Genomic DNA, 135,266 nt, shown 5'->3' on the forward strand with positions numbered 1-135,266 from the left:
TCCTTCTTTTGTCTTTATCGCCTCCCCCTTCCCATTCTCTCCACTTCGTTTTTCTCCTGTGTTCACCTCCAGTGGCCTGGGTCTAACGGGGGGTGGGTGTGGGTGGGTGGGGGACTTGGAAGAAAGGAGCTGGGGGACTTGGGCGGGCCCCTCAGTAACCCTTTAGCAGTCACTCCATGCTAACGCTCATTTCCAGTTTCCTGAGTGCTCACATATTGTTCCATCCCCTCCTTTGATCTTGAGAGGTCCCCTTTTCTTATTGTCTTCGTTTTGAAGCTGAGAAAGCTGCAGCTCTGAGTTGCTGTCTCTTCCTTACTCTCCCCTTTGCCTCTCTCGGGGACTGCCTTCATCTGGCTACAGCCCTAGTAGAGTAGGGGGAGGGAAGGGGACAACATCCAACATCAAGAGGAAAGGGATGGGAGGAAACACCGGGTGGAGGAAAGAGCAAGTGCAAAGGCCTGGAGGCCTGAGACTGCAGGGCAAATCTTCAAGCAAGTCTGGATCTCAGATCCAGGGGAGTAGAAAGATGGGGAAGATAGGGCTGCAGAGTTCTGAGGATGAGATCCTAAGGGGCCAGAAGGTGGCCTTTATCCAGCAGGCAATGGGGAACCACTGCAGAATTTGAGCAGGGGAGTTATGTGGTCACATCAGGATTTAGAAAGAAGACCCAGCAGCCAGAGTAGAGAAGCGATCACAAGGAAGCAGCCTGGGGCTGGTGAGACCAGAAGGAAATTATAGCAGTAATCTATGGGAGGGGGTGGAGTTCCCACACATCCTGGATACCCCAAGCTCGTCTCCCATCTCTGCCTTTGATCGGATTGGATGTATCCAGGCATTTATTATACAAACACCCATATAGTAGTGTCTCTTTGCCTGGCACTGTCCAAAACACTACAATTACTAACTCATTCTACCCTCACAATTTGTGAGCTAGCTCCTTTTTTCCTCCCATTTTACAGATGCAGAAACTAAGTCACAGAGAAATTAATTTGTTCAGGGTGACACAATTAGGAGCTACAGCCAAATTCATGCCCATCATCTGGCTCCAGAATAGGCTTTGCTACCCTTCAAGGGGAGGGAGAAAGGAGGGGCAAAAGGTAGGGGGTGAAGAAAGAGGAGCTGAGGAAGGAAAGTGGGAGAACCAACCTGCCTCAGAGTGGCAGGGAAGAGAGGATGAAAGGAGACAGCTGCCCTGGGTCAGGAAGGAGAAGCCAACTGCAGTCCTGCAGCCTGGCATCCTTTTCATGCCCAGGGACTGTTTTGGTCTCAGCATGCTTAGGAGGTTGGGGTACCAGCTGTTGCCCAAGGCTGACAACAGAGGGGAAAGAGTTAGGGATTAAGGGAGTTTTCCAGGATGGATTCAAAGCTGACAGCCCCCTATTGACAGGCATGTCTAGTGAGCAAGAGTGTTTGTGGGTCGGGCTGGAAGGTCTGAATCCCAGTGTAATTTAGAAAGGAGTATCTCTGCTTTTTCTTTCTCTCCCACAACCCTAGGCAGAGAGACTAATGAAGTGCACAGAGCCCTGGATGGTAGCGGGCAGGGGAGAAACTCTGGCCCCAGCCACCCTGAGGGTCCTCAGTCAGTTCTTGTATGTGTCTGGATCTCTTCCTTTTCACTGGTGTCTGGATAGGATATGGCAAAGTTAGAGTCCCACTTTTGGGCCCCATCCAAGTGAAGGCAGCCTCTCTGCTTCCCATGATGCTCTATATCCCAGGATTTGCCTATTCAAAGAGGCAGCAGAAGACAGGTTTTTAGGTCTGAGACTCCACAGCCAGGAAATCTGGGTTTAAAACCCATTCATCGGCCGGGCATGGTGGCTCACGCCTGTAATCCCAGCACTTTGGGAGGCCAAGGCGGGCGGATCACGAGGTCAGGAGTCCGAGACCAGCCTGGCCAACATAGTGAAACCCTGTCTCTACTAAAAATACAAAAATTAGCCAGTCATGGTGGTGCATGCCTGTAGTCCCAGATACTTGGGAGGCTGAGGCAGGAGAATTGCTTGAACCCGGGAAGCGGAGGTTGCAGTGAGCCGAGATCAGACCACTGCACTCCAGCCTGGGCAACAGAGCGAGACTCCATCTCAAAAAACAAAAACAAAAACAAAACAAAACAAAACAAAAACCCATTCATCTCTTCCTGGCTCCATCACCTTGGGCAAATCACTTAATTTCTCTTAACTTCAGAGAAAAGTAAAATGAGAGAGATAACCAGTGCCTTCCTTCTAGGGCTGTGGTGAGGATAATTAAAGCTAATTATTAGACTAAGGTGATGTCTCCTGCAGGAAGCCCTCCTGGCTCCCCCACCCAGCCATGCCCTGCTCCTTATCTCACAGAGAAGTCTCCCTGACACAACCCTGTTATGAGCTTCCATAATATCTTTGTTTTTTCCTTCTTAATATCAGCACACTGGCAATTTATCTTTGTATGTTTGCTTGTTCAGAATTACCTGGGAGCTTCATAAGGGTTGGAACAATTCATCTATTTTCTTCACCACCAAATCTCCTAGTGCCCAGTGCTATGCCGGGCACTCAATAGGTATTCTATAAAAATCATTAAGTGAATGAATGAATGAATAAGTGAGTGAGTGATCACCCCTATAAATTCTGAGGCTGGGCATGGTGGCTTATGCCTGTAGCCCAGCACTTTAGGAAGCGGAGGCGGATGGATTGTTCAAGCCCAGGAGTTTGCGACCAGCCTGGGCAATATGGCCCCATCTTTACAAAATATACAAAAATTAGCTGAGTGTGGTGGCATGCACCTGTAGTCCCAGCTATCAGAGAGGCTGAGATGGGAGGATCACTGGAGCCCAGGAAGTTGAGGCTGTAGTGGGCCATGATATGTCTCTGCATTCCAGCGTGGGTGACAGAGTGAGACACCATCGCAAAAAAAAAAAAAAAAAAAAAAAAAAAAAAAAAAAAAAGAACAGGTTCTATAGGTTCTCCCCATTTTATAAACAAGGTAACTTATTCAGACAAGGGCAGTGACCTATGGAATTATTAAGCCTTTCTGTGTGTCACAAGCTGTGCTAAGAACTTTACTAATACCATCACATGTTATCCTCAAACCAGCCATTTTTCAGGTAGAAATTGAAATTCAGGGAGGTACTGTCACAAGGCCATTTGTTAGGAAGTAGCAGAGTTGGCATTCAAGAACTCTGCTAAAAGTTCAGGTGACTTGGGGGAGTGACAAGGAGAAGGATTTGAAGTGTGGATCAGGTATGGGGGTGACCCACCTGTCTGGGGTATTGTACAGGGGACTCTACCCTGAAGGGGTTTGGGCTGGTGTGTTCTGAGTGGCCCACCAGTTCAGAGTCAGACAAAAACCAATAGGAGTGCACAGAGGTGATGTTCCAGTGGTGGGGGCCAGGGTGGGATCAGCTTGGGCAAGCACTCTGTAATAGGATGGAGCGAGGCAAGTTCAAGGGCTGAGAAGAGGCTGAGTCTGTCTGGTGTGGAGACAGAAGGTGGCCACAGCTGGTCAGAACTGGAAAAGTCCTTTGGGATTTCATCCAGCTCTCCAAGCTCCTCTCTCATTTTACAGGCAGGGACTCTGAGGCCCAGAAAGAAGTCCCATATTTTGCAAGTGGCAGGAGCCAATCTGGGAGCCTTTCCCTAGTCCCCCACATCCCTGACCTTTGTTGGGAATCACTCTTTATTGTTGCCTAGGCTGGAGTGCAGTGGCGCAATCATAGCTCACTGCAGCCTCAAACTCTTGGACTCCCACCTCAGCCTCCTGAGTAGCTGGGACTATAGACACATACCACCATGTCCAGCTAGTCTTTAACATTTTTTTGTAAAGACGAATTTCACTTTGTTGCCCGGTCTAGTCTCAAACTTCTGAGCTCAAGCAATCCTCCCACCTTGGCCTCCCAAAGTGCTGGGATTATAAGTATGAACCACTGTGCCTTGCCAGGAATCACTTTTACAAACAGACCTCATCACGTTTCCTTGCTTAGCCTTGCTTTGGGATCCTGCTGAGGGTTCAGCTCTTGCCTACTGCACCCTCTGCTTGAACCAGCTCATAATAATCTTCCTTTAGTTCCAACTAAAATATTTGCACCTGTGCAAACTATTCATGAGAACACTGATACAGCATTGTTTATAAAAGCAAATAGTGGGAATGACCCAAATGCCCATCAGTGGGAGACCAGCTAAATAAATCATGAGACTTCTGACAATGCGATGGCGTGTAGCAGCAAGCTCTCTATGTCCTAATACAGAAAGACCTCCTCAGGGAAAAGCAAGGCAGAGAATAGGGAATGAAGCTAGGTGAAAAAGGGAATAGTAATCTATATTTTTATGTGTTTATATATGCATAAAGAAACTTTGGAAATTTACATGAGAAAATAAAGAGATTACTGAAGGGGGAAATGGGGAGAAGGGCAGGCAAGGATGGGAGACTTCATGATATATGCCAATTTATGATTTCTTTTTGGAATCATGTGCATGTATTTACTTATTAATAAAATAAAATAATAATAGGGACAGCTGCTACTCAGCTCCTGCTGGGTGTTGTAATTGGGAATGAGTGGTCAGTCTGGTCAGATTTTTTAATTATTCAAGAGAAGTCAGAAATCTGGATTTTACTGTAAAGTTCCTTGATTTTTAAGCATTGGCTCCCAACTTTTCTCAAATGCTTCTCAGGCCAAATAAAAAAGCCAGCAGGTTAGACGCGGCCTGAGGGTAACCAGCTTTCAGCCTCAGCCCTAATAGCTTCCTGGAGTCCTCAGCACCCCAGGTTACTGAACCCCTGTGGGCAGCTACAGGACTGAAAAGTGTCTTGCCCTACCCCTCTTTTGCCACCCTCCAACCCATGCCCCTTGGAGCTGTGACATGTGGGGCTTTTAACTCAAGATCTGGAAGGCAGAGCAGGGTTATCAACTCTCAGATAATTCCCTCCCCTAGGGCCCTGCAGGCAAGGCCCAGCTGCTCCTGCCGCCCACCCATCTGTCCCTGGGAGGTGGGGACAGGAGTGGGCTGGCAGGGAGGGGTGGGCAGGAGTCCCCGATTTAAGCCTCAGATCACTGGGTCTGTTCAGACCCAGAACCCAAGGGGAGAAACCTGGAGATTGTGAGAAAAGAAAAACAGTGTGACTGGCTCACCTAGTTGATATGTTTGAGGTCGTTCACCAAATTACCAAATCCCAAAGCTGCAAAGGCCCTAAAGGAACATCTTGTTCAACTCCCATATTGGACAGATGGGGACACCAATCTGTGCTCCTCACCACACTGCCCCAGGCTTGTCACCTCTCTCCAGGACAACTGGATTGCCCCTGCCTCCTCGCTGGGTTCCCTGCAGCCCCTCTTTCCTCTCCTCATGTTCAATCTCCACCTTCAACCAGAGGGGCCTTTTAAAAAGGGAAATCTCACGAGGTCCCACATCTGCTTAGAACCTCCGACTGCTTCCTGCCTCACTTTGAGCCAAAGTCCTCAGCCCTGTGTACATTCTGTCTCCTGGCCCTTTCTCTGACCTCGTCTCCCACTGTCTTTCCCTTGCCCACTCTGTTCCAGCCACACTGGCTCCTTTAACAAGCCAATCTTCTTTCTTCCATGGGGCTTTTGTTCCTGCTGTGCTCCCAGGTATTCACAAGGCTCCGTCATTCTCCTTTCTAAAATGTTGCCTCTTCAGAGGGATTTTTCTCGATCATTTCTCCCATTCCCCTACGTTCTCTATCCTTTCACTTGCCTTATTTTTCATTCATAGGATTGATCACTACCTGATATTATAATACATATTTATTTGTTTCTTGCCTAAAATGTAAGTTCCATGAAGGCAGCAGTCATGCCTATCTTGTTCACCACTGTATCCTCAGCGCTTAGTGGGGCCCAGCATATAGCAGATGCTCTGTGTGACAGAAAAGGGCACCACACTACAATTCAGGTAATAGCCAGTCCTGGTTCTGCCATTATTGCGCAGGTGACCTTGAGAACTCGCCTCTGTAGGCCTCAGTTTCCTCATTTGGAAAAAAGGGAATCACTAAGATATCTTCAACTCAACAGTCCTGGGATGACTTCTTCATCCCAATGCCTCTTTCTTCCCCATAGAGTCAGAAAGTCCTTTCAATAAACATAATTGTATTTATCTATCTAGTGAATGGTCAATATATTCACATGGTTAAAAACTCAAAGGAACAAAAAGGACACATTGAAAAGTGTCTCTCCTGCCCTATCCTCCAGCCACCAGCTCCCCTTCCCAGTGGCAATCAATGCTATTAGTTTCTTGAGTCTCTCTCTCTCCCTCTCTCCCTCTCTGCCTGTCTCTTCTCTCTCTCATCTTCTTATTTGTATACCTACCACCACCATTTTAAAACAAATGATAGCATAATTATATACAGTCCTATACTTTGTTTTCCCCACATAACAGCATTTTTGGAGACTGCTTCCTATTGGTGCATAGAGGGACCCTTATTCTTTCATGGTATGGCAACATTCCATTGCATGCATATGCCACAATCCACTTCATCAGTCCCCTAAATCATGGGCAGCTAGGTTTTCTCCAGCCTTTTACAACAATACTTCAGTGAATGACTTTGTGGACATGCCATTTTGGATATCTGTAGAATAAATTTCTAGTGATAGACTTGCTGATTGAACAGCGTGTGTGTTTTATAATTTTGATAGATGCCTTCTATAGGGGCTGTACCAATTTATCCTCCATACACCAGCATTGAGTGAGGGTGCTTGTAAAAGGTCTTTTTAAATGGCCTGCAATAAGTCCTCAAGACTCCTCAAGGTGGGTAAATCACTACACCTTGCTAAGCCTCAGTTTCCTCTTCAATAAAATAGGTATCCTGCTTCATAGGGTGGTGGTGAGGATGAAATGAAACAGTGCATGCAAAGTGCTCAGCACAGTTCCTGGCACATAGTAGGGCCTCTATAAAGGTTAGCTATTCTTTCTCTGTCCCCAGGGAGCTCCGTGGGAACAGGGACTTTGTCATATTCACTGCTATACCACAGCTTCTGGCTAACAGTGGGCATCCAATAAATATTTATTGAGTGAATGAGTCCACTTTCCAGTTTTACTTTGCTGACCAGGGCTTTCTGTCTATCTTTACAGCCTCTCTTCCCCTTTTTTTTCCATTCTCCTTGGACTCCAGACACACTGGTCTTCCCCTGGCTCCCTCCTGCCACACTGCCTTTGCACTTGCAGTTCCCTCTGGCAGAAGCCCTTTCTCTACCCCCACCCCAACCCCCCACCACCTATAGCCTCTCCATTTGCTTAGTTTATTTCTACTCATCCTTAAATCTCGCTTAAATATCACTTTCTCAAGAAAGCCTCCTCTACCTCCAGTCCCCGACTTAGGGTAGGACTACCCTCTATATAATTTCACTGGACTCTGAGCTTTTCATTCAAGCATTATCACAATTAGGAGGGTGCATGCATGGTGTCAATCTTGTCCCCATGGCTGAAAGCCTGTGAGGTCCAGGACTGGGCCTGTCCTATGTACCACTGGATCCCAGGGCCTGGCTGAGGGCAGGTACTAATAGCCATTGACCCGAGGGAATAAGTGAGGCCCACATCAACTTTCCAGATGGGTGGAGCTGCCTGTGCCCACCCAAGAGAGGGGGAGTCTTGACTGAACGTTCCATCCTCTTTCCAGTGGAACTAGCTAGTCCTAAAAGGTTCTGGTTGGTTAAGGGGTAGGGATGACAGGCAGGAGAGAGGGGAGAAGAAGAGGGAGAGAGAGAAAGGGAGAATGGACCCTTAATTCCCATGATTAGGTCATGGCCTGTCATTCGACAGACCTCTCCTGAGCCCCGTCTGAGGGTCCTGAGCACCTTCGAGGAAGCCGATGGAACCCCTGGACTCAATGGGCTCTCAGGCTGGTGAGAAAGCCAAAACCATGAACAACAACAGAAAAACTGGTCTTGTCCAAAACAGGAAAGTATCTGATGCCAGGAGAAAAGGCAATGAAAGTCCCTCTGGGAGAGCTGAGGAAAAGCAACTCTCTTGGTGGCAGGGGTGGGGCAGGGCCTTCTAGGAGGAGGGTCCTTAAGGGAAAAGTAAACACTCAACAAAAGATATTCCTGGCAGAGGGCACAGCCTGAGCACAGGGAAAGAGCTGGGAAAGTTAGGATGTGTTTAGGAACTGGCGTTCAAGAAGAGTGGAGGAAGATAAGGTAGAAAAGAAATTGAACTCAGAGAAAAGTACAAGGAAGCATGTCCCTAAAGGATGATTGCAGCAGTTTGTATCATCTGCAAAGGTGGAAACAACTTAAATATCTATCCACAAGAGACTGGCTGAGTAAATACGTTACTTACAGCCACCACAATGGCAGGCCATAGAGAGGTGGAAATGCCCAAAGTTGGCGAAGATGTGCATCACCGGTAGGAGTGAAAATGAGCCATCCTGGAGAGAAACGTGGCAGCATTTAGGAAAAAGAAGGCTGGGCGCAGTGGCTCATGCCTGTAATCCTAGCACTTTAGGAGGCCAAGGTGGGAGGATCACTTGAGCTCAGGGGTTTGAGACCAGCCTGGGCAAGATGGTGAGACCTTGTCTCTATTAAAAATTTTAAAAAATTAGCCGGGTATGGTGCAGTGCATGCTTGTAATCCTGGCTACTTGGGAGGCTGAGGCAGGAGGATCACTTGAGCCTGGGAGTTCGAGGCTGCAGTGGGCTATGATCAGGCCACTGCACTCAGCCTGGGCAACAGAGTGAGACCCTGTCTCAAAAAAAAAAAAGAAAAAAAAGGAAGAAGTGTGTGTGTGCCCTATGACAAGGCAATACCACATAGGATGTCCAGTGTGGCACTGTGTGTGTTGATAGGGGCAGAAAGCAACTCAGGTGTCCATAATTAAGAGAGTGGACAAGTGAAATGAGGTAGAGGCAGCTGTGTAGTTCTCTGGAGCTGGAGGAGTAAGGAGCTAGAGGTACCTAGAGTGCTAGAGTGCGTGGAGAGATCTGAGAAACATTGAGAGAGCCAAAAATAAAAAAAAAAAAGGAGGAAAGGAAAATGACTTACAACTCAATAATGTTTATATGGATTCAAAACACATGCCCGGGACTGGGCGCGGTGGCTCATGCCTGTGATCCCAACACTTTGGGAGGCCAGGGCAGGAGGATCAGTTGAAGCCAGGAGTTCGAGACCAGCCTGGCCAACCTGGCGAAACCTCATCTCTACAAAAAATACAAAAATTAGCCGGGTGTGGTGGTGCATGCCTGTAGTCCCAGCTACTTTGGAGACTGAGGCACAAGAATCGCTTGAACCTGGGAGGCAGAGGCTGCAGTGAGCTAACATCTCTGTGTGTGTCTTTGGGTATACGTAGGTATGTGTTTCTATTGTGTGGAATTACACACAATGATGGAAGTGGAATTGTTAGGTATGCTCAGTTTTAGTTGATACTAATAAACCGGATATGTGGTTTGGTATTTATTTATTTATTTTTGTTTTGAGACGGAGTCTCGCTCTGTCACCCAGGCTGGAGTGCAGTGGCATGATCTCAGCTCACTGCAACCTCCATCTCCCCAGTTCAAGCGATTCTGCCTCAGCCTCCCAAGTAGCTGGGATTACAGGCGTGTGCCACCACACCAGGCTAATTTTTGTATTTTCAGTAGAGATGGGGTTTTGCCATGTTGGCCAGGCTGGTCTCTACTTCCTTACCTCAGGTGATCCACCCACCTCGGCCTCCGAAAGTGCTGGGATTACAGGCGTGAGCTGCTGCGCCCGGTCCTGCTAAGAAGTTTTAAAACACAGAAACACATAAAACAACATGATGCATTTTGCAAGAAATTCTGAGTATTTAAGGATATATCAAACACAGTAGAGAGGGTTTCAGTGAGGTTAAAAGTGAGTGGAGGTGGGAGAAAATAATATAAATAAGAAAGGGTCGTTGCAGACTAAATCATGACCATGTGCTAAGAACTGAGAGGCAGGATTAACTCAACCCACTGTACTTCAGTGCATGAAAATGAAATGTAAATTTTAATGTAGAAAATGAGATAAACAAATGGACTATATGGCTAATATACTACAGAATATATAAATATACTACAGAATATATATTTGAGGCAGGGTCTTGCTCTGTTGCCCAGGCTTGAGTGCAGTGGTGCGATCTTGGCTCACTGCAACTTCTGCCTCAGCTCCTGAGTAGCTGGGACTACAGGTGTGTACCGCCATGCCTGGCTACTTTTTGCATTTTTTGTAGAGACAGGGTTTTACCATGTTGCCCAGACTGGTTTTGAATTTCTGAGCTCAAGTGATATGCCCCCCTCATCCTCCCAAAATGCTGGGATTACAGGCGTGAGCCACTGTGCTGGTCTCACTATAGAATATTTTGCAGCTATTAGAAAATAGAAAAGAGATCTAAATGTCAATCAAAGCTGTCCAAGAGCAATGCTGCAAAGCACTAGGTTTGTGTGCAATGCCCTCCACCTGCCTTCCTGTCTTACCATCTCACAATAGTCCTGTGGGTTTTCTCTGGGTTCATAGCTATGTCTTTAAATGCATATCACAGTTCTGAAAAGACACACCCAAACTGGGATACTAGAGGGAACTGAGAAGAGGGGGTGGGGGGTAAAAAAGAGCTTAGTCTTCTATGTAATGTTTTCAGATTCCATAAGAAGAATCCATTTATAGAAATTAAAATGAATGAATCTGGTATTAAAAGGTAGTAGTAAAAACCAGCTCAAGGAGGGCTGGAATGTTCTGGGCTTGCACTCTCTCTGGGATCACTTAAGATTTTTCAAGTCAAGCCATGGGCCATCTGTTGCCTGGTGAAAATGGAGGCATGGGGAGTTGGGAGACATGTCTCCACCTGGTGTCCCCATCTGGCTGCATGACCTTGGGAGGGTCCCATCCCCTTTCCTGACCTCAATGTCCTCATCTGCCCAATAGGATTCAGATTTTTCTGTTACCCAGGGATGTGGGAGGATGAAGTGAGGGCGCGAGGAGAATCACATGAATGTAAGGGATTATTCTCAGGGTCGGGGAGGAGACAGGGTGGAAGCCTCTCTTCCACCCGCCAAGCCCACAAGGGTGCAAAGGAAGTGGAGGGAGGAGCTGGGGACCACCCAGGCGAGCACACAGCCCATCTGCAGCACAGGAACATGTTCTCAGCAGCTGGGAGGCCCAGCCAGAGCTGGTAGGGCAGCCACCCAGGCTGCCTGGAGAATCCGGACATTAAAGGGGTTCCTCTCACTGCTCTTTCAGTGCAGCTCCAGCCCTGTCACCTCCCCAAGCCCCCATTTTCACCCTCCTATCCAACTCAACACATACACACGTTATCTCAGAGGAATGCACCGCACTTGCCCCTCTTCACCCATCCTATCACCAGAGCCACAGGGGACTTTCACAAGGTAAGCCCAATCATATCTGTGCCTGCTCAGCACCCTCCAGCAGCTTCCCAGGATCTGAGAACAAACCCAATCCCCTTACTTTAATGGATAAGGCACGATCCCAGCCCTCACCTTTAAGAGTCTGGCCTCAGAGAGAATCTGCCTTAAGTAGAATTCTGACTCTTTTCATTCATTCAAAATTGTTTATCAAGCACCTACTGTGGGAGCCAGGCACTGTTCTAGACATTTGGGAGACATCAGTGAAGAAATGAATGAAAGATTCCTGCCCTCAAGAAGCCTCTCTTCTAGCAGAGGGAGATGAACAATAACCATAAGTAAATTATATGGCATGCTGGGAGGTGACAAAAGTTATGATGAAAAGAAAGAAAAAGAAAAACTAGAGCAGAGGAAGTTGATCAGGAGTAGCAGGAGGGGCAGAAATTGCATTTTAAACACAGTAGTCAGGTCAGGCTCCATTGAAAAGGTGCCATTCAAGAAAAGACTGGGCCAGACACGATGGCTCATGCCTGTATTCTCAGCACTTCGGAAGGCCAAGGCAAGCAAATTACCTGAGGTCAGGAGTTTGAGACCAGCCTGGCCAACGTGGTGAGACCCCTGTCTTTACTAAAAAAAAAATACAAAAATTAGCTGAGCATGATGGCACACACCTGTAATCCAAGCTATTTGGGAGGCTGAGGCAGGAGAATCACTTGAACCCAGGAGGTGGAGGTTGCAGTGAGCCAAGATTGTGCCACTGCACGCCAGCCTGGGTAACAGAGTGAGACTCCATCTTAAAACAAACAAACAAACAAACAACAACAACAAAAAACTGGTAGGAGGTGAGGGAAGGAACCATGTAGATGTCAGGGAAAAGTGCAGGCGGAGGCAGCAGCCAGTGGAAAGACCCTGAGGCAGGACCATGTCTGGCTTGTGTGAGCAGCAGCAGGGAGGTGGGTGATGCCCAGAGAGGGGGACACTTTTCCAGTGAACAAGACAGACAAGGTCTCTGCCCTGGGAGCTCATGACTGCAAAGCAAGGTGTTTAGAGAACAAAGATGGTATGGGAAGTACAGAGACAAGGGAAGTCCAAACAACCGTGGGGGCCCAGAGAGGACTCTTGACCCTCAGGAGGAGGTAACCCCAAGCTGAGCAGTGGGGGATATGGAATAGTTACACATGAATAAAGGCATGGGAGAAAATTAATCCAGACCAATGGGGGAGTATGTGCAAAGGCCCTGAGAATCCCACCACTGGTCACCACCCGCACTGCTATCTCTTGGTGCAGTGGCCACCCTCTCCTGTCTGGATGATTATAGCAGCCTCCTCTTGGGTCTCTCACAGAGGGGCAAAGAAGCTAGAGTATACAGTCACTAACGCCTCTCTTTTCTTGGTAGGAGTTCACACTCGTGGATATTAATTCATTGCATTCCCCACTCAACCTGCATCCATGAGCAGAGAGAAGCAGGAAGCCACAGGCATATGCAGCAGTGTCTGCAGGTGACCTCTGGGGAGGCCCTAGTGGATTTTGGGTGGGGCACTGCCAGCGCCTTCCACAGCCCTGTGCGCTCAACGTCTCCTTCTCCTCTATGTCCTACCCTCTCCCCCTCACTAATTCTATTCAAATACACTGGCTGTTCCCTCTGCCTGGAACGCTCTTCCCTTAGATATCCACAAGGCTCACCCCCTCATCTCCTCCACACTTCTGTTCGAATGCCATCTCCTCGGAGACACCCTCTCTGACCATCTTATCTCAAATAGCCCCTCCATTATTCCCTCTCCACCTTGTCCTGTGCTATCTTTTCTTTTCTCCTTCCTTCCTTCCCTCCTTTCTTCCTTCTTTCCTTTCTTTCCTTCCTCTCTTTCCTTCTTTCTCTTTCTTTCTCTCTCTTTCCTTTTCTTTTCTCTTCTTTTTTAGAGAAAGGGTCTCACGCTGTCACCCAGGCTGGGGTACAGTGGCACAATTGTAGCTCACTGCAGCCTTGAACTCCTGTGCTCAAGTGATCCTCCCACCTCAGCCTACTGAGTAGCTGAGACAACAGCTGCACACCACTACATCTGGCTAATTTTTTTATTTTTATTTTTTTGGTAGAGATGGGGGTCTTGCTATGTTGCCCAGGCTGGTCTTGAACTCCTGGGTTCAAATGATTCTCCACTTTGGCCTCCCAAAGTATTGGGATTACAGGTGTGAGCCCCCACATCGGACTGCTTTTTTTTGGTAGCACTTTTTACCACCTGACATATGATATATTTACTTGTTTGTATGTTGTTTCTCTCACCAGACTGGGAGATTCCTGAGAGCAGGGACCATGTCCAGTTTTGCTCATGGCAGAATCCCTATCACAGGGCCTGGGAAGTCAATAAATAATTGTGAAATAAATGGCTCTGAAACTGAAATGCTCTCTGAGAGTCTTTCTGGGTCTGACCATTTCAAAGTCTTGGAAATGACTATGACTCCCCTCCCCAAAATTTCTAGTGGCCTGGGGTGGCCTCTAAAGGCCAGTTACCACCAAGAAGCTGCTAATGTGGGAGCCTCCCTCAGCCTCTCCCCATCCAGGCCCATGTGGTAGGGGTCAAGGGTCAACCTGGTCGAGCCCTCTGTGGGTCCCAAGGTAGAGGAGACACAGTGCTGGGGTCCAGGCTGAGGGATGCCTGGTGAGCCCCATTTCTGCTTTGGCAAACATCCCCCTTTCCTTCTTAGGGCCTGTGCCTGCATTTCTGAACCAGAAGGTGTTTATACAAAACATCCTGGGTTTGGTGACAAATTCACCCTCAGTGAGGAATCCTTAACGAGTCTCCCTCCTTCCCCACACCAGGTGGCTGAAGGAAAAATTAGCTCTGCCTCTGGTAGTTGAAGGCAGCCAAAGGCTAGGCAACACAGAGGTGATGCTGGGGCTTCTGGGGCCACAATTTTTGGGAATGGATTTTTCAGGATCCAGAAATGGCATGGACACCAGGCACTCCTGGTTTGCTGTGTGATGAGGCACTGCCTTTCTCCTGGCCTCAGTCTGCAGCTGTGGAATGGGGCAGTAATAATCCCATCCATACAAAGGTTGCTTTGACACTCAAGTAAGACAAGGGGTGTGAAGGGGCTTGGTTACAAGAGCTCAAAAGGAGAGAATAAAAAGCTGGAATCAGGGAGGCGAGAGATCAGAGTGATAATATCAGTTCTGCTCTTCAGACTTTCAAAGTCCTTTCTCAGCGCCTTTTACAGCCCTGTGGGTTCAATGCCTCCTTCCCCTCTGACCTCCTGCCTACTTCCCCCCACCCATTCTGTTCCACATACACTGGCTGTTCCCTCTGCCTGGAACACTCTTCTCCTAGGCATCCACATGGCTCACCCCTCACCTTCTTTTCAAAGCCTTGCCTCTCTCTGAGGTTTGTTTTTTTCCAGCTATCCAATGAGGAGTTTGGGCGTGAAGACCTCGTGGGAACCCTCTGGTTCTGATGGTAACCATTTTCCACCTGCCTGACTTCTCTGGGAAGTCCTCCCAATCCTACCACCCACATCCACCTGCTTTTCTGAGCTAGCATTTCATTGCTTACTGCCCATAGTTTTCAAGTCCCTTCCTTATGTATAGGCCAGCTACTCTGGTCATTGGGCCCAACACAGGGGCTCAAGTGAACTCTGGTTAAACGGAATTAAAAGTGATTACTGCTTCCTTTTTTTTTTTTTTTTTGAGACAGAGTCTCGTTTTGTCACCCAGGCTGGAGTGCAGTGGTGCCATCATAGCTCACCGCAGCCTCGACTCCCCAGGTGCAGGTGCTTCTCCTACCTCAGCCTCCTGAGTAGCTGGGACCAACAGGCGCGCCCCACCGCACCCAGCTAATTTTATTTTTTTGTATTTTTAGTAGAAACGGAGGTTTTACTGTGTTGCCTAAGCTGGTCTCGAACTCCTGGGCTCAAGTGATCCCCCCGCTTTGGCCTTCCAAAGTACTGGGATTACAGGCAGGAGCCACTGCACCCAGCCGATTCCTGCTTCCTTCCGATCCTGTGGAGAGACACTGAGGCGGATTTTTATTCACCCCCTTTTTATAAATTAGAAACTGAAAGTGTCAGAGATTAAACATGTCACACTGCCACATGGGCCTTCTTGGTGTTTCTTAGCCTGGGGAAGAATAATATTTCCCAGATCCTAATCACTACCTGCCACAGTATATAAGTGTTTTGCCATTAATTGTCGATGTTTCCCACTAGGATGAAGTTCCATGAGGGCAGGGATTTTGTTGTGTTCACTGCTGCATTCTAAGCACGTAAAACTGCTTGGCACATAGTAAGTGCTCAAGAAGCATGAACCCAGGGAGTGACGGGTCAGAGGCAGCCCGAGCACTGAGCTCTCTGAGCCTGCAGAGGGCGCTCCAGCCCCGCCCCCAAAGCTAGGCCCCGCCTCTCGCAGCCGGCTGGCGCACGAACGTTGGATCCTGCGCACCACCGTTCTTTTAACTGCGCAGGCGCGCCGGAAGCACCTAGAGAGCGGCGCATGCGCAGCGGGAGTCGAAGCGGAGACCCCGGGGTCGCGCGAGAGCCGCAAGCGGAGTTGGTGGGCGCTATGCTATCACCCGAGGCAGAGCGAGTGCTGCGGTACCTTGTAGAGGTGGAGGAGCTCGCCGAGGAGGTGCTGGCGGACAAGCGGCAGGTGAGAGGCCCCTACGCGGCGCTGGGGCCTGGCGGCCTGCGCCGTCGGAAAGCCCGCGGGGTCGCGGTGAGTTGACCTGGACAGGCGGTTAACGGCTCCGAGGCGACAGAGGTGGGCCGATAAATATTCGGCCGCTACTAAGTGAGCGCCTGCGCTGTGCTGGACATTCCTCTCTCTTCATCCTTTCTCTGCCCCTTGCCATGCTCTCTGGATCTCGACCCATCATGCTCTGGGCCGTTTCCCTGAGCACCTGTTTCAAAATGCACTTCCCGGCCCCATGGTTGATCTAGGGGCACCGTCCTGTAAAGGCCCTCAGGGGAGAGCTGGAACCGAAAAGAAGCCTGAGGGGGCCTTGTGACCGGGCAGGGGTGGAGACGTGGGGGAAGGTGGCGCCCTGTTTATGGGGTGCCTTGTTTTAAGTGCCAAGTTTTTGAAGGGAGTTCCTGGGGGAAGGAGGGTGACGTAATTGGATTTAGGTTTTAAAAGGATCTCCCTGGCTGCTGTGTGGAATACAGAATATAGGCGGGCAAGGGTGGAGGCAGGGAGATGCGTGAGGGGCCACTGGTATGGTCCAGATCAGAGATGGATTTGGACTAGGTATTGGTGGTGGAGAGAAGTTAAGGGGTCAGAAATGTATTTTGGAGACAGACTCAGTAGGCCGTGATAGTGGCTGTGTAAAGGCATGAGGGAGCCGGGGGAGTCGTGACTCCCTCTCGTCTCCAGTTAGAAGGGTCAGGTATTTACTGAGAAGGGGAAAACTTGGGCAAGATCCTGTCAAATTAAATACTGGATCAGGGTGTGCTGGATGAGAATAATAAGAGCAGTTAAAGTTTATCAGCTACTTACTATGTGCCAGGTACTGTGTTAAGTCATTTAATTGCTGGCTCAATAACCTGTGAGGTAGGTACTGTTCGTAGCTCCATTTTGCGGAGGAGTAAATAGGAAGGTGAAATTACACAGCTTGAGGCAGACAGCAGGATTCGAACCTGAGTATTCCAGCTCCAGAACCAGCACTCGTGCAGCATACTGTACTACTGCCTCACTTCCTTAGTAGCTATTGTGTTGTTACCACTGTCTCAGTGCCCCCAGTCCTGCTGTTCCAATCTAGTATTGTTGGGTTTCTCATATTACTAGTTCAGAATCAGCTGGAGAAGTTTGTCCAAAAATAAACATTAGGCCTGCTTAATCACAGTGTGTAGGGGAAGGGTTTCCACTCCCCTGGTGATTCTGATATGCCCTAAAGTTCGAGTGGATAATGCAGAATTTCCCATTTAGTCAGCACGTTTTCCCAGCATCTTCTCTGGGGAGAGGGCAGCTGCCCAAAGCATTGTCTTTAAGACCAGGAAACTGAGTGAGAGAAAAAATACAGTCACACATCAGTCCATTTTAGGCAGGACGTTGGATGTAACTAGGAATAATGCATTGTCTGTGCAGCCTTTGTCTGTCAAGAGGTGACAGCTTGGGGCAAGAGATAGCTGAGTTCCCTCCTGTCCCTGTGGTTTTCAGATTGTGGACCTGGACACTAAAAGGAATCAGAATCGAGAGGGCCTGAGGGCCCTGCAGAAGGATCTCAGCCTCTCTGGTAAGTTGAAATTTTCTCAGTGCAGCCCTGGAGGCCTGTTCCGTTTTCCTTTAAGGCTTTACCTTGTCCCTGATAGAGATCAGTTAGGAGGTCACAGCTGTATAACTCAGCCTTGTGGGAAATTGAAACAGTCTGAGGAGATGGGGGAGCAAATTTTGCAGTTCTGGCACAGACGGTGGTTCAGGATTTTGCCTGCTCACTTCAGTGACAGGTCGTTAGCTCCTGGCTTATTGACGATGGCAGACACTGATAGAGTGCTGGGGGTGTATAAAACTGATGGTTCGTGCCCTTGAGCTTTACAGATAAGGAAAACAACGTAAAATGCATAATTGAAAATTGTAAGAAAGCCAAAGATGGAGGCCGGGCACGGTGGCTCACGCTTGTAATCCCAGCACTTTGGGAGGCCGAGGCGGGCGGATCACGAGGTCAGAAGATCGAGACCATGGTGAAACCCTGTCTCTACTAAAAAATACAAAAAAATTAGCCGGGCGTGGTGGCGGGCGCCTGTAGTCCCAGCTACTCGGAGAGGCTGAGGCAGGAGAATGGCATGAACCCGGGAGGTGGAGCTTGCAGTGAGCCGAGATTGCGCCACTGCACTCCAGCCTGGGTGACAGAGCGAGACTCCGACTCAAAAAAAAAAAAAAGCCAAAGATGGAATTGGACTTGGGGTGGGTGTTGAGAATATATATCCAAAAGAATGGGACCCTTTAGATGAGGCCAAGTGGCTGTGGCAGTGGAAGCAAATGGGAAGTAAGTGTGGCTGGAGAGAGGGGCAGAGACCAGGCCATAATGAAAGGTCTTGGGAGCTAAGGGAGGAAGTTTACATTTTGTTGAAAGTGCACTAGAATGTGCAGCATCTTCCAGTTGCTTCTCATCTCACCTGAGTAAAATCCAGAGGTCGTACAAGACTGAGTAATCCAGCCCCCATGAATCCATGAGTGTGCCAATATCATCTCTACTCCCCCCACCCCCCGCATGACTCCACCTACACCGGTCTCCTTGCTGTTCTTTTATTTATTTATTTATTTATTTATTTGGAGACAGAGCCTTGCTCTGTCACCCAGGCTGGAGTGCAGTGGCATGATCTTGGCTCACTGCAACCTCCGTCTCCCAGGTTCAAGTGATTCTCGTGCCTCAGCCTCCTGAGTAGCTGAGATTACAGGCGTGCGCCACCACACCCAGCTAATTTTTGTATTTTTAATAGATACAGGGTTTCGCCATGTTGGCCAGGCCGGTCTCGAGGTCCTGGCCTCAAGTGATCCACCTGCCTCGGCCTCCCAAAGTGCTGGAATTACAGGCGTGAGCCACTGCGCCCGGCCCCTTGCTGTTCCAAACACCCCAAGCACACTACTGATCTTTGCTGTTCCTGTTTCCTCTCTTTGGCTCACTCTTTCCCCAGATGTCTGCAGGGCTCACACTCTTGCTTTCCTTAGGTCTCTATGTAGATATCATATAATCAGTAAGGCCTTCTCGGACTACCTGGTAGGAGTAACAAGGTCCTCCTCTGGCATTCCCTAGCCATCTTAGCTTGCTTTATTTTTCTCTACAACTCTTAATCAAGGTCTGACAAATCATATCTTTGTTATTCTCTCTCCTCCACTATAATATAAGCTCCAAGAGGGCAGGAACTTTGTCTTGTTCTGCTCTGTTGTCTATCTAAAACAGTGCCTGGCAGATAGTAGGTACTCAAAAAAAAAACTATTGAAGGAATTACCATTTGCTCTTTCAGAAGATGTGATGGTTTGCTTCGGGAACATGTTTATCAAGATGCCTCACCCTGAGACAAAGGAAATGATTGAAAAAGGTAAGGCCTCCTGGGGATGGGTCAGGGATGCGCTGCCTCTCCCACCAGCTTTGGTCTTAACCCAGAACAGGGAGTCAGGCTTCAGGCAGCTTAAGGAGAGACAGCTCTGTCACAGGGTTCAGACTGCTGTGGGTTTTAATTCCACCTCTGCCACTGTGGGTTATTTCCTTATCTCTAAGAGGGGTTGCATCTATGTAGCATGGCTGTGAAGTTGAGGTAAAACAATATGTGTGCCTAGCATAGTGCTTTCTTATTAGTGAGGAATCAGTTGGGCTGCAAATAACAAAACCCAACAAATTGAGGCTTAAGGAAATATGCTTCTTTTACTCTTGCATAAGAAATTGTCCAGAGGTGTGTAGTCCAGGCCTGGCATAGCTGCCCAGCAGTGGCACCTTAGCATATTCTCCTGGTGGTTTTTTCATCGTTGCGGTCCTCATGTCAGGCTGAAGGAAAGAGAAGGTTTCGCCACATAGAGCTTTGCGTTCTATTTTTGGAAGTAAGGCCATCTCCTCAGGGACTTCCTGCCAACATCTCATTGGCCAGAACTAAGTCACATGGTCACCCATAGCTGCAAGAGAGCCTGGGAGAGTGAGCTTTTCTTTTTCACGTGCCCTGCAGTAGAGACTGGGTTGAAAATGGAGGTTTGGGGAGAGTAAACCTCTAGGGTCTGCCATAGCCTAGGCACTCAGTGTACTCAGTTTCCACAACCATAATCTGGAAGCTCTTTGGAAAAGCATCTTAAAGCAACTCAGGCTGCAAATGGATTATTGGCTAGAAAAAGAACAGGCTACACATATTTTTTCTTCCATAACCTTGAAAATGGCCAAAAGGACAAGCAAGGTTGCCTCAGTCCCTGAAGACAGGGTGTCTTCATACCTCATGAAATAAAATTTCTTCTTTTTTTTTTTTTTTCCTTGAGACAGAGTCTTGCTCTGTCACCTAGGCTGGAGTGCAATGGCACTATCTCGACTCACTGCAACCTTTGCCTCCCGGGTTCAAGCAATTCTCCTCTCTCAGCCTCCTGATTAGCTGGAATTACAGGTGCATGCCATCATGCCCAGCTAATTTTTGTATTTTTTTTAGTAAAGACAGGGTTTCACTATGTTGGCCAGGCTGGTCTCAAACTCCTGACCTCAGGTGATCCACCCACCTCGGCCTCCCAAAGTGTTGGGATTATAGGCGTGAGCCACTGCTACTGGCCAGTGACATAAAACTGCTAACAGAGGAAGCTATATCCAGCCTGGAGAAGTTTCCAGCTGTTGTGTTGAAAAAATGCACTAATATTATGGTTATAAAATTAAACTGCACTTGGTGGTGGGCTGGAGGCTAAGCTTTCAGAGGGTCCCTTGCCTGGGTTCAGGATCTTGTTGGCCCTTTTGGTCCCCAAATGTGGTCTTGTCACTGTACCTAGAGGGGTTCTGAGACATCATCAGATTTCTTGGGGATCAATACAGGCTAAACAAGCTCATGGACATTGGGGGGTAGTCATTCACCATGAGAAATAGAACTAGGCTGTAAGGCTTGTCCATTCAGCGTTTCTCCCCATCAGAAAGAGTGAGTCTGTGGGGAAGACAGACTAGCCAGAATGTCACTCTTGAGCAGGCGGAATTGGCTGGGTGACTTGAGTCGATTGGTCAATCAAGCTTTGATAGCCACCTCTGTCATCACACTGACTCAGGGGCAGTCCATGACACTAGGAGACCCTTTTCTGTTCACAGTGGCTAATTAAGTTAAGCTTGAGCATTAAGCTTGCGTGTTGATTGTTTATGTCACATGTTTACACAGTCGTGTTTTTCTAAAACCCCCTCACCTTGATGGACTTGGGTTTGTGAAATTTCTTAGGCATCCATTTCCAGCCATCTAGGGTGGGCTGAATCTAGAGATGCTTATTTTGTTTGTGCATTCAAATTTTCGGTGATTTCATTGTGGGAGGGTGGCCTAAAGTCCTGATGTTGCCTTCTCCATCCAATGACCACCCCAAGGTACTTTGCATAATGCAAAAAAGGCCAGTGTAATGGGAGTCGGGACTGCTGTGTCCTGGGCTCTGAGTGGTCCTGAGCAGGTCATGTCCCTTCTAGCCTTTAATCCTTCCTCAGTTGGCCTCTGATGTCCCCTTTTCCTTCCTGAAAGCTACATGCCCTTGCTGGGGAGAGGCTGGCATCTCCACTCCTGGGGTCAAGTCTGTCTGGTACAATTTCATCCTCTGCTTGCCCCCCTCATTTTTTCAGATCAGGATCATCTGGATAAAGAAATAGAAAAACTCCGGAAGCAACTTAAAGTGAAGGTCAACCGCCTTTTTGAGGCCCAAGGTATTGGCTTAGCAGGGACTGGAGATGAGGAGGGGAGAGAATCATCAGCATGGACTTCGAAGGGCAGGGGTGGGAAGCCTGACCCTCAGAGGTGGGCAGTGGCTGGGGCAGCCTGTGAGTGGCCCTGGAGGTGTGCACAGTGGTTGGTTGTAGCTGCCCAGGGACAGAATGGACAGGGGGATTTATACAGTCCTAGTCCTGTCACTTCTTTTCCAGGTCCCACGAACCACTTGGGGTGATCTCACATTATACATCAGGGCATGGCATGGGGATCAGATAGCTCCGACTGAGGAAACTCAGAAGGCTTCAGTGAGTGATTGAGGTCAGAGCTGAAATTCTTGATAAATGCAAGCACTCTACGTTGGTCACAGGTCTTGGAAAAACCTGAGGCTCTTTGGGCAGCAGAGTCATGACTTTGCAGGCTCTTGGTGACACAGGAACGGTGGTGATGCCTCATCCGGTGCATTGCAGAATTGGAGGCCCATCCCTGCCAGACCTCCAGGCCGAGTTTGGCAGCATTAGTGCAGCGTCAGCCCCTTTCCTGGGCCTGGCTCCAGAGACAGCAGGAGGCCCAACATGCTGATGGATCATCTTCTCTCCTAGGCAAACCGGAGCTGAAGGGTTTTAACTTGAACCCCCTCAACCAGGATGAGCTTAAAGCTCTCAAGGTAATCTTGAAAGGATGAGACTCCAGAACCAAGATGGGGGACCAGCAACTTCCCAGGGTCATGGAGGACCCAGGACCCTCCAACCTTGACACCTGTAAGGACAGGATCTGCCCTGTAAGGGGACAGCCGTCAGGAATCTGGCCATGAAAACCTCTTTGCAGTGCTTGGCTACTCTGTGATGGCAGGAGGGAACCTTCAGCCTGTCTGGCTGCTAGACCTGGACACCAGGGCTCAGTGGACACAAGATCTATTGACGGGCCCTGGTAGCCACCAGTGGGTGTGTGGGGCAGTGGCTGTGGGGGTGTAAGAATGACTGCAACAGGCACTTCACAACAATGGCCTGCTGTTCATATGGACCCTGAGCAAGGAAGGAAGGAGGGAGGGGCAGAGTGGAGTTTCATTCCAGCATTCCTCTCAGAAGGGAGAGAGGTTTTCAGGCAGGTGCCATGCGATTGGAATAAAGCAGGAGGCTCATGGGTGGTTGCTGAATGAAGAACAGAATCTTGGTGCTTTGTGGCTCACCACAGCCATCTGTGGGGCAGGCATATGCACCTCCTGCCAGCTCCATTTTTGTGCTTTTTCCCTGCTTGATTCCAAGAGTAGGTGCTGCCTAGCAGCCTTTGGTGGCCGCTCTTTACTCAGGAGGGCCTTGCAGAGTCCTGCACCAGGCCTGGGTGAGTGGGTGTGCCTCTTACCATATGACACATGTCAAGAGTGCCCTTCCGCCCTCTCTGAAAGTGGGGCCTGGCCAGCACTGCTCGTTACTGTCTGCCTTCAGTAGTCTGAGGTCCCAGTATGAACTGCCGTGAAGTCAAAATTCTTATGTGTTCCTTAAGGGCTCAATAAATGTCAGCTGAATGAATGAATAGCAGCAACTAGTCTTTATTTGCCTCATCTAGTCCTTCAGTGAGGGCACGCCTCTCCATTTAGAATACCACCTATGAACATGGTTCTTGCCTTGAAAGGAACCTGTGATTTGACAGGCAGGTGATAAGAAATGGCAGCATGGCAGGGGCACACCTCTCCTGGTCCCCCCGCTCCTTGGCTCTGGCTCGTAGTTACATAGAAACACAGGCTGTCGTGGCCAGTTCTTATGTTTTTCAAGAGAAGCTAGACATTTGGGTTGTGAAGTTGAATCTCCTGTCTTTTAGATATTTTTGACTAATGCAGAAACTGTTTTAAAACGTGAGTGTGGGTCACAGGTGTTTTACCCTACCCAAGCCAAACTTGGCCCAGACGTACAGTTTTGAATCCTCTTGAGTTTTGCAGAAATTACTATGTGTTTTCCCTGTGATCTTTTAAGAAGTAGGCAGGTGGAATTGGAAACAAACTGTCCATCCACAGGGGACTAGTTAAAGGAATCAATAGCTCCAGATACTGCAATACCATTCAACTATAATCAAGAATAAGGAACAAGCTCCAAGATACATGAAGTAAGAAAAGCAAGGGGAAGGCAGGTGTCTTATAAGCTAATAATTTTTGTGCAAGCACAATGTGATTCCCTCAGAACAGCACCTGCAGGGTTGGGGCACACAGGTGGGAAGGAAGGAGATGTCACCCTATACCCTTTTGTAAACTTTGGATTTTAAACCATATGAATATATTGCTTATTTTAAAATGTAAATAAAGTAGGGAGTTGCAGAATTCACCTTGCTAGGTGTTCTCCAGTGTGACTGCCTGATTCACAATTTCACCATTGGAAAATAGCCCCTTCCTCCTTGGCAGGGTGGGTGCTGGGCCAAAAAAAGCCAATCGCATTCCTTCTCCTGGAAATAGGGAACCTGGAGCCCATGCCTGGACCTGTCTGGGTTTGCCTCAGTTACAGGGATGAGTGGGAGAAGTCCTCATATTCTGAAGGCAGGAGGTCCAGAGTAGCTTGGCTTCTGGCTTTCCTAAAGTCGGCTGGTTCACTTGGATTTGCCAGTATTTTCCTTCCAAAAGTCTTCCCTTCGGGCTTAACCTACGCAGTCAGATTCCACCATTTGCAGCCAAAGAAACTACTCCGAAGCAGGCGGAGTGGTAGAGGGAGTAAATCCCCCTGGAGCAGTTACCCCAGCAGCCCCGAGTCTTGTTGCAACCCCTCTTAAACCAAGAGGAGGCTTAGGAATGTAAGATGTGAAAATGCAGAGATTTTTACTCACACTCAACTCCCCAAGCTGTCCTGCCCATGAGCCCAAGGTTTTCCGGTTTCTGGCTCAGCTCCCAATCTCAAACACAAGGCCTAGAGAAGCACTTAAGTCACCCATCTGACTTAGATAAATGCACCTTTGCAGAGACCCTCACTAAGCTCTGCCTCCCTGGTCTGTTGTCCATCTGAGAAATGGGGATGCTCTGTCCCACTGATTTTCAGATGATGGTCAGGGAGCCCCATGGGTTCCCCCGACATGCAAGGTCAGGGTATTGCAAGGAGAAGAGGATGTGTTTAGGGCTCAGTACTTCCCCAACCCCCAATAAACACACAATCTAATAACTGCTCGCTTTGTAAGCACAGCTTAAAGACGAGTTCCTTAGCCTCCAAACTCTTGCTCCTGAAGGACCTTTTCAGCACTGAGTTGGGAGGTATCCAAGTGTCAAAGCCAGGAGGACTTGGCTGCAGCCAACAGTATCCCCGGAACCAAGCCTGGTGCCCAGTGACTCCAAGTAGGGCCTGTGCTCATTTATTAGATATGATCTCTTGGGGGTAGCAGAACTTGCTGTATTTGTTCTCTTTGGGCCTAATTGCCAAGTCAGTTTATCAAGGTTAACTGCCCCCCACCCCAGTCCCAGGGATTGGCAGTCTCCTGGTGCAAAGATGCCTGGGGATGGGCTGGAGGTATCCAAGGGGCCCAATTCAGGGAGTAAGCTGCAGCTGCTAAGCTAGCAAAGCTGGTGCCAGGCTGGAGGTGGGGAGGCGAATGCTGTGAGGTGCTGTGCTGGGATCTGGGAGTCGGGGAGAGGCCTGGGTAGCACCTGCTAAGGCTGATTTCCTCCTGGCAGCTGGGGATCAACTGGAAGCTTTCTTCTGAAGTTGAAGGGAGCAGAAGAGCTGCCTCAGTTGTTTCTTCCGATCGTTGACGCAGCCTGGAAAGGAAGTGGGGTGTTGGCTCGGATGACCTATGCTTGGGAGGAGTGGAGGGGCCTGTGCCCCCACTCCCTGCTGGGAAGAGGGGACAGCGGGAGTCAGACAACCACACACAGCCTGTGGTTTATATCCTGGCTCCATTCCTAAACTGCCATGGCCCTCAAGCAGGTCAGTTGCCCTTTTCAGCATCAGTCTTCTCATCTGCAAACCAAGATACTACTGCCCACCTTATGGAGTGAACATGAGGACTGGGGGCTTACCTCAAGCCAGGAACTGCTACAGATGCTGAATGTGGATGGATTTGTTTGGCCCTCACAGGAATGATGTGTAGAAGGGAAAACAGGCTCAGAGAGGTCAAATCATTTGAACCTAGACTACCTGGTGCCAGAGCCACACTCTCAACCACTACCCCATACTGCCGCTCCTCCTGGCTTTGCTCAGTGAAAATGCATTTAAAGCTAGCACAGTGCCTGGCACCTCATAGCTGCCCAGTACTGTCAGCTTTCTTCCCTTACCCAACCCATGTGCCAGGCACAACTGGCTAAGAGATGAGTTTTCCGTACATGTGGCCCCCAATCCCAGGCAGTTCGTGCTGAGGCTGCTGTGAGCTGCTGAGACATCTCTCCCAGGACGTTCATGGTGCTACATGTTGGCTGTTTGCTCTCAGAGCTGATCCTTGAGGTAACTCTATGGTCATTTAATCTCATGCCAAGCACATTGATGGTACTCAAAAATGCTGCTTGAATGACTGAAACTCTGTGGCCACTAGTTCTGACTTGGGGGTGTCTGCCATCTTCCACATCCCCCCAAACCCTGTCCCTGCTTCCCAGACACTCAGCCATTCACTGAGCTGAAAGCCTACGATGCACATCCTCAGGGTTTTCCAGAGTGAGTTCGATGCAGCCCTAACTTAAACTCTATTTGGCTCATTCATAACTCCCAAGTCTTCTTGTCCAGTGCAAACTTCTTGGAGTTCTAGACTCATCTCTGAGTTACCTGCTGACCCTTTCACCTGGATGCCCCTGAACACTTCCCTAACTCAGTTCATCAGTACTCTTCCTACCCTAACCAGCTACCCTTGTGTTTACCACCATAAACCCAAACACTTGAAACAGGAATAATTCTAGAGACTTCAAAAGCACTGGCTCTCCCAGCCTGGTCAACTTAGTGAGATTTTGTCTCTACAGGAAAAACACACACACAAAAAAAATAAAATTAGACAGGTGTGGTGTGTGCCTATAGGCCTAGCTACTTGGGAGGCTGAGGCAGGAGGACTGCTTGAGCCTGGGAGTTTGAGGTTAGTTACAGTGAGCTATGATTGCACCACTGCACTCCAGCCTGGGCAAGAGAGCGAGACTCCGTCTCAAAAAAAATAATAATAAAATAAAACAGTGGCTCTCAACTTGGGCTGCATATTGAAATCACCTGGGAGCTGTAAACGCTACTGATGCCCACACCAACCATATCTTGATCTGGCAGGCATCAGTAGTCTTTAAAGCTCCCAGGTGATTCCAATGGGCAGCCAAGGTAGAGAACCGCCGCTTTCCATCTTTCCTACCCAAATGGGGGTCCAGGAAGTAACGCATTGATATCTGATGTGCACTGTTAGCAAAGACGGCTGCAACAATGTTCCTATATGCACACCCCTGTGCAAGGTGACTTTGCTGCTCCTCTCATCAAGAGGTGGGGTCTATTTTCTTTTTTTTCTTTTCTTTTTGAGACGGAGTCTCGCTCTGTCGCCCAGGCTGGAGTGCAGTGGCGCAATCTCGGCTCACTGCAAGCTCCGCCTCCCGGGTTCACGCCATTCTCCTGCCTCAGCCTCCCGAGTAGCTGACTACAGGCGCCCGCCACCACGCCCGGCTAATTTTTTTTGTATTTTTTAGTAGAGACAGTGTTTCACCATGTTAGCCAGGATGGTTTCGCTCTCCTGACCTCACGATCCGCCCGCCTCCGCCTCCCAAAATGTTGAGATTACAGGCGTGAACCACCGCGCCCGGCGAGGTAGAGTCTATTTTCTTACCCAGTGACTGGGCTAGACCAGCAAATGCTTTGATTGTAGCAGGATGACTTTATGGGACTTCTGAGTCTGGGCCGCAAAAGGCTTTGCAGTGTGTTTTCTCACCCTCTTGGAACCCCGAGTCTACCACGTAAAGAAGCCAGGGCCAGACCGTTGGAAGACGAGTGGCCACATGGAAAGAGAGGCCCAACTGACAGCCAGTATCAACCCCCACACCTATGAATGAGGCTGTTGTATGCCATCAAGTCTCCAGTAAATCTGCCAGGTGCCTGCAGCCCTATAAGTGACCCCAGGAGAGACCTGAGGAAGGATGAGCAAATAAAATAGTTGCTTTAAGCTGCTAGGTTTTGGGAGGGCTTGTTACACAGCAATGGTTAATCAATAGAGCATCACCCAGGAGCTTGTTAGAAATACAATCTTAGGCCCCACCCTAGACCTATGGAGTCACAATCTATAGTTTAACAAGATTTCCAGGTGATTGTATACATATTAAATTAAGCTTGGAGAGTGTTATATAGTCATCTGAAGCCTTATACATTTAGAAAACTAAACAACCCATAGAAAAATGGATGGAGTATGGACAGCTTACAAAAGAAGAAATGCAAATTTAAAAAACGGAAACCTCACCAGTAATCAATGGAATGCACATAAAACAACAATGAGTCAGTATGTTTTACCTTGCCAGCTGGCACAGATTTTTTTTTTCTAAAAATTCAAATCTGGCAAATTTGTATAATCTTTCTGGAAAGCAATTTGGTTGTAATAATCCCATCCCTTTGGCCCAATAATTCCGCTTCTAGGAATCTGTCCTCAGGAAATAGCCAGAATTTCAGCCGAGCTTAATGTGAAAGGATGTTCATCATGGTATTATTTATAAAAGTAAAAAAAAAAAAAAATGCAATTGTGCCAAATGTCCAATTATAAGAAATTGGTTTAGTAAATTTTGGCATATGTACAAACTGAACTATTTTGCAGCCATACGGTAATTTTTTAAAACTCTGCCAAGAGGCAGGAGAGTCCAGCAGACAAGCACCCAGGTTTTGGAGCCGGGCAGATGGGAGTTTGAGTCCTGGCTTACCACTTATGGCCAAACCCTTCATTCATTCAGCAAGTTACATAGCACCTGGATATCATTTCCTCATCTGTAAAATGACAATAAAAACTCCTTAAAGATAAAATGAGATAAGGTATGTAAAAGATTTCATCCGGACTGGACCAAAAAGTGCATTTAAGAGGGAGGCTCTTAATATGCTTGAATGAAAAATGCCAAGGGGAAAAGTGGGATTCAAAACTCTAGCCCAATGCCAATTTTATAAAAGAAAAAGTATGAATATATGCATTTTTTAAGAACTGGAAGGAAATACACCAGATTGTTAAAGATGGTTATGTCTGGATGTTTTTTATTTTTTTCTCTAATTTTCGAATATTCTACAATGAGTGTGAATCCTTATTTTATAATCAGGGAAAGTTTTCACTTTTTAGAAACCAAGTTTAAAAACGAGGAACAGAGGTTAAGTCCCTTGCCCAAGGTCACACAGCTGGTAAGTTGCAGATTGAATTCAAACAATCTAACCACTATCCCAAGCTGCCTCCTAGACTACCTGGTACCTCCCATGACCCCATCCCTTGTGCCCACTCCCCACCTGGCCCTACATACCGAGGTGTGTGTTGGTCACAAAGTTTCCCATTCCCGACAGGTCAGGAGCCCCCTCTTCTCTGCTAACAGGGCCATCATTCCACATGAGGTCAAAGCCCCCAACTCGCTTCTCCCTTCCTGTGAGCCTGGAAAGGAAGGAGGCCCACAGGGTTAATGAAGGTGCACCTGGCAGGGCCCTAAGACCCAAGCAAGGTCCCTGATCCCTCCTTGAGCCCGACTGATGTCCGTCCCTCAGAAGTCCTTTTCCCCAATCATTCATTGGCTGTTTCCCAGGTGCCTATGTAGGTCTCTGAGGGGTTGTTCCCATTTTTCCCCCAAGGCTCCTCCTACTTGCTCTTGGTAACATGCCCCTATTTGGTTTTTTTGTTTGTTTGTTTTTGTTCTTGTTTTGAGACAGAGTCTCTCTCTGTCACCCAGGCTGGAGTGCAATGGCACGATCTTGGCTCACTGCAACTTCTGCCTCCCAGTTCAAGTGATTCTCCTGACTCAGCCTTCCGAGTAGCTGGGACTACAGACGCACACCACCACACCCGGCTAATTTTTGTATTGTTAGTAGACACGGGGTTTCACCGTGTCGGCCAGGATGGTCTCAAACGCCTGACCTCAAGTGATCTGCCTGCCTCGGCCTCCCAAAGTGCTGGGATTACAGGGGTGAGCCACCACCCCGGGGTACTATTTGTGATTTCTGGTTTAAAGTCTCCTTTCCTCCTCAGACCTTAAACTCCATAAAGGCAGGGACTAGTTCTGTTGTGTTCCTTACTGTGTCCGCAGGGTATGGCACAGGGCCTGGTACAGAGCAGGGCTCAGATGTTTGTTGAATGAATAGGTGATGGTAGGAATAGTGGATACCTGAGGTTTCTGCCTGCTCAGCATCCATTTCACCTTTCAGTCCAAGAGTACCTTGGGTTTTCCTTTGAGAACCACTCCTCCCTCCCTCACCCCATGGCTCATGTGGGGTTGACCCCACTCCCTAGGAGGTGGGCACAAGAACTATGCCTGGCCAAGCAGAGTCACGATGAGTGGTTTAGGAATGGGAATGTGTCCCAGTTCCCAGCAAAGAGAATCAGCCCTCAAACTTCTGCTGGAATAACTGGGGAAAAGCTAATACAGAGGAAAGAGAAGGGAGGGAGGGAGGGAGGGAGGGAGAGAGACAGAGAGAGAGAGAGAAAGAGAGAGAGAGAATAGAACAGCCAACATTGAGCACCTGGATTCACCCATTCCTAAAAGTAGCTCTGGGTTTTTTGGTTTTTTTTTTCTGCTATTGCACATTGTTAAAACAATAGCTTTGTATTGAGCACTTACTGTTAGCTAGGCGCTAGATAGTAAATTATCTTTGTAAATTAATCTAACAACTCTGAGAGGTAGACATGGCATTTCCTATTTTACAGATGAGGAAGCTGAAGCTCAGAAAGGTGATGTGACTAGTCCAGAGCCCCACAGTCTGGAGGTTTCGAGGAAATCCTGCTGGACTGTCTCAGAAAGCTGTAGTTGGCCCTGCTCTGCCCTGGAGAGGTCAAGTCCTTGGGTCAGGACCCCATCCTCTGTGGACATCTCAGCTTCTCCATCTATAAAGTGGTGGGGCAGGCCAGAGCCATCGCTGAGGGCCACTCAGGCCCCAAGGTTCTAAGCTCCCCCTCTTCTTTGGTGGGAGCCTCAGTTGTCATGTACGAGGACATGTGATCAAGGCTGCCCTCCCTCACCTCGCTTCCATGTCCACGACATGCAGGGTGTCTTCCAGGAGGCAGGTCTTGAGCTCATAATCTTCCTGGCTGCTGGCTGTCAGTGATGGGGACGCATTGACCTCCAGGAGCCACCTGGGAATGGAGGGGAGTAGAGAGTCTTAGGGTTACTCGGTCCCTGGAGCCCCTAGGATTTCACTGAGAGGCTAGATGGATGCATGGACCCCACCGTCAATTCAATCCAGGCTACTCCCTCTACCTTTCTATTTTTTAAAATTATTTTTATAGAGTTAGGGTCTTGCTAGGTTGCCCAGGCTAGTCTCAAACTCCTGGCCTCAAGTCATCCTCCTGCCTCAGCCTCCCAAAGTGCTGGGATTACAGATGGGAGCCACTGTGCCCAGCCCCCTCCCCCCTTTTTTTTTTTTTTTTTTTTTTTTTTTTGGAGAGGGAGTTTTGCTCTTGTTGCCCAGGCTGGAGTGCAATGGCATGATCTCAGCTCACTGCAACCTCTGCCTCCCAGGTTCAAGCGATTCTCCTGCCTCAGCCTCCTGAATAGCTGGGATTACAGATGCCTGCCACCACACCCAGCTAATTTCTTTGTATTTTTAGTAGAGATGGGGTTTCACCATATTGGTCGAGCTGGTCTCAAACTCCTGACCTCAGATGATCCACCCGCCTCAGCCTCCCAAAGTGCTGGAATTACAGGCGTGAGCCACCTTTCCACTTTGAAGAAAGGTAACTCAAATGTAGAAAGCTGGCATAGGAATGATTATGGTGCTTTCGTGGTGTTACTGTTTTCCCTTCTTCCAACAGAGATGTGAATGCAAGAAAAACTTCCCTTTCTTAGTGAAAATTTGCACACTGTAGGTGGCACCCAACCTGCTGTGTCAGGGGTTGGGAAGCAGTGGGGAGGGGTAGAGACTGTGGTGAGCTGGAGAGGGCATTCCAAGTCTAAAGGGGTGGCTGTGGCCAGCCCCAGGAGAGTGCTGCCCTGTGGGAATGTGAGTCCAGAATTGTGAGATCACCTGATTTTTCCAGAAAAGCCAAAAATTGACATTTTTTTTTTAAAGAGTCAGAATCTGGCTCTGTCACTCAGGCTAGAGAGCAGTGGTGCAATCTTAGCTCTCTGCAGCCTTGAACCCCTGGCCTCAAGTCATCCTCCTGCCTCAGCCTCCTGAGTAGTTGGTATTATTATTATAGGTGCTTGAGTCACTGTACTTGGTAATTCTGATTTTTATGTAAACATCTTCCAAATTTTAGAGCCTGTCAATAAATTAAAATTAAAAACAGTCTAAAGGCCAAATTCAAAGTATCTACAGGCCAAAAGCAGCCCAAAGTCCTCCCACTAGCCACCTCTTATCTTGTTCAACCCCATCCTTTTACAGAGAGGAAGCTGGGGCCCAGAGAGGGAAAGGCTCACCCAGCAGGTCTGTGGGAGACCAAACCCCTTTCCACTATACAGCAAAAATTACTCTAACAACTTGGAGAGGTAGACATGGTGTTTCCCATTTTACAAATGAGGAAACTGAAGCTCTGAGGGGTGACATAGCCACCTGGGGTCCTGTGCAGCCAGTCCTCTTGGACCTGCAGAATTTTTGCCCACACAGAGGGCACAGCCGGAGTCATCCTAATCACAATACTCAGGGCTGGACCCCTCTTGTCCAGGCCTAAGGGCAGCACTGAGGGCAGTTGTTTAGGGGTCTCAGCAGGCCGGGTGGCGATTAACTGAGGTCCCTCCCCCAGCCTGACTACCCAGGCCCCAGGGCTGCAAGTGGATGCTCCAGTGCTTCCTGCAGTAGCTGGTGTCCAAGCACGGGCCAGGGCTTATTCCCCCACCAGGTCCACCTTAATGCCAGCAGTTACATCCTGCTGCAGGGGACAAAGGAGAGAGACCTGCTGGTCCCGGGACCCTGTTTCCCTTGAGCGAGGGCCTGACTTAGGTCTTGCTCTAGGGCTCCTCCTCCTGGCTTAGAAATCCCCTCAACACTTACATGGTGACCCTGAATAGGGGGTTGGCTCCTGGAGCTGGCAGTGCTGGTGGGGAGCAGCTCAGCCCAGGTCCTTGGGCCCTGGGCCTGGCTTTGCCCTTGACTTGCTACATGACCTCAAGCTCCCTGACCCTCATTGGGCTTCTGTGTCCTGTTGCATCATGTGTGGCCATCATGGTGGTCCCTGCCAGGTCCAGCTTGTTCTATTCGTCAGCTCAACCTCATCCACGGGCATCTTGGGAGTGGATTAAAGTCTTGGCAGAGATCGACATTGTAACAATATTCCATTATATGGCGCTTTGCATCTTCAAAGCTCCAAGACTTACAGAGGGGAAGTTTCTTGCTTGGTATAGGGGAGAATTCCTGACTCAGCAGATGATCAGGAAAGGCCTCCCAGTGCCAGGCTCGGTCCTCAGTGCTCTACAGACTATATCTCACTTCTTCCTCATAACCATCCTATAATGACCTATGGATAGATCCTGTCATGACCAACCCCATTTACAAATGGGCAAACTGAGGCACAGAAAATGTAAGTGTGCACAAGGTTATACAATTAGGAATTGGCAGAGCTGGGATTCAAACCTGGGCAGTCTGGGTGCCGAGTATGCAAACTATGACCTCCTGGCTCTCCCACCCACCCACTTACGGCTTGAGGTCCTGGTCGATGAGTATGTCATAGCCGTACAGCTCAAAGCAGTGCTTGTCACTGATGATCACCTTCTGCACACTCTGCAGGCTTTTGACAAAGATGTTGTCGATGTCCCTGAAGAGCGTCTCCACTGCCTCGGGCCTGTGTTTGGATGCCAGGTACTGCCGGAAGCGCTGCAGCATCCACTTGCAGCCCTGGGCCCCGGGCAGCCGGGTCAAGAGAGGAGCCTCAGTTAGTCAGGACCTGGCCTGCTAGGACCCCTACAAAATTGCTCTCAGTGTTTCCCTTAGACCTGGGCAAGAGGGGCCCAGCCCTGAGCCCTATAATTAGGATGACCCCAGGTGTGCCCCTCTTTGAGGGGCAAAAATTCTTCATGTCTAAGAGGACTGGCTATGCAGGACCCCAGAAGTCCCTGCCCACATGGCCTGTGTAGGCCCCTTTCCTGAGGCTGACTTGCTGAGGACAGACCACACTGACCATGTGTGCATCCCAAGGCCAAGGAGTGCCCAACAGGCTGCCATTTTCAGGGGTGTGTATGCACAAGGGCCCCACTGTGTGGGATGGAGCTGGGGAGGGAAGAGAAGGGAACAGGTGTGAGCTGGGGACCTGCTCTCCTGTGTCCCCTTGATCTGGCCCTTGACTCTGAGAAGTCTGAGAATTCTGTATTTGAACCTGGCCTTGCAGGTTATTTTACATAGACAGAAAGATAAAATATATCTGTATGATACATTACATTAATCGATTAATCCATTGACCAATAGAAGATATCTGTCAAGGTAGGAGGATAGGACATATTTTGTTTAGGTGTGTGTTAGTGTGATTTGCAACTTTTAAATACTGAGACACACGATATGTGGGCCTCCATTTGTAGTCCCACCCTGAGCCCTGCAAGTGGGATGGGCAGGCCTGCCTCACTGGTGAACACAGCCTCAGACAGGCCTGTCCTGGGCTCCTTGCCACTCCACCCTCCCCACCCCGACCTGGCCCCAGAGGGCTGTACCCGTGCAGAGCCAAGCCCGGCTTCCTCACCTTCTTTGGGTGGTAGTCAGGAGATGTTTTTTGCACAGCCACGTTGGTGAGGTGAACATCTGGGAGAGGGTGGTGGTCAAGGGTCAGTGTGAACAAAAAGGGTGAGCCCTGCGCCACGAAGTCCCCAGGACTGAACTGAGACCTTGCTTGGGAATTGATGGGGAAGGCTACGAAATAGCTCCATGGTTGTGTGTGTGTGAGCTTTGGAGTCAGATGGGCCTGGATTCAAATCCTGCCTGCATCCTTCCTGGCTGTGGGCTCCTGAAAAGCCATTTCACTTCCCTGGGCCTATTTCCCCACCTTGTAATGGGGGTACATAGCAGTATATTGACCTCACAGGATTTTTCAAAAGGTTAAATACTGTGCCTCTTCCAGTGCCTGGCATAGCTGCTATTATACTACGGTTTTTCTTTTCTTTTCTTTTTTAACCTTTGTGTTATATTATGATTTTTTTTTTTAATTCAAGAGGAGTGGTTCTAACAAGTAAAGAACCAAATACAGAACAACCATCTCAGGACACACTAGGCTGTCCGTCACTAGAGGGCTCCAGGCTGGGCGGCCACTTTGTAGGAATATTGGCAAAGGGATCCAGCACTGGGATAGGGTCAGGGTGGCCTTGGAAGGCCCAGCCCTGAGATTTGGCCTCTCAGTACCATCACCATCGTCACCACCAGTGACATCAGCAGCACTTTGCAGCTTACAGAGCATGTTTACACACATTATCTCATTTGTTCCCCAAATTATTCCCATCTCACAGATGAGACCATGGAGGCTCAGAGAAGTTAAGTGACCACCATTCAGAATACCCCTTCCTCAACATCTTCACCCCACAGCTAAGCAGGATGGCTTCCCCAAACCTTGTTGTTTGTTTGTTTTGAGACATAGTCTTTTGCCCAGACTGGAGTGCAGTGGCGCAATCTCAGCTCACTGCAACCTCTGCCTCCTGAGCTCAAGCAATTCTCCTCCCTCAGCCTCCTAAGTAGCGGGGATTACAGGTGCCCGACACCATGCCCAGCTGATTTTTGTATTTTTAGTAGAGATGGGGTTTCACCATGTTGGCCAGGCCAATCTCAAACTCCTGACCTCAAGTAATCCACCCGCCTAGGCCTCCAGAGTGCTGGGAGTACAGGTGTGAGCCACCACACCCAGTACCAAACCTCATGAAATGACCATAAGACCTGACTTTCTCCAGGACTTACTTGGGGCATTTCTCAGTTGGGTAGGTAGAGGTTCTAGGTCTCTGACTCCAAGTCTAATTCCCCTAAATGTACGGTTCTTCCAGTTTGTGGTGTATTGAACAGAGTAGGGTGGTTTCAGCCTCTCTGGAGAAGGTGAGTATCCTCTTTAGCATCTTTTTCCTAGACGTCTATCTTTAGAGCTTTTTTTTTTTTTTTTTTTTGAGACAGGGTCTTGCTCTGTCACCCAGGCTGGAGTGCAGTGGTGCCATCTCATCTCACTGCAACCTCTGCCTCCCGGATTCAAACGATTCTCCTGCCTAAGCCTCCCAAATAGCTGGGACTACAGGCAAGCACCACCACGCCCGGCTAGTTTTTGTATTTTTAGTAGAAACAGGGTCTCACCATGTTGGCCAGGCTGGTCTGGAACTCCTGACCTCAGGTGATCCACCTGCCTCAGCCTCCCAAAGTACTGGGATTACAGGCATAATGCCTGGCCCAAATTTTTTATGTATTTTTTGCAGAGACAGGGTTTCAACATGTTGCCCAGGCTGGTCTCAAACTCCTGACCTCAAGCAATCCACCTGCCTTGGCCTCCCAAAGTGCTGGGATTACAGGCATGAGCCACTGCGCCCAGCCCAAAAATGAATTTTGAATGGACCACAGACCTAAATATAAGAGGCAAAACTATGAAATTCATAGAGAAAAATAGAGGAATAAGTCACTGTGACCTTGAGTAGGCAGATCTTCTTAGATATAACACCAAAAGCACAGGTGGCAAAAGAAAAAATAGATAAATTCAACTTTATCGAAATTAAAAACTTCTGTGCTTCAATGGAAATTATCAAAAAGTAAAAGAAAACCCACAGAATGAGAAAAAATATTTGTAAATAATGTATCTAATAATGGACTAGTATCCAGAATACATACAGGATTCTTATAACTCAACAATAAAAAGATAATCCAATTTAAGAATGGGCAAAGGATTTGAAGAGATTTATAAGTGGCCACAAGCACATAAAAGGTGCTCAGTATAATTAGTCATCAGGGAAATGCCAATCAAAACCACTGCACATCCACTAGGATGGCTATAAATGAAAAAGACGGATAATAGCAAGTATTGGCCAGGCATGGTGGCCACGCCTGTAATCCTAGCACTTTGGGAGGTCAAGACAGGCAGGTCACTTGAGTCCAGGAGTTCAAGACCAGCCTGGGCAACAGGGTGAAACCCTGTATGTACACAAAATACGAAAATTAGCCAGGTGAGGAAGCAAGCATCTATAGTCCCAGCTACTTGAGGGACTGAGGTGGGAGGATCATTTGAGCCCGGGGAAGTCGAGGCTGCAGTGAGCCGAGATCACACCACTGCACTCCAGCCTGGGCAACAGAGCAAGAACTTGTCTCAAAAAATACAAAATAACAAGTGTTGACGAGGATATAAAGAAATTGGAACCCTCAAACAATACTAGTGGAAATGTAAAATCATGCAGCACCTTGGAAAACAGTTTACAGTTTCCTCAAAAAGTTAAACATAGAATTATTATGTGACCAGCAAATCCACTCCTAGATATATACTCAAGAGAAATGGAAACAGGCTGGGCGCGGTGGCTCATGCCTGTAATCCCAGCACTTTGGGAGGCCGAGGCAGGTGGATCACTTGAGGTCAGGAGTTTGCGACCAGCCTGGCCAACGTGGCGAAACCTCATCTCTACTAAAAATACAAAAATTAGGTGTGGTGGCGCATGCCTGTAGTCTCAGCTACTCAGGAGGCTGAGGCATGAGAATCACTTGAACCTGGGAGGCAGAGGTTGCAGTGAGCCAAGACTGCACCACTGCACTCCAGCCTGGGGGACCGAGCGAGACTCTGTCTCAAAAAAGAAAAAGAAAAATAAATGAAAACATATGTCCACACAAAAACTTGTACATGAAATTTTTATAGCAGCATTTTTCATAATAGCCAAAAAGTAGAAACAACTCCAATGCCATCAATGGATAAAATGGTATACCCATTTTACTAAATGTGATATATCTATACAAGGAATATTATTTGGCAATAAAGAAATATGAAAGGCCAGACACAGTGGCTCATGCCTGTAATGCCAGCACTTTGGGGGGCTGAGACGGGCGGATCACCCGAGATCAGGAGTTCAAGACCAGCCTGGCCAACATGATGAAACCCCATCTCTACTAAAAATACAAAAAAATTAGCCGGGCATGGTGGCGGGCACCTGTAATCCCAGCTACTTGGGAGGCTGAGGCAGGAGAATCATTTAAACCCAGGAGGCACAGGTTGCAGTGAGCCAAGATGGTGCCACTGCACTCCAGCCTGGGCAACAAGAGCAAAACTTGGTCTCAAAAAAACAAACAAAAAGAAATATGAAGTACTGATCCATGCTACAACATAGAAGAACCTTAGAAACAAGCCAAGTGAAAGAAGTCAGACGCAAAAGACTGCATAGTGTATGATTCCATTTATATGAAATGTCCAAAATAGGCAAATCCACAGAGACAGTAAGTGGCTGCAAAGGCCTGGGAGAGGAGTCTAGGGAGGAATAGGGGATGACGGGTAATGGGTATGGAATTTCTTTGGGGAGATGACAAAAATGTTCTAAAATAGCTGGGCATGGTGGCTCACGCCTATAGTATCCACTACTCAGGAGGCTGAAATGGGAGGATCATTTGAGCCCATGAGTTCGAGACCAGCATAAACAATATAGGGAGACCCTGTTTCAAAAAAAAGAAATTTTCTAAAACTGATTGTGGTAATGGTTGTGTGGATACGATAAAAGCCATTTCATTGCATGCTTTAACTGGGTAAATTGTATGATATGTGAATTATATCTCAGTAAAGCTCAATATATATCTCAATATATGAAGATATTATGGCCAAATAAAGCTGCTATAAAAAATAGGATAAGAGAAGGCCAGGTGCAGTGGCTCATGCCTGTAATCCCAGCACTTTGGAAGGGCAAGGCAGGAGGATTGCTTGAGCCCAGGAGTTTGAGACCAGCCTGGGCAACACAGTGAGACCAGTCTCTACAAAAAACTTAAAAATTAGCTGGGCATGGTGGTGCGTGCCTGTGGTCCCAGCTACAAGGGAGGCTGAGGTAGGAAGATCGCTTCAGCCCAGGAGATGGAGGCTGTAGTGAACCGTGACTGTGCCACTGCACTCCAGCCTGGGCAACAGAGCAAGACTCTGTCTCGAAAAAAAAAAAGGAAAAGAGGATGCTGGGGCAAAGTAAGTTACTGGCTGAAGAGGGGGAATAGCTCTCTTCAGATAAAGGAAGCACGGCTCCCAGAACTTCACACTTCACACACTGCTCCTACCTGCTGTGGAGGAGACAGCAGGCCTCCTTAGGAGCAGAGGAGAAGCAGAGGCTAAAAGAAAGGGGTGAGAGATGGGTCAGCCAACCTCAGAGCCTCCCATCTCTAGAGAGGAACCTAAAACCAGGTCTCAATGGACCAATGGTCAAGTAGCAGAGTAAACATACAATCAAAGTAAATCCACAGAGAAACAGAACTGATTCACTGTGAAATCTTTAGGAGAAAAAGACTTCTTAGTTTAGAAATGATGGTAAAAATCACAGAGGAAACCAATGGACAAGTAAGCCATCAAGCATCTGAAAATAAAAATGAACAGATGTCAATACAAAAATTAAAAAATCAGTGACCACAGAAAGGATGTGTAGCAAATGCAATAGTCTGTTTCTGTCACATGAAAATCCCACATGAATTAACAATAAAAAGTATGACTGTTTATTTACTAAGTAAAGGATATGGACAAACATAAAAGAGAAAATAAAGCTAGTAGGACCCCATCTGGGAAAAAGCTCAAAGTTCCTAGTAATAGAAGATACATAATTTCAAAGGCATGCAAATGGGGGAAAATGAAAATTGGAAGAAATGCTAATTCTAAGGCAAAACTCTGCTTCCTCATCAAGTCAGTGGCATTTTAAAAATCTTTTCATTTTGAAAACTTCAAAACTCACAGAATATTTGCAAGAATCATATAATGAATGCCCCTATCTGCTTCACCTAGATGTGCCCAGTCATTTCAGAAATGGCTGTTTAAAACAATTGTCCCCAGGACTGGGGAGTTGGGATGAAATGGACCAGTCAATAGGAGCATAAAAATATTTTATTTTTATTTATTTATTTATTTATTTTTATTTATTTTTGAGACAGAGTCTTGCTCTGTTGCCCAGGCTGGAGTGCAGTGGCACAATCTCGGCTCACTGCAACCTCCACCTCCCGGGTTCAAGCGATTCTCCTGCCTCAGCCTCCCGAGTAGCTGGGATTACAGGTGCCTGCCACCACACCTGGCTAATTTTTGTATTTTTAGTAGAGATCAGGTTTCACCATGTTGGCCAGGCTGGTCTCGAACTCCTGACCTCAAGTGATCTGACTGCCTCAGCCTCCCAAAGTGCTAGGATTACAGGCGTGAGCCACCACGCCCAGCGAGGGTAAAAAGATAAAAGGACTCTTCTGGGAAGCAATCTGGCCAGATGGGCTTGACTCAGTATTTACACCTTTGTGACACCATCCAAAGGAAAAATCTTAAATGCTGTAAAAGGTTTATGAAGAAATATGTTCCTTTGCAGCATTATGTGTCACTATAGCAAGAAATTGAATACTTCCCAAATGCCTGCAGCATGGGGGATTAGAAAACCAGGAAACCTACTCAGTGGAATATTTTTGTTAATGAAAAAAAAAAAGTCTACAAGGAAAATACTGCTGATAATGTTTAGTGCAAGAAAAGATTATATTTATACAGTGGGATCATTTATATATAAAAGGTGAATGACAACAAAATTCCCTACAAATGAGCCTGGGAGGAAATACACCAAAATAGTAAGAAGTTTTTGCTAGAAAATATGCCTAGAGAAGTTTTCTCTTTGTACTGTTCTGAATTTTCTGATTTGATTTTCACGAGCTATACCACTTTTATTATAAAACTATATCCTTTCAATGTTTTATTATTTTATTATTAAAGGCCTATCCATTGTAGAAACAATTCATAATAGACATGTATAAAGTTTAAAATAAATGTTTCCTGACCTGATTCTAATTCTCTGCAGTTTTCAGAGTTAATAGATTAGTGAGGCTGGGCACGGTGGCTCATGCCTGTAATCCCAGCACCTTGGAAGATCAAGGTGGGAGGATTCAAACTGTTGAATCAAGGTCACACTCTTGAGCCTAGGAGTTTGAGACCAGCCTGGGCAACATAGCGAGAACTCATTGCTACAAGAAACAAGTTAGCCAGGCATAGTGGCATGTGCCTGTGGTCTCAGCTACACAGGAGGCTGAGGTGGGAGGTTCACTTGAGCCCAGGAGTTCAAGGCTGCAAAGAGCTGTGATCCCGCCACTGTACTCAATCGGGGGCAACAGAGAGGGAAACTGTCAATCAATCAGTAAGATAGATTAGTGAATCATGAACATCCTTTCATACTTTTTCTTAAACAGAAACATTCTTCCTTAAAGGCAAAAATGGGAACATGAATATACCAGGTTCTCCATCTTACATTTTGTTTTTCACTTAATCATCCGTTTTAGATACCTTTCTATGTCATGATATTTCGACCTAGCTCATTGCTTTCAACAGATGCACAACATCACATAGATGCTTTATCATTCATTTCACCTTCCCTCAAGGGAGATTTAAGGCATCAATGGTGATGACTGTATACTATTATATACAGTGTTTCAATGAATATTTTTGTATTGTGTATGTATAGATATACTATATGCAAATATATATTTGAATAATTATGTATAAACTATATATATTATATATAATAAAGTCAGGTTAAAAATGTTTATTATTTTGTGATCCAAAATTATTTTAAAAGTTGGTATGTAATATCTGATGCGAATATGATAAAATATTAATCTGTTAAATCTGGATGGTAAATGCATGGGTTGTTATAGTCTTTCCTGAGGTTTTCTATTTATAGAAAATTATTTTCTATTAATATTTCAAGATTAAAAATTTAAAACAATATAAAAGAAGGGGTGGAAAATGTGTATTTACTCACTGTGAAAACAGCAAAGCCTCATTAACTAGAAACTAGCCCCGGGAGAGGGCTTGATTTGTTTAAAAAGTCCCCATGATGCCCAGAGCTGTGCAAACATTTTTAAGTGGGAGAGGAGGACCACTAACATTTACTGAGAGGTCACTCTGGGCCAGCCACTGTTCTAAGTGCTTTACACGTATTATTTAACTTTAGTTAAAAAAAAAAGTAGGTGGCAATTAAACTAAACTCGATGACTCGCATATGATAAATGCTTGTTAGAATTACGAAATAAAATGAACGTACTGGAAGTGCTGACGTTGGCAAAATAGAAAAAAACAAATTGCAAAAAATACTCAGAAAGGTCTAATCACAGTTTCACACGCAGGCAATGCACATGCAACACCTTGGACACATACTCAACTGAATGGGAGAAATTAACGCAGAGAGATGCAAATGGGCTAAAAGCATTGGCTGGGTTGTCCACACCTGAAGCTGAGGAGCGTCACCCCCATTTCCATCTTTCCCATGTGCAAGTCATCTGGTCCCGCCCATTTGCCTCCTAAATATTGCTGGATTGTCTACCTCTTTTCTTCTGAGGCTCAGGCCTAAAGATCTTTAAAACTTCTTTTGATGTGTCTATTTTGACCAGATAATACATTCACATGGCTCAAAAGTTAAAATGCACAAAATGTATGTAAGGAAACATCTCCTTTCTACCTCTGTATCCACTCACATTTCTCTTCCCAAAGGCAACATCTATTTCCAGATTTCCAGTTTCTTTTCTTTTTTTTTTTTTTTTTTGAGACAAGAGTCTTGCTCTGTCACCCAAGCTGGAGTGCAATGGCGTGATCTTGGTTCACTGCAAACTCTGCCTCCCAGGTTCAAGGGATTCTCATGCCTCAGCCTCCCTAGTAGCTAGGATTACAGGCAGGTGCCACAATGCCCAACTAATTTTATATTTTTAGTGGAAATGGGGTTTCACCATGTTGGTCAGGCTGGTCTCCAACTCTTGACCTCAGGTGATCCACCTGCCTTGGCCTCCCAAAGTGCTGGGATTACAGGTGTGAGCTGCTGCACCCAGCTTCTTGTCTGTTCTTCCAGAGATGTCTATGTACAGATAAGCAAACATATATATATAGACAGAGAGAGATATATAATTTTTTTTTGAGATACAGTCTTGCTCTGTCACCCAGACTGGCATACAGGGGCAAAATCACAGCTCACTGCAGCCTGGAACTCCTGGGCTCAAGTGATCCTCCCACCTCAGCCTCCTGAGTAGCTGGGAGTACAGGCATGTGACACCACATCTGGCTAATTTATTTTTATTTTTATTTTTTTCAGAGACAGGCGCTCACTATGTTGCCCAGGCTGGTCTTGAACTCCTGGCCTCAAGTGATCCTTCTGCCTCAGCCTCCAAAGTGCTGGAATTACAGGTGTGAGCCACCACATCTGACCAGATATAATTTTTAACATGAAGGAGAACATACTTTCAAACACTCTTCTAGATATACTTTGTTTTTTCCCAATTAACAATATATCTCGGAAATTGTTTCCTATCAGTACCTAAAGCACTTTCCCCATTCCTTTTTAACAGCTTTCATAGTATTCCACTGTATAAAGGAGCCATTCATTTCAATGTTCCCTATTTTTTTCTCTCACAAATAAGGCTGTGCAGTGAATGACCTTGAAGATTGTCTTGTCCTATACTGCAGATATACTTGTAAGATGATAAAATCCCAGAAGGGGAATTGCTGGGTCACAGGGCATGTGTATTTGTCTTTTAACAGATCTTTGCCAGATTGTCTTCAAAGGAGTCATACCAATCAATTTACAATCCCGCCAGCAACATATGTATTCTCCCAGCCTCGCCAGGACAGTGTGTTATCAAATTTTTGGTTTCTGCCAATCGGATGGGTGAAAATAGCATTGTACTTCAATGAATGAGTGAGCCAATGACTAGGCACTGAAGAAAGAGGCACATAAAAGGATGCAAATGTTCTCCAAAGGGGCTAAAACTGTCCGACCCTAGGAATATAAGTAAATGTGAATGTTAGGCCTAGCACCAAAACTATCGTCAGGAAGAGCAGTTTGCGGTGAGCTGCTCTGAGCAGAGTTGGCCTCTCCCATGGAATCACCCCCACAAAACTGGAAGCTCCCAGAGGGAAGGGACCAGACCTATCTCATATACTGTCTCCCACGCCCAGACCACAGCAGGCATTCAGCAAACACCTGTGGGACAAAGGAGTTCACTTGGGACTGGCCAGAGTGTGGGAAGGGGTAGGTGTGTCGGGGGTGGTCAGGCAGGATCCCAGGATACACTGGTCATCAATGCTGTTCAGCGTGAAGCGGGTGTTGGAGAATCGGGCAAAGCCATCCCGGTAGAGCCAGGCCCGCAGTGGGATGTACTAAGGCAGAGGTGGGAACAGAGAGAGAGAAGGGAAAGGGAATATATATAAGCACTCTCACACCGCCTAGCTCTTGCACCTATCGTTTCCTCCACCCGGAGTGCCCTTATGTCTTTCCCAAATAATCCTTCAGGCACCTGCTTTTACACCAGCCTTCTTTGATTCTATCCCCTCCTTTCCCCAGGTGGAGGGGGATACAGAAGGAAATAAAATGAAGGTGAAGTCCAGGAGGACAGGGGTGGAGTCTGTCTTGGACACCCCCGTATCCTGTGCCCAGCAAAAAGATTTGAACATTGGCTGGATGAAGGAATGAATGGGTGGAGGGAATATAGCCACTCCCTGGTTAAGAGAGTCGGCTCTGAGGCCAGGCTGCCTGGATTTGAATGCCAGCTCTGCTGCTCACCAACTGTGTGACCTTGGGCAAGGTTCACAACCTCTGTATCTGTTCTCTCATTGTAAAGGGAGGATAATAATAGAATCTGCCTCTCTGGGTTATTAGGAGGCCTGAATGAGATAAAACCTGCTAAGTGCCAGGGCTTGGTACTTAGTAAGTGCTCAATAAATGTCTGCTGTGGATGACCGAATGAATAAGGATGGGCAGAGAGAGGGCAAATCTAGATTTTAGGGCATGTAAGATGGCAAACCTCAGATAAGTCTCCCTGCCTCCACCCTATCCCTAGATGACCCTCGGGGATCTGCCAGGGAGAGATAAAACCAGACAAGCTCACACAAGCTGCCCCCAGGCCTCTTCCCCCCATCTCCCTAGTCTAGCCACCCTTTAACCCCTGCTGGAGGAGGGCCCCCACCTTCGTTACTCACCGACATCACCAGCACATAGACACGCAGGTCAAACTTGCGGCCTGTCAGGCAAGGAAAGAATTAATTTGTGCAACAAATATTGATCGTCAGACATTGTGCTAGGTTTTGGGAAAATAGCAGTGGAGAGAGAGGAAACCCCGCCTTCACGAAGCTCCCGCTGAAACTACACAAGCGGCTAGGCGCAGTGCCTCATGCCTGTGATCCCAACACTTTGGGAGGCTCAGGCAGGAGGATCGCTTGAGGCCAGGAATCCAAGACCAGCCTAAGCAACATAGTGAGACTCTGTGCCTACAAAAAAATTAGCCTCGCATGGTGGTGCACATCTGTAGTCTCGGCTACTCTGGAGATTGAGGCAGGAGGATCGCTTGAGCCCAGGAGATGGAGGCTGCATGAGCTATGATCGTGACACTGCACTCCAGCCTGGGTGACAGAGCAAGACATGGTCTCAAAAAAACATAACAAAAAAACTGCACAACGTATAAAGAGAGAATAATGGGAGGTGGGCGAGGGGTGTGTGGGGGTCAACTTGGGGGAAAGTCTTGAAACTCAGTGGTCAAAGACCCCCATGGGAAGTGGTGACCTTCATGGAGAGAAGGTGCCTGCCCAGCCCAGAGTGGTGCAGGACCTTGGGCAGAAGGAACTGCAAGAACAGTCTGGAGGGGGAAAGAGCTTGGGCCAAGGGCAGAGTGGAAGGAGATGAGGTCAGTTAGGCTGGCAGAGGTCAGGTCCCATGCAGTTTTGGGGTTTTGTCTCACAATCCATGGGAAGCCACGGAAGGGTGTCTCCTGCCTCTGGCTGCCACATTGGGGTGGAGTGAAGTGGGCAGAGCAGCGGCAGGCACCAGTGAGGGGGCGGGCGTGGTTGTCTCCGAGGAAGAGGATGGTGGCCAGGCCCGGGGTGGAGATGAGAGGAGTGGCCAGACAGATTAAAGAGCTTGTGGGAGCTTGGTGAGAACCAGATGTGGCGGGGGAAGGGAGACACACCCAGAATGGCTCCTGGCTTCTAGCTGTGTCCTCGATGGAGAAGCTGAGGCATGGTGGATGGATGGGAGGGCAGAATTTGGGATGTGTTGGGTTTGAGTGGTTGGCAGATGCCCAAGACGGATGTCACAGGCTGCTGGACATAAGGATCTGGGGTTCAGGGGCAAGGTCTCGGCTGGGGACAGAGAGCTGGGAGTCACTGGCCTTTGGGTGGTGTTTAAGCCACAGACAGGATGGGGTCACTATGGGGGAGAGAGGAGAAGAGGCCTGGGGCTGCCCCCTGGGGAAGGTAATTGCCAGAGGACGTGGGAGGAGACAACTGGCATTAACACTATTGCAGTGATGTCAGGCATGCCTGATGTGCCTGTAGTTCCCAGAGCCCAAGTGAGAAAAGCAGATGTTGGCCCGCCTGGGGAAACGTGCCAAGGTTGCGGGGAGGAGGCTGGGTTCCACCTCAGGGCCTTTTGCCCTTGCGATTCCTCCTCCCTGCATTCCTCTCCCTCCAAATCTACCCACAGTGATTCCCAGTTGTCACTCAGATCTCAGCTCACATGTCCACCTCCTGGCCCCCATGTCACTCTCTGTCCCATTACCCTGCTTGACTGACTTCATAGCACCCAGCACTGCATGGGACTGTCCTGTGGTTTGTATTCTGGTTTATTGCAGCCTGCTCATCGCGGGTGTAAGCTCCAGGAGAGCAGGGTGGGGGGCAGCCAGTATTCAGGGCAGTGCTGCCACCAAGTAGGTGCTTTATAATATTTGTTGGATAAATGCATGAATAAGTTGGTTTTTAAAGGAGGAGAATTTTCCTGAACCAAGAAGGGAGTGGAATGGACATGCCGGGCAGAGGGAACTGTACAGGCAACGGCTAGGAGGTGGGAGACTGCAGAACCCATCTCTTTCCATGCATCCCTTCATGCCTGGTGTCAGGCTGGGCCCTTGGCAGGCTGCTGGTCAAAGCTTGTTGACTGACTGTTTGATGACCATGCAATGGAAGAGCAGGAGCAGAGACAGCCATCTCACCTCCTATCAGGTAGGGATTTTCAATGTAACGCTGAGCCACATAGTTCTCCACGGGAATATCATCTTTCTGGTTGTCAGAGCTTCTTGTGTCCTAGTTGTAATAATAATAATAATTGAACATTTATTTATGGAACATTTCCTGTGTACTAGGTATTGTGTTAGACACTACTTTGGGTAGCTCATTGGATCTTTAAATCAACCCTATCAGGTAAGTACTAATGTTATTCCCATTTCACAGATTAGAAGCTGAAGCACTGAGAGGGAGAGTAACTTGTCCAAGGTCACACAGCCAGTCAGTAGTGTTGCTGGGATGTGAACCTACATGGTCTAGGCCCGGAGCCTGTGTTTAACCTCTAGACTGGTGCTGCCCAGTAGGGCAGTCACTGGCAGCAAGATGCCATTTACATTTACCTTGATGAAAAGTAAATGAAATTACATGCTACAACATGGATGAAATTCGAAGACATAAGCCTAAGTGAAATAAGCCAGACACAAAAGGACAAATATTGTCTGATTCCACTTAGATGAGTACCTGGAGTAGTCAAGTTCCTAGAGATAGAAGGTAGATGGGGGTTGCCAGGGGCTGGGGAGAGGAGGGAATGGGGAGCTTGTGTTTAATAGTTACAGAGTTTCAGTTTGGGAAGATGAAGCATTCTGGAGATGGACGGCGGTGGTGGTGGTGGTTGCACAACAATGTGAAGGCACATAATGTGACAAAGCCACACACTTAAAAGAGGTTACAATGGTACATTTCATGTTACATATTTTACCACAATTTTTTTTGAGAATGAGTCTTGCTCTGTTGTCCAGGCTGGAGTGCAGTGGCATCATCTCGGCTCACTGCAACCTCCACCTCTCGGGTTCAAGCAACTCTTGTGCCTCAGCCTCCTAAGTAGCTGGGATTACAGGTGAGAGCCACCACGGTTAATTTTTGTATTTTTAGTAGAGACGGGGTTTCACCATGCTGGCCAGGCTGGTCTCGAACTACTGACTTCAAATGATCCGCCCACCTCAGCCTCCCAAAGTGCTGGGATTACAGGTGTGAGCCACCATGCCTAGCCCACAATTTTTTTTTTAATTATACTTTAAGTTCTAGGGTACATGTGCACAACGTGGAGGTTTGTTACATAGGTATACATGTGCCATGTTGCTGTGCTGCACCTATTAATGCGTAATTTACATTAGGTATATCACCTAATGCTGTCCCTCCCCCCTCCCCCCACCCCACAACAGGCCCCAGTGTGTGATGTTCCCCTTCCTGTGTCCAAATGTTCTCATTGTTCAGTTCCCACCTATGAGGGAGAACATGCAGTGTTTGGTTTTCTGTCCTTGCGATAGTTTGCTGAGAATGATGGTTTTCATCTTCATCCATGTCCCTACAAATGACATGAACTCATCCTTTTTATGGCAGCATCGTATTCCACGGTGTATATGTGCCACATTTTCTTAATCCAGTCTATCATTGATGGGCATTTGGGTTGGTTGCATGTCTTTGCTATTGTGAATAGTGCCTCACTAAACATACATGTGCATGTGTCTTTATAGCAGCATGATTTATAATCCTTTGGGTATATATCCAGTAATGGGATGGCTGGGTCAAATGGTATTTCTAGTTCTAGATCCCTGAGGAATCGCCACACTGACTTCCACAATGGTTGAACTAGTTTACAGTCCCACCAACAGTGTAAAAGCGTTCCTATTTCTCCACATCCTCTCCAGCACCTGCTGTTTCCTGACTTTTTAATGATTGCCATTCTAACTGGTGTGAGATGGTATCTCATTGTGGTTTTGATTTGCATTTCTCTGATGGCCAGTGATGATAAGCATTTTTTCATGTGTCTGTTACCAGCCCACAATTTTTAAAAAGGATATGAAATTATAAATCCAGTCCTCAGTCACACCAGCCACGTGGCAAGTGCTCAACATCCTGCATGTGGCTAGTGGTCACCGCATTGGAGAGCACAGATATCCACCATTTTCATCCCTCTAGAAAGTTCTGTTGGACAGTGCTGCCTACACCACCCATGGGCCCCCGAGGACATTGCTCCTTCTTCTCTACCTGCCAGCCCAGCTCTGGAAGACAGCAATGCTCTCATGCATCTGCACAGCACCTCGCAGGCTGCAAACGCCTCTCCCACCTATTGTCCCCTTCACTCAAAGACAAGGGTCACACACTTGATGGGGTGACACAACAGCCCCAATAATGGCAGGCAGCACTGGCTCTCAGGGTAGACCTCCTTCACCCACCATTGTTCCCCATTCAGCTGTGTCAAGACAGAAGCAGCCAGGTCTTGCCTTCCTGGGACCCGGGCCCAGCCCTACCTCCACTCACATGGCTGCCAGAGGGACTGACAGTGCTCCAGGCAGGCTGGGCCTCCAGGCTGCTGAGCTCTTCCCTGCAGTGCCCTGACAGTTTCATGGGAGGAGTCAAGACATTGAGCACTGCTGTGCGCCTCCTGGTACAGCAGGGGCTGGTCCTATAGGATTTTAGCCATCCTGCTCCTCCCACCCACCCTGCACCATCGTCACCGCTCAGGTTTAGAGGGCTTCGGTCATTTTCCCAAGACCACACAGCTGCTGAGTGGGAGAGGCAGGATTTGAACCAGGATTTCTACTGTACTGTGTCTTGGGACAAGAATGGATTGGGGTTGGGAGGGAGCTGCCCCCGAGGCTCAGTCTAGGCCCTGAGGAAGAATCAGCCAAACTCTCCCCAGCCATGTGAGCAGGAGGCCCAGATAAAGAATGTGCATCGAGCGCTGAGTGCCAGGCACTGTGCTGGGTGTGTGGGTGTGTGTGAGAATGTGTGTGTGTGTGTGTTTGCTTATTAGCTCACTGCATCCTCAGCAGGTACAATTACCATCCCCATTTACTGGGGCACTGACAGGTGAAGTAACTTGCCCAAGGGCACACAGCTATTGAGTGATTGAGTGGCAAGGTCAGGCTTTGAACCTGGACAATCTGGCTCTGGAGACCCTGCTCCAATGGGCAGACCTGTGGGCAGAGTTTCTCCACCAGCCCTCTGAGCTTTGATGGCAGGAAGGAGTGGCCCCTCCTGCTGGCAAGGTCAGAGGAGGGTTCAGGGAGGAAGGGGGAAGAGGCAGGCTCACCTTCCTCCAGTCCATGATGTCCTTCAGCCTGCGGAAGAGGAAGATGCCTTTCCCCTGCGACCGGGCTACCTGGGATGGGATGGGGGCAGAAAGCCAGCTCTTAGCTCTGCGTGGTTCCTTGTTGGCCCCCGTGGCTGGGGGCTCTCGCCAGCATATCTGTCTCTTTTTCCTTATGAGCCCCCAGCTCTCCCCAGAGGAAGGCTAGCTGAAGGGGCTGGAACAGAGAAGGTGCTAACCCTGGCAGAGGGAGAGAGGGAAGGGAAGGGAAGAGGGAGACTGACTTAGCTCACAAAGATGTACATTTGCATGAATAATGCAAAAGAACAGACAATTAAAAAGCCATTTCTAACAGTCCTGGGAACATATCATCCAAATCTTTTTTTGGAAATCAATTTGCCTTCCTAATTAGGGTTTGCTTCGGCTAATACTGAAATCAGCCAGCCTTTACTGAACCCCAGCATGGATAATTCATAGCTCCACAGAGTCTAGGGGCTGAGAGAATCTTTGATCTCATATGGAGTGGTCCTCAACAAAGGCATTACTCCCCTTCTACCATTGTAGAAGGACAACAGTCCTCCTACCTGGCCTTGCACACTCACAGTGCCTAGCAGCTCATTACCTCCCCCCACCCATGCCAAACACAGCCCATTTTGTTACAGGATAGCTTTGTTAAGTAGTCATCCAAAAGGTATATATGAAGTGCATACTGTATGTCGAGCATTAAGGAATAACCCAGACCTCATGGAACGTTCACAGCCTAACCTGTGTTGAGCTAAAACTGGCCAGTCTGGCTTTGGCTTCTAGGACCTCCTAGAACAAAGCTGATTCCCGGGTGCCAGAGGAGTCCTTTAGGTATTTGCAGCCACTAAGCAGATCCCCCAAGTCATCCTACCTCCAGCATAACTGCAAACTCTCATTTCCTTCTGTTCTCCTCTGAGCATGGTCCACCTGGCCCACCTGAGGCTCTCTGTACAAGATAGGGGCATGCAGGGCTGTCAGGTGTGGTTGTACAGGTTGTCTACTGCACAAAGGGCCCCTGCTCCACCTGCCATGCTGTGCACCCTGGTTCAGGGTTGTGTGTGCCCAGAAGACTTGGTGCCAAAAACTCTATGGAGCACTTGTGGTGGCTCAGGGGCAGCCAAATGTGCACAGCAATTTTAGAAAGCAACTAATCAGTGTGCATCAGGAGCTTCCAACAGTTCATGGCCTTGCAAAAGACTTGAACAGGCATTTTATGAAAGAAGATTACCAGTGTAAACATACAATAGGTTGGGCACAGTGACTCACATCGGTAATCCCAGCACTCTGGAAGGCCGAAGTAGGAGGATTATTTAAGCTCAGGAGTTCGAGACAAGCCTAGGCAATGCAGTAAGACCTTGAGACCTCATCGCTACTAAAAATAGCTTTAAAAATTAGCTGGGTATGAGAGTGCACCCCTGTAGTACCAGCTATTTGGGAGGCAGAGGTGGAAGGATGACTTGAGCCCAGGAGATCAGGGCTGCAGTGGGCAGGGATTGCACCACTGCACAGCCTGGGCAATAGTGTGAGACCCGTCTTTAAAAAAAAAAAAAAGAAAGAAAAGAACAGGCACTCAACTTCATCAGAGGGTTCACCAACAGAGAAGTGCTAATTGACAGAACAAGAGCACCGTCATCTCGTCATCTTGGACAAATGTGGCCACTTTAAGTTCCAGCTCTCTTTCTAGCCTCATGGAAATCACTTCTCTTCTAATAACTACAAGCAGACAGAAAGAGCAGACAGTAAAACACAGATAAGAGCTCGGGCACAGAGGGAGGTGGGGGGAAAGTCTCTTGGGTAACTGCCAAACTTCACCCTCATACAATGGGCCCCAGTAAAACAATGGATCTTAATAAGCACATTCCTTTCCCTTCAGGTGCACTAAGATAGGAAAGCTAAAAGCAAATCAGGGGATATGCCTGCAGCTGCAGAAAGATGCATGGGAATAGACACACAATTCTCCCTCCCAGATAAGCACAACAAAGAGACACAGAAGCAGTCCAAGCCTCTGATAAATTCTCCCACCCTGAATCCTTAAAAACTCTTAGTATGTAAGAGAGTGTGGCTCTGACCTAACTCAGCCAGAAGGCTCCTCTCAGGTTTGTTTTCTCTAAAATAAACCTGTCTTGACTGGCGAGCCACCTTTTGTGTTTCTCTCCTTTTTCTTTAATTCTTACACTAATGAAAATCACAATATGATACTACTACATACTACCTGAGAATGGTTAAATTAAAGACAGACAATACCAACTACTGTTGAGGATGTGGAGAAACTGGAACTTGCACACACTGCTGGTGTGAGAGTACATTGTTTGGAAACTGGCAGCATCTGCTAAAGCTGAGCATAGGCATCCTCTATCCTATGTCCCAGCAATTCCTCTCCTAGGGACCCACATGACAGAAATGTCTGCACATGTCACCATGGACACGGCCCCAGACACCCACAGCAGCACTATCATAATAGCTCCACCCTGAGACTCCCCAATGGATGAATATTTAATCAATGGAATAGTATACAACAATGACAGCTAATAATGTACAATTACCCACATCAGCAGAATGAACTGCAAAACATGTCAAGGGAGAGAAACTAGACACAAGGTAGTCATCCTATAAGATTCCAATTATATAAAGTCCAAAAGCAGACAAAGCAAACCTATGCTGTTTAGTGCCTTGGGGGGTTGTGAGTGAGTGGAAGGGGACCTCAGAGGGCTGCTGAGGGGTCGGGAACGCTCTGTTTATGACCTGGGTGCTGGTTATTTGAGTAGATCCACTTTGTGAAAATTCATACTGTGCCCCTATAATTTGGCTACTTTTCTATATTTTATTAAGTTTCAATTAAAAGGTGTCTTTTGAGGTTTATATGCTTTGATCTAGGAAACCCTATCCCCAGCCCTGTTGGCTGCCTTCCCTATGGCCACTTTCCTTCCTCTTCTTCCTTGCTAGCAAAGCCCACCTCTCATGAGGGAGGCTGGAAAGGTCAGATGTAGGTTTTCCCAGCTTTCCTTGCAGTTGGTGGAAACCACATGACCAGTTTTGGCCAATCAGACCTAAGGAGACATTTGCTCAGAGATTCCAGGAAAGATGTTTCTCCTTGTTAAAAATATTAGAGAAGGAGCTGGGGAGAAAGGGGATCAGGAAGAAATGTCCTGGCCTCCTTCCTTCCTTCTTTGAATGCCACAGTCTGTGGAGATGATGCCTGTGACAGCAGCAGCCATGTCACATCCTTGAGGTGACAATTCTGATGACAAAAAGCCAGCACACAGGATGCAGGGTGGATGGAGAGAAGGAGCCTGGGCCTCTAGTGGTATCATCGAGCACATCCCCAAACCTGGATCTGCCTACCCTCAGCCTTCTTGTTCTGTGAGATAACAAAATGCCTTTATTGTTCGGGCCATTGTCAGTAACTTGACACGACTGTTCCAGGAGGTGCCTTCCTAGGGGACTAACCCCAAAGAATGAAAGATGAACCGCCTGCATGGTGTTACATCGGGGTTGGTGAGATGGAAATCACCTAATACCTAGCTCCAGCAGATGGGAGTTTCCAAAAACAATCATGACAATATTTCCAGTCCCATATATTCTCCAGAACCCCGTAAAGAGGTAAAGTCAATGTCCCTTCCCTTGAATCTGGAAGCGTCTCTACTAATTGCCTATGGCAGAAGTGATTTGTGAATTCCAATGCCAGGTCATAAAAGGCAATATAGCTTCCGCCTGGCTCTCTCTTTGAGGATGTTCGCCCTCAGAACCCAGCAGCCATCCCGTGAGGAAGCCCAGGTCACAGGGAGAGGCCCACCTGGAAGGCAACTGAGTCTTCCAGCCCTCAAGCCTGGCTGAATTCCCAGCCAACAGCCGGCACCTACTTGCTAGCCCAGCCAGTGAGCCAGCTAGGAAGGGATCCTCCAGCCCTCAGTGGATGCTAGAGCATAGATAAGCCTTCCTTGTCAAGCGCTGCCCAAGCTGGGGGCTCATGAACTAAATAAGGCATGATTGTTGTTTCAAGTCACTATGTTTGGGAGTGGTTTGCTACTCTGAAATAGATAACCGGAATACGAGCTTTAGTAGAATGGTTCATAACAACGGCAATACCAGCAGCTAATACTTACCAGGTGTTTACTCTGTGCCAGACGCCATGATTTATACACGTTACCTCATTAAAGCTTGAAAAAACACACACACCCTTTGACATAAACGTTAATGTTATCCCCATTTTGCAGCCGAGAGAACCAGTGAACAGAGAGCAAACACATTGCTCAAGGTCACCCAGCTAACAGGTGACAAATCTGAGGTAGTTAAATCTGTGCTACACAAACCTGGGGCTCATATACCTCTTGAACAGTGCCGGGGATACACAGAATCACATGATAAACCCTGCTACTTCTGGGGGCAGCTCTATTACTTGGTGGTTTGGGAGATAAATATTTTAATATTATGCTTTTTTCTTTGAGACAGGGTCTTGCTTTGTCACCCAGGCTGGAGTGCAGTGGTGCCATCTCAGCCCACCACAACCTCTGCCTTCCGGGCTCAAGCACTCCTCCCACCTCAGCCTCCTGAGTAGCTGGGACTGCAGGTGGGAACCACCACACCTGGCTAATGTTTATATTTTTTGTAGAGACGGGGTTTCTTCATGTTGCCCAGGCTGGTCTCGAACTCATGGCCTCATGTGATCCACCCACCTCAGCATCCCAAAGTGCTGGGATTACAGGCGTGAGCCACGGTGCCCAGCCATATTATGCTTTTTATAAAAAGATATATTTTTTATTGGAAAACACTATTTGAATGGGTTATCAGAATGAGCCATAACTTTTTGTGCCAGCTGTAGCCACCCAAAGTCCTTGTCCCCTTGTCACCCCGTGCCCTGTCACTGGGTGCTGCATTCCTCACGCAGCATTCATCAGGTGTGGAATACAGCCAGTGGTCTCCCATGCAGCCATGCCCTCCTCTCCTCTGCCAACAGAACCCATTTGGATCAACTCCTCCCGGTGGCCCTGCCCTCTGGGGCGGTCTGAGCCCTCATGGTGATTGCCATGTGATTGGTTCAGGCAGGGGCCAGCAGGATGCTAGGGGAAGCCTGCTGCAGGGACTTCTGGGAAAAATGTGTCTTCTTCAAAAAGGACATGAGGCAAGGGCATTCCTTTATTCCCAAGGCAGGGGAGGTGTGAAGAGGGAACCAGGAGAAGCGGCCAGCCAGCAGGCTGTTAAGCCACCCGATAAACCATCCCTGGAGTCAGCTTTTCTTCATTAAAAAAATTCCCTAGCGTCTGTAAACTTAAATGAAAAAAAATTTTTTTTCATCTTTATTTTCACTAACCCCTAACCAGATTTTCACATTTCTTTTCTTTTTTTTTGAGACGGAGTCTCGCTTTGTCACCCAGGCTGGAGTGCAGTGGCGGGATCTCGGCTCACTGCAAGTTCAGCCTCCCGGGTTCACGCCATTCCCTTGCCTCAGCCTCCCAAGTAGCTGGGACTACAGGTGACTGCCACCATGCCCGGCCAACTTTTTGTATTTTTAGTAGAGACAGGGTTTCACCGTGTCAGCTAGGACGGTCTCGATCTCCTGACCTTGTGATCTGCCCGCCTCAGCCTCCCAAAGGGCTGGGATTACAGGCGTGCGCCACCGCGCCTGGCCAATTTTCACATTTCTTTCTATTAGGAATGCAACAAATCATAAGAGTGTTAGCCATGCCCGTGACTTTGACATCAAAAGAGATCACAGTGATTTCGACATCACATTACAATTGTTGCAGATATCTCAAAATATTGTTTATGCTCCTCTTGACTTTGAAATTATGGTAGCTGTGGGGCCTGCTGTTAGATCCTCTTTAATTGTTAATGAAAAGCACACATATTTCTATAGCACAAATAATTTTGTAATAGCTTGTGTGGTGGCCATGACAATGCACCTTGCAGGACTCCAACAGAGTAACCGACTGAGAGTGCCAGTGGCTTCCAGTTGAGGTCTAGCTGTGTTTGCCAGGGTGTCTTGCTAGGGCTGCTCCCAGTCAGTGACTGAGCCCCAGGGGATATGAAGACCAGCCATTCCTGAGAGACAGGGGACTCCTGACAGCCAACTTTGGCTGAGGCCTCCCAGGGGCCTTGATGAACTTTCCAAAGGCTGCTCAGCAATAGAAACTTCCAACCTTCCTCCCTCCCTCCCTCTCTTCTTTCTTTGCTTCCTTGGAGGCCTGACTTCTCACCCAGCCTCACCTGCTAGCTCCCTCTCCATTTTTTCTCACCAGCCAAACTGTTTACTTTTGTCTTGGCATCTGTTTCTTGGGGAACCCAGACTAACACAGTTTGATAATGGGTTTTCAGTATAGTTGCCTTCTTTTATAATGGAATGTACTGTATTTTATGTTTTTAAAACCACAATTCTTTCATGGGTACATACTTATCTCCAAACTCATTAAGCTGTCTACATTAAATACGCACAGCTTTTTGTATGCCAATTATGTTTCAATGAAGTGGTTAAAAAAATACCACTATTATGTGATAGGTTCCACACATTTCACCAGATGTCAAAGAGGCCCATGGCATAAAAACAGTACAGAAGTCTTACCCTCTTGTTTAAGCTACTGTTATTTGGATTTTCTATTATTTACTGAGCAAAGCATCCCGACTCTTAGAGTTTCAGTGAAAAATTCTGAGAAGCTCTGGTTGGGGTAAACTACTGTGATGGAATGTTAAAATGTGGCTCTTCCTGGCTTGCAGTTTGGAAATAGGCCCCCAAGGCTGAGAACAGCCCCCTGGTTGCCAAGAATGCGCACTGCTGTGTGTGAAGTGTTAGACCAGCTTGGTGGACACAGGGTGAGCAGATAGATAGGCCCTGTCCCTAAGCAGCTTGGGGGGCACACAGAGAGACTGACAGGCCCTGTCCCTGACAGCCAAGCGGTCGCCTCCCCGCACCACGAGGCGGGCTGGAGCCACAGTGGTCCCATGACCTGTGTCAGTGTCCTGCCCACCTCCCCACCAACCCTGACGGCCTGAACTGCTGGCAGGGGAGAATGCCTCCATAGGAAGAAAGTTAAGAGCGATGCAATGTTTACACTGGACTTTTAAATGCCAGACCCAAGAGCCTGTTCTTATATTCCCCTAAAAGCTCCAAGATGGGCTGGGGCTCTGGCCTGGTGGGAAGAGGGTCCCCACAGGGTGGTGTAGAGGGGATGATGCTGCCTGCTCCCTTCTGCTGCCACTGATGAGGAAGATGAAGGCTCAGCAGACACCAGGAAAACAATGCAGAGGAGATGCCCGAGGGCTGCCCTGTAACTGGCTGGGCCACACCGACTATGCGAAAACTTTTGCCTGTGGGTGGGCAAAGATCAACCATGTCACAAAGACAGGCCTTGTGGGAAGAGTGGAGGGATTCAGGGGACTCTTCTCCCTCTATTCTCCAAATTTAGGGCAACGTTCTGTTTTTAACACTCTCTCCTCCTGAAAGGAATCCAAATAAGGTCCGGGAATTAATACTCGAACCCAGTGGTTCTCAGAAACTGTGGTACTCAGACCAGTAACACCCTCAGAACCCGGCGTGATGGTTAATTTTATGTGTCAACTTGATTAGGCTATGGTGCCCAGTTGCTTGGTCAAATACTAGTCTAGATGTTTCTCTGAAGGTATTTTGTAGACGTGATTAACATCTACAATTATTAATTTGTTTTTAGATAGGGTCTCACTCTGTCACCCAGGCTGGAGTACAGTAGAATGATCTCGGCTCACTGCAGCCTCAACCTCCTAGGCCCAAGCAGTCCTCCCATCTCAGCCCCCAAAGTAGCTGGCAGTACAGGCACATGCCACCACACTCAGCTAATATTTTTGTATTTTTTGTAGAGACTAAGTCTTGCTATGTTGCCCAGGCTGGTCTCAAGCTCCTGGGATCAAGCGATCCTCCTACCTTGGCCTCCCAAAGTGCTGAGATTACAAGCATGAGCGACTCACCTGGCCTGCAATAATTAATTTTAAGTTATCACCCTTGATAGCATGGGGCGGGGCTTCATTTAATCAGTTGAGGGCTTAAGAGTAAAAACTGAGTTTTCCTGAAAAAGAAGCAATTCTGCCTCAAAACTGTAACATAGAAATCCTGCCCGAAGTTCCATCCTGCTGGCCTGCCCTGCAGATTTCAGACTTGCCAACCCCCACAATATTGTATGAGCCAATTCCTTAAACACACACACACACACACACACACACACACACACACACACACACACACACTCTAATGCTTTCCTTTCTCTGGAGAACCCTGACTGCTATACCTGGGAACTTGCTAGAAATGCAAATTCTCAGGCCCCCACCAGTCTGACTGAATCAGATACTCTGGGGTGGGCGGGATGCTTGAACAAGCTCTTCAGGAGATTCTGCTGCACCCTCAAGTTTGAGAACCGCTGCTGCACAATCTCGATACTCAAAGTGTATGCACAGACCAGCAGCACTGGCATGTCCTGGGAGCTGGTAGAAATGCAGGTTCCCAGGCCCCACCCAGACCTGTGAATCAGGCTCTGCATTGCACCAGGTCCCTGGATGCTGCACGGGCACTGTAGGGTTTGAGAAACACTGATCTAGTGCTTTCCCAGGGACAGAGCAAAGGGATGGTGTTTCCTGGACTCTTGGAAATAACAATGAAAATGGTCAATTATCAGGCACCTAATGCCAAGCCCTTGATATAATTTGTAAATTCATGTGTCGAATGTGTGTAACTTCACTGTATTCTCTCACAACCCTGTAAGGTAGACACACTCATTAATTCCATTTCACAGATGAAGAAATGAGCCCAGAGGGACTTACGGGGGTCAAGTGACCTGCTCCGGGTCATACAGCTTGTAAGCAGTGGACACAGAATTAGAACCCACACCAGAAATGACTAGAAGCACAGAAGCGCCCACTCTCCACCCCTGAGACAGGGTGCCTCGCAATTTGGGAGAGAGGACACAGACACACAGACACACAGAGCCAAGATGCCTCCTCTTAATTACAGCTGTAGCTGCCGTTGTGTCTGCTGCTAACAAAGGCTGTGGGCTGGGAATGGAATCAATTTAATATGCAAGTGCTGTTCCCAATTAGCACAAATTACCATTTGTCTGAGAGGATAATGCTGGGAGCTGGAATCCGCCCTGGTAGGTCACAGCACTCCGTGCTCATCAGCCTAATCCCTACTGCTCCAGCCACGGCCTTCCTCACTGCGCCTTCCCTGGACACCAGAGAGGCAGGATGGGCCAGGGGAAGAACCTGGGAGGCCTGGGTACACCCTGGCTTCGTGCCCATTGGGAGCATCCATTGTTTTTGTCAGCCCCATGTCAGTTCCCCCTCCAAGCACCTGTGTTATTGGCTAAATCTGCATCAGCCAACACCAGATACCAGTCTTCAGCTCCACAGGAAAGGGCTGCTCCCTCCGCCCTCCCACTCCCTCCCGGGGGCCTGGAACATTCTCAGGCCTGGAAAACATAAGACGGCTTTGATGATGCCATTCAAGGCTACAGTGGCATGTGGCTTTGTGGTGAGTGACAATTGTGGCACCAGAAAGGGCTGAGTGATTGGTAGTGGGCTGTTGCCCTCACCTTTCTTCAGTTTCTTTTTCTTTTTTTTTTTTTTTTTTTGAGATGGAGTCTTGGTCTGTCGCCCAGGCTGGAGTGCAGTGGGGCAATCTCGGCTTACTGCAACCTCCACCTCCCAGATTCAAGCAATTCTCCTGCCTCTGCCTCCCAAGGAGCTGGGATTACAGGTACCCACCACCACCCCCAGCTAATTTTTGTATTTTTAGTAAAGATGGGGTTTCACCATGTTGGCCAGGCTGGTCTCGAACTCCTGACCTCAGGTGATCCACCTGCCTCGGCCTCTCAAAAGTGCTGGGATTATAAGCATGAGCCACCATGCTCGGCCCCACTCAGATTTTTGAGCCCCAATAGGCTGCCTCCTCCAAGCCTTTGCACATGCAGTTCCCTCAGCCTAGGATGCTCTTCCCTATCTCTACTTTTTTCCAGGCAGCCTTGTATGCATCCTTCAGGTTGCAGCTCAATACTAATTCTGATTATTATAACAATTCTCATTTATTGAGTACTTACTATGTGCTTTACCTGTGTTAACTCATTTAGTTCCCTAACACTAGGTGATAGGTATTATAGTAATCCCACTTTGCAGATGGGAAAACTGGAGCACAGAGAAGGTGCGTAAGCTGCCTGAGGCCACACAGCTAGTAAGTGTATCAGTAGTATTTGAACAAGGGGGTAGGCCTCAGAGTCCAATCTCCCACTTCTTCAGAGAAGCCTGCCCAGCCAGGAAGAGCCTCCTGTGGATCCCTCTCCTGACACCATTCTCCTTCATAACAGCACAACTGAACTGCATAGGTCTCCTTTGTTTGCTTATTGTCTGCCTGCAAAAAGGGCACAGACCCAGGCTGACTTGCTGAGGGCTGTGTCTTCAGCACCTAGGTCTGTGCCTGGCACATGGTACATGCTCAGTAAGTATTTGTGGAATGCTTGAATAAGCAAGCCTCAAGTTCTTCATTGCTAAAATGGGGCTGTTGATCACTCCCCCGAGGGTCACTATGAGGACTGGGGTAACACAGGTAAAGCACTTGGCATATCAGGAAGACAGGTTCCAAATTCCCTGCCCTGGCATCCTAAACAACACTTGTGCATTCAATAAGCACTCGTTGAGCACCTACTGTATGCCGGCAGTCATAGCTGCTGGGTCCACACACTGCAGAGAAGGGGAGATAAAGCAGGCCCTTCAGGAAGGCAGACTGCATCTAAGGCTGAATTCCCAGGCAGTGTCTGCACCTGATCCCTGCCCTGGCCCCTGGGACTCATTCCCTCCCACCCAGCCCCTGGCACTGGGCACTCACAGGCTTCATGATCCAGGTGATTCCTGGGTTTTTGCGAAACTCCTCCACAAACAGGTGGTACTCGCAAGGCATCTCAAAGGTTTTGGGGAAGAAGTCACACTTGGCTGCCTCCAGCTTTCCTGCCTCACGCTCCAGCTGCTTCCGAAACCGCTTCAGGTTCTTCACCATGTAGTTCTTCCGGGTCAGCTGGGTGGCGGGAAGGACAGGCGGCCATTAGCTCCTGCTCACAGCCCCACTCCCCTCCCGGCCCCACACATCCACCAGCCACCCTGCAGCCTCCAGGCTTTGGCCCACCAAATAGCAACAGTAAGAGTAACTCTGACCCAGAAAGAGCTTGCTAGTCAAGAATTATCCCCGCTTCACAGATGAGGAAACTGGGACTTAGAAAGATTAAGTCAATTGCTCAGAACTATCCAACGAAGGTGCTGCACTGCCCCAGGATTTGACCAGGGCCTGTCTTGACTCCAAAATTCATGCTTTTGGCAGGGCGCAGTGGCTCACGCCTGTAATCCTAGCACTTTGGGAGGCTGAGGCAGGTGGATCACAAGGTCGGAAGTTCGAGACCATCCTGGCCAACATGATGAAACCCTGTCTCTAACAAAAATACAAAAATTAGCCGGGTGTGGTGGTGAGCACCTGTAATCTCAGCTACTCAGCTACTGGGGAGGCTGAGGCAGAAGAATCACTTGAACCCAGGAGGCAGAGGTTGTGGTGAGCCGAGATTGTGCCATTGCATTCCAGCCTGAGGGACAAGAGCAAGACTCTGTCTCCAAAAAAAAAAAAAAAAAAAAAAATTCATGCTTTCAACCACTAAGCTACACCTTTAAAAATCTCCCACCACTGCCTCCTCCAGTCCTGTCCCTTCTAAACCTCCTTCCCATGTTTAGACCCCAACTTCTCAACTTGTCTCCACCCTGAAATCACCATAATCATTCATGCATCCTCTCCCTTCAGACCCTGCACCCTCAAACCATCTTGCTCCTCAAATCTTGGTGTTGAAACTCCAACCAGCCTGTGAGTGACCTCCAATCCTCAGGCCTTGGATCCCTATACCCCGAAACCATTTGGCTCTCCATAGGGCTAGCCCGCAGACTTCCCACTTGGCATTGCATCCCACTTCTAATACACTTTTCCAATACACTTTCCGTTCTGATCCTTGTACCAGCTCCAGCACATGGCCACACCCAGTGACATGAGTTGGTTGGCACAGTCCCCTCCCGCCTGCCCAGCTCACCTCATAGTGGTTCCGGAAGTGACTGATCCGCACATGTTCGTCCATGTAGGTGTGGTCGAAGTTCTCCCGGAGCCAGCTGACGTCACACCAGTAGAAATCCCACTCCCCTTCACTGGGGGTGGGGTGGGGGCGGGGACAAAGGTCATGATCTGAGGACCTTGGCACTGCAGGGCCCAGGGAGGTGCTGCCTAGGGGGCTTGAGGAAGGGTACGCAGCAGTTTGTCCCTCTGGAGTCTCTTGGAGGTGGTCATGGGTGCCACTGGCCTACATGTGCTTTGTCAGACCAGAGCAAAAGCCAGGGAAATGATCCCACAAAAATCCAAGTGGCTGGCTTCCCTTGAGCTATCACTGAGCCCAGAGTGCCTCCTGGCACCTATTAGCTGGGCTGAGGAGCAGCCACCCCTTCAGACAGGGCACGCCCTCCTCAAACCACAGTCCCCACGACTCTCTGTGGTGTGACAGCCACCCGGCCTCGCTTGTTCTTGCCAGTTGCCATGCCTGCAGCCCGCAGTGGAATGAGCTAACCTTTGCAAGCCCCTCCCAGTTCACAAAACTCTCCACTCACTAAATCCTCAGAGCAGCCCCCAAAGGTGATCTTGGATCATCCCCAGAACTCTAAGGCAAGATGGCCTTGCTCACTGAGGACATGGCAGCAGCAGGACCCACACCCAGCTCTGCTGGCTCCAAATTCTGATCCCATTCTCCACCACCACGCCAGGGAGAGGAAACCGGGCCAATCTACCAAATCTGGGTGCCAGAGCTGGGGTGCGGGGAGGAGGTGTTTGAAAAAGATGCCACAGGAAATAAAACACCATCATGATTGTTCACAATTATTTTTAAGTAAAAAAGTACAGATAAAACTGAAGCCCTCTGTCTATCCCTGCCTGATTGTGTCTCCTTCTCTTCTGCCGCAAAGGAAACCATCAGCCTGAGTCTGGTGTGTTATCATTTCCATGCAGTGGTTTTGTTTTTTTTTTTTTTTTTTTGAGACGGAGTATCACTTTGTTACCCAGGCTGGAGTGCAGTGGTGTGATCTCGGTTCACTGCAACATCTGCCTCCTGGGTTCAAGCGATTCTCCTGCCTCAGCCTCCTGAGTAGCTGAGATTACAGGTGCCCACCACCACAACTGGCTAATTTTTTATTTTTAATAGAGATGGGGTTTCACCATGTTGGCCAGGCTGGCCTCGAACTCCTGACCTCAGGTGATCCACCCACCTCGGCCTCCCAAAGTGCTGGGATTACAGGTGTGAGCCACCGTGCTCGGCCTGCAGTGGCTTTATAGTTTCATCATGTATATATGTGTGTATCCATGCATCATGGCACATGGCATTGTTTGTCATGATTTTAAACCTAACGCTAATACTTATTGCTTACCATGTACCAGGCACTGCTCTAAGTACTTCACAAATATTCATTCACAGATCCTCAGTGCAACCTGAAGTGTTAGGTTCTGTTATTATACCCATTTTACAGATGAGAAAATGGAGGCAGACACACAGAGAAACTCACCCAGTTCATGCAGTTAGTAAGTGGCAGAGCAGGATTTGAACTCAGGCCTCAGGCTCCAGAGTCCAAGCTCTGTGGTTAGAACCCTTCCTGTCTGTTTCTTTTCACAACATGCTTTTTTTCCCACCAAACTTTTGTTTTGGAGATCGATCCTTTTGATACATAGGAGTCGAGTCATTCTAACTGCCATTTCCCATTCCATTGGGTGAACACACCACAGTATATCCATTTTCCTATTAAAAGGTGTTCAGGGCTGGGTGTGCTGGCTCACACCTGTAATCCCAGCATTTTGGGAGGCCAAGGTGGATGGATTGTTTGAGTTTAGGAGTTTGAGACCAGCCTGGCCAACATGGTAAAACCCCATTTCTACCAAAAATACAAAAAATTAGCCAGGAGTGGTGGCATGCACCTGTAGTCCCAGCTACTCAGGAGGCTGAGGTGGAAGAATCACTTGAGCAGGGGGGTGGAGGTTGTGGTGAGCCAAGATCATGCCACTGCACTCCAGCCTGGGTGACAGAGTGAAACCCCATCTCAAAAAAAAAAAAGGTGCTTGGTTTGTCTCCCTTTCCCCCCACCCCTTTTCTCTAATACAGACAAGTAGGCTGAGTTTTAAAGACATCTGGAGGAGGTCTGAGGCAGAAATGGAGAAAAATGAAGAGACATCACCATCACCTTGGGATGATGAATGAAGAGGCCCTGAACAAGACCAATGGGGAGGGATGCAGGGGCAGACTGTAGTTCCAAAAGATTCCTACACTATATCCCTCATCCAGAGGCTGCAGGGCCATGAGGCCACAAGGAGAACCCATGAGAACCTTCTTTGGCTGTCTGCTCTAATGAGATCCCCACAGACAGCTAGCATCGACTGCCACATGTGTCAGTCAGATGCCCTCAGACAATTCCTGCCACCAAGTGACCTCCAGATCTGGACTCTTCCCAGCTGATGCCCCCAGTGTCACAGAGACAAGCTAGTCCCACTGTGTCCTGTAAGAGTCCCTGACTCCGGAGCCCTGCGCCTAATGCAATGCTGTCTGAAGCAGCTAAGTTTTGGGATTTGTTACACAGCCATAGCAACTGGAACAATGGTCAAGCAGTTGGGCCTCGTGTTGTAAATGGAGCTCCCTTTGAAATTTTCTTTCCTTTTTTTTTTGAGACGAAATTTCACTCTTGTTGCCCAGGCTGGAGTGCAATGGCACGATCTCGACTCACCGCAACCTCGGCCTCTCGGGTTCAAGAGATTCTCCTCCGTCAGCCTCCAGAGTAGCTGAGATTAGAGGCATGCACCACCACGCTTGGCTAATTTTGTATTTTTAGAAGAGACGGGGTTTCTCCATGTTGGTCAGACTGGTCTCGAACTCCTGACCTCAGGTGATCCGCCTGCCTTGGCCTCCCAGAGCGCTGGGATTATAGGCGTGAGCCACTGCGCCCAGCCTGAAATTTTCAAAGAACTAAAGATTTAAATTGCTTCTCCTTGTGGCTGCTGGGTTGGTGTTTCTCCTGAATGTCACACCATGTGCAGAGGGGCTTTAAGGCAGGCAGACAGGCCCAGCCTTTCACTGAGCTCAGAGATGTCCAGAGATGGACATCTGTGCACACACCGTGCACAGATGTGGTGACGTGAAGCACATGGTAATGGAATGACACTGGAACCAGAAATCCATGGTTTCCAAATTTTGTCCCAAGTTACTCATGAAAATCTGGGGCCTGGTCCTTCTCCAAACCTCCCTTGTGGCTGTGCCCCAGGCACAGTGGTTCAGAAGAACGGTTTCAAGAACTGATGGAAACCCACTGGAGAAGTGGCCGTGTGCTGGTTGGGCACGGTGGCTTATGCGTGTAATCCTAACACTTTGGGAGGCTGAGGCGTGTGGATCACCTGAGGTCAGGAGTCTGAGACCAGCCTGGCCAACATGGTGAAACCCTGTCTCTGCTAAAAAAAAAAAAATACAAAAACTGGCCCAGCGTGGTGGCAGTTTCCTGTAATCCCAGTTACTCGGGAGGCTGAGGCAGGAGAATCACTTGAACGCAGAAGGCAGAGGTTGTAGTGAGCTGAGACTGCACCACTGCACTCCAGCCTGGGCAACAGAGTGAGACTCCATCTCAAAAAAAAAGAAATGACCGTGTGTTCTATAAACTCTCAGACACCATAGAGCCATAGATTCCTGGCTGGCTGGCTGGGGCTTCATCTAGATGCCCAGTCCTGCCTTTTCTCCACCCTGATGTTTGTACCAAGCCATGTCACGCAATGCAAGGAGCACTAGACCAGGAGTCAACATAGGCACTGGCGCTTATGTGACCTTGCCCTCTTCTCTGGGCCTCAGCTTCCTATTGGGAAAATCTAGGTGTGGTAACTCCTAGGCAAGATGATAGACTGCAATGAGCCAAACTGATACTAAATAATTAAATAAGGGACAGGAAGAGAAAAACTTTCTCTACAGAAGAATGCCACCTAATACATGTAGAAGGAATGACAGAGAGTAACCATTTTGTAATTACTATAATAGTAATAGATTTAGGCAAGAATCCTCAAAAAAGGCCAGGCATGGTGGCTCAAGCCAGTAATCCCAGCACATTGGGAGGTCAAGGCAGGAGGATCACTTGAGCCCAGGAGTTCAAGATCAGCCTGGTCAACATGGTTAAACCTCATCTCTACAAAAAATACAAAAATTAGCCAAGCACGGTGGCATGGGCCTGTAGTCCCAACTACTCACGGGGCCAAGGTGGCAGGATCACTTGAGCCCAGAGGGTCAAGGCTGCAGTGACCCATGATTGTCCCACTGCACTCCAGCCTAGGTGACACAGTGAGACCCTGTCTCAAAAAAAAAAAAAAAAGAATTATCAAAAAATGCTAAAACCATTGTGTGAAAGTTTGTTGGGAACAAGATATTTGCATAGTCTCAGAGTATCTGCCCACAAGATACTTATTAATTATTTTTTAAAAAGTTAATTTACACTAGAGAAACCTGGCAGACACCACCTTAATCTAATGGTCAGTCAAGGTACTGTCACCAGTGATAAGACACATTGGCATCACAAACCCCCTGATGAGTTCCACTGGAAAGGGCACAGCATCACTTCTGTGGTATTCTTGCCAAAATGCATAACCTCATGATGAGAAAACATCAGACAAATCCAATTCAAAGGACATTCTACAAAATGTACTCTTCAAAAGTGTCAAGGGCATGAAAGACAAATAAAGACCAAGGAACTGAAATATATTTGAGGTAAAAAAGGTCAACTAAATGCAAAGTGGGATCCTGGATTGGATTCTGGAACAGAAAAAGGATGTTAGTGGAAAAAAACTGGTGAAATTCAAATGATGTCTGCAGCTTACTTAACAGTAATATATCAGTGTTAATGTCCTGACTTTGACAAATGTACTGTGATTACATAAGCTGCTAACAGGGAAAGGTGGTGAAACTGCTAAAAGAGGAAGCTATGTACAATTTTTGAAAATTTTCTGTAGGTCTAAAGTTATTTCAAAATAAAAAAGTTTAAAAATAAGTATTTTAAAATATTAAAGTTGGACTCCTACCTCACACCATATAAAAAATTAAATCGAAGATCTAGGTGTAAGAGCTAAAACTAGAAAACTCATAGAAGAAGACATAGGAGTAAATCTTTGTGACCTTGGATTAGGCAATGGTTTCTTAGATATGATACCAAAAGCACAAGCAACAAAAGAAAAAATAGATAAATTGGACTTTATCAAAATGAAAAAGTTTTTACCTCAAAAGGCACAGTCAAGAAAGAGGAAAGATAATTCACAAAATGGAAGAAAATATTTGCAAATCATATATAAGAATACCCTTATAAGATAGAATTCTTATAACTCAAATATAAACAGACAACTAAATTTAAACATGGGCAATAGATATTTCTTCAAGGAAGATTTATAAATTGCCAATAAGCACATGAAAAGATGCTAAAAATCGTTAGCCATCAGGGAAATGCAAATCAAAACCACAATGGTACCACTTCATACCCACTAGGATGGCCATAATAAATGTGAGGGTGGGTACGGTGGCTCACACCTATAATCTCAACACTTTGGGAGGCAGAGGCAGGAGGATCACTCAATTCCAGAAGTTCAAGATGAGCCTAGGTAACATAATGAGACCCCATCTATACAAAAACAAAAACTTAAAACATTTAGCAAGGTATGGTGGTGTGTGCTTGTAGTCCCAGCCATTCAGCAGGCTGAGGTGGGTGGATTACTTGAGCGCAGAAGGTCAAGGTTGTAGTTGGCTGTGATTGTACCACTGCACTTCAGCCTAGGTGACAGAGAGAGACCCTTTCTCTAAATGAATAAATAAATGGATGAATAATAACGAGAGTTGGTGAGGATGTGGAAAAATCACCCTCATACACTCCTGGTGGGAATGTAAAATGACACAGCCACTTCAGAAAAGTCTAGCAGTTCCTTAAAAAGTTAAACACAGAGTTATCATATCACCCAGTCACTCCACTCCTATGTATACACCCACGAAAAGTGAAAACATATGTCCATTCAAACTCATACATGAATGTTCACAGCAGCATCATGTATAACAGCCCAAAGGTGGAAATAACCTAAACACCTATCAATTAATGAGTAGATAAATAAATGTGGTACTCCTACACAGCAGAATACTGTTCAGTCATAAAAGGGAATGAAGTCCCAGCTACTCAGGAGGCTGAGGCAGGAGAATGGCATGAAACTGGGAGGCAGAGCTTGCAGTGAGCCGAGATCAAGCCACTGGACTCCAGCCTGGGTGAAAAAAAAGGAATGAAGTACTGATACATACTGCTACATGGATGAGCCTTGAAAACATTACGTTAAGTGAAAGAAGACAGGCAAAAGGTTACATATTGTATAATTCCACTTACATGATGTGTCCAGAATAGATAAATAGAGACAAGGCCCAAGACAGAGGCTGGAGGGAGGGAGAAATGGGAATGACTGCTAGTGGGTATGGGGTTTCTTCCTGGGATGATGAGAATGTTCTGGAATTAGATAGTGGTTTTGACGCAGCAGGTATGTGGGAAAAAAAAAAGTGGTGATGATTACACAACTTTACGAATATGCTAAAAGACACAAAATTGTATATATATACATTTTTTGGACTTATCAAAATTAAAAAGATTTTATATATTTTTTCTTCCAACATGTATGTGTTGAGGTTATCTCTGTGTCAGAGACCATGTTGGATGCCAGTGATACAGGAGGAAACAGAATACCTTGCCAGGTGGTGCACACAGTCTTGTGGGGAAGATTAACAATAAACAAGGAAACAACTCTATAATGAAGAATTGTGAAGTGAGCCGCCACGTGACCCAGTAGAGGCCATGAGGCGGGGTAGTTGAGGGACCTACGCTGGGTGGAGTCACCCTGTGGAAGGGACCTTTCAGCTGAGATCTGAAGGATAAGGAGGAGCAGCCTAGTCAAAAGCAATGGGGAAGGTTCTAGCAGGGGGAAGAGCAGGGACTGGGGCCCTGAGGTTTGGGAAGAGCATGTTCAAGAACACTAAGAAAAGCCAGGGCGGAAGGAAAGAAGTCAGAGATGAAACTGGAGTTGGGCGGGGCCCAATCAAGCAGGGCATTGTAGACCACAGTGTGGATTTCGTATTCTATTCTGATACCAAAAGTTCATTCATTTGCACACCATTTTCATGATTGTCACAATCAAGTTGCTCTTAAATCACCCAGGAAGACATCAAATTGCTTCTTAACAAGGTCAGTGGAGATCCAGGTTCTTTCCACTTCCCAGTATCCGACCATCATAAATTATGCAATCGAGTTTCCCACATTGGAGAAAATCGCAGGGGTCAGCACATCTGGAGAGCAATACATGAGCCTTGCCCTGAGAAAACCTCCTTCCAATCACGGCATTTCCCCTGCCAGATAAGTATCCATTCTGCCATCCTTAACGTGTCCTCATGCTCATCACGTCGGGGTCACAGGATGGTTGCTGCAGTTCCAAGGCTTCATGTATCTTTCTCAGGTGGAAGCAAGGGAAGGGACAGCTCTGGCTACATCTGTTCTAAACTGACCTGATGGGTTGGCAGTCTGAACTGAGACCTGATTCTGTCTGGAAATTCCAGACCCAGCTTAGGTCCTAAAGGATGAGGCCTTGGATTCACAGAGCTGTGTTGAAGGAAAAGGCCCTGGCCTCTGGGCCCTTCCTGATTTAAGGATTCTTGAGACAATCTGGGACCAGCCATGGAGCATCCTGCTTCCTGGGCTCCCACATTGTTAGCACCAGACAAATCCTCAGACTCTCTTTCTCTGCCCTTTGAGCAGAGGCAGGAGAGGGGCAGGGAGTGGACAGAGGTCACACAGCACGTGGGGACATTGCTGTCTCTCCCCTACACCACCCCCCCCGCCAGTCACCTCACTCTCCTCTAACTCTCCTCCCAACTCCCCCCAAGCACCTTTCATGACAACGGTTCCTCTGGATCCAGGGAAGAAAACCCTGTGCAGATATTAGCATGATCACAAGAGAATCAAGAAGGTGAATCCACAGAGGCTGCCGTCACCATGTTTTCAACATCACCGCCATCGTTGTAATATTTCCCAAAGCCCTAAAGAGAGGACGCTGGTGTCTTGGGTTACCTGCACCACAGCCAACTCCTAATTTGTCATGGGATGATTTAGTAAAGCCTTCCCAAGCAGTGGGAATCACAGATTCATAACATCTGCTCATTTGTTGCTTCAATCCACTGAGAAGCCACTATAAGATGAGGCTGTGGCTCTGCAGACAGCAGACTCGACGCAAATCCCAGCTCAAGCCCTCACAAGCTGAGTGACCTCAAACATGGCATTTTCAATACTTTGTGCCCAGTTTTCTCATTAGTAAAATGGGGATGATGATAACACCTACCTGAAAGATTTGTTGGGATGATTAAAAGATCATGCATGCGAAATGCTACAGAGTGTCCAGCAGGCTTAGCTAATGGTAAGCAGCAAATATTTCCTGAGCACCACGCAGCAGGGCAGCTACCCCTCCTATCCCTTCTCCCCATTCTCTACAGTAAAAGAATTTTCAGCATTTACTTGGGAAAATGTAGCCTATATTTCACTGAATAAAAACTACATTTTCCAAATTCAGCCAGGCGCAGTGGCTCATGCCTGTAATCCCAGCACTTTGGGAGGCCGAGGAGGGAGGATCACGAGGTCAGGAGATCGAGACCATCCTGGCTAACACGGTGAAACCCCGTCTCTACTAAAAATACAAAAAATTAGCCGGGTGTGGTGGCGGGCACCTGTAGTCCTACTCGGGAGGCTGAGGCAGGAGAATGGCGTGAACCTGGGAGGTGGAGCTTGCAGTGAGCTGAGATTGCGCCACTGCACTCCAGCCTGGGCGACAGAGCAAGACTCTATAATAATAATAAAAAAAAACAACTACATTTTCCAGATTCCTTTGTAGCTGGGTGTGGCCACATGGTTAAGGTCTGGCCAGTAAGCTGTGAGAGACTCCTGAGTTGTGTCCTTCAAGGGATGGGCTTGCCTTTTCTTTCTCTCTCTCTCTTTTTTTTTTTTTTTTTTTTTTTTTTTGAGACAGGGTCTCACTCTGTCACCCAGGCTAGAGTGCTATGGTGTGATCACAGCTCACTGCAGCCTCGACCTCCCGGGCTCAAGCAATTTTCCCATCTCAGCCTCCCAAGTAGCTGGGACTACAGGCACATACCACCATGTCCGGCTAACTTTTTAAAAAATTTTTTGTAGAGACAGGGTTTTGCCATGTTGCCCAGGTTGGTCTTGAACTCCTGGACTCAAGCGATCCTCCCGCCTTGGCCTCTCAAAGTGCTGGAATTATAGGTGTGAGCCACTGCACCTGGCCTATGCCTTTTATTGCCTCCTGCCTACCTCTTGCTGTTTGGAATGTGAAAGCAAGGCTCGAGCTCCACCTTGGACTATGAAAAACAAGGACCTCACCTAAGGGATAGTAGAGTGGAAAGACAGAAGCAGATGGATCCCACATTTCTGTGGGGGCCCCTTACCATCTCTGAACTTCCTACATATGGACTTCAATGGGACAGATAAACTTCTAGCATGTTGAAGCCTCTTTTACTTTGGGTTCCCATTGCATACATCCAAACCTTAGCCCTAACTAATAGCACCTACTCTGTGCCAGACATCACATGCTGGTTTGTCTCAATCAGTATCCCCAGAGGCCAGCATGAAAGAAGAAAGGTAGGCTTACAGGCCAAAGTCACAGAACTAGCAAGTGGCCAGGGGAGAGCAGTCCTTGATCTGGACCCGTCACTGGAGGATCCAGGCCATAGGTCTGTGGTAGCTGCATTCCTAGTTTCTACCGAAAGCCATAGGACACAAATGCGCCTGGGTTTGAATCCTGCTGTGATGTTTACAATGCTGTGTGACCTTAAGCAATTGGTTTCATAACTCTGAACATAATCTTATCTTATGGTTTAGTTGGAAGGCTTCAATAAGACAGAGATGATAGCGATAATGTGCCTGGCACATTGTGGGTGCTAAATAAATGTCACAGCCACTTTGGGACAAGTCCCAGTGGTCACCCAGGGGAACTGGGAGAAAAACAAAGGAAGACAAGTTCCTGTGAGACAAAAGGAAGGAGGGACAAGGCTCGGGGGAGTATCTTACTCCTTCACTTCCACCCATCCTGGCCTGTGGCGAAGGACGTCCATGAGTGTGTTCATGAGGGTGGTCTTGAACCGGATGGATGCTCTCTGCTCTCTGCAAGACAAGGCAATGAACATTTGTTCAGGATCAATGATTTTCCTAGGATGGCACAAGGAGAGGAAAAAAGTAGGAGGAAGAGAAGTCAAGTTCCATACCTGGAAAGTTCCACACTGTATTTCAGAATTTAGCATTAGAGCATGATAACACTTAGCACAATCAGACTGAGAATTATAGAATCTTCAAATCATTGAAAAATAACGATCATTGTATCCAAGCCTACTATGTGCCAGGCATGGTCTGGTTGCCTTCCATGTGCTATGACTAATCCTTACATGAAATGATAAGTATTTGCAAAGCCCTCTCCTGGCAATCATCTGGGAAGATGAAGCAGATGTACTTTTTCCTATTCCTCCTACTGATACAACTGAAAACTCAAGATACTATCTATAAAACAAATATAAGACCGAAAGATAGAGAAGAAGGCAGACTGGCTGGGGATTTCAGGACCACAGGAACTACATGGTGGTGAATTCTCTGGGTTTCCTTTTTGTCTCATATAGTTCAGATATGGAGATGAAAAGCCACCAACCCAGAAATGCCAATGGGCACAGACAACAAAAGCTTCAACAAAAGCACCCAGTCCTAGCCAAAGGACCAAGAAAGGAGCAGCCTAGCCAGACAGAAGACTTGGGCTATCACTGCTCTACTCCAGCCGGACCCCCAAGAACACATCTGTGGCCCACTCCCAGTGATGCCAGCAAAGGCCGAGTAGGGAGTCTAGACTTCCCCTGAGTTTGCAGCAGGGCACCCAACACCCCTGCTTGGTGCTGTCAGAGAAGGCCACAGACAGAGCCAGGCTTTCATCCCTGCCAGGCGGTAATGAGCCTCCCACCCCCAGTGCAGCAGTGGAGACCACGTGTGGAGCCTGGACTTCCTCCCCAACCTGGCCGAAATGAAGTGCCCCTCCCACTCTGGGGTGATGTTAAAGGGGGCCTAGAGGAGAGCTGGAAATCAATAAAATCGAAAACAGAAAAATATTATAGCAAATCAGTAAAATAAAAGGCAAGTTCTCTGGAAAGATCAATAAAATCTACAAACCTATTTGTCAGCAAGACTGACAAAGGAAAGACCCAACTACCCAGTATGAGGACTGAAACAGAGGCTGCCACTATGGAGCCCTCAGGTATCACAGCCACAATAAGGAAATGCTACTAACAGCTCCACACACCTACATTTGACAGCTTAGATGAAATGGAACTATTCCTCAAAAAGCACAATTACTACAACTCATCCAATATGAAATAGGTAATTTGAATAGCTCTCTAGCTATTAAGGAAATTGAATTCATAATTCAAAACTTCCCAGAAAAGAAATCTCCAGGCTCAGTGGTTTCACTGGAGAATTTCCCCAAATATTTGAAGAAGGATTAACACCAATCCTACACAATCTCTTCCAGAAAATAGAAGAGGAGGGAGAATTTCCAAATTCATTTTGCCAAGCTAGTATTAACCTGATATCAAAACCAAAGACAGTACACAAGAAGTAAACCACAGACCAATATCCCTTATGAATATAGATGGAAAAAGCCTTAACAAAATGCAATCAAATAGAATTCAGCAATATATAAAAAGGATTATACACCATAACCAAGCGGACTTTATTCCAGTAGGCAAGGCTGGTTCAGTATTCAAAAATTAATCAATGAGCCAGGCATGGTGTCTCACGCCTGTAATCCCAACCCTTTGGGAGGCTGAGACAGGCAGATTACTTGAGGTCAGTAGTTCAAGACCAGCCTGGCCAACATGGTGAAATCCCATCTCTACTAAAAATACAAAAATTAGTCAAGCGTGGTGGTGGGCACCTGTAGTCCCAGCTACTCAGGAGGCTGAGGCAGGAGAATCGCTTGAATTGGGGAGACAGGGGTTGCAGTGGGCCGAGATAGCACCACTGCACTCCAGTGTGGGCGACAGAGAGAGACTGTCTCAAAAAACAAAACAAAACAAAACAAAACAAAACAAAACAAAACAACAACAACAAAAAAAAAAAACCAAGGTAATCAGTCATATTAACAGACTAAAATGGAGAAATCACATGATTATATCAATTGATGCAGAAAAGGCATTTGATAAAAATTAAACACTCATTCATTTAAAAACTCTGAGAGGAACTTCGTCAACTTGATAAAAGCATCTTAAAAAAACTCGAGCTAACATTATAATTAGTGGTGTGTGAAAGTTGTCAAATTCAAAATGGAATCACTTGTGTCAAACCCTGGCAAAATAGGGTCAGGGGGCCTGGCGAGGTGGCTCATGCCTATAATCCCAGCTCTTTGGGAGGCCGAGGCGGGCGGATCATTTGAGGTCAGGAGTTTCAGACCAGCCTGACCAACATGGTGAAACCACGTCTGTACTAAAAATACAAAAAAATTAGGCCGGGTGCAGTGGCTCATGCCTGTAATCATAGCACTCTGGGAGGCTGAGGCAGGCGGATCACCTGAGGTCAGGAGTTCCAGACCAGCCTGGCCAACATGGTGAAACCCCATCTCTACTAAAAATACAAACATCAGCTGGTCACGGTGGCTGGCGCCTGTAATCCCAGCTACTGGGGAGTCTGAGGCAGGAGAATCGCTTGAACCCAGAAGATGGAAGTTGAGGTGTGCCGAGATTGTGCCACTGCACTCCAGCCTAGGCAAGAGAGAGAGACCCTGTCTCAATAAATAAATTAAATAAATAAATAAATAAATAACCTTACTGTTGCAGTGTGCCAAGATTGTGCCACTGCACTCCAGCCTGGGCAAGAGAGAGAGACCTTGTCTCAATAAATAAATAAATAAATAAATAAATAAATAAATAAATAAAATAAGTAAATAAATAAATAAATAAATAAATAAATAAATAAATAATCTTACTGTTCCAGAAGTCAGAGGGACTGAAATTGGTTGGCAGGGCTGCATTCCTTTTGGAGGCTCTAAGGGAGAATTTGTTTCCTTGCCTTTCCCAGCTTCTAGCCGGGTGTGGTGGCATGTGCCTGTAATCCCAGCTACCCGGGAGGCTGAGGCAGGAGAATCATTGGAACCTGGGAGGCAGAGCCTGAAGTGAGCCGAGATCATGCCACTGCTCTCCAGCCTGGGTGATAGAACAAGACTCCATCTCAAAAAAAAAAAAAAAAAAATTAGCCGGGCATGGGGGTGTGCACCTGTAGTCCCAGCTACTCAGAAGGCTGAGGCAGGAGAATCACATGAACTTGGGAGGCAGAGGTTGCAGTCAGCCGAGATCCCACCACTGCACTCCAGCCTGGGCAACAGAGTGAGACTCCATCTCAAAAAATAAAAAGTAAAAAAATAAAAAAACAGAGCCAGGAAAGTTCATGAAGGGAGGATTCTCATGCATGATTTGCCAGATAATAAGAACTTTCACAAGAACATTTTCCAAACCACAGCTTACCACATGAGACAAGAGTACCGCTAACAGCACAAGGGCAGCTAGCAGCTAACACAAGAACACTAGCCTGACACTGTTTCTCAGGCCCAATCCAAAACTGCAAGGGCCTAACAAGATCTCCGAGACTCCAAGTCCTACCTAGCAACTACTGACACTTACCAATCTGCTACTGAACTCACCAGCTCTCATAAAAAACGCTGCTAGCGCCAATGAACTTTCTTTTGAAACAACTTACGTAAATCTCCTCTTTCCCCAAGAGAACCCTAACCTTTTCCTTTGTTCTCAGACATGCTGGGGGCCACCCTAGTCTATATGGACATCCTGGACTGCAGTTCTACTTCTTGTATATTATTCCCAAATAAAACCTTTTTGCTTGGAGATTTGTCTCTATTTTTTTATGTTGACAGGTGAAAAACTGGAGTTGGAGACCAGACTGAGCAACATAGTGGGACATTGTCTCTAAAAATAAAAATAAATTAAACAATAATCAGCACTGCAGCCCGACCTAGCTCAAATACTAACAAGCTCAAAATGGCAGTGAAGGAGATTGGATTGGAGTGCACACAATTTAATTAAAGCTGCAGCCCAACCCATGTTCAACTCAGCTTTAGGAGGAATCTGAATGATCAGCCCCTAAACCTAACTGCTAGTCAGAGGAAGGAGCTCGCATACTCTATAAAGTGTGTGTACGTATGTGTGTGTGTATATATATACACATGTATATATATATATATAAAGTGTGTGTATGTATGTGTATATATGTATATGTATATGAAGACTAAAAAATTATTATATATAATTGTTTTTCATACACAATATCCAGAGTGCAGTTCTAAAAATATAACACATGCAATAGCAAAGCAGGGAAATGTAATACATAATCAAGAGGAAAAACAGCCAATTGAAATAAACCCCATAAATGACCCAATTATCAGAATCATTAGAGAAGGAATTTTAAAATTATTATAAATATGTTACAGGATTTATGGGAAAAGATGGATACAATGTGTGAATAGATGAGTTATTGCAGAAAAGAACCAAATGGCCAAGTGGCTCACACCTGTAATCCCAATACCTTGGGAGGCTGAGGTGGCAGGATCACCCAGGAGTTCAAGACCAGCCAATGCAACACAGTGAGACCCCATTTCTACACAAAGTTTTAAAATTAGCCAGGCATGGTGGCATGTGCCTGTAGTCCCAGCTACCTGGGGAGCTGAGGTGGGAGGATCACTTGAGCCCAGGAGGTTGAAAGCTGCAGTGAGCCATGATCGCACCACTGCACTCCAGCCTATGTGACAGAGCAAGACCCTGTCTCAAAAAAAAAAAAAAGAACCAAATGGAAATTTTAGAAGGGAAAACTATAATATCTGAAATTAAAAGTTCAGTGGATGTGCTTAACAAGAGACTAGGCATTGAGAAGGAAAAACCGTACATTTGAAAACAGTCCAATTGAAATTGTTCAAACTGAATTAGATAAAAAATTTTTACATGAACAGAACCTCAGTGACTCGTGAGATAATATCAAGCAGTCTAACATACGTATAACTGAAGTTCAAGAAAGAGATGGGGAAGAGATAGGACAGAAAATATTTTTTGAAGAAATGATGGCTAAAAAATTTTCCAAATTTGATTAAATTATCAACTCACAGATTCAAGACGCTCAATTAACCCCAAGCAAGATAGACACAATATAAACTACACCCAGGTAAACCACAGTCAAATTGCTGAAAAACAGAACAGTCTTAAAAAAAAAAGTCTGAGAAAAAAAGACACATCACATAGTGGGGTGAGGGTGGTGGAGAGTGGGAGTGGAAGACAAGAACAGCTGACTTTGGCCAGGCGCAGTGGCTCACGCCTGTAATCCCAGCACTTTGGGAGGCTGAGGCAAGCAGATCACCTGAGGCCAGGAATTCGAGACCAGCCTAACCAACATGGAGAAATCTGGTCCTTACTAAAAATACAAAAATTAGCCAGGCGTAGTGGCGGGTACCTGTAATCCCAGCTACTCAGGAGGCTGAGGCAGGAGAATCCCTTGAACCTAGGAGGTGGAGGTTGCAGTGAGCTGAGATTGCACCATTGCACTCCAGCCTAGACGACAGAGCAAGACTCCGTCTCAAAAAAAAAAAAAAGAACAGCTGACTTCACATCAGAAACAACATAAGCCTGAAGACAAAGAAATATCATCTTTCAAGTGCTTAAAGAAAAAAGATCAACCTCGAATTCTATATCCAGTAAAACTTTACTTAAAATATGACAGTGAAATAAAGATATTTTAAATAAATAAAAGCTGAGAGAATTTATTGCCAACAGATCCACACTATAAGAAACACTAAAGAACGTTCCTCGGGCTGAAGGAAAATTATACCAGATGGAAATTCAGAAAGAATGAATAGTGGGGTAAATATGGAATACTTTCTTTCATGTCAATTTAAAAAAAATACAAGTAGCTATTTAAAGCAAATATAGTGAGAATGTAATGAAGGGTTTATAACATATTTACAAGTAAATATATGACAAAAATAGCAGCACAAAGGATCAGAGGGGAGCAAACAGAAGTGTGTTGCTATAGGGTTCTTAGTTGTGCATGAAGTGGTGTAATTATGCTTCAAGGTAGACTGTGATAAGGTAAGGATGCATATTGTAATCCCCTAGAGCCATAGGTTGTGAAGTGTGGTCTCAAGTATTCCTCAGGGTCCCCAACTCTTTTTCAGGGGTACACAAAGTCTTCCCTTTTCCAAATACTATCTTTGTGAGGCTAGATTTTCTTCCTATCCTTCGACCAAAACAATCTATCACAACAGATTGAACACAGAAAATCTGGAAAGTCAAATGTTTTCTAATAAGCCAGACGTTAAAGAGATTCACAAAAATTTAAAACGACCACTACTCATCTCAGTACATTTTGGTGGGGAAATTATAACTATAACTCACAAAAATGTTGGGCCGAACACAGTGGCTCACACCTGTAAACCCAGCGCTTTGGGAGGCCAAAGCAGGCGGATCACTTGAGGTCAGGAGTTCGAGACCAGCCTGGCCAACATGGTGGCCGTCTCTACTAAAAATACAGAAATTAGCCAGGCATGATGACCTGTAATCCCAGCTACTTGGGAGGCTGAGGTACGAGAATCACTTGAACCCGGGAGGCAGAGTTTGCAGTGAGCCGAGATCACACCATTGCACTCCAGCCTGGGTGACGACAGAGTGAGACCCTGTGTCAAAAAAAAAAAAAAAAAAAAAAAAAAAGTTTATGCTACCATGTAATGAGTTTTTTTTTTTGCTTTTTAAATGAATTAACAAGTATTTTAAAAATTTATCAGCTTAGGCCAGGCATGGTGGCTCATGCCTGTAATCCCAGCACTTTGGGAGGCCAAGGCGTGTGGATCACCTGAGGTCAGGAGTTCAAAACCAGCCTGGCCAACATGGTGAAACCCCATCTGTACTAAAAATACAAAAATTAGCTAGATGTGGTGGCGCATGCCTGTAATCCCAGCTACTCGGGAGGCTGAGGCAGGAGAATTGCTTGAACCCCGGAGACGGAGATTGCAGTGAGCCGAGATCGCACCACTGCACTCCAGCTTGGGCGACAGAGTGAGACTCCATCTCAAAAATAAAATAAAATAAAATTCATCAGCTTAAATTTTTAATATGGTACACATTGTTAGATGTATGCCACATATACAAAAGTCAGTTGGGCTCACAATTATTTTTAAGTTGTAAAGGGACCCACCCTGAGCTTAAACTTTTAGAACCACTGCTCTAAAGTAACCATTTAAAAGATCAAATAGGCTGGGCACGATGGCTCATGCCTGTAATCCCAGCACTTTGGGAGGCCAAGGTGGGAGGATCACTTGAGCCCTGGAATTTGAGACCAGCCTGAGCAACATGGCAAGACCTCACTCTACAAATAATATGAAAAAAAAAAAAAAAGATAAAATAAGGAGGTTTAGCTAAAAGTCAGTAGAGGAGACAACATGGACTACTAAAAATATATGCAATAGACCTGAAACGACAGAGATACAATTTCAAAATCCATCAGCTTGCAGAAAATATTAAAAATCAGACAAATACCAAATGTTCACAAGAATGTGGAGAAATGACAATTATCTTACAATGCTGATGGGGTGCACGTTGGGCATACCTTTGGAGAGCAATTTGGCATATTACAACGATCAAGGACTATGTCACACACATCAGACTGGCAAAAATCTAAAGGTCCAAGTTTTGGCAACAATGGGATAAAATGGAAACTCCTCCTCTGCTGGTAGAACACACTTTGCAGGGTCACCAGGCAGTTTTTAGTAAAGTCGAATATGCACGTACCCTAAACTCAGCAACCTGTCCTAGCTCTATACCCTGGGTTTGTACTCTGCATTTCTACCAGGGAACACGTGTGCAAGGATGCTTATATGTAATTGTTAATATTTTTTATAGAAATAACCTGTGGCACACACTGTTGGTCGTCCACCCATACACCTTTGGCATTCACCACTCCTGTGCATGCAAACCAAAGAGCTTCCCACTGCCAGCACCTTCGATGCCACCTGAGGGTTTTCCCTGGCCCCCGGAGTCTGCTCAGCCAGCATGTGGAGCAGATTGGAAGCACCAGAGTGAACTGACCCTCTGCCAACAGCATACAACCAGTGATGACTGGAGTTGGTGGATAAATCCGCTAAGTCTCTCATCTCTCACTTAGGATAAGTCTGCAGTGCATTCTACCTTCTCCCAGGAATTCCCCGGGGGATTGAGCCCACTTGTCCACAGCAATTACCTGTCAATGATGCACCTTTTACTGGTTTCTCTCCTTAGCTGTCTTACTTCCCCACTTCCCTGTCAGTGCTCACTGGAATTACCTTCCAAATAAACCACTTGCTCTCACATCCTTCCCTCAGGGTCAGTTTCTAGTGAAACCAATACTTCATAACTGCCTTTCCACAGGCAGATGGGTAAATAATGTGTGATACACAATGAAACAGAGGTAGCAGTTACAATGCATTCAGAGCTACATGTGCCAACGTGGATAAACACCAAACATATCATTTTGTGTGACAAAAGCAGGGTGCAGAATGGTAATAACAGTACAACGACACTTACATAACTTGTATTCCTAGCTACTCATGCAGTTGGGGTGGCCATGTGACACAATTCTAGTCAATAAGAGAAACATAAGACTGCTAGAAAGGGTAAGTTCCTGGGAAAGTTTTGCTCTTTTGATGAAAGAAAGAAAGAAAGGAAAGAAGGAAGGAAGGAAGAGAGAGAAAGAGAGAGAGAGAAAGAAAGACAGAAAGAAAAGAAAGAAGAAAGAAAGAAAGAGAAAGAAAGAAAGAAAGAAAGAAAGAAAGAAAGAAAGAAAGAAAGAAAGAAAGAAAGAAAGAGAAGGAAGGAAAGAAAGAAAGGATAGATGTGGCTTGAGTCTTTCCTCCCCTCTTCTTCCTGTCCTGATCATGACATGAAGGCTGGAGCTGTAGTGGCCATTTGGTCTCCATGAGGAAGAGGTCAAGACAATCATGAAGGCTCATGCCTGTAATCCCAACACTTTGGGAGGCCAAGGTGGGATGATCACTTGAGGCCAGGTGTTGGAGACCAGCCTGGGCAACATAGTGAGACCTCATAACTACAAAAAAAAGAAAAATTTAAAAAATTAGCTAGGCCGGGCGCAGTGGCTCACACCTGTAACCCCAGCATTTGGGAGGCCAAGGCGGGTGAATCACAAGGTCAAGAGTTCGAGACCAGTCTGGCCAATATGGTGAAACTCCGTCTCTACTAAAAATACAAGAATTAGCCAGGTGTGGTGGTGGGTGCCTGTAGTCCCAGCTACTAGGGAGGCTGAGGCAGGAGAATCACTTGAACCTGGGAGGCAGAGGTTGTAGTGAGCTGAGATCATGCCACTGCACTCCAGCCTGGGCAACAGAGCAAGAGTCTAAAAAAAAAAAAAATTAACCAGGTGCACTGGCATGAGCCTGTAGTCCCAGCTACTCAGAAGGCTGAGATGGGAGGATTGCATGAGCCTGGGAGGTCAAGGCTGCAGTTAGCCATGATCGCACCACTGCACTCCAGCCAACAGAGTAAGACTCCGTCTCAAAAAAAGAAAAAAAAAGGCAATCATGAAGACGCTGGCTCTGACATTATTGAACCACTGTACCAGCACTCCAGACTCTTCTTCACTCTTTGTGAATAAAATAAATACAATTTGTTTAAGCTACTATTATGAGTTTTCTCTTACTGGTAGTGGAACACATATCTATATGTGCCCTCAATAAGGCACATAAATAAAAAATATTTTGTGGTAAATATGTGTGTGTGTGTGTGTGTGTGTGTGTGTGCCTTTATAAAATAAGTAGATGGGGCCTTGATATGGTTTGGATGTTTGTCCCCTCCAAATCTCAAGTTAAAATGTGATTCTCAATGTTGAAGGTGGGGCCTGGTGGGAGGTGGTTGGATCCTGAAAATGGATCCCTCATGAATGGTTTGGCAACATCCCCTTGGTGATAAATGAGTTTTCATTCAGTTCATGGGAGATCTGGTTGTTTAAAAGAGCCTGGGACCTCTCCCTTGTTCCCACTCTTGCCATGTGACACGCCTGCTCCCCCTTTGCCTTCCATCATGATTGTAAGCTCCCTGAGGCCTCACCAGAAGCTGAGCAGATGTTGGTGCCATGCTTGTACAGCCTGTAGAAACGTGAGCCAATTACACCTCTTTTCTTTATAAATTACTCAGTCTCAATTAGCCAGGTGTGGTGGCGGGCACCTGTAATTCCAGCTACTCGGGAGGCTGAGGCAGCAGAATCGCTTGAACCCAGGAGGCGGAGGTTGCAGTGAGCCGAGATCAGGCCATTGCACTCCAGCCTGGGCAACAAGAGCGAAACTCTGTCTCAAAATAAATAAATAAATAAATAAAAAATCTCAGGTATTCCTTTATAGCAATGCAAAAACAGCCTAACACAGGTCTGTTAAGTGCTCTTTGTTTTGTTGGGATGGGGGTCAGGTGGACATGTATGTTTAGGGCCAGGATCCGGAACATTGCTGAGTTGCACTACATAAGAGAGTGAGAGATTTGAAGTTGGTGGGATAGTCAGTATGGAGAGAAAGAAGGCAAAGAAGATGAGCATTGCATGAGAGAAGCATCCCAAATCACCCTCCTCAGTGGTAGTATAGCCAGGAAGGACTTTAGAAAGAACAAAAATATCTGGCTGGGCGCGGTGGCTCATGCCTGTAATCCCAGCACTTTGGGAGGCCGAGGCAGGCAGATCACCTGAGGTCAGAAGTTCGAGACCAGCCTGACCAACAAGGAGAAATCCTGTCTCTACTAAAAATACAAAATTAGCTGGTCATGGTGGCGCATGCCTGTAATCCCAGCTACTCGGGAGGCTGAGGCAGGAGAATCGCTTGAACCCAAGAGGCAGGGTTTGCCGTCAGCTGAGATCGTGCCATTGCACTCCAGTCTGGGTAACAAGAGTGAAACTCGAAGAGAAGAGAAGAGAAGAGAAGAGAAGAGAAGAGAAGAGAAGAGAAGAGAAGAGAAGAGAAGAGAAGAGAAGAGAAGAGATCTAATGGACCAGAGAATAGACTATCTAAAACATTTGCTATGTAAACTACCTCCTCTAACTCCCCACAAAAATCTTCAATAAAGTCTACGTTGCTCACTCCTGCTTTGTGCAAGTGGGTTCTCTTTAGGAGATCCAAAGGGGTGCTGGGTTTGGCATGCAGGTTGTTGATGCAGAGTGAAGCAGAAGATCAGAGCATAGCTGACCTGCAAGTTATCAAGTCATCACAGGGTTGTTGAAGGAGGCAGGAGAGACCAAAGTTAGACAGTGGGCCCTGGAGTCCAACAAGCTCTACCCCTAACTGATCGTGTGATCTTGAGCAAGTCACTTAGCCTTTTTGAGCTTCAGTTTCTCCATCTGTAAAATGGACACAATAGTAGTATCTACTTCAAATGGTCATGGTCAGGATTCAATGAGCTAATACAGGTAAAGTGACAGGCCCAGAGCCTGGCACATGATAAGTGCTCAATAATGGTTTAGCATTACTCCTTCTACTATCATTTTCATTATAATTGTTGAAGTAGAAAAGGGAGAGAGGGATTGAAAAGGGGAGGGAAGGAGAGAGGTTGGTTGCTCTGTGATTGTTGGATTGGATGGGAACCACTCACCGCTCTTTTCCCTTTGACAATCCATGGCCCTTGTAATTTTGGTTCTGCAATGAGGAAAGGAAAAGGATGTAACTGGTTTTGTATATCTGCCCTGTTTTCCCAGGTTAACTTACTGCAGATATTAAAATGCCCAAACCATCTGACTCAACAATGCCTAGGTTCTGAGACACGAAGGTCCAGCCTGATCAAGTTCCCACTGGCAACCACGTCCCCAGCAAATGGACCAGAATTTATCTGCTGTGAATGAACCCAAGTATCCAAGGTACCACCTTACTGCAGGTTTGCTCCACAGGTATGACCAGTATAGCAAATGCCTGGTTTTCAGTACTCCAAAGGTCAGCCCTGAACCCCAGTTTTGAAAGCTCAGCTCAATACACTCTATGAGAAGGATCTGAACTTTTTTTGTTTGTTTGTTGTTGTTTTTTTTTTTTTTTTGGAGATGGAATCTCACTCTGTCGCCCAGGCTGGAGTGCAGTGGTGTAATCTCAGCTCTCTGCAACTTCCACCTTCCGGGTTCAAGTGATTCTCCTGCCTCAGCCTCCCTAGTATCTGCAATTACAGGCACCCACCACCACACCCAGCCAATTTTGTATTTTTAATAGAGATGGGGTTTCGCCATGTCGGCCAGGCTTGTCTGGAACTCCTGACCTCAGGTGATCCACCCGCCTCGGCCTCCCAAAGTGCTGGAATTACAGGTGTGAGCCACTGTACCCAGCCGATCTGGACTTTCTACTCTTAACTTGGAATGTTTGATTAAATTGAGGATCCCAGAAGGGGCTAAGTCAAAGACTCAGAGCAATGTTAATTCCTTTCACCCCAAATGGACCTTTCAAATCCTCAATGGGTGGTGGGTATTATTTCACTTCAACCATGTCCAAAACAGCTTGGCCCTCTCTCCTGGGAAGATTGATTCCTAAAGGCACGTATGAAGAGAGAAATCAAAATTGGTCCTGTGCAGGATGACATTTGCAGCTGGGACAGGCCTGCCATCTGCATTCATTTTCTATTGCTGGGTAACAAATTACCACAAAATCAGTGGCTTAAAATGATGGGAATCCATTATCTCAGTTTCCGTGGGCCAGGAGCGTGGGCATGACTTAGCTGCATCATCGGCTCAGCTCTCACAAGGCCACAGTCAAGGTGATGGCTGGGGTTATGGCTCTCATTTAGGGCATGGGGTCCCCTTCCAAGCTCATTAAGGTTGTTGGCAGAATTCAGTTGCCTAGGGTTGTAGGACGGAGGTCCCTGTTTACTTGCTAGCTGTCTGCTGGGGACTGCTCTCAGCTCCTAGAGGCTGCCTGCAGCTCCCTGTAGTGTGGCCCCCATAGGCACTTCACAACATGCACATTTGTTTTCCTCCAGGCCACATGGAGCACCTCCCTCTGATTTGCAATCCACCCCTCTCCAAGTCACCTATGATGGAGTCTTAAGTAATGGAAGGTAATCACTATAGTAACCATACCATCAGATTCACACACTCCTCCATGCTCAAGGAGAGAGAATTGTACAAGGCATGTACACTAGGGGGTGGGAATCTTGGGGCCCATCTTAGAATTCTGCTTAGCATACCAGCCTACCTCTCAAAGAGTGGCGGAGAGGAGTGGAGGAAACTGCTTTACAAAACTGGCAGAAGCAAGCCCCACTGAAACACAGTGAAATCTTGTTTCATTCTTCCATTCAAGCCCTTCCAACTCCCCTAACACTAGTCAAGCTGTCCCCGTCTTTTTGTATTTTATCTTTAATCTTCTCTCATGCTTTCAATTCCATTTTCCATATGTTTATCCAGTTGCTACAGAGCCTTTGGTTAAAAAAATTTTCCTCTCCTCATTGAATTGCATTGGCACATCTGTCACAATTCAACTGACCATGTGTATGTGGATCTATCTCAAGACTGTGTTTTGTTCTATTTACTTGTCTATCCTTATGTCACTTATCATATTGGCTTAATTACCGCTGTAGCTTTCTAGTAAATCTTGAAGTCAGGTAGAGTAAATTCTGATTTCAAGATTGTCTTTGCAATTAGGGGTCCTTTGCACTTCAACATAAATTTCAGAATTGGCTTGCCAATTTCTACAAAAAAACATGAGATTTTGACTGGGATTGCAATGAATCTACAGATATTTTCAGGAAGTGACACTATAAGGTACTGAGCCTTCCAATCCATGAATAATATGGTCTCTCCATTAATTTAAATCTTTTAAAAAATTGTTTCTATTTTCTAGTTTTCAGTATAGCAGCCTTGTACATTTTTAATTAAATTTATTCATAGGTATTTGATTTAATGATGCTATTGGATACAGTATTTTTAAATTTAATTTTCTAACTGATGATAGTAAATTGTAATAAGCAGAAAAAGGCCACCTCCAAAGATGTCCATGTCCTAATCCCTAGAACGTATCAATGTGTTACACTATATGGCAAGGGGGATTTAAAATTGCAGATGGAATTAAGGTTGCTAATAAAAGAACCTTAAAATAGAAAGATTATTTTGTATTTTTGGGGCAGACCCAATGTAATCATAAGGATCCTTAAATGTGGAAGAAGGCAGAGTCAATGTCAGAGTGTCAGAGTCACGCAATGTGAGAAGAACTGCCTTTGAACATGAAAGGGGACCATGAGACAGCCTCCAGAAACTAGAAAAGGCAAAAAAACAGGGGTTCTCTCCTAGAGCCTCCAGATATGAAGGCAGCCCTGCTAACACCTTGATTTTAGCCCAGTGAGACACCTTTCAGACTTCTGATCTCATGAACTGTAAGATAGGGACCAGGTGCAGTGGCTCACACCTGTAATCCCAGCACTTTGGGAGGCCAAAGCAGGCAGATCATTTGAGGTCAGGAGTTCAAGACCAGCCTGGCCAACATGGTGAAACCCCATCTCTACTAAAAATTACAAAAATTAGCCATGCATGGTGGCACACACCTATAATCCCAGCTAATCAGGAGGCTGAGGCAGGAGAATCGCTTGAACCCAGGAGGCGGAGGTTGCAGTGAGCCAAGATTGCACCACTGCACTCCAGCCTGGGTGACAGAGACTCCATCTCAAAAAAATAAATAAATAAATAAATAAAAACTGTAAGGTAATAAGTTAGTGTTTTCAAAAGCCATTGAATTGGTGACAATTTGTTAAAGCAGACATTGGAAATTGATACATATATAGAAGTATAACTGATTTTGTACATTGACCTTGTATTTGATGCCCTTGCTGAATTATTAGTTTTGGTAGTTTGTAAATCCTTTGAGTTTTCTCTGGATACAATGATGTCATCTGTGAATAAAGGCAGACTTACTTACTTCTTTTTTTTCAATATTTATGCTTTTTATTTCCTTTTCTTGCTTTATTGCACTGGTGGAAACTCTAGTATGTACAAAGTTGACTAAAAGTGGTAAGAGCTGACATCTTTATCTTGCTCCTGATCATAAGAGGAATGCATTCTCTATTTCAGCTTTTAAGAATGATACTGGCTGTAGGTTCCTATAGTTTCCTGTACTATATTGAGTAAATTTCCTACTATTCCCTGGTTTTCTGAGGGTTTATCATGAACAGGCTTTTTGTTTTTTAACTTATTTAAAACATCTTTCCTTATGTAATTATGCAATTATATAATTCATTTAAAACATCTCTTATTATGTAATTATTATATAATTTGACCATTATAGGAGTCAAACATGTTTGACTCAGAGATGTTTAACATTTACATCTGCCTGGGCCCCCAAGAACAGTAAACTTTTTTATTTAGCATTTCTCAGATTAGCCTGAGGACTCATCTAAGATTAAGAATTCTTGCTGGGAACAGTGGCTCATGCCTGTAATCCCAGCACTTTGGGAGGCTGAGGCAGGTGGATCACGAGGTCAGGAGTTCAAGGCCAGCCTGGCCAACATGGTGAAATCCTGTCTTTACTAAAAATACAAAAATTAGCCAGGCATGGTGGCAAGAAACTGTAATCCCAGCTACTCGGGAGGCTGAGGCAGAAGAATCGCTTGAACCCAGGAGGCGGAGCTTGCAGTAAGCTGAGATTGTGCCATTGCACTCTAGCCTGGGTGATGGCAAGACTCCTTCTCAAAAAAAAAAAAAAAGAAAGAATTCTCAGGAGGAAGGTTTTTTCCCTACATTGAAGCTGACTGGCTTCCTAGTTGTCTCCCACTGCTGAAGGGTAAATTGGTTCTAATTACACCTTTACTAAGGGTGGGGGTCTCTGAAGGGTCCAGCTTTATGGTGAGGTCTCAGTTCCAACTCCTTGCCCAGTGGGCCCCATGACACTCTCCAACTCCTGTTTGTGAGACAATCAATGTCTTCCCCAAGGAAAATGACAAATGAAGAATCAGTTAGTGACAATTCTGTTTTTTTATTTTCCTTCTTTGTGTGTGTGTGTGTATTAGGGTGGGGGTCCCTTGGGGATTTTTCTTCTACCAATCCTTACCCCTCCACATAAACAGGTCAGCTATACAGTTCAAAGGATGTTTGTTACATATTGCCCAGCAGATTTAAGTGTGTTGTGTTAATAAGCTTTTCAAGAAATCTCATCTGTCATATTGCCTGAGATAGAAGTCCTATTACTATCTTGACCCAAAAAACAGCCCAGGGATATAAATACTTTCCCCAAACCACTAAAATAATGCATTTAGAAAAGACAAGGCGGCCGGGCATGGTGGCTCACGCTTGTAATCCCAGCACTTTGGGAGGCCGAGGCGGGCGGATCACAAGGTCAGGAGATCGAGACCACGGTGAAACCCCGTCTCTACTAAAAATACAAAAAAATTAGCCTGGCATGGTGGCGGGCGCCTGTAGTCCCAGCTACTCGGAGTGGCTGAGGCAGGAGAATGGTGTGAACTCGGGAGGCGGAGCTTGCAGTGAGCCGAGATTGCGCCACTGCACTCCAGCCTGGGCGACAGAGCGAGACTCCGTCTCAAAAAAAAAAAAAAAAAAAAAGAAAAAAAGAAAAGACAAGGCTACAAGACTTTTTTAAAAAAATGATCTTATTGAGAAAATGATTCAAAAGTTGCTTAGTTGCTTGTATGGGCTACAAACAGAGAACTTTAATTTTATTTCTCGTTGGTGCCATTCATAGAAGGTAGCATGAATGGCGCCAATTGGTGTTGAGTCAAAAAGAGCATAGGCTCGTGACATTGCCACCTGCCTTCATTCCCGTCTCTATTCCTGGAGTCCTGCTCTGAGCTCCCTGGTACTACCTACCAGGTGGAGACAGCCATGCTGAAACCAGTTTGCCACACCAGCTTACCCAAGACTTTGATCTAACCAGAGATCAGCTTCATTGCTTAGCTGGTTCCACTAATCCCAGCTTCATTCCTGCCTTATCCAATTCCTCATTTCCCCTTAGCCCTCTGGAGAGTTCCCAACATACCTCAGAGCTGAGGTCTTGGCGACCATAACCTTGAGGAGATGAGGTCAAAGGTTGGAACACGTGGTATTCTGACCTCTGGCATTCTCTAGGCATATTTTTGTGAGGGTATACAAAGTATATCCTGGCATGTTCTCTTAAGGCTGACATGAACGTTCCTGCTCAAATAAGTTCATACTCCTATTTCCCCTGGGTCATTTGAAAGAAACCGCAAAGTCCTAAGTCAATATACAGGAGATCTTTCTTTCCCTTTCCAACAACAAAAACAAAATTCATAGTGTCACAAAGAAGTAGTCCACTATTTTTTTCCTTCATCCAACATGGTCTGCTACACCCATGTCTATACTATATTCACAGTGTAGACTGCTATGAGTTTGTGCATTCTTCAGCAACCTGCGGTTCGTCCTTCCTTTCAAAGGAATCAGTCGGGTTCAGGGGAAGGGACTATTTCAGTAGACGTTTATTTTCTTTTTTTCTAATACTTTTATAAAGTGATATGCAGAAAGCTGAGGCAGGAGGATCACTCAAGCCCAAGAGGTTGAAGCTTCAGTGAGCCGTGTTCGTGCCACTGCACTCCAGCCTGAGCAACAAAATGAGACACTGTCTCAAAAAAAAAAAAAAAAAGTTATATGTGTCCCAATCTGTGTATTTAAAGAGTATTAATTTTTAAAACTTGAGAGTTTGGTCATGATTAGCATAGTGGTAGTTGAGGTAGAGGAAAAAATAAATTCAAGACATATTTAGAAAGCTAAAGGAAGGAGGCTTTTATTGGATGTGGCATGTGAGGAAGATGGAGGAGTCAACAGTCCCAGTTTTTTAGCTGAGCATCTAGACAGGTAAGTTCAACAGTCATTCAACATGTATCAACTGTAGTCAGCTCTGCTGAGGACCGGGAATACAGGGAAGAACAAGTCAGATTAGATCCAAGAGCAGCAGGGAAGACAGATGTTAAACAAATAGTCACATGAATAATGAATTGTAGTAAAAAGGCAAAGTTCAAGGCACTCTGAGAGCAGATAACTCATTTTTTGTTGTGAGAGGGAATTAAAGAAATAAGAGGCTAACCAGGTACAGTGGTTCATGCCTGTAATCCCAGCACTTTAAGAGGCCAAGGCGGGAGATGGGTTTGAGGCCAAGAGTTCCAGACAAGCCTGGGCAACATAGCAACATAACATAGAGACTCCTGTCTCTACACAAACTAAAAAAGAATTAGCTGAGCATGGTGGCACACACAGGTAATCCCGGCTACTTGGGAAGCAGAGGCAGGAGAATCGCTTGAGCCCAGGAAGTCAACTGAGCCAAGTTCACACCACTGCACTCCCTCCTGAGCAACCAAGTGAGACCTTGTCTCAAAAAAAAAAAAAAAAGGAAAGAAAGAAATGAAGGTGCCATTCATGAATGAATGAGACCTGGGATTAAGAAGTAAGATGGAGGCTGGGCGCAGTGGCTCACGCCTGTAATCCTAGCACTTTGGGAGGCCGAGGCGGACAGATCACGAGGTCAAGAGATCGAGACCTGGCCAACATGGTGAAACCCTGTCTCTACCAAAAATACAAAAATTAGCTGGGCGTGGTGGCAGGCGCCTGTAGTCCCAGCTACTCAGGAGGCTGAGGCAGGAGAATCGCTTGAACCTGGGAGGCAGAGGCTGTAGTGAGCTGAGATCGCGCCGCTGCACTCCAACCTGGCGACACAGTGAGACTCCGTCTCAAAAAAAAAAAAAAAAAAAGTAGGTTGGGGTGGGGAGAGCTAGATTTTACTGTCATTCATTTTCCCTCTTTGACTTTCATTTTTCCCATTCTTAAAATGGGAAATGCCCTCTTTGGAAATCAGAATAAAAAATACCCTCTTGGAGGGCAGAGGTTTGTCTGATTCACCTGTGTCCCTTGGCCGGCACTGAGCTTGGCTAGGAAAAGACACTAATTAGCGTTGTTTTGAATGGATGAATAAACGGACGGATGGATGGATGGATGGACGGATGGACGGGCAGGCGGGTTTCGCCAAGTCAGGAAATCTGAAATTCTGAGGTTCAACTTCCCCGGGGGTCACGGAGCTTAGAATCCCACTGTTGTGTAAATTTCCCGCCAGCTGGCCGAGCTCGCGGGACGTGCACAGCAGCTTGGGTGGCGCGGTGCATGCCGGGACTTGTAGTCTTTCCTCTGAGTTCGTTGGATTTTTTTTCTTCCTCTTTCCGGAATTCCTCCGCGAGAACAACCCACCCCGCCCCCCCGCCCCACCCCTACCCATTCCGCGAGGAACACCCATCCCCAACCGATTTTGAATCCTTCTGCGGCTTTCCTCCCTTTTTCTAGGGACGATAAAAGCATCTGGGTCAGGTCGACTCCTACCTTCGGTCGCGACATAACGCGATTCCCCAGGGTCCAGATCCAAACCGCCACAGCGCGCCGCGCGTGCTTATGCGTCCCGTTGCCAAGGCCACGGAGAGGCTCCTGGATCCGCCGCTCTGATTGGATGAGCCAAGGGCATGCTCTCGGCGGAGTGCGCAGGCTCTGGTTCACCAGAACTTCTGGAGGCTCTTGGTCGTCCTGGCAGCCTAGGTACCCCGACTTCCTCAACCTTTCTTTCCCAGCCCCACGTCTCCGCGACCCTGGGGCAGTTCGTTCAGAGGCTGGCTCCCTCTGCCCCACGCCGCCTCCAACTGCACTTTCCTTAAACTGAGAGCGCTGCATCTGAAAAGTTGTCAGCTTTCGGTAAATGTAATGGTACTGAGCTTCCTTATTTAACGAAGTTACTCACTAAGTCACCTGGTCAGTTGGTCAGTCGGTAACGCGGCCAGTCTGCTATCCCAGCCGCTTTCTAATCTTAAGGTCTATAGCCTCACCAACATTTGATGTTGTCCATCTTTTTCATTTTAGTGATTACAGTGATAGCTCATTGTAGTTTTTTTGTTCGTTTGAGACGGAGTCTCGCTGTGTCGCCCAGGTTGCAGTGCATTGGCGCGATCCCAGCTCCCTGCAGCCTCTGCCTCCTGGGCTCAAGTGATCCTCCTGCTTCAGCCTCCCGAGTAGCTGGGATTATAGGTGCATGCCACCATGCCAGGCTAATTTTTGTATTTTTAGTAGAGACAGGGTTTCACCATGTTGGCCAGGCTGGTCTCGAACTCCTGACCTCATGATCCACCTGCCTCGACCTCCAAAAGTGCTGGGATTACAGGCGTGAGCCACTGCACCCGGCCAGTTCATTGAAGTTTTAAAAGTACTGAGGTTGGGTTGACTGGGAAGGACATGAAGGAACTTTCTGGAGTGATGGGGATTTCCATCTCTTAATAAAGATGTGGGTTACATGAGTATATGCATTTGTCAAAATTGACTAAACTGAAAACTTAAGATCTATGCATTTCATTATTTGAATGCATAGCTCTTATTAGATCTATAGATAATATATATAAGAAATATATAAGAGACAAAGTTATCATTTGCAGATAGCATGAGAGTTTAATTGTTCAGAGTTCTTTGTTACAAAAAACTATCTTTGATTAACTGAAATAGAAATGGAATTCATTGGTAGGATATTGAATGAGTCACAGAGTTGTTGGAAATCAGAATTAAAAAATGGGGAAGGAATTCAGGGAGTCTATCTGATCAAAATTATGGTCAAAATCAGAGTTTGCAGAAACTTTGATTGGGGTGCCATTTCTGATTATTACTGGACATCCCACACCACTACTGGCATGACTGCTGCAAATAGTGCTGGATGCTGTTGCTGGTACTAGCACCTCTGCTCAATAGATACCACTACTAGTACTGGAATTGGCCAAATGAATACTCAACAGACACCTGCTTTGTTGTACTATTTGCTTCAGATTTAAAGTCCACAAACGACTTTAGTTGCCAGGACTAGAGTACCTGCCTCTTCTAGCTTCATACAGTAGTAGTGTGGAAGATGCTGCTAGTTGCCTACACAATATCCATTCTTCCCTTCTGAAATAGATGTCCATCAGAACTGTCTGCATTTAAAAATCCAAGATAATCTACAGAGTATTAGAACAAATAAAAGGGTTTTTTTAAAATCAATCCAAAAATGACTCACTATATATTGAATTTCTATATACCAACCATAGCTGATTGGAAACTACAATAAAATATATAGCAACAGAAATACAAGATATGTAGAAACAAATCTAATAAAGTATATGAAAGACATTAAACAACAAATTCTTATTTCATTTTATTTATTTATTTATTTATTTATTTATTTATTTATTTATTTATTTTTGAGACAGAGTCTCGCTCTGTCGCCCAGGCTGGAGTGCAGTGGCGCAATCTCGGCTCACTGCAAGCTCCGCCTCCTGGGTTCACGCCATTCTCCTGCCTCAGCCTCTCCGAGTAGCTGGGACTACAGGCGCCCGCCACCACGCCCGGCTAATTTTTTGTATTTTTAGTAGAGATGGTTTCACTGTGGTCTCGATCTCCTGACCTCGTGATCCGCCCGCCTTGGCCTCCCAAAGTGCTGGGATTACAAGCATGAGCCACCGCGCCCGGCCACAACAAATTCTTATGCTTCTACTCTGTGTCCTGCTCTGTTCTTGACTCTGAAAATACAGCAGAGAGGAAAACTGACAAAGCATTTTCCCTAATGGAGTTTATATTCTCATAGAGAAAATTATAAAATATTATTAAAGGACATCAAATAAATGCAATGACATACGATGTTCATGGATGGGAAGGCTCAATATCAGAAAGATGTGTATTTTCCCCAATCCAATCAGGATTTTTGAGAAATCTTGTCAAAATCAAAAGAACAATGTGTATACATTGGGGCAAGGAGACACTTCTCTGCCTACCAAGCCAATGAGGAGTAGAGCTTCAAAACAGACACGGGAGAGTGTGTGTGTGTGTGTGTGTGTGTTTGTGTGTGTGTGTATATACTTGATGTATAATAGAGGTGGCATTATAAATCACTGGGGAAGAAATAGAGGACTCAGTAAATGGCACTGAGAATTTACTTTCCATAGGGTTGAAAAATAGATGCCTAATTAAATGGATTAAATAAATATAACAAATATTTAAGACATATACATGTTATATTTATTATCTTGGGGTGGGAAAGGACTTCTTAGATAAACAATAATAAAGCACTACTCATAAAGGAAAAAGATGATCTGTGACTACCTCAAAATTTAAACTGCCAGGCCGGGTGCGGTGTCTTACACCTGTAATCTCAGCTCTTTAGGAGGCCGAGGCAGGCAGATCACGAGGTCAACAGATTGAGACCTGGCCAACATGGTGAAATCCCGTCTCTACTAAGAATAAAAAAATTAGCTGGGTATGGTGGCACATGCCTGTAATCCCAGCTACTCGGGAGGCTGAGGCAGGAGAATCACTTGAACCCAGGAGGCAGAGGTTGCAGTGAGCCGAGATCATGCCACTGCACAAAAGACATGGTAAATCTGATTAAAAGATAAGCTACAGACTGGGAGAAAACATCTACAACATATATAACAAAGGATTGGTGCTCAAGGAACTCCGTCAGACCATTAAGGAAAAGATATCCTCACCCTCACCCCTACAAAAGAAAAGAAAAATGGGCAAAGGATATAAATAGGGAATTTTCAGCAGAAGAAACTCAAATGGCCAGTAAGTCAATTGAGAAATGTAAATAAAAATAATCATATGATTTGAAATACACCAACTATACAAAAATAAAATATGTCAATGTTTTTTATGAGGTCAGATGTTAGTGAGGACGTGGGGAAACGGGAGCCTTTACGTGCTATTCACACCTTGGGAGGCAATTTGGCAATATCTCATAAAGTTGAAAATGCACACACCTTACAACCCAGATATTCCACTACTAGACAATATCCTATAGGCCCACATCTCCATGGAATACCTTTCATCTTGTAGTTAATGTGCAAGGTGACAACCTTCCTAAAGAAATTTTTACATCACTACATAGGTCATATGTATAAGGATGTTGTTTGCAATGTTCTTGATAACAGCAGAAAATATTAGAAACAATCTAAATGTCCACTAGTAGGGTGATAGATGAATAAAATGGGATATATTCTTTTTTTTTTTTTTTTTTTGAGACAGAGTTTTGCCCTTGTCACCCAGGCTGGAGTGCAATGGTGCGATCTTGGCTCACTGCAACCTCCACATCCTGGGTTCAAGTGATTCTCCTGCCTCAGCCTCCCAAGTAGCTAGGATTACAGGGACCCACCACCGTGCCCAGCTAATTTTTGTATTTCTAGTAGAGACGGTTTTGCCATGTTGGCCAGGCTGGTCTCGAACTCCTGACCTCAGGCAATCCACTGGCCTCGGCCTTCCAAAGTGCTGGGATTACAGGTGTGAGCCACCACACCCGGCCAATATATTCTAATAATAAAATACCATACAGTGATAAGAATGATCCAGATTTATATCGGTATGTACATATCCCCAAAACCTATTGTTGAGTAAATAAAGTTGTAGAATGAGAAATGTTTTTTTAAGGTTACCATTTGTGTTAATTATAAACACATATAAAAGTATATTTCATATTATTTTGTATGTATAGGTAGTAAGAGTTTAAAAATACAGACTCAAAAGATATGCACCATAGCCAGTCCTCGTGAGTATAGTGGTGAGTATCCCTGCCTGTCAAAAGATATGCACTAAATTTATGATACTACTTGGGGAGAGAGTGAAGGAAGTGGGGAGAGAAACGGGAACTTAACTACTTCAAGTTTATTTAGAATGTTTTTGTTTTATTTAAACAACACAATTGAAGCAAATAGGTCAAAATAGCCTTACCTGGATTTAAGATTTTTTCCCCAATGAAAAACACACAGGCCATAGCAATAATATGATAGAGGAAGCTTAGCATGCTTTGGGAATGCATAATAGTGGGATCTAAACAAGTCTAATAGGAGTCAGTAAAGACTTCCAGGAGGAAATGAGAGTTAGCTTGGTAAGGAGGATGGGAAGAGCATTCCAGGCAGAAAGAACAGCATATGCTAAGTTGGAAGTCAGAGAGAGCAAAGCATGACACAGATCAGTAACTAGGAAAGAGTGGAGTAGAGGGGAGAGACGAGGTTTCCAAACCTGTTTGGTCTTGTTTCCTTTTTCACAGATGTGGAAACAGCCCTAATGAAGGGAGTAGAGACAAGGGTTCCTACTCTGTCAATTGTTCCATGATCATAGTAATGCCAATGGTAATAATAATAATAATGTACTGTGTTCCAGTCTTTCTACTAGGTATTTGAAACATGTCCTCTCATTTATTCTTACTACAGACCTACGGAGGGGTTTTTTCCTCCCTGTTTCATAGATTATGAAACTGAGGCCCAGAGAAGTTAAAAGACTTGCTCAAAGTCAGTGGCCGAAACCACATCTCACAAGGCCTCTTTGTGTGCCATGCTAAGCAGGTTGGACATTTTCCTAAAGGTGTTGGTGAGTGTATGAATTTCCTGTTGCTGCTTGTAATCACAAGAAACATAGTGACTTAAAACAACACAAATGTAGTATCTTACAGTTCTTGAGGTCAGAGATGTGAAATGGGTCTCACTGGGCTAAAATGAAGGTGTCAGCAGGGTTGAGTTCCTTTCGTAAACTCCAGGATAATCTGTTTCCTTGCCTTTTCCACTTGCATCCCTTAGCTGTGGGCCCCCTTCGATCTGCAAACCCAGCAATTACACCACTCCAACTTCTGCTTCTGTCTTCTCATCCCCTCTGATTCCTACTCTCCTGCCTCCCTCTTTCACTAATAATGACCCTTGTGATTATGTTGCGCCCCTCAGCATAATCTCCCCATCTCAAGATCAGCTGGCCGGGCACGGTGGCTCACACCTGTAATCCCAGCATTTTGGGGGGCCAAGGTGGGTGGATCACTTGAGGTCAGGAGTTCAGGACCAGCCTGGCCAACACGGTGAAACCCCATCTCTACTAAAAATACAAAAATTAGCCAGGCATGGGTGGGCACCTGTAGTCCCAGCTACTTGTGAGGCTGAGGCAGGAGAATAGCTTGAACCTGGGAGGCAGAGGTTGCAGTGAGCCGAGATTGCACCATTGCACTCCAGCCTGGGCGACAGAGTGAGACTTCGTCTCAAAAAAGAAAAAAAAAAAACAAACGAAGATCAGCTAATTAGCAACTTTAATTCCATCTGCAGCCTTAATTCTACCCTTTGCCATGTAACATAACATTCACAGTTTCAAGGAAATAGAGTGTAAACACCTTTGGGGGGACCATTATTTTGTCTACCACAGTAATCCCCTAAAGGGCTTTAAGCAAGGGAATGACAGGGTGAGACCCACATTTTAGCATCTTCCTATTATTGGTTTTGTAAAATGGTCATTTCATGATTTAAGACAGATTGGGCTTTGTAATAACTAGTACTTCCAAAGGCTGAACAGTACATAGATATTAAATATGTTAGGTCTAATAACACATATGGGCTTTTAACTTGAAAGAATTCTTTCCTACATGTAATTTGTGTCTTCCCCCTTAACACTCAGTGGGAGTACAAAGGACTGTTATAATTGCCCCTCTATGGGTAAATTAAGGGACATTGGCTCACCTGCCTAGGATCGCAGAGCTGCTAAGGCCAGGGCCATGGTAAGGAGCTAGTATTCAGGCTCGTTTAACAGTGTTTTCTTTCTTTTCTTTTTTTTTTTTTTTTTTTTTTTGACAGGATCTCGCTCTGTCGTCCAAGCTGAAGTACAGTGATGTGATCACAGGTCACTGCTGCCTCAACCTCAAGCAATCCTCCCACCTCGGCCTCCCAAGTAGCTGGGGCTACAGGTTTGTGCCACCACACCTGGCTAATTTTTTGTTTTAGTTTGCTTGTTTGTAGAGACGAAATTTCGCCATGTTGCCCAGGCTGGTCTCCAACTCCTGGGCTCAAGCGATTTTCCTGCTTCAGCCTCCCAAAGTGCTGGGGTTACAGGCATGAGCCACCATACCCAGCTTCAGCATTTCTTTACAGCATCCATGGGTCGGGCATTTGGGGAAACTTAAGTCAGCACATCTTTGGCACAATTTTCTACATATAGCTCAGTGCCCAATAAACATGTGTTGAATTGGCAAACACCCCTGCTTTCATTTCTGTGACACAGATAGTGACTTTCAAGGCAGGAAGCCTGGGGGCCATCCTAAAATTCCTTCCTTCCCCCCACATCCAATCAATCTGCAAGTCCTTTCAGCTGCCCTGCCAAAATATTCATATATGCTGAGCCCATCCCCTTCTTTCCAGCTTCTCGGGTCCCACTCTGTCCCAGGGCACTGTCACCTCTTACCTGAGCTGCTGCAGTGGCCCCCATAAAGGAAAGGGTCAGTGAGGGGTCGAAGTATTTGACTTAAATAAATCAGATGACCTGGCCTCCCAGGTTAAATTTTCCTGTTGGATTTTTATCAGACATAAGAGAAGAAAAATTTTAACTCCCAATCATGGCCATATGTGCTCCTGCATGCTCCGGCCCCGAACCGTCCTCTTAACACTTCCTGTAGCTCCCTCTACTCCAGTCCCACTGGCTTTTTACAGAGGCCAAGCTATTCCCATCTTAGGGCTTTTGCCCATGCTCTTCCTTCTGCTGGAAATACTCTCTCCACTCTTTTTCTTTTTCGTGTGTGTAATTTTTTATTTTTTTGAGACAAGGTCTCGCTCTGTCACGCAGTCTTGAGTGCAGTGGTGCGCTCATGACTCACTGCAGCCTCCACCGCCTGGGCTCAAGTGATCCTCCCACTTCAGCTTCCTGAGTAGCTGGGACTACAGGTCCCAGCTAATTTTTTTTTTTTTTTTTTTTTTGTAAAAACAGGGTCTGCCTATGTTTCCCAGGCTGGTCTCAAACTCCTGGGCTCACACAGTCCTCCTGCCTTGGCCTCCCAAAGTTCCGGGATTATAGACCTGAGCCATCATACCCAGCCAAATTTCTTTTAGAGATGGGGTTTTAGTATATTGCTTAAGCTGGTCTCAAACTCCTGGGCTCAATTGATCCTCCCGCCTCAGCATCCCCATGTGTTGGGATTATAGGCATGAGCCACCGCGCCTGGCTTTCCACTCTTTGGGTCTTTCTTATATATCACCTCTCAGCTCAAATGCCACTTATTCAGAGAGGTTCTCCCTGTCTGCTTTGTTTCCTTCATAGAAAATTGGGACCATTTGTAAATAATTTATTTATCTGTTTGCTTATTTTGTTTGCCTTCCCTCCTAGATCTCAGATGTCTAATATGTAGCTACTAGCTGCATATGGCTAGTAAGCATTTGGAATGTGACTTGTCTGAATTGAGATGTGCTGTAAATGTAAAAGACACCAGATTTTGAAGAGTTAATACAATTTAAAAATGATATAAAATGTCTCATTTATAGTTTTAAAATACTATATGTTGAAATGATATTTTGGATATATTGGGTCAAATAAAAATATTATCAACAATTAACTTGTTTCTACTTTTTAAATGTGGCTGCACATGTGGCTGGCATTATATTTCATTTGGACAATGCTGGTCTATACCGTTAGCTAATGAAGGTAGGAACAATCTCTACCCACTGCTGTGTCCCTAGTCTCTATCATATACTAGATGCTCAGTAAGTATTTACTGAATAATTTAGTATTTATGAGAACTCTGGGCTTTTATGAGAGCTGAGACAGGCAGCCCCATGTATGCTATGAACTTGAGGGAGGAAGAAACAGGAAAGAAACAGTTTTTCTCCAATCACTGTATTTCAAAGGGCTTTGTGGATTCTCTCTGTCCTGCTCTCTATCCACAATCCCCAGTCACCTACTAGTATAGATTCAGGGGTGGGGATGACGGCTGAAGGAACAAAGCTGGTGCAGCTGCTTCTATTTCAGTCCTATAGGAAGTGTCTTGATTATTTTACATTCTCCAGCTTTGGTCCTAGAAGCCAGGAAGGGCTCACCTCAACATCCTCAGAAACACAGATAGAGTTAGCTGGGGCTCACGAGGACTTTCCCAGGGTCATCTAGCAGGTCAGAGGTGAACAGGGCCTCAAACCTTGGTCTCCAGACCCCTTCCAGTACCCTGACCTCTAGCTATTAATACGTCCTGATGTAGTCTCCTTCAGACTGGAACCCTCCCTCAAACCCCTCTCCCAACATTCACCTATAATTTCTTGGGGCACCTAATGGCAGTTGTGCCTGGTCCCAGCAGAGCTTCCCTGGATGGCACCATCCTTCCTAGGGGCCGAAATGGATGGAAGGAAGGAGTGAGAGGATGGATGAATGGATGGGAAGATGGACGAGTGAAAGAGTGAACAGGAGGGCAGGAGAATGGATGAGAAAGGAGGAAGGCTGGTTGTTAGGGTGTCTGCACGGGTGGAAAGGATGTATCGGAAGGAATTACCCACTTATCCCGTTCCAAGCAGACTCTGAAGAGCAGAGAGCCCTGGGCGATCAAAGTCCAGCCCCGTCACGTTTCTGCTAGAAGCCGAGGAGGGAGAAGTTGGGTGCTTTGCCCCGGGGCCCACAGGGACGTCCAGGCAGAGCCGGAAGGGGGACGGGAGTTTGTGGGCCGGCCGGGGGGCTCTAGGCGACATCCCCCCATCCACCCGCGCCTGCCGGTGCCAGGGTGGGGTAGCGCCCCCGCCCCCATCTCCGGAGGTGGCGGCCCTACGCAGCCCCAACAAACTGCCGTTGTCCCGCGGGCCGTGGGCCCGGCACACTGGGGCTTTGTCCGGCCCCCCGCCGCGACCCGAGGCGGGGGCCCCACATGACCGAAGGGGTAGGAGGAGCCTGCGGCGGCGGCGGCGGCAGCGGCGGCTCCACCACCATTTCCCTCCCGGGCCGGGGGTCGGCGGGTGGTGGCGGTGGCTGGGCAGGGCTGGGCAGGGCCGCGGACGCCAGGCCCCCCGTTTCCCACCAGGCTGCAGGCGTCGGGCCTGGGCCGTCAGGGCAGCTGTGACCGGATCGCTTCCCGGGCGGCGAGCTGGGGGTGCGCCCGGACCGCCGCCCCCGGGATCATGGGCAATGGCATGACCAAGGTAGGGGGCGGGCCCCGAGCAGCCTCCCCGGCCCCCGCCCCGGCCGCCGCGGCCCGGCGCTGACCAGCTCCGTCCGCCCGCCTCTGACCTTCTGGTCTCGCCGGTCTCTGTGCGGCGGCATCTCCGTGTCCCTGTGACTCGAGACCGCGGCTGTCTGGTCTCCCCATCTCTGACCCTGCGTTTCTGTCCCCGCTGTGTCCGCCCTCTCTCCGTGACTCTGTGTCTCTCGCTGTGTCTTGCTGTGGCTGTCACTCCCAGGCTGTCTCCCAGTGAGTCCTGCTCTCCGTCTGCATGTGTCCCTCTGCCTTGTCGCTGACTCCTCGGCTCTCTCCGGGGCTGTTTCTCCATCCTTTCCCGCCTCTGCCTGTCCCTGCCTTTCTGCCTCCCCAGCCCCAGAATTTCCATCCCTGCACGCTGCAAGTCCACCTCTCTCCTCTCCTCTCCTCTCCTCTCCTCTCCTCTCCTCTCCTCTCCTCTCCTCTCCTCTCCTCTCCTCTCCTCTCCTCTCCTCTCCTCTCCTCTCCTCTCCTCTCCTCCTAAAACCTGCCTTCCTCCTCTCCCCTCTCATACCCAAGCTGGCCTCCCTTGGTTCCCTCGATTGGTTAACTGGCCCCCTCGCCCACCCTCCCCAGAGCCCCAGACCCCTCTCACAGAGGACCCAGGGCCCACAAAAAGGAAGATAGTGCTTCCTGAGCCCTGAAGTGCTTACCCTTCATGGGACAGAGGGGCTGTGGGCCCCCCAGCTGCCCTGGGGGTGGAAGGGGGTGCAGCCCCTGCCCCACTGACCCTTGCCTGTCCTTCCTCTAGGTACTTCCTGGACTCTACCTCGGAAACTTCATTGGTGAGCACTGCCCACTCTGTCCGGAGGCCATGGCACTCTGCCTGTCTCAGGCCTGTGTCCACCATTCATGCTCTGGCCCACGCATCTCAGGAATGGGGTTGGGGGCAGGGAAGCGGCCCCAGGCTGGGAGGGGGAAAAGGCTGATGGAGGACAAGGGGTGCACGTGCAGGCGAGTGTCCCCAGGCTCGAAGGGACATGGAGGGAGCATGGGGGCCTGACACTGACATCCCTCCCCGCCATTCAGCCTTCCCCAGTGTTCTACTACGAGACCAAAGGGCCAGAGCAAAGGGCTCGGGGCCTGGACTGTGGACCTGAGCAAGTCTTCACCTGCGCTAAGTCTCAGCCTCCTTCTCAGCACAAAAGGTCCACCAGCTGCTGAGGGCTCTTCTGGCCCTGAGGTTCTGGGTTGAGGTCTGTTTGCAGGTGCTGCTTCTAGTGGGGAAGCTAGGAACTCTTCCCTCCGTAGCTTCCTCCATGTCAGAGGAGAGGTCCCTGGAGATGGGCTGGACCTTCTTGTGAGCAGGGTCATGAGCACCAACCCTGTCACACCCCAGAGCCCTGGAGCAGTTGGGCAGCCTGGAGCTGGAAGTTGTGGGGGGCAGTGAGCTGGCAAGCTTTGCATTCCCCACTCTCTCATCCATTCCTTCCACAATCTTCAGTCAGGAGGAGGGGACACCCACGTATAGATACCTTGTTCTTCAGGGACTTCCAGGCTGGTGGCAGGCAGGCAGAGCGGAACATAGACCTTGCGTAGAAAACATGCTGGGTAGAAACCATGCTAAGGGGGCTGGGCGCAGTGGCTCACGCCTTTAATCCGAGCACTTTGGGAGGCGGGGGCAGGCAGACCACCTGAGGTGAGGAGTTCAAGACCAGCCTGGCCAACATAGTGAAACCCTGTCTCTACTAAAAATACAAAAATCATCCAGGCACGGTGGCAGGCACCTGTAATCCCAGCTACTCGGGAGGCTCAGGCAGGAGAATCGCTTGAACCCAGGAGGCGAGGGTTAGAGTGAGCCGAGATCGTGCCACTGCACTCCAGCCTGGGCGACAGAGCGAGACTCTGTCTCAAAAAAAAAAAAAAGAAAAGAAAAGAGAAGAGAAAAGAAAAGAAAAGAAAAGAAAAGAAGAAAAGAAAAGAAAACATGCTAAGGGGCAGACTGATCCAGGGTTGGGTGACCTAAGGTGGGAAAATCATTTCCATCTGCAGAGCCAGAGAAAGCTTCAGAGAGGGAGGGGCTCAGGCACTTCACCCTCGTAAATCCTCGTCCCTTCCTTCCTGGGAGCTCCCTCAGCTGCTCATGCCACCTTGATTTCTGTGAGTATTTGGCCAAGTAAGGTCTGAACCCTCTGTAAGTGTGCAGGCCCCACAAGGGCAGGAGCCACGAAGCTGGCCCCAGACATCCAGTGCCCAGCCAAAGTATACACGTGGTTAGCACTCGGTAAATGCTCATCGAATGAGGAAGTGGAGATAGAGGGGACATGTGTTATTTATTCTGAATATAAAAGATCTGCATACGCTGGGTATGCAGCCCCTAGAGAGGGCCACTGTAGGGTACATCCTGGTTCATATATCTTTGTAGATAAGGACATAATATTTAAAACAAAAGTAGAAGCTTATTCTGTATCCTTAAAAATACATTGTGGGCATCGGCTGGGTGCGATGGCTCACGCCTGTAATCCCAGCACTTTGGGAGGCCGAGGCGGGCGGATCACCAGGTCAGGAGATCGAGACCATCCTGGCTAACACGGTGAAACCCCGTCTCTACTAAAAATGCAAAAAAACTAGCCGGGCTGTAGTCCCAGCCACTCCGGAGGCTGAGGCAGGAGAACGGCGTGAACCTGGGAGGCGGAGCTTGCAAGTGAGCCGAGATTGCGCCACTGCACTCCAGCCTGGGCGAAGAGCAAGACTCCATCTCGGAAAAAAAAAAAATTGTGGGCATCATTGCACATCAGCATATAGAACTCTTTTTAATGGCGGCACACTGTGCCAAAGTATGCCTACACCATTAATCATCCAGTCCCTTTTTAATGAACGCTAGGTTGTTCCCATGTTTAAACTATTTGTGATATAAGCAGGACTGCAGAGAACATCATCCTCCACACACCGCTTTCTGTGTGAGCAAGAGTTTCTGTAGACAAGATTCCTAGAAGTAGAATTACTAGGTCAAAGAATATGCCTGGGAAGGGTGTTTTGGATGGAAAGAACAGCGTGAGCAAGGATGGGGATATGCTGGACTGTTACTTGCATGTGCCCTGGAAGCAAGAGGATCAGGGAGCCGGCAGAGCGTGGGCCGAGGTGGAGTGGCAGGGTGAGGGGGAGAGCTGGGCAGGCAGTGAGCTCCCTCTGCCCTTGGCCATCAGGGACAATTAAGTCACACCAGCTAGATTGGCTCAAGCATCCTGTTTCTTTCAGATGCCAAAGACCTGGATCAGCTGGGCCGGAATAAGATCACACACATCATCTCTATCCATGAGTCACCCCAGCCTCTGCTGCAGGTACTTCTTACCCCCATCCCAGGGCTATGCGGGGGTGGGAGGGTACAGACCCATTTATCAAATATCTACTATGTGCTAGGTGCTATGCTTCCTTCTTGACTCATGTTAACTCATTTGGTCTCCACCACTGGGCCATTTTACATTATCATCCCTATTTGGCAGCTGAGGCCCAGAGAGGTCACTTAACTCACCTAAGATCACATATCTAGGAAGCTGAGGAGTTGGGGTATGAACACAGGCCATCTAGCACCAGAAGTCTCACACTGCACCTTAAAATGGCCCCCATATGGGCTTCCCATGACCCAACTGGATGGATGAATCCAAACGGATGACTCTGGGCTCTGTATCTTGCTATGCAACCTTGGGCTGTGACTTCACCTCTCTAGGGCTTTGATCCCTCAGCTCTGTCTGCCCCCAGGAGGCTGCTGTGAGGATGCAAAGGGACTGCAGGATGGTGAAGATGCTTTGCACACTGTAAAGCGTGGTCCCCTCTAGAGTGGTTGGTGCTGGTATTATCAAGTCCTGGGAAAGGGGCATGAGGGTGTTAGGACCCAGCAGAGGAAAGTAATAAATCCAGACTACACGTGCTTATGTCAGGAACATCTTCACTGTTTATTCGCTTTATGACCTTGGGGACAGGACTTTGCCCCTTCTGAGCCTCAGCTGCCTGATCTGTAAAATGGGAACTTTATAACAGTACCCACTTCACTGAGTGGTTGGGAACCACATAAATAGATGCCCAACAAATCACAACTGATACTATAACAAAGTTAATCATATTCTTATCCCATAAACAGAGCCTCTTCCCCCTTATCTATTAGAGTCTGTATCATCCACTGGAGAGAAAGAACCATGGGTGGGAAAGGGTCCTGGAGATCTGAAACGAAGACCCAGTTCTGTCATAGGCTTGCTGTGTGATCTTGGCCAAGGTCCTTCCCTTCTCTAGGCCTCAGTTTTCCCATATGTCAGATTTGATATTCTCTAACCGCAACCTCCAATAATCTATGATTTTCAATGTCATTCAGAGAAGAAATTTCCAGGCCACTGCAGTCTTATTTTGTCTCATAGGGCAGCCTCGTTTGGGAGTATTTGGAGTAAACAGTCACTAGATTGTACATTAGTATAGTCACTATTTACTAATGAAATGACAGCCTACACAATGAGTCTCTGCTCCTATGGCCCTTCCTGCTTCTCCCAAGCATCTCTCCCTCCCCGCTCCATCAGCGAATTTACCAGGCAGGGTTTGATAGTACCACATAAACCCAAGGCCAAATGTGTTGCAAAATGAAATTGCAAACCTTGCCAAAGATGCAGGATGTCCTGACCTTGGGGAATGTGAGTGAGAGAAGGGCTGGAATCTCACAAAGCCATGGACAAATGAGAACCTGGCTGGTGGTCCCTTAGTTACTGCTAGTGGTGGGCCTGGCCCCTGAAAAGAGCCATTTGAATATCAAAATGTTAAGAGAGTTTCTTGAGAAAAGCAAGGAGGTCCTCAGGAGGCGGGCAAAAATAATCTTCATGATATTGTGTGGCTAATCAGGAAACAAAGGACATCACAGCAAGTTTGTTGGAAAAAATTCCTGGCAATTTATTCCTTGATTATTCTCATAATTAGCACATCATTTTATAACCATGATTCCTGAAATGTATACTTGTTTTCATGATTTTTGTTTCTTTTCAAGATAATCAAATCTGCTTTACCTTTTTTACGATGTAATTTTGTAATTCCCATTTGGAGTGGAGTCCCTTTAAGTAGCCCTTTCCTGGCTACTTGATAAAGGTTCCTGGGTCCCTGTTCGGAGGGATAGGTGATGTCATGCCCAAGTCACTGATGGGGTTAGGAGACACCATCTGCTTAGAAGGTTCAGGAATCACAAGTGGTCACAGCTGGGAGGCCTCAGAGATGACAACTACTTTCTTTGGACAGAGAGGACCACGGTAGGCCAGAGAGGGGCAGGAACTGGACTGGGGTTATGCCCTGCCTGGGCAGCTCAGACCAGCATCAGGGAGGGTTGCAGCCAAGGTCCCCTGCCTGAGTGTATTTTGTACTTGTAGGATATCACCTACCTTCGCATCCCGGTGGCTGATACCCCTGAGGTACCCATGTAAGTTCCCCTGGATGGACCCACAGATGGACAGACAGCTGCCTCCTGTGGTGGGGGAGGGGAGGGGGTTTGAAGAAGGACAAAGTACTCAGGCCAGAAAGCTATCACAGGTGGACAACTCAAGCAGTCCTAGGTTTGACTCTGTCTCAACCATGCCCTTGTGATAGGCCCTTGGCCAAGACTCTCGACCTCCCCGAGCCTCAGTCTCATCAGCTATGAAATGGGAAAAGGACACTCTGTACCTTGGGACCAGCTACACCGGCTGATTTGAAAGGGTCACGTTCAGCCTGTTCCTGGCCTTGGGGTTAAGACATCTGGGTTCCAGCCAGGCTTTGCCATTTACTTGCTGTGTGACCTTGAACAAATCACTTCCCCGCTCTGAGCCTCACCTGTAAATCAGGAGAGCATGATCAGAGTCAAGGAGGCTTTCAAAGGTCAGATGACACAGGTCAAGGATCTAGGATAGGGCCTGGAGTATAATCGAGCTCAGAAAATGGGATTTTTGTTTGTGGCATCAGCAGTAGTACCTCCCGGCTTGGGATGGAGCCAAGCAGACAGTCCTGCCCCTTGGGAATCTTGCTCCCAGCCTGCTGCTGCCCATCATTGTGCCCAGGTGCTCTGATTGCAGACCCCAGAGGAGTGGGACCCCTGTATTTCCTCCCACCCATTTCTTTGAAAGGCCACAATAAACCCACCATGAAAACAGGGTCCACAGGAGGAGTGCTCCTGCCTAGATGGTGAGATTTGCCCTGACTGGTCTCTCTCACTGCCTGAAATACCACCATTCTTGCTTCACACACACACACACCTCCAGCTTATGCTAAGTACTGGCCCATATTCACTGCATGTGCTGGCTAACCTGGGGCTCTGTGTCCCTTGCTATCCTGTAATTGGGGTGGGGGCAAAACAACTCCTGAGAGATCTGCCCCGCAGTGCTCCCTACCCTATTGCTTTCTCCTCTAGCAAAAAGCACTTCAAAGAATGTATCAACTTCATCCACTGCTGCCGCCTTAATGGGGGGAACTGCCTTGTGCACTGGTGAGTTAAGGGGAGGGGATAAGGTGGGGGAGGAAGGAAGTGGCTGTGCCCTCTGCTGAACACACACTCCTCCTATGGGAAGGTTGGACCTGTGAGGGATCTTCTCCAGCCTGTCACAGCGCCTGAGGGCCCACCATTCACTGGAGAGAGACAAACCCGGGACTCTATTCCTTATGAGCTGTGTGGCCATATCCAAGTAGCTGTTTCTCTCTGAGACTCAATGTCCTCATCTGTAAAATGGGGAAAAGAAAGCTGACCTGACGGGACTGTTGGGAGGGATAGGTGAGGTCATGCAGGTAGCTCGTCACCCTCCAGTAGTTCTGGGCCTCCCTTCTCCCCTCCAGGCCTTGGAGGTGATGGTGCAGGGCAGTGGGGAACCCCGAGCTGGGAGACAGGAATTCTGGATCTTCCCAGATGCCCCTCGCTCAGTTGATGTCATTCATTCCTTAACTTCTCACTGAGCGCCCATCCTATCCAGGCTCAGGCTGGCTCTGCTGGAGGCCCAGCAATGAGGCCGGTTTCCCAAGCCTCATCTCCCACCCTCTCCCTCGTTCCCCTTTCCAGCTGTACTAACCTCCTCCCCATCCTCCAAATCTACTAGGCTTATGCCTCATGGTCTTTGTACACACTGCCCAGAAGGTTCCTGACTAACCCTTATCCATATTTCAAACTTCGTTGATGTCTATTCCTTGGGAACCCCTTCCCTAACCCCACCCCACCTATAGATTAATACCTCTTCCTATGTGGATCTCCTAGCCCCCAGACTCATCCTCAAAGCTATTATCACCACCTGGAATTGATTATCTGATCAATGTCTGTCCCCCCAGCCATACTGTAAGCTCCAGGACAGCAAAGACCGTGTCTGTTTTATACCCGCTACAACCCCAGTGCCTGAAAAAGAACAGATGCTCAGGACATATTTGTTGACTGAATGAATGGTGTTTCACTCAGGCCTTTGATGTGGGAGAACCCAGGGGATGCTCTAGACAGAGGGAATAGCATGGCAAAGGCCTGGAGGTGGGATGGCAAGTCCTGACAGGTCCCTTATAGTTGGAGCTCAGGAGGCAAGGGTGGGAGAGTTGAAGCAGAGTGGGGTGCCTGGGGGGCACGGAGGACATTGGATCTTACTTGAAGCCTGAGGGGTTGTTGGGGATCCCAGCTTTGCAGGCATCTCTCGCAGCACCACGATTGTGACAGCGTATGTGATGACTGTGACGGGGCTAGGCTGGCGGGACGTGCTTGAAGCCATCAAGGCCACCCGGCCCATCGCCAACCCCAACCCAGGCTTTAGGCAGCAGCTTGAAGAGTTTGGCTGGGGCAGTTCCCGGAAGGTAGGGATGGGGTCAAGGGCTGGGTTGGGCCAGGGGTGGGAGATCCTTCTTCCCACTCGAATTGATCACTGATTGGAACATTTTTAGCCTGTGCCTCAGACCTAGATTTTTCTAGGGTCTCAAACTCATGGCCTTTGAGCTAATCCAGCTCCTAGGTGTATTTTGTTAGACAGCCAGGTGTTTTCTTTTTCAATTTAGAATTTGAATGCCTTTAGATCAGTGCAGGCCCTTCCATTTGACCAGGTCTTCCAGCACTCCCCACTGCCTGCCCTACCTGGTTGGAACCTGAAGGATTTGAGTGTTTGACCCCATCGGGGAGAATTGTCCATGTCCTACTCCACCCCTGTGTCCTTGATGAGACCACAGCAGTTTCCCTCTTATACCTCTTGGGCAGATGCTATGTAGAAATGTCAGGAACTAAGCCTCCCTGGGAACAAAGGATGAGAGGGGGAGGGCTCTCAGCAGGTTGAGGGCGGTACCCAGAGGCTCATCTGCAGCACGGCGTTGGGAAAGAGTCGGGCAAGGAAGAAATCTGTGGGAATGGGGTTGTGAGCACAGAGGTGCAAAGTGGGGGGAGTTACCCAGAAGTGCAAAGCGGGAGGAGTGATCCCCGCTGGGCGCCTGGGGGTCACTTTAGCAGGTCTGGAAGCTGGAGTGTCAAAGGGGGAAGAGGGGTCAGGGAGAAGGAAGGGCCTCCTAGAAGGGAAGGGGGACTCAGTGAGGGGATGGAAACCCCGGAGAAGGGAGGTAAAGAAGACGCTCAGGAAGGGAGGGGCTCAGCGAGATGTGGGACGCTCGGAGAAGGGCGAAGGTCGGGAGGGTGGGGGCGGGGCCGGCTGCCTTGACCCCGCCCCGCGGCCGGCCTTGACCCCGCCCACCTTACCCGCCCACCCCAGCTTCGCCGGCAGCTGGAGGAGCGCTTTGGCGAGAGCCCCTTCCGCGACGAGGAGGAGTTGCGCGCGCTGCTGCCGCTGTGCAAGCGCTGCCGGCAGGGCTCCGCAACCTCGGCCTCCTCCGCCGCGCCGCACTCCGCAGCCTCTGAGGGAACCCTGCAGCGCCTGGTGCCGCGCACGCCCCGGGAAGCCCACCGGCCGCTGCCGCTGCTGGCGCGCGTCAAGCAGACTTTCTCTTGCCTCCCGCGGTGTCTGTCCCGCAAGGGCGGCAAGTGAGGATGCAGTCCCGCCGTGGCTCCCCACTTCCTCCCGACTGGCTCCCTTTGGGGGCTGTCTGCGCCTTCCACGCCCCCCAGGACGGGCCCAGAGGCTGGGGGAGCCCCGCGGCGGCCTGAACCCTGCCTCCCGCGCCCACCCTGCTCGTCCGCGTCTGCAGTCAGCGTCCCCAACCTGTGCGTCTCTGTGTCCGGGCCGGCCTGCTGCAGCCACCTGGTGCCTTAGTCCTTGGGCTGGGGGAGGGGGCCCACCCTTAAAGGCGGCGGGAGGGGAGGGAGGGTGAGTGGAGGGTTTGACGGGCCTGGAAGGTATTAAAGAGACACAGAAGAAGCTGCCTGTCCGAGTGCCTCCCAGTCATTCAACAAAGGCGGGGCTGCAGGATTCTGCCAGGAGCCAGCAGGACTGCCAGGGGCCAGCAGCCTGCAGAAAAGGGGATGCGAGGGAACCTGCATCCCCTGGGGGCCTGAGGAGCCCACCACCCTCCCGCAACTGCAGTCTGCGGAGTTGCCTCCTGGGACCCCACCTCCTTTTCTAACATCTCCCCTCCCCCAAAGCCACGGTGTCCCGCCCGACAAGGCCCAAGTCTCTCCTTCTCTCGGAACCCCCTTCCACCTTTTGAACCCCTCTCCTCCACCATGAGGGGCCCCTCCCCTCCCCTCCCCGACTCTCTTCCCTTCCCTGTGCACAGATAGTAGCTAGGAAGGTGAGGTAGCGCCTTCCTCATCCTGACCTTTTACTGCATGAGTTCACTTAATCCTCAGGGAGGAAACAGAGGCTCGGAGAGATCAGGCAGCTTGCCCGAGCACACACAGCCAGAGCAGGGAAAGCTGGGCGCTCGCTGAGTCAGTCGGAGTCCCACGATGGTAGGTAGTTAGGAAGCAGCTCCTCTGGTTTGGGAGGTTCCTGACAAGGAGGCTCCACCCCCAGCTAGTGGGAATGACCCTTCCTGCCAAGACTTTAAAGGCCAGGGCTGCCCATCAAAGCGGCAGCTGGCTCTAAGGATGAGTAGAAGTCACTGCAGCTGATATTTCCAAAACTAAAGTTAATCCAAAGTTGAAAGGGATCGAAAATAGCTATAACCCAATAGCCACTTGTATGGGGTTCTTCATATGCACAAATCACCGTGCTTAGGGCTGTCGGGGAGGCACCGATTCCAGCACTGGAGTTGGAGGATGGACAAAATAACCTTCAGCTGCCACCCCAACTTCCTACTCCTCATTCATTCAACAAATGTCCATTGAGTACCTACTGTGTGCCAGCCATTGTGCTCGGCCCTGGGTATACAGCAATGAGCAAAATCTCTACCTTCATGTAGCTGACATTCTGGTCGGGAAGACAGCAGATAAAAAATATGCCAGATGGTGAGGGGGTGGACCGTTTGGTTATCTGGGGGAAACATTCCAGGCAGACAGAACATTAAGGCCATGAGTTAGTAACCTCCTTGCCAGTAACCTCCAAAATCAGAAGGAGCCGCTTCCTAACTACCCACCATCATGAGTTAGGGTCTTTCCCTTCACAGTTCATGTGAAGAGCAAAGTGGCTGGACTCACCAGAGTGCAGGGAGCCTGCAGTCCTCCAGGCTGCTTAGTGGTGCTGCCAGATGCCCCATTTAAAACACCTTCTACCTCTCATGGTGTCTTCCCCTATTTAAAAGGCTCCATGGAGGCGGAGGCTGCAGTGAGCCAAGATAGCGCCACTGCACTCCAGCCTGGGCGACAGAGCGAGACCCTGTTTGGAAAAAAAAAAAAAAAAAAAGCCTCCATGGCCCTCATCATCTATAGGACTGATCTGATGTTCCAGATCAATCCTTCAAGATGCTTCAAGAGCCAGGTGGCTACTGGAATATGGGGGCTGGAGGAAAGGAGGAGCAGGAAGAAAGCCCTCCCAGCAGGTACACATCAGGAACAATGCTTCCAGTCTCTGGGCAATGCTGTCTGGGTGCCCAGCTCTGTGCCACTGCTGTGCAAAGGTGCAGGGAGTGGGGGGCATTCTCTCTCAGAGCCTCAGTTCCATGAATACAGCAAGGAGTGGAGCAATCTGGGCAACTTGATCTCTTTCATATCCCACATCTCCTTTGACAATTTAATGAAAGATGCAACCCCCCCAAAAAATGCATAGACATGAAATTTACATTCACTTTTAGTGGGTCAGAGACCCCCGCCAAGAACCCACGAAGTGCAGGTGTAGCTGTCAGCAGGCAGTGTGGGGCACTGCTTAGGCTCCCGGGCTCTAGGGAGCAGAGAGACACATTTTGGCTCCTGGCTCCACCACCCACTAGCTCTGTGACCTTGTTAGAGGGCTTTAACCTCTCTGAGCTCAGTCTTAACATTAAAACAGGGCATTATACCAACCTCATAAGCTGTTGTGAGAACCAATTGAGACACTGCAGGAAAGTGTTTAGCCAGGCCCAGCACTGTGATTAGCAGTCAGTAAGTGGGAACTCCTAATATTTACAGAAATAAGTGTGACCCCTGGACTACCTGCATCAGAACATCACGGGGGAACTCATTACAATGCAGGTTTCCTGGGCTTCCTGCCCAGAAAGTCTGATTCTGCAGGTCTGGGAGGAGGTCATGAGTGTGCATTTGAAACAAGTTGCTGTCTCTCAGTTCTGGCAGGAGTTAGTTTGAGAAGCCCTATGCCTTTCCAATCTCGACAGTCCGGGTCCTGAAAAGAGACTGACAAGTTTCCAGGTGGGCTGGGAAGAGCAGGTGACAGTTGCAGGATGGGGCAAAGCTGTGTCTCTGGATGCTCCTGGGGGCCCGCCTCCTGGGACCTGCAGAGCCCAGCCTACCCCACTTGGGTGGGTCTTGTGTCCCATAGCGCCTCCTGCCGCCCCATAAAAGAGGATCAACACCCTCCAGACTAGGCTACTATGGGGAGGGGCAAAAGGAAAGGGCCTCCAAAGGGAGGGGACAAAACAGAAAGTGAAACCTGCCCACCCAGACTTTCACTTTCATAGCCTCCCAGCATCATCCAGATGGCCCGTAGTCCCCAGGCCCACATGGGTCGAGCCACTGCAAGCCTAAGACCTGGCCCCTTGAGCAATGCATCCCTGATGGCCAGAAGGAAGGAAAGGTCCCCGACAGCTGGTGACCCATGGCAGAGCCAGAGGTTCCCTGTGCCTCTGGGACTGGGGGGGCACAGATTGAGAGTGGGTGTTACGTGGGGTTACGCTGGGAGGATGCGGGCAAGACCCTCTTTCGCATCCCCTGGAAGCATGTAGCCAAGCAGGGCTACCAGGTGCAGCAGGACTCAGCACTCTTCAGGGTAAGGGGACAGGGGACTGGAGACGCTCAGCACTGGGCAGGCTCTGGACACAAATTGCCCCAGCACTGGGATTGACGGATAGCCGTGTGACCCTGGGCCACTTGCTGGCCTCTAGGGCTGAGGGTAATGTTCTCTACATATGAGGGACTCTCAGACACCTTCTTAAAACAATCAGCCAAGGCTGCCACGACCTGCACCACCCTCCCCTCTCAGAGGGCCTCTTCTCCCACTCCACCAATGCACTAACAGGAATTCCCTCAGCCTCTCACCCCCAAACCCACCAACCTCTGCAGCTCAGGAACCTTTCTGGTGCTCCCAACACCAGCCCTTCTCAGGGACCTCCTGCAGGAATGTCCTCCCTTTCCCCAGTCATCATTAACTTCTTCCAAACTGGCTGCCTTCTTGAGAAAGAGATGGTTAAGCTGAGGATGGTGGGAGCACGCCAGGTAAAGGTGAAGAGTAGAAGGTGTTGCAGGCAAAGGGAACTGAATGTGCAAAGGTCTAATGGAGATAAAGATAAGAAGCATTTAGAGATGAAAAGAACTAAAGTGGGGGAGGAGAGGGAGTGGAGGCAGATGTGGCCCGGGAGGGGCAGTTCATGCATGGCTTGGAGGCCATCATGAAGAGCTGGAACTCTTTCACAAGGACAATGGGGAGCTATGGTAGGGGAGGGTCAAAACCAGATTTGTGGCCAGGAGCTGTGGCTTAACTGTAATCCTACCACTTTGGGAGGTCAAGGCAGGAGGATCACTTGAGCCCAGGAGTTCGAGACCAGCCTGGGCAACATAGTGAGAGCCTGTCTCTGTAAAACGAAAAAAAAAGATCAGATTTGCATTTAGAAAGATCCCCCTGGAGGACCTCCTGGCATTGTGGAGGGACAGTTGCCGTCATTTCAATTCTGAGCTTTCTTCCCTGAGCAATAAGCAACCAACCGCACATCACACACCACCACCCCAAACACCAAAGTCACCTCCAGCCCCTCCTTCTGTGGCCTCACCCTCCTTCCACAGTGGGAAGCATCTGGAGAGTCTCCTCACACCAACTCCCTCCCTCTCAGCCTCCCAGTCCCCCATGACCAGTCTGGCTTCTGTCCCTCTTGATAATGCCTCTAATTGCCAAATCCAAGCATATGTCTTCATCTTCTTTGGCTCCTGGATGGGTTTGGGTGGGTCTGCATCTTGTAGGCCCTCCCTCCTCCTTGAAACACTCTCATTTGGCTTCCAGAATCTCTGCTGCCTGCCCTGCAACCCCTCCCAGGCCTTCGCTTCTCAGCCTCCATCCTGTCCCCTCCTCTGCTGGGGCTCCCAGCACTCACTTCTGAACCTACTTCCTCATGTCCCACTGTCCCCTTCCATGGCCTCAGCATGGTGGCTCCGGGTCTTCCTCTGAACCCCAAGCCTGCTCATCAAGCTGCCTGCTGGGCGCTGTCTCCTGGATGGCCCCCGAGCACCTCAAACTCAACACACCCCAAACATCACACTCATCAGCTCTGCCCCACAGACTTCTGCCACCTGGGTACCTGAACCCTGGCCACTCCCTACCTTCCAGCCTCATTCTACTCCATTACCAAATTCTGCTGGCTCTCCCTGCACAATGTCTCTTCAGTCCATCTGCTGGAACCCATTTCTGTCAGCTCTCACAGGACAACTGCAGTGACCTCCCTGGGCTTCCTGCTTCCCCCATCCCTCAGCAATCCCCACAGTCCTTAAGAGGGATCTTTCTAAATGCAAATCTGGCCTCGACCCTCCCCTACTCAGAATCCTTCCACAGCTCCCCATTGCCCTTGTGAAGGAGTCTCAACTCCTCACTAGACCCTCAAAGCCATGCATGAACTGCCCCTCCCTGGCCTCATCTGTCTCCACTCCCTCCCCTCCCCAACTGTAGCTCCTTTCATTTCTAAATGTTTCATGTCTTTATCACCGTTAAACCTTTGCACATGTGATTCCCTTTGCCTGCAATGCCTTCTGCTCTTCACTTTTACCTGGTCAGCTCCCACCATCCTCAGCTTAACCATCTCTTCCTCAAGAGAGCCTTCCCTGGGAGGTGAGGAATAAAAGACTACAAATTGGGTTCAGTGTATATTGCTTGGGTGAGGGTGAACCAAAACCTCACAAATCACCACTAAAGAACTTACTCATGTAACCAAATACCACCTGTTCCCCAAAACCTATAGAAATAAAAAAAAATTTTTTTAAAGAGAGAGCCTTCCCCGATGCATTCATTTATTTAATGTATTTATTAAGCTCCAAGTCAGTGCTTCTTCCAAGTCATCACTGACTCCAAAGGTGAAGGCTCATTGAACAACTTTCCCTGTGAATTTTAAGTGTCTGGTGTGAGTTTGTCTTCTCCAGCAGACCATGAGCCGCTTGAGGGTGGCATCATCAAGCACTGTGCCTGGCACCTAGCAGGTGCCCAATAAGTGTTGAATGGGTGGTTGCATGGCCTGTCCCTTAAGACGTATATGCTGTTGTTCAGAGGCAAGAGATTCTGGGGGCTGGCCTCCCCATCTTTTTGGCTGCTCTGACCCATCCCTCAATCCACCACTGTCACACACATGTGACTCCTTAGCTTCAAACCCTTCTGGTGCCCAAAGCTCATGGAATAAAGCTTGGCCTTCAAGGACATTCATGATCTAGTTTCAGCTTATCTCTTCCTCCTTAATTTCTCTTGCTCTTTCCCCCACCACACACAGTCAACCCTCATTATTCATGGATCCCGTAGTTGCAAATTATCCTATTTGCTATAATTTATTTGTAATCCCCAAAGCAACACTTGTGTCAGTTTCATGGCCTTTCATGGATGTACACAGAATGGCAAAAAAGGTAAGTCGCTCCCCAACCACCCAGGAACATTCGAAGCTCAGGTCAAACAAGGCAGTTCTCTGCCTTCTTATTTCAGCTCTCAGACTGTAAAGAAGTGTCCTTTTTACAGTCTGTTTAGCGCAACATTGTTTATGTTTTTGTGCTTTTTTGTTGGTGATTTAGAATGGTCCCCAAGCATAAAGCTGAAGTGTGGTCTAGTGTTCCTGAGTACAAGAAAGCTGTCATGTGCCTTCTGGGGAAAAAACAAGCTAGATAAGCTTCGTTCAGTCATGGGGTTTAGAGCTGTTGGTTGTGAGTTCAATTTTAATAAATCGGCATCATATTAAATAAAGTTCCTCAAACAGAAACACACAGAAAACAAGGTTATATGTTGGTTTGTTGATGAAAATGGTGTGACCAGAAGCTGGCAGGGACCTACCCCTGTATTTCCCCTAGGAGCAATGGTTCCTTGGTCCCTAATTTAGTGTTTATGGGAACTTTATAGAACATAACTAAACTCCTTCAAATAACGAGAATCGACTGTACCCTCAGACACACACATCCAGCAAGGGCAACACCAGGCTGCTCACTGACCCCTGAGTGCACCACACCCTTCCACACCTCCAGGACTTTGCTCAAGCTCTTCCCTCTTCCAAAAATGTCACTCCATCTCTCAACTTCCTACTCACCCTTCAAGGCCCAGCTCAATGCATTCAGCAAAAACATACTGAGGGTCTCCTGTATGCCAGGGACCATTCTAGTCGCTTGGAGACCACAGCCATGAACAAAACCAATACTCCTCTAGTCATGGTGATAGCACCCTCTGCCCTGTGCCCACGTCATCTTAGTGTTATTCTTAATATAATAAGTGCCGCAATAAATTAGCACTGCGTGCCAGGCACTTATCTAAGCATTTTATATGCACCAGCTCATCTTATACCTACCCCAACCTCGCGAGGTTAGGTGGTATTGACACCTACAGACATTTACAGACAATAAAATCAAGCCTCAAAATGTCTCACCCCTGGCACCCACAAGGAACTGTGGCTTTTCTGTTTTGGTGTCCATGTTTCCAACAAGACCTGGAGTCTCTGAGGCCAATGATTGAGTGCAATTCATCAGTTAAATCTCCCTCAGCACTGAACGAGAGAAATGTAGCAATACATCTCCTGATGGCCTCCTCTTTGACCACACTGGCCTTGCCTGAATTATCCATCTCTTTTTCACTGCAGGCCCTTTGCCTTTGCTGTTTCTTTTACTGGAACACCTTTCCCCAGCTGTTCGTCAGGCTCCATCCAGGTTTTAGCACAAATGTTACCTCCTGAAAGAGGCCTTTTCTGACCACACTCTTTAAAGTAGCCTCCCAGGCTGGGCGCAGTAACTCACACCTGTAATCCCAGTGCTTTGGGAGGCCAAGGCAGGAGGATCACTTGAGCCCAAGGGTTCAAGACCAACCACCTGGGCAACATAGTGACACCCCCATCTCTACAAAAAACATTTTACTATTAGCCAGACATGGTGGTGTGCGCCTGTAGTCCCAGCTACTTGGCTGAGGTGGGAGGATCACTTGAACCCAGGAGGTCGAGGTTGCAGTGAGCCCTGATCACCAGGCTGGAGTGAAGTGGTGTGATCATGGCTTACTGCAATCTCGACCTCCTGGGCTCATGTGATCCTCCTGCCTCACTCTCCCAAGTAGCTAGGACTACAGGCACGTACTACCACACCTGGCTAGTTTTTATTTTTTATTTTTTTTAGTAGAGACAGGGTCTGACACCTTTTACATTTTAAGAAATGTTCTCTGACCCTAAAAGATTTTCTCCTACATTATTGTCCATTAATTTTTATCATTTTGTCTCTTACCTGTGGTTTTTAAAATCATCTGGAGTCCACTTTGTGTATGACAATAGGTAGGGATTTCGTTTTATGGCTCGGCAGATAGCAAACCACTGCCATGATTTTATATCCCATCACTCTATTTTTTCTTTTATTTATCACAAACCATAATTTGGAATATAGTTATTTCTGTTTAACTGATTACAGCTGTCTTCTCCCATTAGGCTTGAGAGCAGGAACCATGTCTATCTTATTCCTCATTCAATCCCCAGCCCTAGCTGGGGTCCTAGTAGGAGCTCAAATAATATATGTTGTGGGGAGGGAAGGAGGGAAAGGGAAGGGAAAAGGAGCGAGAGAAAGGGCAGTGGGCAGGGCAGATTCTCATCCCTCTGCACGGCCCAGTGCCCTAGCTATTCCTCTCCAAATGCCCCCCCAAGCCCCATCCCCCAATCCTCTAGGCCTGGGTGGTGCACTGCACAAGGGCAAGCATTTGGAGGGCACCAACAAAGAGGCCCCTCCACCTGGAAGAAACGACTCCACTCTGCCTTCAACAAGAGCGCCACCTTCCGGGCTGCGAGAGTGAGTGCAGCCAGCTGGACGCCTCCAAGTTTTTTTTTTTTTTTCTTTTGAGACGGAGTTTCGCTCTTGTCACCCAGGCTGGAGTGCAATGGCGAGATCTCGGCTCACTGCAACCTCTGCCACCCAGGTTCAAGCGATTCTCCTGCCTCAGCCTCCCAAGTAGCTGGGATTACAGGCGCCTGCCACCAAGCCCAGCTAATTATTTTATATTTTTAGTAGAGATGGGGTTTCACCATGTTGGCCAGGAGTCTTGAACTCCTGACCTCAGGTGCTCCACTCACCTTGGCCTCCCAAACTGCTGGGATTACAGGCATGAGCCACCGCGCCCGGCCAACATCTCCAACTTCTACAAGACCACATTGTGTCTGCCGCTGTGGCCCAGGTACCATCCTGCCCCTGGAGGTAATGGCCAACGATGTCTGTCTGGCAACAAGGATCTCTTTGCTCATCTATAAAGTGGGTCGTGGACTCACTGAGCTCAAACTCATGTGCTGGTCAATTTAGGAGGCCTAGACCGCACAGTTTATCTCCCCACTAGAAAAGGAGGAAACTGGCTGGGTGCAGTGGCTCACAACTGTAATCCCAGCACTTTGGGAGACAGAGACAGGTGGATCACCTGAGATCAAGAGTTTGAGGCCAGCCTGGCCAACATGGTGAAACCCCATCTCTACTAAAAATACAAAAAATTAGCCAGGAGTGGTGGCGGGTGCCTGTAATCCCAGCTACTCAAGAGGCTGAGGCGGGAGAATCACTTGAACCCAGGAGGTGGAGGTTGCAGTAAGCCGAGATTGCACCACTGCACTCCAGCCTGGGCAACAACAGCAAAACTCCGTCTCAAAAAAAAAAAAAAAGAAAGAAAGAAAGGAGGAAACTGAGGCCGAGAAACAGGTGGACCTTGCCTGAGGCCATACAATGAGCTGGGGTACCCGTCTGGGGTCATCTAAATTGAGGGGGTTCCTCCTGGGGCCCAGGGAATAGCAGGCTGTCTCTTGCTTGATGCAGTTACCAGGGCCTGGGCGCCCCCCGAAGAGGTAGGCATGCCCTTGAGTCCGCAGGAAGCTCCTGGGGAAGTGGCTGAGCCTGCCTGCAGGTCAGACCTGCTGAGTGTGTTCTTCCAACCCCTGCAGCCTTGCCAGTTCAGTCACCTCTCAGCAAGCCACCCACTGACCCCACCCTCTCTGGCTATGACCTCCAGCACCATCATTTACCTCATCCCTCCAGAGCACCAGCTCCAGCCCTATCCCCATGCTCCCACCCCCTCCACCTTTTCCTACCTCTCCTGCAGCCCTCCCTCCATCTGCAGCACCACGAGGCCATTCCCTTTACCTCCACCATCTTCAGTTTCATTGCCCTGTCTGCAGCCACCCCATCTTCTCCACACTTATTCCTCTGTCCTCCTTGGATCCATCACTCCATCCCCATGCACCTCATTGGGTCCAGCTCCATCACCTCTGACTCCCTCACTGTTCCCATCAGCTCTGTCGCCCTCATTCTGTCTGTATCACCCCTATTATCTCCACCCCATCACCTTTCTGCCATCGTTGATAGCTCATTGCTCTGTTCTCATCACCCCTACCCCCGCATCAGCATCCGGCTCTGTCCCGCATACCTTTTATCTCCAGCTCCCTCACCTCCTCATTTACCCCCAGCACTTCTCTCCCTATCACAGTGACCCATCTCTGGCCCTAATACCTACATCTTCATCAACTTTCTCTTTACCTCCATTGGGGGCGGGGGAGTTGGAGCTCTGAAACTTCAAAGTTCTTTTCTCAACAGCCCAGTGCCATAATATTGACTTCTAACACATTGGAGAGCCAGCCCTTTTACTCAGTAACACTGTCAACCCCAGCTGGCCCTCAGTCCACCCAGACCTTTCTCTGCACTGATGGGGACAGTCTGGGAATTCCTGAGGAGTCACAGGCCTCCTCTCCCACCCTCACGGTCCCTTCTCCCAATGCTCAGGGTGGCTCCGGATTTGCCACAGAGGATGAGGACAAGGAGTGGCCCCACAAGCTGGCCCAGCAGGGTTCCTTACTACCACCCATCCTCTTCCAGGCCCTTTGGTTGACCACAGTAAGGACTGTGTCTCCTCCCCCCAGTACTGCCTCCTCCCTGGCCTCCTCCTTATCTATGGGTCTGGGGTCAGGGTGAGGTAGTACCTGACTGCTTCCTCTCCTTCGCCAGGGTGCCAGGCATAGGACCCCAAAAACCCCTGGTGCCCAATGCCCTCCGATGACTTCAGCAACCTGGTAAGGAATCGAAACACCCTCCCCTCCAACCAGTGTGCTGAACTGGGGACGGCCCCAGGTTGGGGCCAGCCCACCTCTGTCTCCCACCCAAAGCACCCAGCCCAGGCTCCCAATAACAGCCACAACAGTCAACATTTCCCGAGGGCTTAGTTTATGCCAGGCACCCTTCCAAGCTCCCCACAGCCCCCAGATGCTGCTATTATTCCCATTTTACATATGCCCAAACCAGGACACAGAGGTTAAGAACCTTGCCTGAGGTCACACAGCTAGTAACCCTGGGAAAGTTACTAACAGGTCACAGCTCCTAAGTGGCAGTGATAGACTAGAATCCAAGGGCATGGCTGCAGAGCCCACAACCCTAACCACTGAGCAGAATTGCTGGTTTCTCATGAGACGCTGCTAGGTTGCTGTTATTGTTGCTGTTACGGTTATTTCTACCTGCATCAAAATCTTTGCTGGGAGGAGGCTCCTAGAATCCCAGACGATTTGCTGGGAGGGTCATGCCCTCACTGTACAGATGGCCCCAGCTTTTAACCACAGAGCTCGACTATCAGTTCGTTTATACAGGAAGCTATTACTTACTACTATTTATTACTAGAATTCTTATCATCATTGATAGGGAGAGAGCACCCAAAATTTCCGAGGTAGAGGCTGGGACGACCTCTGGGTCTGGCAGAGTTTGAAGGGGAGGGTAAGAAGGCGAGGGGAGCTGGCGCCGCCCACGCCCAGCCCGTGCACCCTCTCTCTCGCCCCACAGCCTGCTGGCTGCACGTGTGACTCTTCTCTGGCGCAGCGCTGGTGCGCGAAGCCACCGGGTGCACAGCCCAGCGCTGTCGTCTGAGTCCGCGGGCCGCCGCCGAGCGCCTGCTGGGGCCGCCACCTCACGTTGCAGCAGGTTCGCTTCCCCGACCCACTGCCCAGCGCCCACGTGTTGCAGGGCCTGCTGCCTCACCTGGAGCGCGGTGTGCAGCTCTGGGTGGCTCCGGAGGGCCTGTTCACCAAGCGCCTGTGCCAGGGCCTGTACTGGCGCGGCCTGCTCACTTTGCACCTAGGGCAGCCCAACAAGGTGGAGCGCGGGCGCACCTGCCACCTGCTGAACACACGCGGCTTCCTCCAGGCGGTAGGACCGCTGGGGGAGTGGAACAGAGTGGCGTGGGCACGGGGGCATAAGGACGCGGTGGGCAAAGGAACATGAACAGATGAGAGTGGGCACATTAAATGCGGGCCCAGGGGGATGGGCCTAAGGGTGCTGGGCATGAGATGGACATTGACACAAAGAATATGGCACAAAAGCACCAGGGATGGGAAAGAATACGGGCACCAGGAGGGCTGGGCATAGATACGGATACAGGTGTATATGGGGTGCTGGCACAGGGCAGGCTTGAGGTGTTGGGTGTGCAGCATAAGAACAGGGCTTCAGTACATGTGTTGGCTTAGGGCATAAGGTGGATGTCAGGTGCACCAAGCACGAGATAGGTATAGGTGAGTGGCAGTGGGCATGGGTTGGGCATAAAGGCATGGGGTGGGCATAGGGGCCAAGGAAGAGACGTAAGCCCTGGAAGTGGGCACAGATGTGGGACATGGGACAGGCATAGGGACGTGGAAGTGGGCCTAGGGCATGGGCACATAATGGGACGTAGGCTTACAGGACTTGGGCATGGGAAATAAGCACAAGGTGGGCACCAGTGGGTTGCCTAGTTCTTGCCCAGTCCCTACAGTCTCAGTACCATATAATTGTGTGCCCATCTGCAGGATGGTCACCTGGACCCAAAGTACCAGATCTGTTTGTGCTTTGGCGAGGAGGACCCAGGCCCCACAGAGCACCCCGAGGAGCAGCTCATCACGGCGCACGAGTCATTCCTTCTACTCCAGCCAAGAAGCACGCCCTCCAGTCCCCTCCAGACAGCCCTTCCCACACTCCCTCCAGTCCCAGCTCTGCCTCTGACCCTTCTAACACCCTCGGGTCTGTAGGACCCTACGTGGAAAATGGGGGTAGGGATGGGGCTGTAACTAGGGCTGTGACTTCCCATGGGAACATCCGAGGAGGGAAATGGAGAGGGTCTGCTCATCGCCCCACCCGCCCCCCACAGGTGCAGGTGCAGCTTTGGCCTGGGAGCTCGTCCTGCACTCTAAGTGCCTCAACCGAGTGCCCAGATGGGTCCTCAACCCCTGGCAACCCCGATGGCATCACTCACCTTCAACACAGCTGCCTCCATCCTAAGCTGGCCGCTTCCTCCCCTTGTATCCACTGAAGGCAGCCCCCAATGGGGGGTCCCTACTCCCACCCAACCCTGCCCACACTAAGCCCATGGACTTGGGGCCTCCCCTGGCGCATCACCCAGGTCCGCTGGACAGCAGAGGTGGATCGCGGCCTTCCACTCCTCTGCCACGGGGCCCTGGAACTCGAGAGTAGGCCACACCACCCCCCAGCTGGGCATGGGGCTTCGGCAGGAAACTGAACTCGATCTTGAGGCCCCAGAAAGGCAGCAACTGGGGCAGAAGCAAGACTTCGTCTCTTGCTGACAGCCCAACTTGTCAATAGTGCTTTCCTCAGAGCCAGCCTTAACCTGCCGTTGAGTCCATTAAGACGTTTGCTTAAAGCTTTTACCAATAATTAGATTATCAGGGTTGTTTAGTGTGGGATCAAGCCATAACAATACTGCCTAGCCTCTCAGGGGCCTTGAATTTACAGACCCTTCCTCTTCCCTGCAGCTAGTCTCTCTTCTTTATTCTGGGGGCTGGGAAGGATCCCAAAACAGGGAATTTGGCCGAACCCTGGGCTTTGGATGCTAACCACTGAAGTACCAGCACCTGTAGGATGCTGTCTTTGAAGAAAGTGCGGCTGACCTCCAAATGCAGCCCTAAGGCAGAAGTCAACATGGAAGACCAGCCCTTCTCCAAGCCCCACTGGTCTTTGCAAGCTGTACGTTGTAGGGAATCTGAGAACTGGAAAGGGGGACTACAACCAGAAAGTTGGTTCCCCTGCCATGGGAATAAAGTAGCTGTTTTCCACCCCACATATCAGGCCTTTTATTCTTTTCTGAGTTCTGATTGTATTTATAGGAATCCTCTCACAGATGCCAACACTGTAAGTCTCTTTTAACGATACATTAATAATCCACGGGGGGAAAACAGTGATTCGATAAAGGACAGAAATCAATCAATTGCTGTTTGTTTAGTCATTTAGCAGACATTTCTTGAACACCTACTCTGCTCCAGGCCTCTGTTCCAGTGTCCAGTGTGTGACTCTGGGGGTACAGCAAAACAGCATGGTCTTTACTCTCTTGGAGTTCACATTCTGTTTTCTAGTGGGGACCCAGCAACTCTCTGCTACCCCTGCCCCTCACTGAAGAGGCAGTATTTCTTTTTTTTTTTTTGAGACAGAGTCTCGCTGTCGCCCAGGCTGCAGTGCAGTGGCGCAATCTCGGCTCACTGCAGGCTCCGCCACCCGGGGTTCACACCATTCTCCTGCCTCAGCCTCCCGAGTAGCTGGGACTACAGGCGCCCACCACCTCGCCCGGCTAATTTTTTGTATTTTTAGTAGAGACTGGGTTTCACCGTGTTAGCCAGGATGGTCTCGATCTCCTGACCTCGTGATCCGCCCGCCTCGGCCTCCCAAAGTGCTGGGATAACAGGCGTGAGCCACCGCGCCCGGCCGAAGAGGCAGTATTTAGGAATTACAGAATCCTAGGCTCATATCCAGCTTTATCACTCACTAGATGTGGGACATCAGGGAATTTACTTACCTTCTCTGAGCCTCAGAGCCCTCATCTATTCAAAAGAAGCAATGAAGCCCTCCAGAGCAGGGTTGGTTGGAGAAGTAAGTGTAGGGTTGGGGAGGTGAGCTGGCCTGGTACAGAGTGGGTGAGCAGTGACTTGGGAGTGGGAGAGCAGAGAGGATGCTGCCCCCTCCTCCAGAAGGCCTGACTGTTCTGGGCCTGACCTGTCTGGACCTCCTGACCCCAGGCTGCAGCTGGGGTAGCCTCAGTTCAGAGTGACAATCCACAGCCATGTTCATATCCCTACTCCATACTAGGCTCTTGATGAGGGTGCTGCATTCTGTGTAAGGGGAACCTGTTGCCTCCCCACCATGGCCTGGACAGCTGAGGAGTCACCAGCTCCATGTTAGAGATGGGGAAACTGAGGCTCAGCCAGGGTCTTGAGGTGCCTCTTGGGCGGGAGAATGTCTCTCCCCAGATAGCTGTCCTTCCCACACCAGTCACTAGGGGGCGACAGGGGCTCAGGAGAACTGAATTTCATGGGCTCTCCTTACCATCCTAGGTGCCCCTCCCTGCAGACACCCCAGAGCTAGGAGGACAGGGTAGGAGTGGTGTGGCCCCAAGGCCTCTGCACCGCAGGAGAAGGCAGTAGACCACAGGCCTGGGAAGGGAAGAGGGAAAAGCAGGAGTAGAGGTAGGGATTAGAGAGGCCCCTGGGGCTTCTCTCACTCTAGGGGGACTGTGCTCAGGCCCTGCCTCTCTCTCACTTCTCTCTCTCTATTCACTCCTTTCACTCCTTGTGTTTGCACCTGTGTCTCTCTGTATCTCCTTTCTCTCTGGCTTTGTGGATTTCCTTGTTTCTGCCTGCTCAGTGATTCTCACTTTCTCCTTATACTACATGTGTGTCTCTGTGTGTGTGTCTCTGTGTGTCTGTGTGTTGCTTGTGTGTATGTCTCTGTGTGTCTGTGTATGTGCTGTGTGTGTGTCTGTGTGTATATGTGTCTGTGTGTCTCTGTCTCTGTGTATGTGTGTGTGCTTATGTCTGTGTGTGTGTCTCTGTGTGTCTGTGTCTGTGTCTGTGTGTCTGTACGTGTATGTCTGTGTGTCTCTGTGTGTCTGTACGTGTATGTCTGTGTGTCCCTGTGTGTCTGTACGTGTATGTGTGTCTCTGTGTGTCTGTACGTGTATGTCTGTACGTGTATGTCTGTGTGTCCCTGTGTGTCTGTACGTGTATGTCTGTGTGTCTCTGTGTGTCTGTACGTGTATGTCTGTGTGTGTGTCTCTCTGTGAGTGTCTGAGAGGCTCTGTGTGTCTCTGTCCGTTGTGTCTGCCTCTGTCTTATCTTTGTCTCTCCCTCTTTCTCCCTCTTGTGATGTCTCTACCTCTCTCTGTCTCTGTCTCTCATTTTTCCCTGTCTCTGTTTCATATGTTTCTGCCTCTGTCTCATTTTGTTTTTGTCTCTGTCCCGCTCGGTTTCATATCCTGTCCCTCCCCAGCCACCACCACCCAGCACACGTGGGCCGAGGGTCTCAGTCCCTTCCTTCCCACCTCCTCATCCCTGGCAGCTGCTCGGCTTCCAACTACTGGCCTCTCCTGCCCGCCTCTCTTGGGCCTTGTGGGAGTGGGGTGAGGGAGGAGGGGAAGATGGCTCAGCAGACCCACCCCTTTTTGCCTTTCCAGGCTGGGAGGCTGGGCCAGTGGACCTTTTAACCAGCCCGGGCAGGCTGTTCCGGACGCCAGCCCTGGACACTGAGCCTGACCCAGCAGGTCCCGGCAGCCCGGCCAGCCCGGCCAGCCCGGCCAGCATGCAGCAACAGCCTCTGCCCGGGCCCGGGGCCCCCACAACTGAGCCAACCAAGCCTCCCTACAGCTACATCGCCCTTATTGCTATGGCCATCCAGAGCTCGCCGGGGCAGCGGGCCACCCTCAGTGGCATCTACCGCTACATCATGGGCCGCTTCGCCTTCTACCGCCACAACCGGCCTGGCTGGCAGAACAGCATCCGCCACAACCTGTCACTCAATGAGTGCTTTGTCAAGGTGCCCCGCGATGACCGCAAGCCAGGCAAGGGCAGCTACTGGACGCTGGACCCTGACTGCCACGACATGTTTGAGCACGGCAGCTTCCTACGCCGCCGCCGCCGCTTCACCCGGCGGACAGGTGCTGAGGGCACCCGGGGCCCCGCCAAGGCACGCCGTGGACCCCTCAGGGCGAGCAGCCAGGACCCAGGAGTCCCCAGCGCCACGACCGGCAGGCAGTGCTCATTCCCACCAGAGCTGCCAGACCCCAAGGGCCTAAGCTTTGGGGGTCTGGTGGGGGCCATACCAGCCAGTATGTGCCCAGCAACCACTGATGGCAGGCCTCGGCCACCCACGGAGCCCAAAGAGATTTCCACGCCCAAGCCTGCATGCCCAGGGGAGCTCCCCGTGGCCACCTCATCTTCCTCATGCCCAGCATTTGGCTTTCCTGCCAGCTTCTCGGAGGCTGAGAGTTTTAATAAGGCACCTACACCCGTCTTGTCCCCAGAAGCAGGCATCGGGAGCAGCTACCAGTGTCGGCTGCAGGCACTGAATTTTTGCATGGGGGCTGACCCAGGCCTTGAGCACCTCTTGGCCTCAGCAGCCCCCTCCCCTGCACCACCCACTCCTCCAGCCTCACTCCGGGCCCCGCTGCCCCTGCCAGCTGACCACAAGGAACCCTGGGTTGCAGGTGGCTTCCCTGTCCAGGGAGGCTCCGGCTACCCATTGGGGCTGACCCCCTGCCTATACCGGACGCCAGGAATGTTCTTCTTTGAGTAAAGGCAGCCTCGTCTCGGGCAGTCCCTGCAGGTCCCTCATGCTCCGGGCCTGGAGAACTCTCGAAGGACCCAGCCCTGGTGAGCCAAGGACAACCACACAGAAAGCCAGGATTGAAGCAGTGCTCAGCCAGGCCCCTGGGGCCTCCGGACAAACTTGGGGGTGAGGGGAAGCGGGGCCTCTTGGGATTTACTCTGTGGCTCTCAGGGCCAATAAAGCAATGTGATGATGAGGGTCAGCTTGCCTGATGGCTGGGGGCTGAGGGCCAGGGTGCCTGCTTGTATGTGGGGGTGGCTGTGGCTGTGGGGTTGTGCAGTGGGGGCAGAGACCCCGGGTGGGAATGTCTCACATGAGGTTTTCTCCTGCTGGGGACTTTCTCAGGGAGTTTCCTAGAAAGGGAGAGGAAGGGGAGGTAGGGAATGGGGAGCAGGGAGAGAAGGATACAGGCAAGGGAGAGACTGGGCAGGGGCAAGGCTGGGCTGGCCTGAGGGACTGATTCTCCAGTCTCAGATGCTGGGACTTAACAGCCCGCATAGGCGCAGTCGTCATAACCCTGATAATTTGTGACACTGATCCTGTGCCAGGCTTGTATATATCATCTCACCTGTGTGATTTGGAAGGTTGGCCCCGTTTACAGTGGTGGAAACAGGCTCACCAGCTCCAACTCCAGATGGCAAATGGGTGGCAGAGGGTAAATCAAAACCACATCTGTGTGGCTCAACCCTCCAGCCTCTGACCTGCAGCTTGAGTGAGGACACAGGGGTGGAGAAGAGGGTCAGGGCAGAGCTGGTGGTGGCCCCCAGAGGTGGGAGGGCTTTGCTGCAATCCTGGAAGGCCAGGGCTAGAAAGGCACCCCTTACCCATTGTGCAGGCAGGGCACCCAGGGTTCAAAAGGCAGCACCTACCCCCTGTTTGGACTTCCCACATTAATGGGGGAGCTTCCCTGAGCCTCCAGCTCCCTGAGGTCCTCTGGTGACTCTTTAAGATGGCATTTCTTGGGGCCAGCAGCATGGTCTGTGACTGTCCTAGGTACCATTCAGAAGTGACTGAGTCCTGACCTTTGACCTTCTCGAACTACCCCTTCTCAAGGAAGTAGGAGAAATGGGGATATTCTGGGTCCTCGTTAGAGGAACAGAGAAGGAATCTGAAACATTGCTGTCCTCACAGACCCCAGCACTGGAGGAGCAGAGGCGAATGGCTTCCTCCCCAGAGCCTCAGTCCTCCTATCTGGATCATGGGCATAGGGAGAGGAGGGAGGGATGCTGGGGCACTCTCATTCTGGTTTTTGGTATGTGGTCTAGAGGGTCTTATGTCCCACGAGGTTACATCCAGGGGGCTGCAGACCCCTTCTTGGGCAGGCAGCCCTGTCTCCTCCAGAGGCCTTCCCTTGCCCAGGCAGCCCTGAGGACTTCAGCTTTTGCTGCTCCCTCCTCCCCTGACAGGTCCCCTGGGGCCTGGGAGGAAGCGAGCCCGGCTGGACAGCCCGAACTGTCTGGTTCCCACAGTCTCAGAGCTGGGGTGGAGGGGGACCTGCAGGGTGAGAGGGGCTGGGAAAACGCCTGGCCAGCTGTAGGGCCCCTCCCCACCATGCCTGCTGAACCCCAGCCCGGAACCCATCAAACAATGGGGAGAAGGAGCAAGGGTCTGTGCAGCCTCCTATGGGCAGCTTCACGGGGCAGAGGGGAGAGGAAAGGCCCTCTGTGTGCAGGGCATGGTGAGGAGGGGGAAGGAGGTTCTTGTGTGAGTCTGTACCACGGTGTGTGCCTGTGTGGATCAGTGTGTCTCAGGCTGCGTGTGTGTATATGACAGAGAAAGAGAGAGATACAGAAAGACAGACCCTGCAGAGGCAGAGACAGACAGATTCAAAGGGGTGAGAGTTCTTTCTCAGTTGGGTCAGGGAAGGAGGCCTCTGCTGGGCGCTGTTCCCGTTGCACATTCCTGTGGAGCCCTGGTGACCCCAGTCCCTTCCCAGCCTGGGTTCTGAACTACTAGGAGGGTGGGAAGCCAGCTGGGCTGGGGGAGCCCAGGCCTCTGCCGCCGCACTCCCCAGCATCCCCCCGAACCAAGGAGGTTTAGCTCTGCACTAGGGTGGGGACTTGTGGAGAAGGAGGCTGAGTCTCCTGCTCATCCCTTGCCCTGGGGGAATGTGCGAAAGGGTCGCCCACATGCAGGCTCAGAGCCCCCTCTGCACATCTCTCTCTGGCCTCCGACATAGTCATGAAGTGAAGACAGGCCCCCTCAGCCCCAACCCCCTAAGCAGGACCCCGGACTCAGCGCATGCCTTGGACTCACTATATGAGCCTGGACCAGCGCCCACCTCTCTGCGTTTCACTCCCTTTGCCCAGTGGTTGTGGGGAAGGGCAGCCTGACTCAGGGTCTGAGTCCCAGGAACAGATCTGACCCGGGGGATGGCCTGGAGGAGGTCCCTTCTCTGGAGGTGCTGGGCAAGGAGACACCATGACCTCATGCACCCTTGGCTAGCTGCCCAGCCCAGGGACCCCCCCCAAAGGGCCTCCTGCCTTCACATTCTTTCCATGACCAACATTCACCTCCGGCTCCCACCTGACCACCCTCATCTGGACAGGGGTTGCGGGGACAGTGAATGCCTCTGTCGACCCAGATAGAGCCCCTTGGCACAGATGGAGAGACCAAGGCCAGAGAAGATAGGTGACATGCCCAGGGTCACATGGCAAGGAAGGAGCAGAGCCGCTTCTCAACCCATCCATGGCACCCCCTCTGATGCCTTAATGTAGCTCTGGAGGGGAGGGATAGGGCCATCTCATTGGACCAAGGACCCTCCTCATAGGAAGCGTGTCCGTCTCTAGGAGGCAATCCCAGTCCCCATTCCTCCTCTTTAGCAGGTGAGAGCAAAAAAGGATATTGAGACCCTTACAGAGTTAGACAAATCAAATCCTAAAATGGGAGAATCAGAATCTGAAATGAGTATTTCAGAATCTTCCAGAGTTTTTAATCATAGCAACTCAGATTCCTGGAATATCAGAGCCGGAAGGGCATCTCCTGCCTGATTTCTGAATCCTCTCTACATTAAAATGGTCGACATCACATGGGGTTCCTGGAACCGGGAGCCCACTGCCTTTCCAGGTGGCCGGCCCCTTCCCGCAAAAGTGTGGCAGCTTTGAAAGACCGTTAGGAAGCTTCACCTGCTGGGCCTTGGCCTTTGTTCTCCCAAGAGAGGAGAGGACTCCTGGCCCCTGGGGAGGCCACCCTCACCCACCCACAAGGCTGGCCTTCTCAGCCAGCCTCTCCTCCCCGATGCCTTATCTCCAGCCTGCTCTCCACCCACCCCCTTCCTTCCCTGGTTTATGGCATTCCATGGCCCAGAGTTAGACACTCCTGCCCACACCCCAGACAGTGCCTTGGCTGAGGGGAAGGAGACCCTCTCCCTTGGAGGGCAGGGCCCTGCAAGGCTGCCACAGTGATGAGAAAAAGCCGGGAGGTTGTGTCGGCCAGCCTGGCATGCCGCCTGCTGGGAGAGTATGCAATCCAGGAATCCAGGCCTCAGCCAAAACATCCCTTCCACACCCAGACTTCCATCCACCCATAGACCAGGCGCCACGTCCTAACTGTGTGACCTTGGGCAAGTTGCTTCCCCTTTTTGGGTTTCCCCCATCTGTAAAATGTGGTCTAGAGGGTACCTACCCCCATGATGTTATTGTGAGGATTACATGAGTTAATACTGGCAAAGTGCTTAGAACAGGGTCTGGCACATGGCAGCTACAATATCAGTATTTGTTGGCCGGGTACGGTGGTTCACGCCTGTAATCTCAGCACTTTGGGAGGCCAAGGCGGGAGGATCACTTGAGGTCAGGAGTTTAAGGCCAGCCTGGCCAATAGGGTACAACCCTGTCTCTACAAAAAATACAAAAATTAGCCGGGTTTGGTGGCACATGCCTGTAGGCTCAGCTACTCAAGAGGCTGGGGCAGGAGGATCACTTGAACCTGGGAGGCAGAGGTTGCTGTGAGTTGAGATCACGCCACTGCACTCCAGCCTGAGCGACAGAGTGAGACTCTGTCTCAAAAAAAAAAACAAAATGTTTGTTAAGTACAATAAATAGGTATTTGGGTACTGGACATGTCTCCCTTAACCTGATTTATGCCCCAGAGGAGTGTCTAGCTGCTGTGGAGGCAGGAGGACAGGATTTAGGGGGAGGAAGGACTGTTACACAGACAAGGCTTTTGACTCAGTTCCTGGCATCTTCACTTCCTTCCTGTGTGACCTTGAGCAAGTGGATTTACCTCTCTGAGTCTCAGTTTCCTCATCTGTAAAATGGGAGCAATGATTCCAGTCCCCAGGACTGGTGTGTGGGAAGCCTTGTCCTGCACACTACCTGTACAATTCAGTCAACAGGAATGAAATTAGAATTAATAAAACAACTCCATTGGAGGACCTCATGCCCTCAGCGTAGTCCTCTCCATCTCTCCCTTCACACAGGGCAAAACCCACATCTCCACAGGTCCAGAGGTGCCTAATCTCTTGTTCCCACCCTTCTGGTACTAGGTGATGACTCAGGGAGGCAGCTGGTGGGGCAGAAGGAAACGGTTCCATGGCTAAAAACAGGCCACTGTCAGCCAGAACCCAGCCTGGTGTCTCCGGAAAGACCAGGGCTGCTTCCTCTTGACCACAGCCCTCAGGGCCAGTTTTGAGGTTGCCCCGAGCATACAAACAAGAGAGGGCTGACCTTCCCACTCCCTTAGGACACTCGCCTCCCCGTGAGTTTCTTTTCCATCTCTAGGCCTTTGCAGCGGCTGTTCCCTTTGCCCCCACTGGCTGCCTCCCTACATCCACGACCCACATCACATCACCTTCTCTGAGAAGCCTTCCTGCACTTCCTTATCTAATTGGATGCCCCCAGATTATTCTCCCTCTGCATCCCATTTATGTTGCTGACATGGCATCTGCTGCAATGTAGAATTACGCATGTGCGCATGTACTCACATTTTATTGTGTCTCTGCCTTAGAATGTAAACTTCAGGGGCCAAGGGTTGGGTCTGCCTTATGCGTTTTGTCATCTTCCCTAACTCGATGACTAGCACATAGTAGTAGTCTAAAAGGTTTAGGAGTGGATGGATGGAGTCATGGTCACCATTCATTAATTTGCCATGAATTAAATCTCAAGGCTGGGCACGGTGGCTCACGCCTATAATCCCAGCACTTTGGGAGGCCAAGGCTGGTGGATTACCTGAGGTCAGGAGTTTAAGATCAGCCTGGCCAACATAGTGAAACCCCGTCTCTACTAAAAACACAAAAAATTAGCTGGACATGGTGGCAGGCGCCTGTAATCCCAGCTACTTGGGAGGCTGAGGCAGGAGAATCACTTGAACCCAGGAGGCAGAGTTGCAGTGAGCTGAGATCACGCCACTGCACTGCAGCCTGGGCGACGGAGCAAGACTCTGTCTCAAAAAAAAAAAAATTCTCAAAGACCCCCCCAACAAGGCTCCCTGTTTCGTTAACAGGCGAGGGCCACTGTGGTCTGGCCCCAGCTCCTCCTTCCTTCCCCCTCACTCACTCCGAGCAGCCTGTACACTGGCTCTGCCTTATCTTCCATGAATGTCCACAGGCTTCACTCCCTCATATCCTCCAGTTTCTGTTCAAATATCCTCAGAGAAGCCCTGCCTGGCCACATTCCCCATTTCCCCCACTACTAACACATTCTAAATTCATTATTGCCATTCAGTGTGTCTCCCCCACTGGCATGAAGCTTCACCAGGCCAGGAATTTTTGTCTATTCATTGCTTGTCTCCGGCACCTAGGGCAGTGTCTGGAACATAGCCGGGGCCGGAGAAATAGTTGTGAAACAAACATAAGCTCAGTAGCCTGTACCAGGCTCCACCTACAGATCCCATGTAACTTTTTCATTATTCTGGGAAGCAGGTATGATTCTTACCCATTTTACAGACAGGAAACTGAGGCTCAGGGAGGGCAAATAAGTAGGTATGAACCCTGTTCTGTCTGACCTGGAACCCAATCTCTCTGTCATCAGCCTATCTCTCTAGAGGCATCTCCCCCATCTCCTCCCCACAGTTCTTAACAGCCTCTCAAGCAGACATGGCTCAGCCTCCACCGGGTGTCCCTGCCTCCAGCCTCTCTCCCCCATTCACTGACCTCCCTGGCTGCAGGGATCCTTTGTAAGCATGGATCTCTGACCTCCCTTCCACAGCTCCCCATTGTCCCAGGTCAGCCTGCCATTCGGGCTCCTGCTAACTTCTCCAGACCTATTTCCTGCTTCATCTGATGCAAAAGCCCTACTGGCCTGCTCCAAGATGAGCTTATACTCAGCTCCAAGTCTCTGGACAGCAGTCCCCTCTGCCTGGAACACCCTCCTCACTCTCTGTCTGGAAAAGCCCTGCTCCTTGTGTGCCCTCAGCTTAGGTGTGACTCCCACTGAAGAGAAGAGAATAGGGGTTAATGTCTCCTTCCTGTTCTCATGGTTTCATGAGATTCCTTCCAGCTTCACCCTGATCCCCATCCTCCCACTGGGGTTCCGGAGGCTGTGAGCTCCCCACGGGCAAGGGCCATGACTCATTCATCCCCAGGCTCTCGCTGGGGGCCAGGCCCAGAGCCGGGCTCAACAAATGGTTGTGAAGTGGTTGCTGTGTGGGAAGTCAGATGGCCTGCCTCACATCCTGATTCCCCTATTCATCAGCTGGGAGCCCATGGACTTGTCCATACACTCCTTGTGCCTCAGTTTCCTCATCTGTGAAATGTTGATAATGAAAATACCTACTCATAGGGTGGGGACAAAATAAGTTAATTGATGGGAATCACTTGGTATAGTGCCTGGTGGCCAATAAATATTACCCATTAACATGAAGGAAGAAACAGGTGCATAGGTAGCTTCATAGGTAGGAGATGGTCCAGGTGGGCACATCCTTCAGGACAGCCCTGGCTCCTCCATGCCCTCAGCACAGCCCTATCACTGGCTGAATCTTTACCCACCACTGCCTTGTTGGGTCCAAGGTGGCCAGCACAATTCAAGGCCACTGGACTCAGACAGGAAAAGGCAGCGTCACCAGCCCTGATGTAATCCAAACCAGATGTGGCCTTAGTGGCTTCCAGATCCATGGGGGGTGGTCACTGTGGGCCTGGCTAAGGCCCTGAGGCAGGAAATGGTCTTGGAGGAAAGCTCTCTGGGCTGGGACCAACTGGGAGGAGCGCTCCCATTGACAGTGTTAACCCTTCTTAGCTCACAAAGAGGGCCCAGGACCCCGTTCAGGGGAAGCCCAGGCACAGAAGTGCCTTGCAGGGGAAAAACACAGCATCAGCGTTGAGATGGACACTGAGCAGGAGGGGCCCATGGCCCTGGTGCCTGTGGTGGGCACAGCAAACCATGCAAGGGGCAGGGAAGCTCAGCCTGACACCCAGAGAACTGATGCCCTGGGAACCTTTGCTCAGTCCTGGTCCAGCTTGACAGTCCCAAACCAGCTATGGGCTCCCTCCCTCCATTAGGGCAGCTCCTAGCATGAAAAATCTTTCTTCCTTGTAGCTGCCAGGGATGGGAGTGTTCCTGAAAGCAATGGGGCTGGGGCCTAAGCCTGCAGAGAGGCAGACCCAGCTCTCCACAGGGACCGTGGCTGCAGCTTTGCCCTGAGTGTGCTCCGTGGCCCTCAGTGGGAACAAGGTCTCTCTGAACCCACATTTCCCCATCCATATTATCGAATCTATACTCTCTGCCTCTGGGGACCAGGGGAGGCCCAAAGGAAGCACCTGATGAACCATAAAGAGCTTTCTAAGGTGTGCTCCTGGGAAGAGGTGGAGCTGGGTTCTGAATGGGCTTCTTGCACAGGACATGTTAATTTGCTGTGTGGCCTTGGCCAAGTCACTTTCCCTCTCTGAACCTGTTTATTTCACCTGTAAAATATGGTGCATGAGCACCCCATCCCGTCTCTCAACTGTCACAATGGCGCTAGGAGTGGCAGAGGAGAAAAGAGCTGAGGTTACCAACTTCATATTACAGAGGGGGAAACTGAGGCTTGCACTGGGAGTCAGGAGTCCTGGGTTCTAGTTCCAGCTGTTACTGTCTCTGATGAGG

At 48.5% G+C, this 135,266-nt stretch overlaps 4 protein-coding genes, 1 long non-coding RNA gene and 1 other non-coding gene across 17 annotated transcripts; 4 read left to right on the forward strand and 2 right to left on the reverse strand.

The window, feature by feature from the left end:
- The first annotated feature begins 15,706 nt into the window (after positions 1 to 15,706).
- Positions 15,707 to 23,132, forward strand: PDRG1 (p53 and DNA damage regulated 1). 3 transcript variants are annotated; one of them, XM_055266319.2, is made up of 5 exons: positions 15,710 to 15,907; positions 17,414 to 17,489; positions 19,219 to 19,293; positions 21,522 to 21,602; positions 22,206 to 23,132. In XM_055266319.2, the coding sequence occupies exons 1-5, from the start codon at positions 15,752 to 15,754 to the stop codon at positions 22,286 to 22,288; spliced, it is 471 nt and encodes a 156-aa protein (XP_055122294.1). In that variant the 5' UTR covers positions 15,710 to 15,751; the 3' UTR covers positions 22,289 to 23,132. The 3 variants fall into 3 exon arrangements, with proteins under 3 accessions (XP_063489910.1, XP_055122294.1, XP_055122295.1); XM_055266320.2 differs by having other exon boundaries at positions 15,718 to 15,907; positions 21,819 to 23,132; XM_063633840.1 differs by having other exon boundaries at positions 15,707 to 15,907; positions 19,219 to 23,132.
- A 2,012-nt stretch (positions 23,133 to 25,144) lies between these two features.
- TTLL9 (tubulin tyrosine ligase like 9) lies at positions 25,145 to 100,492 on the reverse strand. 4 transcript variants are annotated; one of them, XM_055266302.2, is made up of 14 exons: positions 100,353 to 100,492; positions 83,698 to 83,741; positions 72,071 to 72,163; positions 61,963 to 62,038; positions 60,729 to 60,914; positions 49,874 to 49,942; positions 46,767 to 46,857; positions 44,764 to 44,804; positions 43,857 to 43,944; positions 34,351 to 34,409; positions 33,319 to 33,515; positions 30,706 to 30,819; positions 29,006 to 29,130; positions 25,145 to 25,330 (listed from the first exon to the last, which is right to left on the reverse strand). In XM_055266302.2, the coding sequence occupies exons 3-14, from the start codon at positions 72,124 to 72,126 to the stop codon at positions 25,254 to 25,256; spliced, it is 1,179 nt and encodes a 392-aa protein (XP_055122277.1). In that variant the 5' UTR covers positions 72,127 to 72,163; positions 83,698 to 83,741; positions 100,353 to 100,492; the 3' UTR covers positions 25,145 to 25,253. The 4 variants fall into 4 exon arrangements, with proteins under 4 accessions (XP_055122277.1, XP_055122276.2, XP_055122275.2 ...); XM_055266301.2 differs by lacking the exon at positions 100,353 to 100,492 and adding an exon at positions 89,058 to 89,165; XM_055266300.2 differs by lacking the exon at positions 100,353 to 100,492 and adding an exon at positions 89,058 to 89,165 and having other exon boundaries at positions 61,963 to 62,074.
- On the reverse strand, positions 69,188 to 69,357 carry LOC129474965 (U1 spliceosomal RNA). The gene has a single exon (XR_008654707.2). It is a non-coding gene; the product is annotated as a U1 spliceosomal RNA (small nuclear RNA).
- LOC129474723 (uncharacterized) lies at positions 91,504 to 99,763 on the forward strand. 6 transcript variants are annotated; one of them, XR_008654619.2, is made up of 4 exons: positions 91,504 to 91,774; positions 95,571 to 95,636; positions 96,289 to 96,445; positions 97,684 to 99,763. It is a non-coding gene; the product is annotated as an uncharacterized lncRNA (long non-coding RNA). The 6 variants fall into 6 exon arrangements; XR_010119422.1 differs by having other exon boundaries at positions 91,504 to 91,768; positions 94,245 to 95,636; XR_008654620.2 differs by having other exon boundaries at positions 91,504 to 91,762.
- An 89-nt stretch (positions 100,493 to 100,581) lies between the features above and the next one.
- LOC129474715 (dual specificity protein phosphatase 15) lies at positions 100,582 to 110,319 on the forward strand. 2 transcript variants are annotated; one of them, XM_055266306.2, is made up of 7 exons: positions 100,582 to 100,730; positions 101,797 to 101,830; positions 104,244 to 104,326; positions 106,382 to 106,431; positions 107,395 to 107,469; positions 108,629 to 108,800; positions 109,697 to 110,319. In XM_055266306.2, the coding sequence occupies exons 1-7, from the start codon at positions 100,719 to 100,721 to the stop codon at positions 109,967 to 109,969; spliced, it is 699 nt and encodes a 232-aa protein (XP_055122281.2). In that variant the 5' UTR covers positions 100,582 to 100,718; the 3' UTR covers positions 109,970 to 110,319. The 2 variants fall into 2 exon arrangements, with proteins under 2 accessions (XP_055122281.2, XP_055122280.2); XM_055266305.2 differs by lacking the exon at positions 100,582 to 100,730 and adding an exon at positions 100,754 to 100,989 and having other exon boundaries at positions 109,697 to 110,310.
- A 15,743-nt stretch (positions 110,320 to 126,062) lies between these two features.
- On the forward strand, positions 126,063 to 127,450 carry FOXS1 (forkhead box S1). The gene has a single exon (XM_055266304.2). The coding sequence runs from the start codon at positions 126,226 to 126,228 to the stop codon at positions 127,216 to 127,218; it is 993 nt and encodes a 330-aa protein (XP_055122279.1). The 5' UTR covers positions 126,063 to 126,225; the 3' UTR covers positions 127,219 to 127,450.
- The last annotated feature ends 7,816 nt before the right edge of the window (positions 127,451 to 135,266 follow it).

The sequence above is a fragment of the Symphalangus syndactylus genome, chromosome 24 (assembly GCF_028878055.3).
Source record: "Symphalangus syndactylus isolate Jambi chromosome 24, NHGRI_mSymSyn1-v2.1_pri, whole genome shotgun sequence".
In the NCBI taxonomy this organism is placed as follows: domain Eukaryota; kingdom Metazoa; phylum Chordata; class Mammalia; order Primates; family Hylobatidae; genus Symphalangus; species Symphalangus syndactylus.

Bases quoted from the DNA above. Each gene is read 5' to 3' on its own strand.
- PDRG1 (XM_063633840.1), top strand. From the start codon at position 15,752: ATGCGCAGCGGGAGTCGAAGCGGAGACCCCGGGGTCGCGCGAGAGCCG. The intron at 15,908-17,413 runs GTGAGAGGCCCC...TGTGGTTTTCAG, and splicing joins TGCTGGCGGACAAGCGGCAG to ATTGTGGACCTGGACACTAA. The intron at 17,490-19,218 runs GTAAGTTGAAAT...TTGCTCTTTCAG, and splicing joins GAAGGATCTCAGCCTCTCTG to AAGATGTGATGGTTTGCTTC.
- TTLL9 (XM_055266300.2), bottom strand. From the start codon at position 89,150: ATGCCTAGAGAATGCCAGAGGTCAGAATACCACGTGTTCCAACCTTTG. The intron at 43,945-44,763 runs GTGAGTAACGAA...CCTCTGCCTTAG, and splicing joins TCTATGTGCTGGTGATGTCG to TACATCCCACTGCGGGCCTG. The intron at 30,820-33,318 runs GTAAGTGGGTGG...CTCCATTCCCAG, and splicing joins ATCGACCAGGACCTCAAGCC to GTGGCTCCTGGAGGTCAATG.
- LOC129474715 (XM_055266305.2), top strand. From the start codon at position 100,969: ATGGGCAATGGCATGACCAAG. The intron at 104,327-106,381 runs GTACTTCTTACC...TTGTACTTGTAG, and splicing joins CACCCCAGCCTCTGCTGCAG to GATATCACCTACCTTCGCAT. The intron at 107,470-108,628 runs GTGAGTTAAGGG...TGGGGATCCCAG, and splicing joins GGGAACTGCCTTGTGCACTG to CTTTGCAGGCATCTCTCGCA.
- FOXS1 (XM_055266304.2), top strand. From the start codon at position 126,226: ATGCAGCAACAGCCTCTGCCCGGGCCCGGGGCCCCCACAACTGAGCCA.